The 115,655-nt window shown below is 47.1% G+C and overlaps 12 protein-coding genes and 2 long non-coding RNA genes across 40 annotated transcripts; 5 read left to right on the top strand and 9 right to left on the bottom strand.

Moving 5' to 3' along the window:
• Positions 1-3,526: 3,526 nt before the first annotated feature.
• Positions 3,527-5,049, bottom strand: Rh5 (Rhodopsin 5). The gene is made up of 3 exons (XM_001357126.4): positions 4,700-5,049; positions 4,294-4,640; positions 3,527-4,225 (listed from the first exon to the last, which is right to left on the bottom strand). The coding sequence occupies exons 1-3, from the start codon at positions 4,939-4,941 to the stop codon at positions 3,660-3,662; spliced, it is 1,155 nt and encodes a 384-aa protein (XP_001357162.1). The 5' UTR covers positions 4,942-5,049; the 3' UTR covers positions 3,527-3,659.
• A 3,352-nt stretch (positions 5,050-8,401) lies between these two features.
• Positions 8,402-18,060, top strand: LOC26532524 (uncharacterized). Of its 15 annotated transcripts, none has more exons than XR_004469206.1 (7): positions 8,402-9,978; positions 10,084-10,184; positions 10,245-10,359; positions 13,104-13,185; positions 15,666-15,847; positions 15,921-15,987; positions 16,048-16,870. XR_004469206.1 is itself a non-coding variant. In XM_033380086.1 (5 exons), exons 1-4 carry the CDS (start codon positions 12,592-12,594, stop codon positions 15,964-15,966), a joined length of 339 nt encoding a protein of 112 aa, XP_033235977.1. In that variant the 5' UTR covers positions 12,384-12,591; the 3' UTR covers positions 15,967-15,987; positions 16,051-16,868. The 15 variants fall into 15 exon arrangements, 2 of the variants coding, with proteins under 2 accessions (XP_033235977.1, XP_033235976.1); XR_004469203.1 differs by having other exon boundaries at positions 8,416-9,978; positions 10,240-10,359; XR_004469204.1 differs by having other exon boundaries at positions 8,421-9,978; positions 10,103-10,184; positions 10,240-10,359.
• On the bottom strand, positions 10,762-12,339 carry LOC6903305 (zinc finger protein OZF-like). Its single transcript, XM_002132457.3, has 2 exons — positions 12,114-12,339; positions 10,762-12,062 (listed from the first exon to the last, which is right to left on the bottom strand). Exon 2 carries the CDS (start codon positions 12,056-12,058, stop codon positions 10,820-10,822), a length of 1,239 nt encoding a protein of 412 aa, XP_002132493.1. The 5' UTR covers positions 12,059-12,062; positions 12,114-12,339; the 3' UTR covers positions 10,762-10,819.
• On the bottom strand, positions 13,367-15,486 carry LOC6903279 (gastrula zinc finger protein XlCGF52.1-like). Its single transcript, XM_002132942.3, has 2 exons — positions 15,163-15,486; positions 13,367-14,754 (listed from the first exon to the last, which is right to left on the bottom strand). The coding sequence occupies exon 2, from the start codon at positions 14,748-14,750 to the stop codon at positions 13,455-13,457; it is 1,296 nt and encodes a 431-aa protein (XP_002132978.2). The 5' UTR covers positions 14,751-14,754; positions 15,163-15,486; the 3' UTR covers positions 13,367-13,454.
• Positions 18,061-19,622: 1,562 nt separating the features above from the next.
• Positions 19,623-21,549, bottom strand: LOC26532897 (uncharacterized). Of its 3 annotated transcripts, none has more exons than XR_004469306.1 (3): positions 21,538-21,549; positions 20,893-21,477; positions 19,623-19,846 (listed from the first exon to the last, which is right to left on the bottom strand). It is a non-coding gene; the product is annotated as an uncharacterized lncRNA (long non-coding RNA). The 3 variants fall into 3 exon arrangements; XR_004469307.1 differs by having other exon boundaries at positions 20,893-21,474; XR_004469308.1 differs by lacking the exon at positions 19,623-19,846 and adding an exon at positions 19,853-20,338.
• Positions 21,550-23,039: 1,490 nt separating this feature from the next.
• Hacd1 (3-hydroxyacyl-CoA dehydratase 1) lies at positions 23,040-24,099 on the top strand. Its single transcript, XM_001357053.4, has one exon. It carries the CDS (start codon positions 23,143-23,145, stop codon positions 23,887-23,889), a length of 747 nt encoding a protein of 248 aa, XP_001357089.3. The 5' UTR covers positions 23,040-23,142; the 3' UTR covers positions 23,890-24,099.
• On the bottom strand, positions 24,089-25,763 carry Nfs1 (Nfs1 cysteine desulfurase). The gene is made up of 2 exons (XM_001357052.4): positions 25,504-25,763; positions 24,089-25,446 (listed from the first exon to the last, which is right to left on the bottom strand). Exons 1-2 carry the CDS (start codon positions 25,640-25,642, stop codon positions 24,188-24,190), a joined length of 1,398 nt encoding a protein of 465 aa, XP_001357088.1. The 5' UTR covers positions 25,643-25,763; the 3' UTR covers positions 24,089-24,187.
• A 201-nt stretch (positions 25,764-25,964) lies between these two features.
• On the top strand, positions 25,965-28,342 carry LOC6903277 (uncharacterized). Its single transcript, XM_002132940.3, has 3 exons — positions 25,965-26,743; positions 26,949-27,020; positions 27,893-28,342. The coding sequence occupies exons 1-3, from the start codon at positions 26,072-26,074 to the stop codon at positions 28,304-28,306; spliced, it is 1,158 nt and encodes a 385-aa protein (XP_002132976.3). The 5' UTR covers positions 25,965-26,071; the 3' UTR covers positions 28,307-28,342.
• On the bottom strand, positions 27,104-27,839 carry LOC6903278 (mitochondrial pyruvate carrier 4-like). The gene is made up of 3 exons (XM_002132941.3): positions 27,645-27,839; positions 27,545-27,585; positions 27,104-27,476 (listed from the first exon to the last, which is right to left on the bottom strand). The coding sequence occupies exons 1-3, from the start codon at positions 27,736-27,738 to the stop codon at positions 27,186-27,188; spliced, it is 426 nt and encodes a 141-aa protein (XP_002132977.1). The 5' UTR covers positions 27,739-27,839; the 3' UTR covers positions 27,104-27,185.
• A 48-nt stretch (positions 28,343-28,390) lies between the features above and the next one.
• On the top strand, positions 28,391-35,234 carry LOC4817708 (carbohydrate sulfotransferase 11). The gene is made up of 3 exons (XM_001357051.4): positions 28,391-28,716; positions 33,761-34,232; positions 34,296-35,234. The coding sequence occupies exons 1-3, from the start codon at positions 28,429-28,431 to the stop codon at positions 34,523-34,525; spliced, it is 990 nt and encodes a 329-aa protein (XP_001357087.1). The 5' UTR covers positions 28,391-28,428; the 3' UTR covers positions 34,526-35,234.
• A 1,495-nt stretch (positions 35,235-36,729) lies between these two features.
• osi (electron transfer flavoprotein regulatory factor orsai) lies at positions 36,730-37,599 on the bottom strand. Its single transcript, XM_001357050.4, has 2 exons — positions 37,416-37,599; positions 36,730-37,298 (listed from the first exon to the last, which is right to left on the bottom strand). The coding sequence occupies exons 1-2, from the start codon at positions 37,455-37,457 to the stop codon at positions 37,083-37,085; spliced, it is 258 nt and encodes an 85-aa protein (XP_001357086.1). The 5' UTR covers positions 37,458-37,599; the 3' UTR covers positions 36,730-37,082.
• Positions 37,600-37,905: 306 nt separating this feature from the next.
• tweek (transmembrane protein KIAA1109 homolog tweek) lies at positions 37,906-63,077 on the top strand. Of its 8 annotated transcripts, none has more exons than XM_033379920.1 (23): positions 37,906-38,620; positions 41,647-41,926; positions 41,985-45,126; positions 45,184-45,387; positions 45,447-46,005; positions 46,070-46,347; positions 46,417-46,537; positions 47,421-47,519; positions 47,892-48,472; positions 50,510-50,846; positions 50,912-52,120; positions 52,177-52,341; positions 52,401-52,602; positions 53,721-53,832; positions 53,987-54,042; positions 54,099-54,884; positions 54,952-55,810; positions 55,872-56,493; positions 56,551-57,480; positions 57,533-61,256; positions 61,320-61,520; positions 61,590-61,720; positions 61,785-63,077. In XM_033379920.1, the coding sequence occupies exons 1-23, from the start codon at positions 38,507-38,509 to the stop codon at positions 62,544-62,546; spliced, it is 15,474 nt and encodes a 5,157-aa protein (XP_033235811.1). In that variant the 5' UTR covers positions 37,906-38,506; the 3' UTR covers positions 62,547-63,077. The 8 variants fall into 8 exon arrangements, with proteins under 8 accessions (XP_033235811.1, XP_033235809.1, XP_033235810.1 ...); XM_033379918.1 differs by having other exon boundaries at positions 53,927-54,042; XM_033379919.1 differs by having other exon boundaries at positions 52,401-52,653.
• On the bottom strand, positions 48,566-50,339 carry LOC6903276 (uncharacterized). Of its 3 annotated transcripts, none has more exons than XM_033379921.1 (5): positions 50,188-50,339; positions 49,954-50,125; positions 49,141-49,894; positions 48,840-49,053; positions 48,566-48,759 (listed from the first exon to the last, which is right to left on the bottom strand). In XM_033379921.1, exons 1-5 carry the CDS (start codon positions 50,251-50,253, stop codon positions 48,658-48,660), a joined length of 1,308 nt encoding a protein of 435 aa, XP_033235812.1. In that variant the 5' UTR covers positions 50,254-50,339; the 3' UTR covers positions 48,566-48,657. The 3 variants fall into 3 exon arrangements, with proteins under 3 accessions (XP_033235812.1, XP_002132975.2, XP_015036487.1); XM_002132939.3 differs by having other exon boundaries at positions 48,566-48,786; positions 50,188-50,338; XM_015181001.2 differs by lacking the exon at positions 50,188-50,339 and having other exon boundaries at positions 48,566-48,786; positions 49,141-49,898; positions 49,954-50,095.
• A 4,661-nt stretch (positions 63,078-67,738) lies between the features above and the next one.
• LOC26533718 (uncharacterized) lies at positions 67,739-113,512 on the bottom strand. Of its 2 annotated transcripts, none has more exons than XR_001451305.2 (4): positions 113,425-113,512; positions 112,889-113,042; positions 68,168-68,256; positions 67,739-68,084 (listed from the first exon to the last, which is right to left on the bottom strand). It is a non-coding gene; the product is annotated as an uncharacterized lncRNA (long non-coding RNA). The 2 variants fall into 2 exon arrangements; XR_004469493.1 differs by lacking the exons at positions 67,739-68,084; positions 68,168-68,256 and adding exons at positions 82,863-83,221; positions 83,283-83,456.
• Positions 113,513-115,655: the final 2,143 nt, after the last annotated feature.

The following is a 115,655-nucleotide window of genomic DNA, read 5'->3' as shown; positions in this document are numbered from 1 at the left end:
GGCGCACTCACTCGCACTCTCATTCAAATCAATTGAAAGATAGTACATCTCTCTATCTCTCTAATCCCTACACACACACACACACACACACGCACACCCGTCTAGACCATCCCCATCTGTGCATATTCATCTCGCTCGCACCTGTTGCCGACGCTTCTAACAACATTTCTATTGAGTTTTCATTGAAAATCTAATCGCTCGCTCTGTCGCTGGCATGCTGCTAAATCTCATGGAGGCCTAGTAAAAATGTTTGTTGTTTCTTAAAGAGCAAGAAGAAGCCCCACACGGCCACTGCCACCCAACCACCACTCGCATCACATACGACACACCACTCACCACACAACACACACCACAGCCAGCCCCAAACACACAACTGTACTTTCTCTATGGGACTCATTCGCCCCGGTTCGGCTGCAACAATGTTTCTATACTCGCATTGGATTCGATGATGCCCCCCCGCCCTCACCCACACAGTCGCACACCAATCACCTTCTCAGCCAATCACGCTCTCAACTTTTGAGTCAAAATGTTGTAATCATGTGCTGCGAACGCTGTTCGCCTGATACCGAGTGGAACATTCGCTGAATTGAAACGCTGCTTTCAGCCAAGGATTTTGGTTGGATGTGCGCGGGCAACAAAGAAGCAGAACTTCTTTCAACCACCTATTCCACCTATTCAGGCCGGGCCCCCTGAAAATGTTCGAGTAGTGTTTCCCGATTTGCTCTGCTTGAATTTCGATTCGTTGCTGCCTGGCTATTCTCCTCCCTATATATGAACAATAAAAAACGAGCAACAATCACTAATGCATTCGGAAATATAGTATTGAATTGCGCTATTGCCTCGTCGAACTCGAGGGGCTACACAATTTCAGTAAATAGTATTTATACATAGATAAAGACTCGCACTTCCGCATTTCACTAAAAAAGCAGTAATATAAGGGAATTAATAGAAATGAAAATTTCAGGGCTGATACTGAACCAATGGATTGGTCTGATGAGTCAGATATAAATTATGAACCACACAAATGCAGCCATAATCTCTATAAATATGGATATTGTCGTTGCCATTCAAAAATTGCATTGCATATTTATTTTTTTTAGCCATTAAAGTATGAAATGTTGCAATCATTAGCTGTGGACAAGTCTTCACATGAACATACTCAAAGAGTTAGCGGTACATATATTCGATTTGTGGTGGCAGTGGATGTGTTTAACACCCAGAAGGAACACCCACCCGACCCCATTAAGCATATATATTCTTCAGTCGATATAGTCATGGCTGTCTGTCCGACCGTCCACCTTGTTTGACGCCTTGTTCTCAGAGACTATAAGAGCTAGAGCACCGAAATGTTGTATCCAGTCCAGTCCTGTGCTATCACGCTATTACAAGTGCATTTCCCTTGGCCCCTTCCGCCCTAACAAGGACGGAAATCGGGGCATCCACAATTTTGAATATGCTAGAAAACGGATAGATATTGATATTGCCAAAAGGAATAAATGAAGTTGCGGTGTCTCTGTGTCTCTTTCTTTCTCACACACTTCCTCGAGCAGTGCTCGTCCTCTGGCGGAGGGGAGGTATACTGACAATACCGGGTATAAATTAGAGCCGCGGCCTTTGCCACGTCTCACAACGTTCCCTCTCAGCCACTGACGTATTTAACGTTGCTGTTGAAATGTTGTAATCATCTGCTGGGAACGCTGTTCGCCTAGTTGGATTCGTACCGAGTTGAACATTCGAATTGAATAGCACCGCTTCTTTCAACCCCGTGACTGTTTGCCGAAGACCGTATTTCATTTGGTGGGTGCCGTGCCAGGTAAAAAAGTACCAGAGTACCTTTCAACCATTGGGTGGATCCGCTGCTGCAGACGCTGTTCGCCTGTCACCAAGTTGAGCATGAATTGAAACGCGCTGCTTTCAACCAAGGATTTTTTGTTTGAATGCATCAGAATCAACGAAGCAGTCAATCGAGCAACCAGTTGGTTGCTTTTGCAATCAAACCGTCGCACCGAACAGACTCACAAGAATAGAGAGGCATATGTTCTGTTATATAGTTGTATCGAAGCTATTGCCGATCGACAATTGACTTTTAAAGAGGATATGTATCAAACCAAAAAACTTTTGGCTTTGTAATTGATTTTTGTACAGAATTAATTGAAATTTCAAGTTTCATCTGGTTACCAGGTTCTATTCATTCAAAATAATGTTTTTAAGTGGCCCTGCTTTTCTTATTATCCTTATTTCTTCTTATTTGCATATTTACAACTTTCCCCGCCGTGAGCGGCATTGATGGCAATGAAAACATTTGCTGTGGAAGCTTCCATCTTCCATTGTGGGTATGAATGCCAATCACCTTTTCAATTATTTTGTTTCTACGGAGGCTGTTTCCCTGGTCGGATTGGTACCGAGTTGAACATTCAAATTGAATAGGAACACTGCTTCCAACCCCGTGGTTGCATGCGGAGATCCGTAATTTGGTTGAAGGCAACAAAGAACTAGAACTTCTTTCCACTCATTGAATACGGTGTTTTTGCTGCTGCAAACGCTGTTCGCCTGATACCAAGTTGAAACCCTGCAGCGTGGCGATTTCGACGAAAAGAGGTGGCAAAAGTCGGAGATTTTTTTAGCGCTTTGGATACAATGAATATACGCATTTAATAGAGAATTTTCCAGAGCTTTCAAAAATCAAACCTTTAAAAAATTCAGACTTTTAGTTTAGAAGATATGAGCACTCAAAGTTGAAAATTGTTTCAGTGCGCACAATTTTTTTTTAACTTTTATTCAAATACTGCATCTTTCACGTGGAAAAAAAAGTTAACTACTATGTAACGTATGATCAAGTATAGTCTTTGTATAGTCTTTGGTATGATTCTGTTTTTGGTATCTTTTATTAGTTGCATTAATTCTTAAGAAAACTTTTTAAAAATATGGTCAGTTGCATAGGCAGTTGTTTAGAAAAGCTTGATTTGCAAACCATCTAAAAACTAGGCTGTTTTTTAACTTTGACTGGACTTTTAAAAAATATGTATGTATCTAAATTTTCCCGAGATTTTTTTTGCATATGTTCCTTGAACTATTTATTACCTAAGTCGAAAAGCCCTTTCTGCGCTTCGGAGCCGTTTGGCTATCACAGCTCTTAAATCCCATACAAAATCATATTTTGTCCACGTCCACAGGACGAGCAATAGGAAGACCAACAAAAACCCTGGATAAGTGTTCAGATTACACTACAAAGCGAAAACTTGTAGATGCAACATGTCATATAGATAAGGATCATTTATCGGAGGCACTGTCAATTAAATATACGAACAACAAGGAAAACAAGAGAGCGCATATAAGAAAAGCTGTATCTAAGGCAAGCCCGGTGAGACTTGACAGGATAAAGAATAGCATCATCACGCCACCGAATCAGGAGTAGTAAAACTTCAATACCTAGTGCAACATACTACGAAACGAAATCAGATCAGCTCAATTCTTTCTGATTTGTACCTTTTGTATGCCCTAGATCCGTGCATATGGACTTTAAAGGTATTCTTTTCAAATGCCAACTTTTTTTGGTTTGTATTTTTTTGAACTTTTTTAGTTCGTTGCGCACTTAAAACTAAACTAATCAACTCGTAATCCATTTACCATTTCAGGGGCTATGTATATCCGATGTATCATCAGTTTTGGACACTGAGAGCCAGCGTGTCGCCACTGACACTGGCCACACTCTCCTGACCCCCAGATGACCCAGAAGCGGCATGCTTCTCCCGAATGCCCAGCCAAGGCAAACGACGCTCCAGCTCCAGGCGGAACTTGGGATGACTGGTGGCATACACCCAGGGATCCAGGCAGGAAACAGACTTGGCGGCCAGGCACGGCAGCATGGAGACGAAGGGCGTTATCAGCTGTTGCTCCCCAAAGCAACCGATCAAGGCCACCACCGAGTACGGAGTCCAGGCCAGGATGAACAGCATATAGATGATTAGGGCTGCCTTGGCAATCCGCAGCTCCACACTCATGTTGTCGTTGGAGGCATTGGCCGACAGGGATTTCACATTCATCTTCTTGGCCTGATTGGCCAGCATCTTCTCGTGGGTGCGGACGTGGGTGAAGAGCTTGTAGTAGGAGGTTAGGATCATGGTCATCGGTATGACATACGACCACACAAAGATGGTGCGCACAAACAGTCGATTCTCATCCGTGCTGGACAGATAGTCGAAGGTGCAGCTAGTCAGGAAACCCTCTGAAAGATGGATTCTTGTCAATTCTTAAAGGTACGTACTCTGCCGGCTGTGGCCAAAATCAACTAACCCGGCTGATAGCGGCCCCAGATCTGAAATAGGGGTAGAACCGAAAAGGGCGTGGCCCACAGCCAAGTAAAAATAATCAAGATCACAATTTGTCCGTAACTTAAACGCCCATCAATCGGGTTCGAGATGGTCTTGTAACGGTCGAAGGCAATGAAGGCATTCGTTATTGATGCGCCCATGCCAGATATGCCGCCATTCAACGCATAAATATCGCATCCTAGATCCCCGCCAACGATATACCCAACAGCCGCATTGAGAAGATAATGCGGCATATTGCTACACATGAACAGATCAAAGACGGCCAGATTCAGAATCAGCAGATTAGATGGAGTTCGCAGGGACTTGGAGCTGAAGAGAGAAACAATTTAGGAAACAATTACATAAGTTAGGAGTGAAACCTTTCTTACGTGGAGAAAATCCAGATGACCAAGCCATTGCCAAATAGATTGGAGAACATGAGGACTATGAAGGCAATGTAGATGCCGGCGTGATAATAGATGGGTGCTTCGCGAAATCCCCGCCAGTGGGCATGCACCATATGCTGATATTCCGCCGGATAGCTATGTCCAATGGGATAGAGTGTGCCGCCGACATCACCAGAGCTGTCGTTCACAAAGGCCTGCGGCCCACTCGGACCATTGAGATGCATCCTGGCAGGAAGACTTGAACTTGAGTTCCACAAACCACTGCCCTGGCGCCTCTACTTTGCTCTGGTACGTCCCCACATTCTGGCCTTTGACTGGCCTGTGGAGCCTTCGGTCAAGATGTTTTTATAGCAGGGCTAAGGAATTTAATTAAGGCGGATTATTAGGTGAGAATGTCTTGTCCGCGGTGCGTGTGCATACCTTTGGAGGATTATCCTCGCCTTAGCCGCGTCTTAAGACAATTAGAATGCCAACGTCAGGCGAAATTCAAGTTCCAACGCCTTTTGCAGTCGCTCCCGCTCTGGCATGTACAAAACGTGTATAAGCGAGACGAACATTTGTACGAAATACGAAATCTGACACTCAGTTGCGGCGTCAACAGGGTGGCAGTTTCGAGCAGCAAGTGGATTTGCTTCGAGCAGCAGAAGTAGCAGCCGACACGACACTCTCGTTGCGGCAGGGCGCATCGCATCGCATTCACAATTAATCTCCATTTCCGCGGGTCTTTTGCCGGCTTCGACCTGTTTCTTTCAGACGCAAAAATGCGCACCGGCGCCCAGCAAAGGCGACAAAGCGCAGGCGCCAGACAGAGACCACTCTATAGCGCACTGCACCATCCGCCACCACTAGCAGTCTCGCTCTCGCTCTGCCGCTCACTGACTCTCGCTCTCTCTCTTGGCCAATGCTTTTGCTGTTTTCTGGGCCCCTGGTTGGTTCGGCGCTGTTATTTCACAATGACCCACCTTCACGACTGACAGCGACGGCAAAAAAAACGCGTCGCTTCGCGTCGCATCTCATCGCCTTTGCCTTCGCGCGATTTCTGATTGTTGTTCCGTTGTTGTTTGGTATTGAACGTAGCTCCGTTGTTGACTCTGTTTTATTATATCAACAACAAAAAACAAAAACAGCAACATTTTCATTAGGCGGACAGAAAATTTAATATCGTACCATATAACAACAAGAAGAACGTCAGAAACAACAGCCAAACAACAAGAACAACAGCTACATATGTATGTACGTACGGATATACGGCTGGGCTGGCTTTTGCCTTTGTTGCGAAGCGGAATCCATGTTTGTATTTCATGACGATGGCCTGTGTGAGTGTGTGTGTGTGAATGAGGACTAGAATCGTGTGGGTGTATGTCGAATTATTAGTACTCTTACAAGTGCGGGCGAATCAGGTATGTATATACATAAGTTACGTATATTTGATATGTTGTTGGATGTGTTTGGCATGGTATGCACCTATGCTAATCGTTTGATCCTTAAAATCATTATAGAGCTCGAATTCATACAATAACGTATCGAAAAAAACATTTATACGAGTATATCCGATTTATAAAATTATAAATATTCTGTTAAATGTATCAATGACACATGCTCAATTGTTTGCAGGGCATTTGCCAGAACGAGACCAACCAGACATTACTCGTTCGTTCTCGTTCTGGTTTTTTGCCTTCTGAGCTCGTCTCGCCTTGACCGTATTTTCTCATTGCCAAGTGAAGGACGCACCTTGAAACTCAAGGATTTTCAACGTTTTGCGAAATTTTGCAAACTTTTTCGGCAAAATGTGGGTCATCATGTGCGAATTTTTGCACAACGCTCGGAGCGTTGGTGGAGCTTGCTATACTGGAACGGAAATGGGGGTTGTGGTGGGGGCCCTCACTGACTGTCGATGAGTTCATATTATTTTCGAGTGGCATTGAGATGAGCGCCGCAGAAACAAGTTCCTCTGTGTTTGTGAGTGTATGTGATATCCACTCGATGCGTGGCGTTGAACTCTCGCCGGTGGTTGGTAGTGTGTTTGGGGGCCACAGCGCATTTTGGGTGCCACAGCTACCAGCTAAACATTTTTGGGCGCCTCATAGCACAGGTTGTGATTTGAGCTTTTTTGGAAGCTAAGGTTAAGGTTATTCGCTAATTGCCACAGTGCAGCAGCAGCAGAACAAGCAGCAGCAGAACAAACAGCAGCGGTACTAACGTTTTGGGTCCCGGTACGATTCGAAGGTTGATTGGTACATTAGCCGTCGCAACGTGTCAACGCCTTGCATGTCCGTCCCGTTTCTTAATAGTGCGGTCAGTCAGGCCCCAAAATCCAGTTTCGGGAACAGGCGCGCACAATGCGGCAACAAGTGGACGCCGCCTCGGCATTGGCGTCATCATCGGCAGCGCAAATCAAAAATGCGCACTGCCCTCGGACCCCACCATTCTCCGACAGTGGGGAGCCCGTGCATTTTGTGTTTGGTCAGGGCGTGGTCTGACATCGACTGGCCGACTGGCCAGTGGATGGGATCCAAAGGGGAACAGTCGTCGACTGCGGACTGTGAAGTTGGGGTATAGGGCGTTAGCTTCTCTTGGCACTCGGCCAAAACGGCAGGGAATGAAGTAATACAGTGCGTCGCTACGTTCAGGGTTACGTATTTTGTGTTCCTTTATTTTATGTGCAGTTCAAGGCTATCATCCGCCCCGTCCCCCCGTTTATAGGAAATCTTAAATGTTTTCCGGATAAAGCCGCCTGTTAAATTACATTTTACACCAGCTCGATAATCCTGTCAGACACCTCGTTTAATTTGTGAGAAGTAAATGACCCAAAGAGAATAAATAGATGGGGTCCATATGTACATATGCATTCTCATTGGTTAGCTACAAATTGAGACAGATTTAATATTCTATTCATTCATTTTCACACCGTGTCTGGTTTCCGCTCAATTTGCGCCTGTTAAGCACTCCAATGCAGTAGGGCTGCTCAAAATAAAAAAAGCCAGGGCAAACATCAAAAGCTGACCACACGCTGACCATGGCAGAACTCTCGCAGAGGCTCTTGGAGCCCGTGCCAACAAACTGGTTTCCCCACGATTTGGCGCTTCTTCTTCCCCATACCGGTGGTACACACGAGCAGGCAGACGATGGTGGTGGTGAGGCCAATAGTTGGCTCTCTCTGTTTTTTGTTTTGTTATTTTTTATCTTTTGGGGCCGTACGCTTCTCTTGTTCGGTGCCTCCACACTGTTTCGCTTCTGCTGCTTGCCTGTTATGATGCATGTGGGAAAACGTTGAACGCCCACAATAATAGATGCTTTTTTCCTTTCATTTCTTTGGCTTTGCTGTTAGTTGTCATTGTGGTTAGGAAATAGTTTTGTGGCCCGCAACGAGCGCTGGTTGCTGCGACCCCAGCAGAATTTTGTGCAATAAGCAAAATGACGGGCACAAAACAAAATGTCCGGCCGGAGTGGAGGTGCCCGCAACTTCCGCCGATGGCGCTCTACATGATGATCATTCAGTTTCTCGCGACGCGCCGCGACGCCAAGCCAACGCCATCTTATCGTAAGTAGCAGTTATATGGCTCATAGTCACAATCGAATGAAATGGATGGCATGGCCCTGACGTTGGGGCAATTTTCTGTTGGCCTGTGATGTGAGCAAACAAAATGACTACTCAAAATTGAGCAAAATGTTCGAGCGATTGCAGTGAGTGGGTCGTGCGTAGGTAGGGTGCGGGAGGACGAGGCCGCCCGCTCGTTCTCCATGGGTTTGCATTAGAAATTTTAGTTCAAACAAACAATGTTTTCTGTTGCAAAGTACAAAAGCGGGAGAGTGAGAGTGAGAGAGAGCGCGACTTTGTGGGCGTGTAGCATTGAGTTTTTGCCTTTGGCCGCCCCAGAGCTTGATATTCGCCAATCTGATGTGGCCCCATCTGTTGGGCAAACCCAGAACTAGCCATTCGTTTGGATTCAATTGCCCTTTTTTCCACCATTTGTGTCGGTTGGAGGTGGAGTGCCAGTGCCAGTGCATATCTCCCACGGGATTGTGCTCAAAATTACCCTCCTTCTTATAGTAGCAAGAGCTAGAGAGAGTGAGAACACAAGAGTGTGTTCTGTTCAATTAACAGATTTCATTCTAATAACCGTTAGTTTGTGGCTTTAAACTGCTGCAATTTGTCAGGTTTTTGTATGTGAGAATTTCTTTGCTTCGCCAGCCCACGGACTCATACCGTGGGCATACACACACACACCAACGACCAGTCGTCACATGGCAGTCCGTTAAAAACCCCTGCCACTGTGACACTATTGCCATCCCGCTCTAGCACACTGCGTGAGCGCACCAACGGCAAAGTGTGCATTTGCGCTCTCCATCGACGCTTGAATTTGCTTCGATTGCCGCCTGCTGTACTCTCTGGGCGCCTGGTGAAAAAGAGGGAATTCACTTTTGGCGGGGTCTCGTTTTTCCTGGTTTGTCCAATCGGCCTTTTGTGGGCGCTGCTGTCTGAAATTGCCGCTCCGCCCGTCCAACAAAACACACACACGCTGTCGTACCCTCGCCCTCCGCCAGTCGCCAGTCCGAGCAGTGATGGCAAATTGTTGATAAGCTGATAACAAGGCGTCGACGGGCTTCAGGGGGCGGCTGGCATGGCATGGGATTTTGGTTTGCCTCCCCTCGTCGTGTCCGTCTGACTGGCTGGATTCTCTCTCTTGAAAATATACCGTTCTGTGTGATTGTCTGCTGCTGCTGCTGTCTCTTTTCCATTTTTAGGGGAGGTAGTTAGTAATTTGCGTTAAATGTGCAGCCCAGCAAATTAATTTGCACGGTAGGCGTGGTTGTAGGCCTCCGCCCACATGCCCGTACATAGCAAAAAGGCACGTGCCGTCTATACCGAATCGGAACAAAAGTTATCCAATTCCCACAGACTTTTATACCGGTCGGCATGAAATTCGACAACAGCGACAAAGCGTCACAAAAACGAAACGAAATCGCTCCAAAGCTGGGGAAAAAAATTACCCCACAACACGCGCGGCGGCATGTGCGGACGTGGCCGGGCCCCGTGGTGGTGGCGGACTTTTTCAGACACGTTCGGTTTTCGGTTCGGTTTCCACCAGGCGAACAGAAATAACAGCAGGTCTTCCACCTGGTCATGCAGGCCGGCTGGCATCGGCAGAAACATCAGTCGGACCGAGTACAATGGGCCAGGCGGAATAATTTACCATCAAACTTCTTGGCGAATAAGACGAACAACTATCATTGCTACGAAAGGAAGGTTAGCTTTCAATGTAAGTGTATCGATACAGATTGTTTTACTTAGCATTACAAAGTTACAAGAGCTTACGATAGATTGCTCTTAGCGAATTTCTGAATTTTTACTGAAATTCTTATAGCATCTATATTTGCCAACAGATCTTGTTGACTTGTCTGACTTATCAGATCAGATCTGGTCCACATAGTAGTCCTCTACTACTGTGTAGTATATGTTAACCAGGTAAGCCAATTTACATGGTTCCATGTCACCAAAAAGTAAATCATCAATATTCTAGATCAGGTGACTTGCTTCCATAGGCCTTTTAGCCTTGCTCTTGTCAATTTCGACCAAGTTTTATAGTCGATCCAAGCTTGGACGTTGGACAAGGGTTGGAAGAACGTTGCCAGAACTTGAGGTATGTATCTATTATGTTAAGATGCAGTCCTTCTTAATGTCTTGAGAGGAATCCTCGTACCGCTAGTAAACCTTCATCCTAAATAACTAGCGACATCCCCGCGCCCATCAGAAAGAACACTCAAATGGTGGTATAATATGGAGACGGCGCTCACTTGTCAGGTCGCAAAAGTTCTCGAGCAGCGGTCCTGGGAATGGTTTGCCGGTGGCATTGTAAATGCATGTTATCTGACTCTGTTTGCTTTGTTAACAAAACTTTCTTGGACAAAAAATTGTTCTGATTAAGAAATTATTTTTGTCCGAGAATAATACATACCTTATAAAACCTAAAATAATCTGAAACGAAGAACGACATCCCAAGTTAATTTAATTGGGCCCATCTAAAGAAAACCAAGAAATCGTAAATTTGTTGTGAATTAGTAGGTTGGATGTATTGTTACATGGTTGTATGGTTAACAAGGTTAAAGACCTCGTTCTGCACTAGGTACAATCGTATCTTCCTGTCCCAATTTGTCTTCGCTTGTGTGAGCAAGTATGTGTTTGTGGTAGCTATTGTTTCTATATCTAAATGTCTTTGAGCAATGGGTACACTTGTAAGGATGCTCCCCTGTGTGAGATCGCATGTGTACCTGGAGATTCGACTTTCCTTTGAATGACTTCAAGCAATGAGAGCAGGGGTAGGGTCGTTCACCTGTGTGACTACGGGTGTGTATAAGATATTTAGATTTATCGCTGAAAGATTGTATGCAGTAAGAACACTTATGCAGTCTTTCCGCCGGAGTACAGATGTGTTCCTGGAGATGAGATAAGTCCTGATATGACTGTGAGCAGTAGGTACACTTATATGGTCGCTCCTCTGTGTGACATTGGATGTGTTGTTTAAGTTCGTATTGGTATTTAAATGACATCGAGCAGTGGGAACATTTGAAGCGTCGGGCACCAGTGTGCGTACGTACATGTTCTTGAAGATGGCCTTTCTGTTTAAATGACTTCGAGCAGTGATCACATTGGAATGGGCGATCACCTGTGTGCGTACGGGTGTGTGCTTGAAGATTGCATTTTTGTGTAAAAGACATTGGGCAGTATGAACAGTGGTAAGGGCGATCAACTGTATGCGTATGGGTGTGTGCTTTGAGATCGGATTGTAGCTTAAATGACTTCGAGCAGTGTGACTTCTTGTGTGTTCGAAGATAGCATTTTAGTCGAAAGGGTTTTGAGCAGTCGGAGCATTTGTAGGTTCGTTCTTCAGTGTGTAATTGTTTGTGTCTATTTAGATTCGATTTGTGCGTATAGCTCTTTGGGCAAAGACTACATTTGAACTGATGATCGACATCCTTATCACCGTGAACCTTTGCATTTTCAAATTGGTTCGTTAGCTCATTTCCACTATCTGAATGTTCCCAATCCCCATCGTCTTCCAGATTATGACAGATGTCTTCTCCTCCAGCCTCCTCCAACACTGGAATATAGAGCCTATGGCTCTGCTCGCAGGTCTTCTTAAAGCTGAATGCACTCACTGCATCCTCAAGGCAGGGCGGACATATGTTTTCTGGCAGTAAGTCCCCTCGACAAACCACGTACCCGGTGCACTCCGCTATCATGTCAGCAATGCAAGTGTCCCAGTTCTGTGGCTCATCAAAAATGTTTTTGAATGGTCCGGAGACTGGCGGTGCCATGCAGACTCTGCATACTTGCGCCATTTTTCTGCAAGTAAATGAATGTTAAATGATTGGAAGACTTAAATACCGCACTTACATGAGGTGGTGCACGAATTTTGTGTTGACCACAAAACATAAGAATTTGAGCTGTTAGACGCGAAATATAGCTCGAAAAATGTTGTGGGAAAAACAAACAAAATGTGCTGTTGGACGCAGTAGGTATCGGTATGAATGTGCTATCGCACTCCACTTTTTAAGTTGCAATGTGTTTTGATCCGCCTCTTTGCCACCCTGGCCTATCGTTCCCAGCTAGCTCACAGGTCACATTAATTCATAATCTAGGTTTATATAAAGGAAACAAATACTAACTCAAAAAAAATACTAACAAAAAACATAAACCCTATTTCGGCCGAATTGGCAGCCCCCTTTGATAGAAGTTGTTGCTTCCTGATGCTTGCTGATGTTTACGTTTCATCGTGGTGTTTTTTTTTTATATGATCGTGATATATTGTTTAATTGTGGGTCGGACGGGTGTAGATGTGTGAAATGTGGTGATGTTATGTGATGTGTTATGAATGAGGGTATTCATGCGTGGGTTGGGTGTGATGTGGGTGGATGAAGGTGTGTGACATTGATTCGTGTGGGGACAGAAACGTGTCTCCAGTCGGTGCTCCGCTGACGGTTCCTTGGTGCCGGTGCTCCGCTGACGGTTCCTTGGTGTCGGTGCTCCGCTGACGGTTCTCGCACCAGTGTTCCGGCCTGGCCAGTACCGGGATGCTGCTGCCGATGTCCGCCGCTTCTGCTGATGTTGATGCCTGCCGCTGATGTCTTGGTGGGATCGTCGTCTCCACGATCACCAATTTTGTTTCCTTTTTCCACTATTCTCCACCGGAAACTCCCCCTTCTTATTCTTCCTCCTCGCCCCGTTTCCTTTTCTCCCACGCAACTCTGCCCCTGCTTCCCAGGAACCACTATAGATGCCGCTGTCTCTCTCTTCTTCAGCTCTGATACCTATCGGCTCTCTCCAAAACCGCCCATAACAAATGTTTTGTTTAAACATAATAATAATGCAAATTTGAAATTGCAGGAAGTCTGCAATGGACCGAGGACCCATGGGCGGAACGATCTAGGATCATGCACAAGAAAAACACCTGGACCCAGTGCGAAAGGTAGGAGCATGTAATACACTATGTTGGCCACATGGACGTGATATTGAAGGTAGATAGATTCCTGCGCGTCTATTATCGTATCAAGAAGGCGCTTGAATTGTAGCGAATGATTGTGAAGAACAGAAGCAGTACATGCTAGAACCAGACACTTGCTTTTTTTGGGACAGAAACTCGGAATGACTATTCTATTTCATAGTTTTGCTTTATTATCTTTATTTTACAGACAAAATTGCTTCCATATACATATATATGCTTTTATATTTGGAAAGCTAGCGATAATTTTGCGAGTGACTGCAGGCGTGATTTTTAAGAGATGTTTTATGTTTGAATGCCTTCGAGCAGTCAGTACACAAATATGGTCGCTCCCCCGTGTGGGTACGGAGGTGTCTGCTAATATACCATTTATATTTGAATGACTTCGAGCAATGGAAACATTGGTAGGGACGATCGACTGTGTGCGTACGAGTGTGTATGTTTAGATCGGATTTTAGCTTAAATGATCTCGAACAGTGAGAACATTGAAAGGGTCGCTCACCGGTATGCATACGGATGTGTTTGTGGAGAGTTCCGGAGTGAGAGAAAGATTTCGAGCAGTGCATACACTTATACGGTCGCTCCCCAGTGTGAGTACGGCTGTGATGAATGAGCTGGGCTTTTTGTTGAAAAGATTTTGAACAGAGGGAGCATTTGAAGGGTCGTTCCCCTGTGTGCGTACGGATATGAATTTGTAGAAGTTTAGGGTACAAAAAGGACTTCGAGCAGTGAGTACACTGATATGGTCGCACTCTCGTGTGAGTGGGGATGTGAATCTCCAGAGACGCTTGCTCTCGAAATGACTTCGAGCAGTGAGAACATTTATATGGTCGATCACCTGTGTGACTTTGTGTGTGATTTTTAAGAGATATATTATGTTTAAATGCCTTTGAACAGTGAGTACACTTGTACGGTCGCTCCCCAGTGTGATAACGGAGGTGTACTTTGAGTTTATCTTTTTGCTTAAATGATTTCGAGCAGTAGGAACATTGATAACCTGTGTGCGCATGGGTGTGTGCTTGAAGATGGGACTTTAGTTTGAACGACTTTGAGCAGTCTGAGCATTTGTAGGGTCGTTCTTCAGTGTGTAATTTTTTGTGTCTATTTAGATTCGATTTATGCGCATAGCTCTTTGGGCAAAGACTACATTTGAACTGATGATCGGCATTCTGATCATCTTGAACCTTCGAATCGGTTTCAAATTGGTTCAATTTCTCAGTTTCACCATCTGACGGTTCCCAATCCACATCGTCTTCCAGATTATCACAGATGTCTTCTCCTCTATCCTCCTCCATCAATGGGAAATAGAGTTTATGGCTTTGTTCGCATGTTTTTTTAAGGCTGAATGCACTCAGTGCATCCTCAAGGCAGGGCGGACATATGTTTTCCGGCAGTAAGTCTCCTCGCCAAACCACGTACCCGGTGCACTCCGCTATTATGTCAGCAATGCAAGGGTCCCATTTCTGTGCTTCATCAAAAATGTTTAATGATGCTCCAGTCGTTCCCATGCAAACTCTGCATATTTCCTCCATAATCCTGCAAGTAAAGGATTCTTAATAAACGGAATGCACTCTGCTGATATGATGGTGTAGCTTTACTGAATATTAATTGTTAATGTGTGTGTGTGTGTGTGTGTGTGTGTGTAGGAAGCTGGGTTGCATACGGTACATAAACCGTCTACAGTTTGGTCGTCGCAACTAGAACTTGAACCAGTTGGACTGCGGAGTGGGTATCCTACGGTGCGCAACGGAGGATCTGAAGACACGGCGACAGCCTCTGTTGATTGCGATGGAAGATGAGTGCCAGGCAGCTATGGTACTGTTTCTGATACTGATTTTTATTGAACAAATGCATCTCCTTATATAGCTAGCAGTGGTACTCTTATTCTATGGGAAGGAATGCACAGGCTCCTTGTGAGTGTATTTTTAGATTGGGTACACTTACTCTGTGCGGGGGTTACATTTCAGTGCATTTGCTTAGGTACTTGGCAGCAATAAAGTAGATAGTTTATTGCTTGATCCCTTTTGGTGGGTTCGAGTTTACAAGTGCTATTGTCTATTCTTAGTTGCTAATGTATTTTTCGTGTCGTCATATTCATTCACATGAAGTGACATGGACAATTTTATTTATGAGTATTTGTGTATGAGATTGAACTGTATATTCCTAATATTCATTAAATACATGTCTGTGGCTGAACATTAATGATTAATGTGAATTGTTTTGTTTTGAGAAAATGAAAATGAGAAAACACACGGAACGGGCTGTTAAGCGCAAAACACATATAATGGAATGTGTTATCGGAGATAACAATATGGGTATTTCTGTAATTGGTTTTCACTTTGGACTAATTTTTTTAATCAATTTTGTTTAAATAAACTTATAAAATATTACATTATGCTAGTTGTACAAAATTAAAAAGTTTTTTGTTACACCGAACATTTCGCAAGCGAGCTTTCTTGATTAGATCCCTGGGTCGGCGGCATCATCATGAGCAGGCCACATACTGCAGCCATGATCGCGTACGTAGCGCCAGCATCTGGTACATTTATTTACCTGCACTTTTTACGACGTACATTACCGGCATCGTCTTCCCTCCTGCACCATGCTTCACCTCATCTGCTTTGATCGGGTAAAATATCCTTGTTTCCCACATTGACAATTTTCTCATGGTTCTGCTTCTCTTCTTCTTGTATTCCCTCCAGCTCTATTTGGCGAGACGCTTTCTGGAGACAAACTGCTATGCCGTGATCCCCTCCTCTGACCCCCCAGGTAAAGTTATTAAGTTATTATTTATTCATTTACTTTATTTAACTCTTTCTTTCATTTTAGCAGGTCGCACACTCTGGTGGCTAGGAATACCTCTTGAGTGCCCGCGGATACCGATATGACCAGGGGCATCATCACCTTTTTGGTCTTCCGGTTCATATAAGCAAGTGTGCGCCTGATGATGTCTGTCCAATTCAGGCGCCTGACCAGCTGACATCGCGAACTCCCAGCCGGCTCCCGCGCACGGGGCCAAGAGCCATGTGTGCCTCTCGAGCCATGATTCTTGTTGCTTTTTGTCCGACATTTTGGTCCGGCAACTGCCATGGCCATCTTCCTTGCGTCCCCCGCTGTTTTCTCCTCCACTGGTGATTCCGCCGTAGTTCCTCGTCCTCTGTGACAGCCACTGGCTTGCCTGTCCTGATGCCGCTGCAACGTTAGTGATGATCAGTGAGCTGCAGTGATCGACGGCGGAGTTGTTGGTTAACGCCAACGGGAAATAATGTCATTCATTATTTCCCCCCCATTCATAAGCTGCCGAATGAAACGCTGGGCTTCAGCTTCGAGACGCGGGTTTTTGGAGTCCTTAGCGAAGTATCAAGGATATTTTTCCAAATACACGAACCTATGGAACGGCCAGATCGGCCCACAAATAACGAAGAAAACAGGAAAAATATGACTGCAGAAAATATCCTGGATCTTTGGCCCATGGTAAGGACTTCACCAAATCAAATATTTTCTTAAGATCACAGGAAGCTGTTGCACGCCTAGATCGGACCATAAATAGCGAAAAAATCAAAATATGTATGAATCATGAAAATCGAGATTTTGATGCCGTTCGATAGTCTGGATCGTCACGATCCTGGGAGAACTTGTTATTTACCGATCGGCCCCTAGATATAGCCTTTCGAATATTTGGATTTTGCATTTCATTATAGTACTGGGTTTTTCTGCACACTATATCTCTGCCATACGGCAGCCGATCGGAGTTCGGCATGTCTTTTCGTGATCGGGAGGGTCTTGCCAGTCGACTGCCATCGGAAAAAGGGACATCCATTTTTTCACGATTTTCGCCAAAAATCATGATGGTTACATCATTAAATTTGCCAAAAATCGGCCTCATTTTCATAGTCGACATTTTGATGCTGTTCGACAGTCTGGATCATCACGATCCTGGGAGAGCTTGTTCTTTACCGATCAACTCCTAAATACCCGAGATATAGCCTTTCGAATATTTGGATTTTGCATTTCATTAGAGTACTGGGTTTTTCTGCACACTATATCTCTGCCATACGGCAGCCGATCGGAGTTCGGCATGTCTTTTCGTGATCGGGAGGGTCTTGCCAGTCGACTGCCATCGGAAAAAGGGACATCCATTTTTTCACGATTTTCGCCAAAAATCATGATGGTTACATCATTAAATTTGCCAAAAATCGGCCTCATTTTCATAGTCGAGATTTTGATGCTGTTCGACAGTCTGAACCCTCACGATCCCGGGAGAGTTGGTCCTTCAACAATCGTCCCATAAATAGTCGAGATATAGCCTTTTGAAGATTTCGATTTTATATTTCATTAGAGTACTGGTTTTTTCTGAACGCCATATCTCTGCTTTGCTGCAGCCGATCGGAGTGCGGCATGTCTTTTCGAGATCGGGAGGGTCCTGCCAATCGACTGCCATCGGAACACCGATTCGCTTGTTTACCAGGGGCATAACCTATTTGGTCTTCCGGTTCATATGAGCGAGTGGGTGCTCGATGACGGCTGTCCACTCCAGGAGTCTGACCGACTGACATCGTGAACCCCCGCTGGCTCCTGCGTACGTGGCCACGATGCCGTGCGCCCCTCGGGACATGATTCTTGTCACGCGAGGCTGTGGCTTTCTGTCTGACATTTTGGTCCAGCCACTGCTACGGCCCTCTTCCTTGCATGCCACGCTGTTTTCTTCGTCTTTCCAGTTCGCTCGCTGTCGGTAACTCCTCGTCCTCTGTGGCAGCCACTGGCTGGCCTGTCCTGATGACGCTGCTATATATAATTGTGGATATATTTGTAATTCTATCTTCCTTCACAGAGAACTTACATTCATACCTAACAAGCCATCGTCATCCTTCAACATGGTGATCGACAACAAGGACTTTGACTATGGCCACCAAGGGAGGCCCTACGCGGGACGCTAGATACACGCATCCATTCATTTAGATAGTACTTTAAAAATATTTTCCACTTGTTTATTTATTTATACTAAGCTAAGTTTTGATTAATAAAACTATTGAAAAATCATCCTTGCTGTATCCTTAATCGGGGAAACTATCTCGATTGCAAAAAGGCGCGGCACGCCGAAATCGGTTCGCAAATAGCGGAGAAAACTAAATATTTGTAGTTGGGGAAAATGTCCTTGATCCTTGATAAGGACTAGCAAATCAGGGACATTTTTCCGATGACAGGGAGCCATCGCAGGCTCAGATCGGTCCACAAATAGCCGAAAAAACTAAACATGTATGGCTGGGGTTTTTGGAGTCCTTATCAAAGGATCAAGGACATATATCTGATCAGGGGAAGCCAGGGCACGCCCCGATCGGGCCTCAAATAACGGAGAAAACAAATCTAGGCTGTAATTTGTTATTTTTGAAAATGTAGTTCAAGAAATCACCGATAGGGGCGCCCCCGTACAAATAGAATAGCTCGCGTCAAATGGCTGGGATACCAGGCGAACAGAAATCAGCAGAAGGTCGATGATTTTTTTAAATTTCGAGCCCCCTAAGGTATGCTGCGAAAATTTTTTGCAGTTCCTACAGTTGCTTGCTGCTGATTTCTGTTTGCCTGGTATCCCATCCAGATTTTGGCCATTTGACGCGAGTTTTTCTCTTTTGTACGGTGGCGCCGCTATCGGTGAATTCTTGAACTACATTTTCAAAAATAACAAATTACAGCCTAGATTTGTTTTCTCCGTTATTTGAGGCCCGATCGGGACGTGCGACGACTTCCTGTGATCGGAAAAATGTCCCTGATTTGATGGAGTCCTCGTCAAGGACCATGGATAAAGGATATTTACTCCAGACGTATATATATTGTTTTTGCCATTATTTTAGGTTCGATCGGGACGTGCCAAGGAACCACGTGCTCAGATCTTGATCCTTTCTGTGTTCGGAATAGCATCCTTGATCTAATGCAGTCCTTATCAAGGACCAAGGATCAAGGATATTGTCCCCAGACCTATATATCTTGTTTTCTCCTTTATTTGTGGCCCGATCGGGGCGTGCCCTGGCTTCCCCTGATCAGATATATGTCCTTGATCCTTTGATAAGGACTCCAAAAACCCCAGCCATACATGTTTAGTTTTTTCGGCTATTTGTGGACCGATCTGAGCCTGCGATGGCTCCCTGTGATCGGAAAAATGTCCCTGATTTGCTAGTCCTTATCAAGGATCAAGGACATTTTCCCCAACTACAAATATTTAGTTTTCTCCGCTATTTGCGAACCGATTTCGGCGTGCCGCGCCTTTTTGCAATCGAGATAGTTTCCCCGATTAAGGATACAGCAAGGATGATTTTTCAATAGTTTTATTAATCAAAACTTAGCTTAGTATAAATAAATAAACAAGTGGAAAATATTTTTAAAGTACTATCTAAATGAATGGATGCGTGTATCTAGCGTCCCGCGTAGGGCCTCCCTTGGTGGCCATAGTCAAAGTCCTTGTTGTCGATCACCATGTTGAAGGATGACGATGGCTTGTTAGGTATGAATCTTGCAATGGGATACTCGGTCTGACTCGAAAACGCCTCGCTCATGCTTGGATAGGACCGTCTGGCTGGGTCAAATCAGATACGACATGGTTTGTGGCAAAGCGTAGGGTACATATGTAAGTTCTCTGTGAAGGAAGATAGAATTACAAATATATCCACAATTATATATAGCAGCGTCATCAGGACAGGCCAGCCAGTGGCTGCCACAGAGGACGAGGAGTTACCGACAGCGAGCGAACTGGAAAGACGAAGAAAACAGCGTGGCATGCAAGGAAGAGGGCCGTAGCAGTGGCTGGACCAAAATGTCAGACAGAAAGCCACAGCCTCGCGTGACAAGAATCATGTCCCGAGGGGCGCACGGCATCGTGGCCACGTACGCAGGAGCCAGCGGGGGTTCACGATGTCAGTCGGTCAGACTCCTGGAGTGGACAGCCGTCATCGAGCACCCACTCGCTCATATGAACCGGAAGACCAAATAGGTTATGCCCCTGGTAAACAAGCGAATCGGTGTTCCGATGGCAGTCGATTGGCAGGACCCTCCCGATCTCGAAAAGACATGCCGCACTCCGATCGGCTGCAGCAAAGCAGAGATATGGCGTTCAGAAAAAACCAGTACTCTAATGAAATATAAAATCGAAATCTTCAAAAGGCTATATCTCGACTATTTATGGGACGATTGTTGAAGGACCAACTCTCCCGGGATCGTGAGGGTTCAGACTGTCGAACAGCATCAAAATCTCGACTATGAAAATGAGGCCGATTTTTGGCAAATTTAATGATGTAACCATCATGATTTTTGGCGAAAATCGTGAAAAAATGGATGTCCCTTTTTCCGATGGCAGTCGACTGGCAAGACCCCCCCGATCACGAAAAGACATGCCGAACTCCGATCGGCTGCCGTATGGCAGAGATATAGTGTGCAGAAAAACCCAGTACTATAATGAAATGCAAAATCCAAATATTCGGAAGGCTATATCTCGGGTATTTAGGGGCCGATCGGTAAATAACAAGTTCTCCCAGGATCGTGACGATCCAGACTATCGAACGGCATCAAAATCTCGATTTTCATGATTCATACATATTTTGATTTTTTCGCTATTTATGGTCCGATCTAGGCGTGCAACAGCTTCCTGTGATCTTAAGAAAATATTTGATTTGGTGAAGTCCTTACCATGGGCCAAAGATCCAGGATATTTTCTGCAGTCATATTTTTCCTGTTTTCTTCGTTATTTGTGGGCCGATCTGGCCGTTCCATAGGTTCGTGTATTTGGAAAAATATCCTTGATACTTCGCTAAGGACTCCAAAAACCCGCGTCTCGAAGCTGAAGCCCAGCGTTTCATTCGGCAGCTTATGAATGGGGGGGAAATAATGAATGACATTATTTCCCGTTGGCGTTAACCAACAACTCCGCCGTCGATCACTGCAGCTCACTGATCATCACTAACGTTTCAGCGGCATCAGGACAGGCAAGCCAGTGGCTGTCACAGAGGAACTACGGCGGAATCACCAGTGGAGGAGAAAACAAAAAGCAACAAGAATCATGGCCATAGAGGCACACATGGCTCGTGGCCCCGTGCGAGGGAGCCGGCTGGGAGTTCGCGATGTCAGCTGGTCAGGCGCCTGAATTGGACAGACATCATCAGGCGCACACTTGCTTATATGAACCGGAAGACCAAAAAGGTGATGATGCCCCTGGTCATATCGGTATCCGCGGGCACTCAAGAGGTATTCCTAGCCACCAGAGTGTGCGACCTGCTAAAATGAAAGAAAGAGTTAAATAAAGTAAATGAATAAATAATAACTTAATAACTTTACCTGGCGGGGTCACGGGGGGATCACGGCATAGCAGTTTGTCTCCAGAAAGCGTCTCGCCAAATAGAGCTGGAGGGAATACAAGAATAAGTGAAGCAGAACCAAGGAAGGATATTCAATGGAAAAGATGAATATGGGGTAAACAAGGACAACTTACCCGGTCCAAGCCGATGAGGTAAAGCATCGTGCAGGAGGGAAGACGATTTCGGTAATGCATGCACCTGCGAGGCACGTTCGTCGTACGTCGTAAAATGTGTACCTTTAACACACCTAGCACCTTGAATACCTCAATGGACAATTATTCCAATGAGCTAACGTTGATACACTCATCTTTACGTTTAAATGCCTTTGTGCAGTTAGAGCATTGGTAGGGTTGTTCACTCGTATGCATACGGATGTGACTTCGGAGGGTTTATGATTGAGAAAAAGACTTCGAGCAAAAGGTACATGTATACATTCGAACCTCTGTAATGAGAAGGGATTTTTGAATAAATGACTTGGAGCACTGAGAACACTGATATGGTCGATGGGAATTTATGGGAAGATGGGATTTAATTTCAAATGAGCATTGATTCGTATAGCTCTTGGGACAGAGACTAAATTTGAGCTGATGATCGATAAATTAAGCGCGTAAAGTAGGAAATTGATTAATTAATCGGATAAAATTATGTGGGCAGGGAAAAATGTTTTATCTAGCCAGTAATATTCCACGGAATATAAAAATCAAGCAATATAGAAGTTTAATTCGTTAGTATATTTACGGTATATATTTTGGTATATTTCTGAGGGTCAGACCGTATACTTCATCGGATTTTCTTGCTTTCTTGCCACCACGTCTAGCTCACACACCTCGCAATTTGTATACTTTTCATAGTTTTTTCTAGTATTTTCCAGTATATTTTAAGACGCGTTATGGACTCACCCTCTTGTCCAATGCACCAATGTAGAAACCGTGTAGAAATGCCACTTAGAGCAATGTTCCTGTCCACATCGAATACTAATTCGTGATCAGCATCGAACTCCTGATCGTTTGTCGTCAAAATCTCAATTTTTTCAAAAATGTCGGAATAAAGTCATGGATAACGGAGGTTTTTCACACTGGCGCTTCCATGGGGCTTAAATGAAAAAAACCGGGCAAAAATTTTTGAAACGTACACATTTCCCCTTCAGGTGTCGCCTTTGGTAATTACCTGAAAATGTAGTTAATATGTAGCGAATGTGTAGTTACTGTGTAATTAAGTTAGTTTATTGGAAATTGTTGTTGAGCGGTTTTGTTCAAACCTTATTTTATAAACAATCCAATAATGATGAGAGTTTAAAGTTTACCAGTCTTATAGGAAATTGATGTAATAATCGGATAAATTTATGAGTTTAGACCCTCAGGTCTTAGCTAGCTAACTAGCTAATTAACTATTCCACGGAATATAAAAATCAGCAATGGTATTTTTTTAAAATCAGACGGTATATATTGGTATATTCCTGAGGGTCGGACGGTATATTTTGGTCAACAGGTGAAAGCGACAATCGCGCGATAAGTTTTGACGACTGTGATTAAATTTAATCATTTTATTAGTCGAGGGGTGAGGTGAAAGTTCACGCTGGTTGAAAATGTCCGCAAAAGTAGCCAAGTCAAACAAGTCTGCCTCCAAAGAGCCGTCGGCGTTGGCAAAACTCTACCTTATCGGCTACAACGCTGTGCAGGTGGGCGGCTGGAGCTACATCCTGTATCAGTTGGTCAACTACTACCTGCTGCAGGGCCCCGAGTTCCGCGCCCAGATAACGCTCTGGGACTACACACAAGTGGCTGTCATTATCTTCCAGAATGCAGCCTTTGTGGAAATCCTCAACGCAGCCTTTGGCCTGGTGAAATCTAATCCGGTGGTCACCGGATTTCAAGTCTTCAGCCGCATGATGGTCGTCGTTGGAGTGGTCATGGCCACGCCCACGGGCAAGGTATCGCCAGGTCTGCCCATTGCCCTCTTTGCCTGGGCCATCACGGAGATCATCCGCTATGGTTACTATGCGCTGAACATTGTCAAAGTGGTGCCACACTTTGTGGTCTTCCTGCGCTACACCACCTTCATTGTCCTGTACCCGATTGGCGTCACCGGCGAGCTCCTGTGCTTTTGGTGGGCCCAGAGCTATGCCAGGGAAAACAGTGTGTGGAGCACGGTGATGCCGAACAAATGGAACGCAACCTTTTCCTACTTAGCCTTCCTGTGGATTGTAATGCTCGGCTACATTCCCATCTTCCCCCAACTGTATCTGCACATGTTTGCCCAGCGCCGCAAGATCCTTGGCGGCGCCAGCAGCGCCGTCGGAGCTGCCTCTGTCCAAAAGAAGAAAGCGCAGTGAACCTTGCCCAACCAGCACGACACAAATTCCGGATTCAATTTGCATACCGCTCGTCGTCGCACTTTGGAGTCGGTCGTCGTAAGCGTTTCGCGTTCGCTTTTGGGGTCGCCTCTTACCTCACCTCTTGCACAAACATATTCGATTTTGACGCGTAAGCTTTAGCTATTAGGTGGTTTTTGTGTACAAATAAACTAGATACTTTTTTCCAAAGGCGTTGCAACTAATTTATTTTGGGGGTTTTATAATTATTGTATTGTATTGTAACAGTAACGGCTAAAATATTGGATCTCTTTTTCACTTAGTGCTGGGACCATTGTATGGACTTGAGATCTATGCCCTCTTGGACCATTTCCCAGAGCGGCGACATCTCGCGCAGCCTCTCCACATGCTTGATGCACTTGTCCGCTGTGTAGTCGACCTCTTCGACCGTCGTGAAGCGTCCAAGACCAAACCGAATGGAACTGTGCGCCAAATCCTCGTCGGCGCCAATGGCTCGCAGCACATAGGATGGCTCTAGGGAGGCCGATGTGCAAGCAGAGCCACTGCTTAGGGCCACATCCTTGAGGGCCATCAGCAGAGACTCTCCTTCAACATAGGCAAACGATAAATTCAAACAGCCATTGTAGGTGGCCACAGCATCCCCGTTGCGGATGACGTGTGTCAGTGCTTTCGAAAGTCGATCCACTAAGCGGTTAGATAGAAAGTCTATCCATTTTTTGTCGTACTCCATCTCCTGCTGGGACAGCTCGGCAGCTGCTCCCAGGCCTACGGCCAAAGACGCTGGGACTGTGCCGCTTCGCAGGCCACGCTCCTGCCCGCCGCCACTCTGAATGGGCTCCAAACGAACTCGAGGCCTGCGACGCACATACAGAGCACCAACACCCTTGGGTCCGTATATCTTATGCCCCGATATGGACATCAGGTCAATATTCATGGCATTCACGTCCATAGGGATCTTTCCCACGGCCTGGGCCGCATCAGTGTGGAAAAATACTTTGCGGGATTTGCAGAGCCTGCCAATCTCGTCGATGGGCTGCTTCACGCCAATCTCATTGTTAACTGCCATAATCGATACCAGGGATGTCTCTGGCGTGAGGGCCTCCTCCAACTGCTTCAGATCGATGATACCATTGGTCTGGACCGGAAGGTAGGTGACTGTGAAGCCCTCGTTTTCGAGTGCTCGGCAAGAGTCCAGGACGCACTTGTGTTCCGTTTGTGTGGTTACGACATGCTTCTTCTTGGTGCCATAGAACCGTGCCACACCCTTGACGGCAATGTTATTGGACTCTGTGGCACCTGATGTGAATATAATCTCCTTCGTTTCGGCGCCAATAAGATTGGCAACTTGTTCGCGTGCCTTCTCCACAGCTGTTTCCGATTCCCAGCCATAGGCGTGCGTGCGAGAGTGAGGATTCCCATAGTAATTGGTTAGATAGGGCAACATGGCATCCAGCACACGTGGATCCATAGGTGTTGTTGCCTGGGCATCCAGATACAAGGGCCGACCCTTTGTCTGTTCGTTTTTGATGTTGAAACGTACTTGGCGCTCGCGAAACTCTGCAAATATTGTACCAGTTTACAAGCATACACAAGTATAATCTTCCATAGCATTACCTTTAGATGTTGCAGCGAATTTTACTGCTGGTTGTGCAGCGGCTGCCGTTGTGGCTTCGTGCCTCACAACCCCCACAGCTACATTTGTGGCCCTGGTGCGGAGAACGTGCGCTTGCACGTGACCTAGCACCTTCTGCATGATACAATTTGTACTCTAAAATTCGTTAGTTTAGTTTTCGTAATAGTTATTTCACAAGATTTATTTAATTTTCTTATCAGCTGCTGGTAATCGACTGTGCTATCGATAGCCACCAACGTAACGTTAAGGCAATCTATCGTTATACGATTTCTATACAATAAAATACGATTTCGCTTACAAGTCTTGCAATTCGATCTCGATCTGGATCCAACCAATATTGCTTTACTATGAAGAAAATAGCTTTCACTTCACTTATTGACCTCAGTTCATTTAAATTATTGAATACTCCGCACATACATAAGTGCAAAAATGTATTGATACGTAGCTACGATAGTAATTGTAGCGCTATCGATTGTACTGCAAAACCAGCTGATCTGCCGCCGAGCAAAAATTATGTTTATTGTTCAATAAACAACGTAAAATAAAAATATGGATAGAGGGGAATACAGAAAAGATCGCTCTACTGATAGAAGAGAACACTCTTTACAGAGAAGGGATCGCTCTTCTTCACATGGAAGAGAACGCAGTTCACACCGCAAGGATCGCACATCACACAAAAGGAAACACTCTTCCCGCAAAAAAGAACGCTCCCCACACACTGCGTCAGATCGTAGAGAGTCTCGGGATCGCTCTTCACACGAAAGGAAACGCTCATCACACCGAAAAGAAGGCGCTGCGACATCTAGACGGGAACGCTCACCACACAGAAAAGTGTACTTACATAGAAAGGAGCACTCTTCCCCACACAGAAGGGAACGCTCTCCACACAGAGCAAAACGCTTTCCACCGGAGGAGCACCTAAGAACGCCGGAAACCAATGTCCTGACCTACAAGAAGTTGCAGCAGATGCCCGTAAATCTGCGCAAGAAAGCAATTAGAGAAGCACGCAGCCGAAACGAGGAGATACTAAGCAATCGCAAGGGAAAGAAGAAAAAAACCAAATCATGGATCACTGCTCGACGCCAGTGCAACGCCGCCGAATGTTCCGAGCACAATAACCTGGTGGACAGCACAGAGCAAGAACTCCGTCAGATTTTGCAGGGTTTCGATGTACTCTCGGACATACCCTGTGACTGTACGGCCACGGAGCTGCTGGGCGAGGTAAGTGACCCCGATTTCGCACAGTTGAGGCAAGCAATTAGCACACTAGGGTGTTCTGCCATCATTGATGTCGTCATTCTCAATGACTGACCTACTGCCCGGTCTGAAGACTCTACAGATGCTAATTGATCGGCTTTATTGTGGGAAACGGCTACCGTTATGCGCCAGTCAGTGTTCACGTATTGAATATGTTTCATAATTTCAGATTGCCATCGCAGAGGGAAACGCCACAACTATTTTCGTGGAGCGAGATGGACTCAGCACCCTGACAATTGTGGTTAGTAGTATCTGGAAACGCAGCTGTTTGCACTCGCTTTCGGCGGCCTATCAATTAGCTTGATTCAATCACCAATCGATCAATATTTCACGAGTGAAATGTTGGCGCCGCAATGTCAATCCAGAACAGCGTCAATAGTTTTATTTGTTAGCATGCTTAGACTCTTTAATGATCTTGTTTAGAAAGTGGGACAGTGCTGTTGGGTTCCACTCCTCGGGGTGACCGAAAGTCCTGCCACACCTTGACCAGATCATTACTAATGCTCCTCCACAGCAGGACGACTTGGGAAGCAGACATCACAGCATTGCAGGCCATATAATTATAGTTCCTGGGCCTGATGACCATAGACCAGCGAGACCATAGGACACCACTCAAAGCTAGGACAAGTGTCTGCTTTTTTGATATCAGATGCGGCTGTCGATTAAGCACATCACCAAGCCCAGCTAAAACCACGCTCTATAGGAGAAAAGAGAGAGCAATGTTGGGGATCAAACACCTAAGGGAGGGATCCGATCCGGCCATACCCATTTGAAAACAGGACCCCAGAAGAAGACTGTCTGCGGACCTTAACAGAAGAATTTTAAATGGGGGAAATCCGTAGTGTAAACCGATCTGTTAGCATACCCGTGGGTGAGGTCCAAAAGGGTCTCAGCGGGGCCGGCACCCGCCTGTCTACGTTCCTGACGACGACGCCATACAGCAGGGAGAAGAGTCTCATATCCTATTATGTTTGTCGTGATATCCGAAATCTTGTACAATTTTCGTATTGTACAATTTAGAATTTTGAATGGTTAGGCAACGAATGTACGATGGAACTCCAAACAAAACTCTCTCTCTTGAGGCATGCTCTCTCTAATGTTTTCTCTCCGCAGCTCCATCAGCCCGAACCGACCATCGCGCAGCTTAAGAAGGCCATTGCTGTGATATCTCGCGCCGAGCACAAGCGAAGACAGCGCGAGCGGCACGAAGAGAGTCTCAGGCGTCGTGGATTGGCCGACGGCGGGCCCGAAGATCCACAGCGGCAGCAGCAAGTTGCTGGTGGAGCTATGCCGAGCTCCACCGGCGAGTTAGTTTATTCCGCACTGCGCAACGGGCACGATCATCGCGCGTTCGTTTCTTGGCACTTTCTATGGCGCTGCTTTGGCCTCTTCAACGTGGAAACGAATCAGCCGATCGACGACCGCTCAAACGGACGGGCCACCCTCACAGAGCTGGGCATTGAGAACGCTGCCGCCCTGAAGTTTGTTCATCGCGTCAAGTACTTTGGTTGCCAAAGGCAGAAATAGCCAGCAGAGCACATCCACTGACAGCCAATGACAGTAGTAATCTTTTATAACATAAACATCGGATCATTGAAAAGCCAGTCGCTGGTCGTCAGCAATCGTAAGGAGGCCACCTGCATTGCATTATGCATCAACTGGTTTCGCTTTGGTTTTGCATTTCACTCGTTGCCACCACCATCTTCACTCTCACCCGCTGCACTCCGTTTGAGGATGGGAACAACAACAATGTCAAGATCACCAAGCGGAGCCTGGAGCTGACACAAACCATCAATATTCAGCGGCAGGAGTATATGCAGCGCCAATGCGAGCTACTCGGCGAGCACACCCAGACCCAGGAGGATCTCACGGAGCTGCAAATGGATCATATGATTGTGGACAAGCAGCACAAGCTGCTCTACTGCTATGTGCCAAAGGTATGTCAACCGCTGGCTTCCTGCTGACGCAGCAAAAAGATTGAAAAACGAGCCGACGGTCATGAATGATGTACACATATGATGATACATATTTGTACATTATTGTGGTTGCCATGTGCCGTCCCAAAAAAGGCGTCGGCATTAGTCAAAAATCGGCATAAACACCGAGTTCTCTTTTCCTGCTCTGCTTTGTTTATAAAAAAACTTGTTTCCTCTGCTTCTTGTGCCTCACGTGTTCTCGTTTTGCTTCGAAACTCGGAGAGTCCAAAGCATGTGTTGAGGTTTTTTTGTTTATCTTGCAGCTCGTGGCAGTGACAAGCGAAGAAGATCCAACCAATGAGTCTATGTTTGCTTAGGCCACAATTAGAAGCTATAGTTAAGTGATCTCTTTCACCCAATTTGGTTCTATAGAGACTTACAAGCGCATTTGTAGGCACTTTTAGCTTATCGAAGGGTTTACACTCTCATAGCAGCATTATATTATAGAGAACCACTTGTATATATACAGTGAATTTCCTTATAATCGAACAATCTCCTGTTCAGGCATTTATTTTTGTATGGAAAAATCAATTAAAATGTTCCTCAACCAAATTTATCAGCTTATGGGGACTGCTCTAGTATTAGAACAGTTTTAAATGTAAAATTTCCGTTGATTTATATGTTTTATATTCCTTTATACAAATAAAGGCACGTATATGCAGCTTGCAGTTAACTCTAGTCCGTTTCGGTTCTATACAGACTTACAAGTGCATGTCTTATCGAAAGGGGCTTACGCACTCATATCAGCATTCACTTCATATATATACTCATATATAGTATATTCCTTGAATATACTGCTGATTACACTGGAATTAAATGCTCAATTACAGCTCAAAACGACTGTTCTCGATCAGTTTCGACCCTCAGTTATTCTGTTAAATGGCTTGTAATTATACGTAATAATCTACAACTTTTGTAATTTGTGATCTAAGCCACCAATAGATTACCAACTAGATTTGCATTCACTTGCCAACTACTGACTACTACTCGTATTAAAGTGATCTGCTTAGCTCGGGAGTCAAAAGTCAATGTCTCAATGGGTCTGGCCAACCGCTGGCTCAGTGCCACTGTCCCCATTCTCTAGTTGATAAGACCTAAAACGAAGCTGAACTTAGAGATTAATATAGAAATATTTGCAAATATATGGCGATTATCTGTGGAATGGCCCCCATGAGGCCATCTATTCTGTGACGTCTTTTCCCCACAGATAATCCAATCCAATCTATATAAGTATATACAAAAATTAATTAACTTAAACTCTATGCACCTTTGATTGCTTTAACTAATTGGATTAGGAAATTACCTATAGAGGAAATTAACCAAAGGAAATGGCCTTACAATAGTACCACCCGCTTATCAGCCAATAAGTTATTGGAAAACATTAGAACCAAAACTATAAGATTAGATTGTCAGAGTGGCCGCCCGATGCCGGTTGCTTGGTGTGAGGCGGCTTGACATAAAAATAGATTCCTGTTTCATGTTGCCGGACAACCTTTGAACCCCTTTTTAGTTCTTCAAACAAATTCATTTCGGCTCCTCCACAGAGCACAATAGAGTAATAGCCAATGAATGATGCGGCATGCGGCATGCGGAATTCTACGCTACTTATCAATGCGATACAAACCTTGATTGTGGAGTCTGGTTATACCAGTACCCAGTATCCGCCTTTTTAGGGTAGTGGAGGAAATGTCATCTTAAACGCACACATTTCAAAATCTTTTCTTTATTCGAATTATACCCATTTGTTGTTCTACAAGATATAATTGTGAGATATATGGCTGTGCTATAGAAGATTACTGATGGATGTTTAAGGGACCAAAAAAGAAAAGAAGAAATACATATCATAGTTTCATTAGTGGGATTAGTTTTCTAAAAAGTACCCTAATCTGTACGAATTTAAACCTATAGGAATTTACATACTACTCGTATTCCCCGGAAAAACGATTCATAGAAATGATTGGTGAGGTATTCTAAAAAAATAATCTTTTAATAAGGGAATTTAATTATAAGAAATATATCAAAATATAGATCAGCTAGGGACACTCAAACTTACTTGATTTATCAAGAGTTTACTTGATTTATCAAGAGCCAAATATCAAGAAACTATTTGGCGGTCAGACATGGTCGGACAATTCATTTTTGCCCACATATGGGACGACGACGGCCCAAAAATTTTTTATATAATATATTGATGAAGTTATCTGTAAAACAACTCAGACTGCAGATCACTTTTATCCGCAGTATTTGCTTTTAACAAATCGCAAAGTTCGAACAGAGTGTACTAGGTTTGTTATCCGATCTAAGAGATTAACAATCATTGTTGAGTATAGAAATTTAGTTAGACATTGAAGAATGTTGTGACTAGGGAGGGAGTAGGCGTGTCAGCGAACATGCCACCTGAAGTGGCTATACACACGTTCCCCTTATCAAAGTATTGCCTCCACTCCACTCCATGTCTATAATCTGGCAGAGCGAACAATGAGAGGGGGATCTCTTAAATCATATAATTACAAGCTATTATTCATATTCGACTCTTTTCATATATGTATGTATGTATGTACACGCGCGCGTCGGTCAAGCGTTTTCCCAGCTCATTCTTCCATGAAGTCGTAAACTGTTTGTGTTTACCCTTGGCCAATAACCCTCTCCACATCATATTTCGTATACCCCGATATCCTCCTCCACTGCTGCTGCTGCTGCTGCTGTGATGGAGGCTCGCCCAGAGAGTCGGCTACTCATTACGAGTATGCGGCCGTCGCGTGTTACTTTAATGGCTATAAATGAATTGCGTTAAGTTCGCATATTTGTGTTTACGATAGCTTACGTACATATGTATTGAGAGTGTACTTACTCGTATTTTCAGCATTACTCTGAACTTTGGCCCCGAAACCCCCTAGAGCTGGAGAGCGAATATGACAGTGGGACGAGATTGATTGAAAAGATGAGAAATGTTTAAATTTCACTTGAGTGGTGAATGTGGTTCTAAACACTCAGTCTGCTCTGTGAGCCTTGGTTTAATCAAGCAAAACATTATTTTTTTAATTAACAAAATTGTAGCCTAATATTATTTCTACAGCACAATTTAATGTGCTAAGTTATGGCTAGAGCAACAAGGCCTTCAGGCTGTAGTAAAACCTTGAAAGGCACAAAACGAAAGCCTGATTGAAAACTTTCACATTTTCGTTTTCTTTTGACTTGTTGACAGATCCTCCAAGCATTCACCATGAACTATGGGCTTGATCGAGTGGGGGAAAACATGGTTTAGATTGTCTAAACATTTTTCAAGGTTTCCATTTCGTTTTCCTCTGATCTAGACAAATAACTGAGTACTGTAAGTACTCGCATTCTTGAAATACTGGGTAAACATTCTTTCATTCGACACTGCGGACATATCCCTTTGCACTGAAAGCACTTACAATCGAAAACTTGGACTTGGATCATGCGAGCGGGGTGCACTGAAGCAATAGTGATTGAAAATACATGTATACGCTGCTGTGTTTGGTTAAATCTTTTGAAACATTTAAGAAATTCGCTTTCATCAAACTGCTTGGCATATGCCAGTTGTTCCACTGAACTGATCTTTTTGAACCTCCGTCTGTCGTTTCTTTTTGGATTGTGGTTCCACTGTCTACATGGGAATTGTTTGCTTTTGTAATGTGAAATGTTTTTGCGGTGTTTAATTGCGCTCGGCATTATCTGTCCGCCCAACCAAAATGTTTATATACAATTGTTTTTTCGAGCTGTACGCGAGTACTCGTTTGCCCCTAGTAATACGTACTGTTTGTGTGTGTTCAGTGTTGATGTGCTGCTTGAGGCTAAGGCTGTGCATAGTTTTCGTTGGTTGACTTCAACGACTTGACTTATTGCCCAATGTGTGTGCCCCATTCGGCCGTTGGCTATCCCCCAAGCAGATCTTTCTCTCTTGGCGAAAATTATAATTTATTGCAGTTGGCAATTATAATGAAAGCACTTGCCTGACAGAGGTCTCCGAAGAGATGTAATTTCACGATTAACACTCACAAAATTGCAACAAAATGGCATTAAAAAAAACAGACGTCCAGACGGGGTCACTTTTCTGAACATCGATCCCAAGAATATGATACCTTTTTTTTACTAGTACTTCATACCCAGCAACAGAACTCCTCGAAAAGCGCTGACTGGACTATTGAGCTCGAGTTTTTTTGACCGAAAATTGCTTGCGACTGTTGCTTCTTTTAGACATTGATTTTATGACTAATAGATATGTACATATGTATATTGGGTGACAAAGTTTGACATATAGAAATATATTAGCAGTTGCTCCCAGCTCCTTCTATTGCTCTATTGCTATTTCAAAAACAATTAGACTAGATCCCTGGCCCAAGTCTCTCTAAGTCCCTACTTATAGTTCCTTAAACTATATTTAAATGCTATCAAAGTTATCCATTTCAGTTCAACAATTGTCAGCCTAAGGCCATAAAAGGATCTACTTGGAATCTCATTCAATTCAATGACTATTGTTAATTGATAATATATCCTATTCAAAAGAAATAAGCTAAATGAATTACACAAATTACTTTATGAAGTGACTCGAAACTAATTTGATAACAGATATCTATAGAAATATCGAATATAATGATGACAATGATAATATTTGCCCCTTTGCAGAACTTCTTTTTGGAATAGTTCTTCAATGAGTGTGCAAAATGATAGCAACAACAAATAGATTTCTTCGACCTTTATCTATCACTAATGGGTTCTCCCCGTAAAGTAATGGAAGATATGCTATAGGCTTATCTAAGTATTCCTTTGAATTATGTGATTATGTGAAATGTATGATTCATTCCGAAACCCAAAAAATTATTCTGGCGAAATAACTCATAGGGAAAATGTAAACGAAGAATTGTATTTTTCTTGTGGCCTCAATCGGATATGTACATATTTCTTGTTTATTTTGTTTAAATTGCGGAATACCTCTTGAAACTAAACAAATTCTAATGCCGCTTTTCTCTTTGCCGTTTTCCAGGTTGCCTGCACGAACTGGAAGCGAGTGCTGATGCTACTAACGGGGAAGTGGCATAATGGCACAGATCCCCTGCAAATCCCCGGTTCTCTGGCCCATTCGGTGGGCATGTTCGCCAAGTTCTACGATTTGAGCGATCAGGAGAAGCAGCAGGTGCTCAGCGAAGACTATACGCGCTTCATCCTGGTGCGGCATCCATTCGAGCGACTGCTTTCCGCCTATCGCAACAAACTGGAGGGTGATTCCCCGAGTGCTCGGTACTTTCAGTCGCGTGTGGGCAGGCAGATTGTGCGGGAACTGCGCCCGGAAGCCAGCAACAAGTCGCTAGAACATGGGGACGACGTCACGTTTGGAGAATTCGTGGAGTATCTGCTTACTCCAGAGCTCAGCAGGGCCAATCAATCGGCGTACAATGAGCACTGGGAGGTGATAGCCAAGCTGTGCAATCCCTGCGTAATGAAATACAATGTTGTGGGTGCGTATGAGGATACCACATCATCATTCGAAATCGCTATCTGACCACGACTCTTTTTTCCAGGCAAATATGACACATTGCTGGATGATTCCGCATTGGCGTTGTATCTGGCCGGAGCCACAAATCTGACATTCCCCACCGGCCACAAGCCCTCCAGCACGCGTGCCAATCTTCGTAAATACTTCGATCCCCTGCCAATCGGTGCCATACGCCAGTTGTACGAAATATACGAGGAGGACTTTCGCTTCTTCGACTACGGCATGGACGATGTTCTGGGCTTCGAATTCGGCTGAATGAATGAATTTGTAATGTGAATGCTCTCTGTTATGTCCGAGTCACTACCATAACGCTTTCCACTGGAAAAGAATGTGATTTTTATCATAGGATTCGTATTAGCAAATATTGGTTTAGTTAACGTTTAGTGAAGCGCCATGCGAATATTATTTTACATTCACCCCTCTCCACACAAATATCACAAACATTATTCGATTATTACTCGTAGTAGTTGTGTTCGGTTTGTTTAAGAGATTATTAATGCAATCAAAGTGTTAATTTGTTAGGGAAATTATACTGTAATCATACGTTTACGATATATATTGTACGATATATAAGTATTTTATTTGATTTTAATTATACGCCAAATGTAGTTATTATAAACGTATTAAATGTATTCGGTTATGTTGGAAAAATACTTTGACGTTTGTGTTTAAATTAGATTAGTTAGATTTAGAATGGACAACAGTATACCTTCAGTTTGATGCGTAAATGGTTTGGAGGATAGTCTATAAATATTGTTATCTGTAAGAATTATTATTATAGATTGATGCTTAAAAGATGTGGAAGATAACTCTGTACTGTAATCTCTTAGCATTGCATTGTTGAAGACCAAGAACAACATGTTTACTATTAAAGTTATTTGATTTTTAGACGGTGTATAGGATAGCTCTGTAAGTATTGTAAATTGGGCAAAAATTATTCCAATTATTAAAAGTTTTTGGCTTATATGGTGCCTCGGATATTGTGTAAATATTTTAGATAACAGAACCTTTCTTATATTGCTTGTAGGACACTGAGTATATATTGTTATTTTAATCCACTGCATCGTAGAGACAAAAAACTTTTAGAATTTGTATAGTTCGATACTTCAATAGTGCATCAGATTGTCTGTTAACATTGTATTCTGAGAGAAAAAATCCTTATAATCGATTATAGTTCGAAGCTAAAATGTCTGTATTACGTTGCGGGTGATAAACATCCTTGAAGCTATATCGACTGCAAGCGGTTGACTGTAGTTTTTAGTGCCAAAATATTTTGGTTTTCTTTTGTATTTCTCAAAAGAAATTTTTAAAGTTTTCTTTCACGACTTTTCTCCTCCTTGGAAAAAATCTAGGAGTGTATATGTATCTACACAAATTTAGTTAAAACTCGAGTGGAATCTAAATCCTTTACGGATAACAGATTCGAGTTGAAGTGTAGTTTCCATGGGCTATAATGTAAATCAATTTATTTAACGATTCTTTATTGAATTCAATTGTGGAAATGGAGGAATGAACAAGAGTGAAAAGAATGATTGAATAAGAAAGTGTATAGTGGAAAAAGGCATCCCATTGTCTATCTAGTCAAGAAATCCATCGCATCAGCGCTTTATGTAAATCCAGCTTGTACTCTATAAATAGTAAGTAAGTACGTAAATCTAAAAAGCGAATCATGTAATGTGCCTGCAAATGACGGTCACATCTGAATGAGTTTACACGATTTTCATATTGACATCATCTGAACCCTGGACACACTTATCAGTTTTACATTCCCGTGCTGCATTGATCGTTGAAAATCGTATTGTTTTTGCCCCTTGATTGCGCGAAAGCTTTCATGTTTTCGTCAGAGTAATATAAAAGCTCAATCAACCCGATGGATGGCGTCGGAAGTTGTTTATCGCCTTGGAGGGGCGACCCCATGATCAGCCCAGCCGCCCGTCTGAATAATTTAAATACGCAATATTGTCTATAAGAGAAACGGAGACGGACGGCGCCCAAAACGCATTCGTGATATTATTTCGTGGGTATTTTTATCCGGGCGACATCTCATCAACAAAAAAGGTAGAGGTGCAGCCGACGCCGAAGCTATTGATACCCTTTACAGATTGAGCCATTCTATAGTGGCTATAAAGAATCTTTTGAAGCTTAAGTTTGTGAACTTTCTTGAGTAAAAGGATTCGATTTGGAACAACATATGTGGAGATATAAACTTGAATATGCAATTTCCAACATCGTTTTGGATCTAAATAGTATATGGCTCGTGATTTACGCTAATTATATCATTAAGATCAAGAATATATGTATATATTTTATGTGAGGTCTTGTCTTTGTTGCAAACATCGCAATACCCTCTGCAGAGGGTACAACAGTAACGATATCACATGCGCGACCGGCCTTCCTCCCCGCCCTCTACAAAAAAAAGAGCCGCCAGTTCAAGGTCGCCCCATACAATTATTTTCGTTTTCGGCTTTGGTTATTCAATGACTGCTTCTTTTATTCGCTACGTCCATTTTTTCGCTTTTTTTGTTTTTGTTGGGTTTTGCATCAATCACAAACTTGAAGTTAGACATTGACAAGACATTCGAAATTATGAATTAATAGGTTTTTGTATAGCGTATAGGCATAGGGAGTGTTGTGCTGATATTTTATAGGGTGTGCGGTGTGTTGGGAGTTGCGTTGTTTTGCTTTGGCAAAAGAATATGCATTATATGTGTGTGTATTATTTAAAGCAAAAAGCATATCATATTTCTCTCTCTCGCGTCGTCAGTCCTTGAATTTCAATATCCGCATAAACTTAAACACCGCCGTTGCAGATCTATTCATTGTAGCTATAGCGCTGCTTCACGGTCCGATACTTCTTCAAAGAATAGAGCGCTTCCACTTCCTTGGCTAGGTAGCGTCCCTGCGCCAACAAAGCCACAATCTTCTTGGGATCACTCTCATCTTTGTGATTCATGAATGCGTCATGGATTTGCTTGCGGAACTTCTGAGGCCCATTTTGGCCGGGATACTCACGGCCCAGATACTGCAACTGGAGGAAATAACGTTTACGCAATGTTTTTTGGGCGGGGTGGGGGTGCCCTGTTTTCCCAATGGAATGCGCCGGAATGCACGTGGCCGGCCCGGGTGGTTGCTGCAGCGAACTTACGTGCTTGTAGAGGCTGATAACTTTGGAGCGCAGCTGTGACATCACCAGAACTCGGCGAGATTTGTTTGTTTGTTAAATGCAAAAGTATTGACTAATGCGACCGCAGCTTTGGAGCAGTGCAGCTTTTCAAGATTTTAAGTGAACCAGAGATGGGAAACAATCAATAACATTTGATAATTGAACGAACTTAACCCACTTTTCGCGGCTTAACTCTATATGTTCACCTGTTTAAAACGAGGGGGTTAAGTGGGTTAAGTTCATACAGCGAATATGTCGTAAACGATCTTTCCACAAATTACACCAAACTATACATGCAAAATGCGTGTTCACCAATACAATAAAATACGCTGGACTCTCAAGAGAAACAGCAAAAGGAAACACAAATATCACAAATACTGCTAGAGCAGTAGCCGAAGACCCTGGGATCTAATCCATCTTTATTGTTTGGTTGTTCTTCCATCGGTATATTTTAAAATAAGGCGGTATATTTCGGTATCGGTATTATCGATAGCGAACAGCTGTTTCAAAAAGAAGAAGAAGCGCGACGAGATGGGAGTGTTTTCGTTTGAGCGAAATAATTTTATATTACTTTGGCGCTAAATAGCTAGCCATTTGTTACTAAATATAGTTTAAAACGTGATCTAAGTAGTTAAAACACATCCTAACCGTAACGGCAACACCGCTGATTCAATGAAAGTGCACGAAAAAGTCGAAGGAAAATTTGAGACACTTGCGACGACGACCTCCAATACAAATACAAAGTGGGAAAAATCGAACAGTATATATGCGTGTTTGTGTGTTTGTGTGTTTGTGTATGCGTGCCCCCCCGTAGAAATAATAAATTTAATTTAATATCAAATGAGCGGCACTGCAGCACACCATTAAGGTTATAGTAGCCACCAAATATGATATGATGTTGTGTATAAGTGTGTATATGTATAGTGTGAATCGATAATGTGCAACAATGATGATGAGCAATCAATAGCGATAAGTGCAAAATTCCATTAACAACAACAACAGCAACAACACAACGACAAAGGCAGTCATTCGATCCATCCACGCACACACCCACACACACACACACCGTCAACATGGAAGCGGAGGAAACAAGCGACGATGTCTTCCCACTGGGATTTCTGGAAGTCGGCACCTGGAACAACACCCACAACGTTGCCTTCAATGACATGAATTTGGATGCACGAATGGTATGGAATACGAATTATGTATAATAAAGTATATGGACGTGTGTGCCTGAATTTGAGAGTTGTTTGGATGATGATTCCAGCATGCAGGCTGTGACTGGAGAGGCATATGATAGCTCCAATACTGAACAGGACAAGGTGGTATCACTCACAGACAGAGCGAGGGAACTATACCAGTACATACATATGTATATGTACATCTCAATTAGGTCGTAGTGCAGACACACACAATCACACACCTGAATATAATATATATACTATATTCTTATATACATATGTATGTAATCTGATTAATATACGATGGTATGGGTACATGATTCAACCGACGAATGGCTTTATCTGCACGGCTAATGGACTGATTGCTGCCGTTTAATAGTCTCATTCCCCGTCAGAGTCACAGTCGCACTTCCAGAGGCCCATTCCCCGCCGCAGTCGCAGTCCCTGTTGCCGTTGGAGCTCTCACTTTGTGCCCCGGCGAATGGGCTTATCAATCATTGTGATTTGGTCATTGACACACACACACAGTTCCTGCTGCTCCCTGCTCCTACTATCCCACTGGCTCTACAGAACCCAGAAGACCCAGAACCCAGTCGTTGCTCGCTGATAAGTCATTCAGCATGTACATACATATGTAGTTATTGTTATTTCCTACACTTTACGCCCTCTCATGATATTTTTCTATAACTATAAAACCAAGAAAATATTTAGTTTCCTTTGTACATTAGCACAATACCAATGTCTATATTTGTCTAAAATATAAATGGAGTGGTATGTCCAAATACATAGTCAATGACTGTCCCTATGGAAACTAGGGCCTGACTTTTCCATATATCTTTCTGAAGCTTTTGTTCCGTTCCACTAGTGGACGTTCGTTTGGTTCACTGTACAAATTTTCCATTAACAAACGGACACATTCCTTTCGAAGAAACCTGTATGCCAAATCCTCTCAAAGGAACTGGTTTTTCCGACCCAAATGTTGAGATTTCCTTCTATGCATAGAGCAGGAGCACTCACATAGGTTGGGTTCCGATATTTCCTGATCCATTTCACAGAATCTACAGGAGTTTCTATCTCTACGAGGAGACAGTGCCTGGTGAGATATCCCATTAAAGACGAGTTTTTATGGAGCGAAAAAGTTAATGCATACAGTATATAGATTTGTATACTCCATTCACATATGAAACACTTCCTATAAACAAATGAAATGCAAAATCACATCTGCCCTTCCAGCTCCAGCCTAAACACTGTCAAAGGGCTCAAAAAAGTTGGAAAAATCTCAGTTCTAAAACTCAACACGTCCGATTCGTCAAAATTATTTCTTAGCAATAGTATCTTGTTTGCAAACCAAAAACGTATATTTCGAACGTAAAAAACAAAAAACACGACACAAGCGATAGAACGAACGCCGAAGTCCCCCTTGTAAATTACGAGCTGCGTTTAATCGAAATACGCGGCTACATTTTTGTTGTTTTGTTGTCTCCTTCGTTAAGCTTTTCTTTGTTTGCTGAAATCATCGTGAGTCGTAATGCCACTGAGGGTCCTCGTGGGCTGTGCTGTGCACTGCCAGGGGATGCTGGCTCGCGCTGTGTGCAGCAGCAAGTCTTCGACGAATGTTTGCCGCTTGGCCAGCAGCAAGAGCATCGTACCAGAGCCCACCTTTGTGCTGGACGATCCGCGGGAGATTGAGCTATCGGAGGTGGAGAAAATGGGCCCATGTCGTCGCAATTTCGCGTCACTTCATTCTCCCCAAATGTTCTTTTTCCCGGAAATGGTGGCGCCGGCCCACCACGACCCCAACAGCCTGGATCTGATGTTCCCGCAGGAGAGCGACGAAGTGATGTTGCACAACGTGCGGCGTCAGTGCGGAGACTTTGAGTTGACGGTGCAGCAGATGCCCAAGCTGCTGAACTCCTACCTGAAGTCCATCTTCTATCGCAACTGCGAGGGATATCAGGGATTCAGGGACTCCATGGACTTCACCGCCATCAGCCTGAAGTTCAGCTGCGACGTGGACCTCGCCATCAAGGCCTTCCTCGACCTGGCAATCAGCGAATCCATTCGCCTTGCCGAGGCCAACTACTGGGTGGACTTTGTGAATCCGTACACGGGACGGGCACACCACGCACCAGCCGCCCCGGAACTCTACTACTTGAACAACTTTGGACTGGCGGGCCAGCACTGGAACTACGAGAATGCCAATGGCTGCACCATCATCGATGACTCCCACGAGAATGAATTTAGGGGCACCATTTACACCGATGCCCCCGTACATGTAATACGGAAATGCTGTTGCTCTGAGCGTTAACTTGAGCTGAAATGTCTGGCCGATCTGTTGGTTTAGTTTTTACATTTTGAATGGCCCAAAGCTTTCAAGAGTATGGCAATGTCTTCTCCCCTTGCTCCCCCGAACCTGATAATTGATAATTGATTGTAGCCCTCGAAGACATAAATGTATTTGAACGACTTTCTGTTAAGTAAAATTTTAAGTATCACTTTCGAACAAGCACAACAAATTTCGAATTTGTCTATTAGTTTTCTTATAATAGTAACGATTTATTAACGATCCCTGTTTCTGTCCGCGGGTGTCTCTTCCTCGTCCAGTGTGCGACATCTGGCGGAGGTGAGCGGAGGAGAGAGAGAAAGCGAGTATCGCTTGAAAGCGAAGGAAATAGTTCTAAGATTATTGTAAAAGATACAAAATCAGAGAACATCCCCCTTAATAGCGGAATGCAAGCCGCGCAATTTGTACTAGCAAGAGGTATATAGAAAGTCTTCGGTATAAAGGGGCCGTATAACTTATTTTACCACCTCTTTTTTTAAACCCTATCACGCAATTGTGCGTGGCCAAATTTACCATGGTATTAATATCTAGAAAAATGAGCTAATGAAAAAGTTTGGGAGTATCTTTCTTCGGCTCAAGCTCATAATATTATGAAAGGTGCCAATTATTCAGCATGAAACAATTCAGCGAATATCAACCTCTTACCCTTCTTTAATTAAGCTTCTGTTCTTTTGATCTTTAACTTTAGATATGGCTGCTGTGTTCGCTGCTGACGACCATCACCTGGGTGACGTACATCACGTTCTACAACCATCGGGTGATCGGGATGCTCATCACGAAGATAGCCAATCGGTGGTTCATCAAGGGGGCATACTTCAAGATCGGATCAGTGTCGCTGAATCCGCTGGCGGGGAAGATCATGTTCCGCGACTTTGTGTACATCACCTACGACTACACGGTGCGGGCGCAGGACGGATACTTCATATTCCGCTGGTGGCGTTCCTATGTGCCCAAGGACGTGTCCGAGGGTAAGAGAGAAGTTAACCTCGAAGACAGATCTGTTTCATTCTGCTTTTCCCCAATTAGATCTCTCGCATTCGGATACCCGTTTGTCCGTTCAGTTGAATGGCTACGAACTGCACATCTACAATCGATCGGATCTGTACGATAAGCTGGAGAAGACCTTTGGGCTGGAGCCGTCGCTGCTGATACCCACGGATTTGCTGAGCAACGAGGAGCGGAATAAACTGAAGGAGCACAACATGAATCTGGAGAATGCACGGCAGAGCCAGCGGGTGAACAGCGTTAAGAACTCGGAGGCCATGCAGGCCACCACGTGGCGGGACCTCATACCAGTCATCAAGATCGACATCTGTTCGGGTCGCTTTGTGTTTGGCAATCGCCTGACGCCCACCACACTGTCCATATCCGTGGAGGAGGCCCACTGCACGTACAGCACCAAGCCGGCTGTGTGTCGTCTTGATCATTTCATGCATTTCGTAAAGGCCAAGGTGGAGAATGCCAAGGTGCTCTTCTGTCCAAGTCCCAAGTACACGGGACTGATTGACGAGCCGCCGCGGTACATGGGCGAGGGCTTCGTGGTGATGATGTCCAACCAAATGGATCTCTATTTCTACATGGATGAGCCGGGCGTGGTGCCCGAACAACCCGTGCAGATTGTGCTGCCCAATGGCGATGTGGTGGAGCCGTCGCCGCCTGTTTGGGGCATCAATGCCCACTGCCTCAAGGGCACAGACTTCAGCTACGGCCCCTGGGCCGACCGACAGCGGGATCATCTGTACAAGTACTTCTATCCCTCCGATTGGAAGGAGGGGGAGGTCACACCCACACCGCAGCCGGGCGAGCTGCGCAGCTATCAGTCGTTCGATGTGACGCTGTGTGTCCTCAACGAGGCCACCATCGACATACTCTTCTCGAAGGAAAAGGAGACGAATGCCATGCACATCACTGTGGGTCCGGCCTCCTACGTGGAGGTGACCATCCCCTGGATTACGCTACCCGACGGATATACATCCAAGATCCAGGGACAGCTCTTTCATGTGGAGGCCACCACCTCGCTGCAGTATCGGAGTCTCGCGGAGTTCGAGTCTTTGGAGTACAAGGTGCGCATCCATTATCCCACCAAATGGAATGCACCGCAAGATTGGAGCGTGTCCCTGGCCGGCTGCAAGACGAGCGCTTTTATTGTGTACAAGCACAAGTGCTTCTTCCAGGACCTCATCGAAGACTGGGCGAACAAGGCACGGCCGGATATCCTCAGCTTTGTGCCGTACACGTGCAATTTTAATATCCGTCTGCACGAGTTCGAGATCCTGATGCTGTGCAACGAGTACAACTGGATCGACTGCAGCAGCGCCAATCAGGAGAACAACCATCTGGCCTTCTGCGGCGATGTGTTCGAGATGAGCTTCGCTCTGCCCTTTGACGATTTCCTGCCCAAGACGGTGACGCTGAAGTTCTGGATCCACGGCGAGGGCCTCGACCTGAGCCTGTACGTGCCCGAGGTCTCCTCGGTGCGTCCCATAGTTTTAGCCATAGACGAGAATGCAAGACTGTTGACCCGCGAGGGCAAGCTCTGCCGCCGGCCGGAGCTCTACACGAAAAAGTGGCGCAAGATCTGCCAGCGCTCGGCTGGATGGATCGACTGCTGGGCCGTGCCCATCCTGGCGCTGTCTATCCAGTACGTTTACCATCCGGTGCCCCCGCTGGGACCTGATCCACAGGCGGACATCACGACGCCCGAGAAGGAGGAGATACTCCTCAGTCCCATGCGCATACCAAAGGTGCGAAAGTCCCCAGTCAGCAGCTGGCAACAGCCTCCGGAGCAGTTTAGCAAATTCGATCCGGGGACCCTGGCAGCGGATCATGTAACCGTGGAACTGGAGATCGGCAGCTCTGTGCTGATGGCCTACGGGAATGTGCTGCGCAACTTTATCAGCCTAAAGGAGAACATTTTCGGCGAGGATCAAAGCTTCACGGACATGGAGCAGTCGAATGTGAATCTCAAGGAGCCCCCAGCACTCAATCCCAAGGACCAGCTGCTGGCCAAGGAGAAGGAGCTTGCCAACAAGTCCATCTCAGAGGTGCAAGTGCCCGAGGAGAAACGCAAACCCTTCGACCCGCGTCTCTACCGACCGCTGGAGGTGATGGTCTCCGTGATTGTGCACGACATTCAGGCCCATGTGATGAAGAACTGCAACGAGGATGATCCCCCCTGTCCGGTGGTGCTGATCGAGCGTTTCGGCTTCGAGATGAACAAACGCTACCACGAGACAACGCTCCAGGTGCTCGTAAGCCCCTCCTATCTGCTGGCCTCCGACAGCATCCAGCGGCCGCAGCGGGAGCAGCACATCAACCAGGGACACCTGCTGCTCTCGGCCGTTCAGGTGCGTGGTCATGCGATGTTCAGCAACGAGGGTTGCGCCCTGGACGAGGACACACTCGAATATTCCTGGCTGGTGGAAGTGCAGCTGGGCAAGCTGACGGGGAAACTAACGCTTCCGCAGCTCGTGAACGTTGTGACGGGGCTGGAGACGCTCATCCTGCTCGCTATCGACCCCGAGAACTGCCTCAAGTCACCGAAAACGGTGCGGAATTGCCATCACGGAGTGCCTAGCAATCTGTGTCCCCAAACCAAGGAGGAGAAGAAGTACAAGTGTCCCTCCTCGGAGGACATCAAGTACAAGATGACGCGGGTGTCGGTGGATGCCGTGGATGTCTATCTGATAGAGAGCGGCACAGCATTGCATGCCTGGATATCGCCCATTCGCCTGGCCAACTGCAACCTGCACGGCCAGAGGGTCAAGTCGGGGATCTCCGGTCTGCTGCCCTCCATTCTGCTGCGTTTGTTCATGCTGCATGCCACCACGCCATCGTACAACACCAACACCACGGGCAGCAATCGGTCGGGCAAGTTGCGTCGTGCCGACCAGGACTCTCTAAAGTCGCAGGATCATGCTCCGCCGCACACTAAAGCCGGGAAAAGGAGCTCCAATTCGTTCTCTCAGTCGCGACGCGATTCACGGGATGAGGCCACGCGCCGCCTGCGCGATAGCTTCTCGGAGCCACAGGCCAAACGGACCCCGGAGACGGCAGATCTCTCGGAGAATTGGGTGGAAGTGGGATGCACCTCCCTGGGACCCATACTGCTAGAGGGAGCCTCGGCACTGCCCATACCCGACCATGAGCTGCATTTGGTGCAGCACAAGTGAGTGGAAAATGTACACGAAATGTCCATATTTTCAATGCTTTTTTTCCCTTGCAGCTTCCTGCGCGAACACGACGCCAAGTTCAAGCGTCTGTGGTTCTTGTGGTCCAACAATGGCAGTGCCTTGTCCTCCAGCACAGAGATCTCACGCTGTGGCTGCATCGGAGGCTGCGTCTTCTTTGGCAGCAATCGGAATGGCCAGAAGTTTTTCAAGCCCACGGCACAGGATATCCATGATAATTACAACATAGCGCGTTACTTGTGAGTGTCCATTGAAGATCGAAAGTCTGAGCCAGAGAATGATTTCCTCCTCCCAACAGCATCATCAATAACAACAAGGACTTTGGTTTCGGCGAGAGCATACTCCACCAAGGACAACTGGTGTTCCACACGCCACCCTATAGCCTGCACTGTGTCTCACTGTACGACGCGGCCGATTTCAACGGCAAGGGTCGACTGTACAGGCCCGCCGGGGGGGATTTGCGGAATGGCGGAAGCCTCAAGAAAGCTGAGCACTGCTCCTTGCCAGACGGCACAAAGTTCAAGATCGGAGGCTGTTCCAGCGCCGCTGTGGAGAAACCAGAGCTCAGCAGCCGCCACAAGTCACGGGAGAGCATTGGCTCCCCCAACACCCTCGAGAGGCGGAGCAAGCGGTATCCTTGCACGCGTCAGACCTCCGTGGAAGTGCCCTATTCTCGCCTGCTGGATAGCCCCTCCAAGAAGCTACAGCAACTGCAGCAGCATGAAGCAGCTGCAGGCGATGCAGGTGTAAATACTAAACGACGCGGCTCCGATTCGAACAGATTGCGAGTGTCGCCGCCTAAGACAAGCATCTCGGACTCGCGACTGACGGGCGAGGCGTTGGATGATGAGCATGAGGTAGGCTAATCCTTCAGAAACAGATACATGTGTAAACTAAAAAAACGGTTTGGTTCCCCTGCAGATGCCCGATGAGATGTCGCACTCGGCACCGCATTCGCATCCCTTGGAGTTTGAGATTGCGGACATTGCTCTTCATTGTCAGGCTCTGGGCGAGCAGCTGCCTCGAGAGGTACAGCGTACCATCTCTTTGACATCGGAGAATCCCTCGGAGATGTTCTTCTCCGCCGAAGAGGACATATCGAATGTGATGTCGCAGCGTGGATCCATGAAGCAGCGGAACAGTGCCAACAGCGGATCAGTGGTGCTCTCTGGAAGAAAGCGTTTCTCTTCCGATTTGAGGTTGATTATTACGAGCATTACTCCTTTCTGAAACGTGAATGTAATACCTTTCCCTCTCTTTTTGCGCAGCATTGGTGCTCAAAACGAGAATGGCAGCCACACTCTACCCACATATCGCAGCGATCTGGAGATCCATGCCCCCGAGGGCAACAAGACACTGCCCAAGCGGCCGCAAAGCACCACAGAACTGGTAAAACTAAAGAGCGTTTATGCGCTTTATATACCTATGTTAGGGAGATTTATTCATGAACTATATGTATATGTATACGTATACACGAAACGCGTTTCGCTTTGCTGCTTTTGAAGCCAAGTCTATATCTATCTCACAGTCTCTGTCACCATCTCTCCAAAAATCTCACTCGGCAAAAGAAAGCGGCATAAGAGATTCTGAAAAACTGTGTCCAGTGCATGCTTTGAGCTTCTTTAAGCTTCTGATCTATCTTAACTATTTAAATATCTATTAGTACTATTATAAATATATCTATTACCACAGTTCCATTAGCAGAACACTGGCCATTCGTAGATGATTTTGGTTCAAATTAGTACTATATTTCCAACAAAAGTTTTACTTTTTCTATAAAAAGTTAAACATTTCGAACAATATTCATCTAAAAATTCGTGATGGAGCAGATACTATTTCTTACCGATCGATAAACCGATACATTTTAAGAATTTATTCGTTAAAGTACCAGATCTCGAATAAACTACTTTGAACGATATTATTCTAGTTTCTGATCGGAAAGATTTCATTGTTCGGGTGTCGAATGTATCGAGTCACTTTTTTACAGCGAATCAAAGTCATTCATCGAATGTGTCCCCTTCTAGTGGAACAGGGGTGGTATATAACTCTTAAGTGACGTTTTCTCAATGTTCGGTTGACATTCCATGTACGTACGTATGTATTCTGTGAAGCGAACATTGAGAAACCGCTCCATAAATCTGTAACCCCACCTAAATTCTATTCCTCTCCTTAAAACTCCTCGATCTTCATCTTAAATCAAACTAATTAACAAACCAAACAAAACAAATTAAAACCGAAACCGAAAACAAAAACAAATACTAAACTCATCCAGAACGAAGACGCGAGACGCATTCACGGTCTTGCCACACCAATAAGAAAACAAATAACAAATATCTCATCACGACCTGAGTACCGACATTTTATTCATGATGTGAGTAGTTCTTAGTTTCCAAACGAACAAAAACAAAAAAAAAGAAAAACCTCTTAGAAAGTAGAGCCACAAAATCTCGATGTATCTGAAGATGTGTATTGATTTGGTAAACGATTTTCTAAATTTACGATTCAGGAGATGGACACTTGCATGCTGTTTGTCAGAGATTCTTAGTGCATGCTTCAATTGGTTTTCTAATCTAGTCCTGATCCTATCTAGACCTAAGATAAGTTTCTCGCAACCTTACACGAACTTTTCTTTCCACAATTCTGCTTGCGCCACTGTCTGACTTCTGGCTATTTAGTTGTAGATGAGCCACGAAGCGAACTCCTTTAGTAATCTTTACGCGCTCTTCTCCACTGCTCCACACAGGCGGACTCTCGAGGCTCCTCGTCGGGCACTCCATCGCTGTCGTCCAACTCCTTTATCTCCGCCATGTCGTCGCAGGAGGATGTGGCTCTGGTGAATCTTCATCAGCAGGTCAACCGACCCATCATTGACTCCCCGCTGCTGATGGCCAGCTATCAGAATCATTTGTCACAAGTCAAGTGCTTCAATTGGAACGCCTGCTCCTTTCCCCTGGGGCCGGACGTCTTCTCCACGCCGCTCTTCAGCGAGAACGAAGATGGAGGTCTAACCTACATTGGCAGCAAAATGTTGCCCCATTTCGATCTGTATTCGTGCTGGCGTGAGATCAAGGTGGTGCCCCGGTACGAGAACGCCACGGGGAGCAACAGTTCGGCCACATTCATGGGCGGACCTAAATCCCATCCCTGGGATCCCAGTGTTCTGCTGAAGGAAGAGGAAGCGGACAAGACCACGAATGGCTTTGATGACGGGGAGTTCATGAGTCTTCAGTCGGAAGGTGGAGCTGCCTGCACATCTGTGGTGGCGAGGCTGAAGGGGCAACTAAATATCTTCCTCACGCCGCTTCTGCTGGAGGGATTGCAAAGGTTCGTATATGTTCTACAGAGGGGTATATAAAAGAAGTCATCAATCATTCATACAGAAAAACGATTCACGAGTAGACAAACAAACAAACTTTCTTCTTTATCAATTTATGGGGTAAAAAATACAACTACAATTATAATTATCGTGATAACAACAATTAGGCTTCAAGTTTAAAACAAAAAAAAACTCAACATCGCTTAACGCGCAAATGAGCCGAAACCGATTCCTGCAGAGCCTCCAAGTCGTCATTGCTCTGACCGTCCTGATCGCGTGGGAAGCTGTCCATTAGCTGTTTCAAATAGGTCTCCTTAGAGTTCTGAAGAGGGAATCAATCCCAATGTATGGTGTATGTATAGATTTAAAACTCACGTCAGGGGCATCGTCCGTTTGCTTGTTCTCTCGCTTCATTCGCCTGAAATCGAGATATTCATTGGGATCCTGTCCCTGTTCCTCTGTGAGCTTTTCTAGGGTTAGATTCTCGTTCTGGCTGCGATCCTCCCGATGATCGTTCTGGCTATCGATGTTCCCGTCCTCCATCTGGGCGAGGAAGCGCATCGGATCGCGCTCATTGCTGGCAAGGAAGCTGCAAGATTAACAACGAAACGGAAACAACGGACGCGGAATCGTGTGTGTATAGATTGTCGGTGATTGATGTCATTATGCTGCCAACCTGTCGGCAGCACTGAGCTGTGGCCTCTCATCCATGGGATCGTATGGGATCTGCTTCTGCTCCTGGGCTTTGGCATACTTTCGCTCTCGGTGTGCCATTCGAGAGAGATGATGGCGCTCGTACGTTTCTGTACGCTCCAATTTAGCCCTCTCCTCCTGCTCGTCGGCAAGTGGTTTCCACCCGCTCTGCTTGACCCGATCTTCCATTGGTTCTCGATCCAGAGAGTGAATGAGAGTCTCCTCGTCCAGTTGCCCGATTCTGGCCAGCTCATTGGCTGGAACGTAAACCGAGGAGTCATCAGAGTTTTCCTCGTCGTAGTCCAGTGGTGACTGCTTGAACACTTTGGCGGAATCTCTTTCGCGGAATCTCCTCAGGCACTCAAAGTCGTCTGCTTCGCATTCTTCATCGCTCTTGATCGTTGGCTTGGGCTTGCACTTCATTTGCTTCGTCTTCAGGCACTTGGACATGCCGAAGGGGGCCCCCATATTGTCGTAGTCTGGCGTTTTCTTGCTGGAAGTTTTCTTGTAGGGGAGCCCTGATGTTGTATCTGGGGGCTCGCAGGTGGTCGCAGCAGTTTTCGTGGTGGAGCGTGTGAATTTTGGAACAGGCGGTCGCTCCGTGCAGAGATTGTTGGGCTTTTTCTCCTCATCCTCGTCCTTGCAGCCATCATCGAAGTGATCCTCCGATGCCAGCAGATCCTCAAAGACCTGCTCATCCGTGCCCTTAGCTTCACTGAACTGGTTTCCTTGACTTGCTTGCTTTGAAAGCCCTCCAACTGGTGATAAAATCGTAATCTCATTTGCAAACACTCACCGTCCGAGTCCGAGCCTGAATTGGGATCTTCATCGTGATGGCTGTGCTCATCCAATAGATGGTCCAGCGAGGTCAGGTCTTCTAGCGACAGATCTTCCAGAGCAGCCTGAACATCGCCATCGGTTAGGCCATCTGTAAGATCAGGATAGTTGTGCGGGTCGGCATGTTGCGCCTGTGGTGTCCAAGGGACTGAGTTTGTGGGGGAATCTCTCCAAAGATGGGATGGACACTCACCATGGGATACGCGTGTAGTAATAAGGGAAATATCAAATATAGTAAACATATCCGCATCAGAATCATTTTCTTTTTATGAAACCTAAATTTATTTATATTACTGAGAATTGCAACGCCTACTTGGTAATTTGTGTATACTCGTACATATGTTTGAAACAGTTTCTGTTAAGCTAGTAAGCGAAAATATTACTGCATAGAAACAGCCGAAAGAATCACATTTCCATCCTCTGCATGAAGTTGCATTCTCTGTGCCACTAGCTATGACTTATGTAGATTTACTCGCCCATACGATTACGATTAATGAAGGAAATATTATTTTCAGGATGGTAGAGGCTGCCATACCCACCATACAGTCGATGCACCTGCTCTCAGTCGTCAACTTCATTCACACGTCGTGCATTGCCAAGGTGAACAACGACAATATACTGAAGAGAGACCAGAGCCTGAGCTACTGGTCGCAGGTGCACTCCAACTCGAAGCGATCCACCACTGAGCGCCATCTGCAGGGGCCCGGGGACTCGTTCCTCAGCGATGTCTACGAGGAGAGCATCTCGACGAAGACGCAGGGGCTGATTGTGCTGCCAAAAGTCAGCATCACGATGCTGCAATCCTCCATTGTGGAGGAGGTGATATCCGTGGCAGCTCTGGACAATGTCCAGGTAAGAGTTCGCGCTCTCGAATCGAAAACACAATTACACACAAACGCTTTTCATTTGCTTGACAGGATCTCAGCTGCGTCTCGCTGCTGACTTTCTACATGGAGGGGATCTCCACCAAGTTCCATTTGGGCAAGACGACGCGTGCCTCCATGCACAACGTGTACATCCAGCAGACGGTGCAGTCGGGCAATAGCCACAAGAAGGGCGGGATTATGAAGGGAACGCGTGCCCTACTGGCGCACCTTTCCTCCCAGACCCGACCCGACAATGTCCAGGGGGAGCCCATTCTCATAGAGACATCGGAAAAGCAGTTGGAGGAGCTCGTCATTACCCTGGATATTGGACGAGCGCATGCACAGCTGCGACGCCTGAAGACGGAGGGCCAGTCGTGTGCCCAGGACTCACCCATCATCGTCACTGCCATTCCGGAGCACAAGAGCAAGGTGCTGTTCGAGTGCCTGAAGATGCCCGAGAGCACGGGCATCGAGAGCATCGGCTACATCATGTTCGAGTGTGGCCTGGAGGGCGTGGGCGTGAAGATCGTGAAGCGCTCGCACTTTGAAAAGTCCGAGAACAGCAAGGAAGAGCTGGCCGAGATGGCGGGCGCAGGAGGCGAGGGTGTGTCCGCCAGCGGTGGCTTCAACCTCAACGATCTTGTGGGTCACGGTGGGGCAGGCAACGAGGGAGGAGCGGCAGCACCTTCCTCGGATGCTGGTGCCACTTCCAAGGCGGAGGCCGCCTGGCGTATGATCACCAAAAAGCCACCCACTCCAAAGACCCCCAAAGAGAAGTTCCACCACGGCCAGGACAGCGAGAACTCTACCTCTGGGGCTGACCAGAGGAAATCCACACCCAAACCTCCAGACGAGGATGTCGAGAAGGGGCCCACGGCGACAGGCAATCAGGGTGCTCCGAAGAACGGGGCTGCCGGTGGCAGCAACTCCAAGGATGCCTACGACAAGGTGCTTTCAAACGTCAAGGAAACCGACAAGACCTCTTCATGTGTGATCGAACTGAAAGCCGTGTGGCTGAACTTTGCGGCGCCGCCCTGCGTGCCCATCACCCGAAAGATCGATCTGACGCGCCTCGACTGGAACCTGCTGAGCACTGCCTCGCCAGCCATCACTGCCTGGATGAATCCAAGCAATCGGCTGGCCATCAAAGTGGTGGCCCTTCTGAAGGCGCTGCACACGCGGCAGACGGCGGTGGCCGCCTGTCTCATGGCGGAGGCCTTGGACAATGAGAAGATCCAACGGAATCCCAAGATCAAGAAGGTGAGGTCGACAAACGAACACCGGGGAGTGCTGAATCTTCAACTTTTCTTTTGTAGAGTCGCTATGCCAACAACTATACGCTGCTGTCGAAAACGCTGCAAGAGGATCCCAGCTGCCAGCTGTGCTACATCATGCAGAAACTGGTTCTGGACGAGGGCGTGCAACGGATTGAGCCGATCTTCAAGCAGGCGGACGTACCGCATCTGATTACTCTACGACAGGTGAGCCGCTCTCAATCGGAAGAAGAATATATCTTTATAAACCGACGATTCCTTTGTAGGGCATCATTGTGCTGAGTCGTCAGTGGAAGAACACACTGTACAATCCCATACTCTTCGAGCATCAGTACAAGAATAAGCTGGCACGTCCCATCAATGTGACATTCTCGTTTCCGCAGAACGAGGAGGAGGCGGAGAACGATGAGTGCGAAGGTGATGTTGAAATGGGCGCCTATGCGGGCGTCGGCGAGAATCCGGAAGAGAGTGAGAATGCTTTATTACTTGGGCAAACACAGCATCATCGAACTCACATTGGTATTTTTTTGATTAACGCTCTCTCCCTCTGGTTTACTCTCTCTCTCCTCTTAACCTAGTTATATGTATAGTTCTCTATTCTCTTTCCTGTTTCCTATTTCCTATTTCCAATTTCCTCTCTTTCTGCACGTTTTTGTTGAATGTGTGTTCTATATTCTCTCTCTGTCTGTCTATATATCCTTTTTTTTTAGCTTTTTACTACCCACAGTTTTCCACTGTTTTCCCTTCTGTTTCCCCACTTCCGTGTCTCTCTCTTTCTACACTCCCCTTCTCGCACACACCCACACACATATGTCGTCAAATGCTTTAAGTGTTCACACTTCATACAGTTTGATGCTTTTGCATATACTCGATGCATTATACTAGTACTACAATACAAACTATACTATTCTATCCTTTCTGGCTATAATCTATCCTCTACATAGAACTAAATTTATAACTAAATGTGTTGTACATTAAACGGAACTTCTCGGCGGACCAAAACACGATTGTAAAACGCAACTAACGTAAAACAAACGAGACAAATCCGCGAGCAATGACAGGTCTCGCTAAAAGTTTGCTAACGAGCTCTGAAAAGATCGAGATAAAACCAAGCGACTAATAAAGTCTCGCTAATTGTGATCTGTGTATAAAATCTTAAAATCGTTTTCACAAAAACAGGGCCCTATCGTACTTCGACCATCTTTGGATCTTTCGTTGAAAAAGTATCATAATATTCCTCTTCTAAATTGTTTGGGAACCGGTCTGCACACAGATTTATATACATTTCGAACATTGCGGAGCTGAAATCTCCCTGAGCTGTAGTCCTATTACTTGGAGCTCTCTCAGAAAATGTATGAGCTGGTGCACCTATATACGTAATACATATACACTGTATGGTAATGCGATATCGCTGATGGTGTTTTGGTCCAATGGGGTTATAATCGTATATATGTAGGTTATATATGTATGTGTTCTCTCTTAATCCTTCGTTTACTGTACAACCTTTCAACGCAAAAGTGAAAAAAATACCAGAAGAGTGTGCCGAATTATTACTCACAAGTTCCCTGTATCCTCCATATCCATAGAAAACAATCAGTACGGCGGACTCTCGTACAGCCACGAAGCGGGAGGTCAGCATGGAGCTGCCTCCCAGCGTTCGACCTCCACATCCCCGAACATCCATAACCCGCGTCGTGGGTAAGTTTCATCTTTTCCAGTTGCTTCTCATGCTTGTCATTTGCTCTTCTCTGCATCTTTGCATCCCCGCACCCTGCATTGCTCTACGCTTTAGGCTGAACAAAGTGCACAGCAAAGCCTCGAATTATTCACATGGCAATTCATCTCGTTCCAGCATACAAATGCTGCCCATTATCTCGGGGCTGGTGGAGAAGCAGGTGCCAGAATTTGGTATGTATCAAAGAACACCTTCCAAGGGAATGCTTTCTGAAAGATATCCTCTGCAGAGTACGGTGCCCTCCAGGAGGGTTCTCTCAGCTCCACCAATTCGGTCAACAAGTTCTGGCAGGGCGCCGAGAGCCATAAGGAGGATCTGTACTTCTGGATGGCCAAGCAGCAGGACAACAAGAAGAAAGAGCATTTTGCCGAGAAAGAGCATGCTCGTCCTGCTCCCCCGAAGATTCCTGGACACACCCACACGCGCAGTGGCATCATGCAGGACTCGATCAAGCTGTTGGATGCTCATTTAATCTTCGAGCCGTTGCTCACTTGCCTGGGCGTGATGCCCCAGCAGATGATCAACAAGTTCTCGAATGCAGACATCTCCTCGCTGGAGAATTTCGGCACAAATCTCTCGCTAATCGGCACTTTCGATTCCATTCGCGTGGACATTGTCGTGAGCGAGGCGGGCGACAAGAAGAACCCAGCCCAGAAGCCGGCAAAACTGAACAAGAAGTCGAATGGGAGGGCCTCGATTATGATGGACACTCCCCTGTTCCTGTGCGAGCGCGTGGGCGTGGAGCTGGAGGTGCTGAAAATGTCTGACGGGGCAGTGGATCAGGCCCGACAGAACGTCATTTACATGTCGCGGCGGCAGCTGAAGAAGCACACGAGTACTGTGATCAATTTCAGCCTCAATGTGAGGTTCATTTCGCAGCAAGTGAACATGCCGCTGCTGCGGCTGCTCCATCAGATCTGCAACATGTATCAGAATGTGAAGGATGCCCAGAACGAGTTCCACGATCACCCAGAGCTCAGCAAAAAGAGCCAGACCAAGGATGAATGTAGTTTGGGTAAGACTGCACAATAAATAGGATTAATTGTAGCAGTTCCTCACAAGTTGTTCTTCTTCCCCTGCAGCGTCGGAGCCCACGGATATCTTGGGCTTCAATTCAGTCTCTGAACGGTTTGGCCATGGCGAGAGCTATTCGGATGAGCGTTACGACAAGTTCAACGAGACGATGCCCACAATGCCAGCGGCTAGAACGCGTCCGGGCGGCATGGCGCCCATCATACAGCTAACACCGTCGCCAAACGCCAAGAATCGTCCGCAGAGCTTCGCCCAGAAGCTGCGTTCCACGGGCAAGTCGGTGAAGGGCAAGCTGGGCTACACCAATCTCAATGAGTCGAGTTCGTCGCCTCTGCGGGACAGTCCCACCATGTCGCTGCACGAGCAGAACATCCTCAAGCTGGCCACCGAATCGAAGGCCTCGCTCAACGGCGGCTGTGCCACCAGCATGAGCGGGGACTACCAGAACACTCTGACCAAGGGCATGTCATCGATGGCCCCCCTGCTGGAGACGCCCAACTGCTGGAAGACCATCTACCATCTGCTGGAGTTGTACGGCACGATGCCGGAGACGAAGACGGTGGTCCAGAGGAGCTCCCTCAATGAGCACAAGAAGCCGTCGGCGTTTGTCAACGACGAGGATGATTTGGCCAGTGCCCCCACCCCATTGCCGCAGCATCGCGAGATGCTGATCATCGATGGGCCGTCCCAGGAGCGAACTCGTCTGATTGTCTTTGGCGTGGCCAAGATCCACAAGACCCGACTGCTGGCCACCCTCTCCGGGCTCAAGCTCGAATCGGAGATCACCACGCTGAACAGCACGGCCACGTGGCGAAAGAAGGCGCGTCCCGTGTCCCTGGAATGCTCGCTCACCGGACAAGTGGGACGCGCCATGATTGTGCTGCTGGAAGGTGTAGCCCCCAGTCAGCAGTAAGTGTGCTAAAGTCTTCCCCTCTCTTTGTTTCATGGCTAACTCTTGTTTCGATTGCAGAACCGTGGTGAAGGTTACCGTTGGCAAGAGCCAGACGCTATACTCGAGCCTCTCCAAGCGGGGCAAGGACAAGAACAGCGGCCTGCTCTCGATCGGTGCTGTGAACATAGACATCCCGCAGCATCCGGTGGCCCTGCACGGCATGATGACGCGCAGTTCCAAGCAGCTGTCATCCACCATCCAGGAGCTGAGAGTAAAACGCAACTCCGGTCGCTCCACCCTGCGATCCTTTACAGCCGAGGAACCAGAGTCTCCATTCCATGCCCGAAACTCGGGCGGTGCCAGCAGTGGCGCCGGTGTGGCCAGCGAAATGAGAGAGCGCACTGTCTCCGGCGGCGGGGGAGCACAACAGCAGCCGCAGCTGGCGGCGCGAAGAGCCGCTCACATGGCCCAATCGAGGTCGGGGGCAACGGCGGCTCAGCACCAGAACGGGTTGCTCCAGCCGCTGGTCATGCAGTTCAATATACTCCTCCAGAGCCTGTCCATCAACGCTGCGCTGCTGCCCTCGCTGCAGGCCCAGTATCGGATGAACCATGTCAGTTCCATGGGCGTCACGGGCCAGAGAGCGAAATTTGTCATCGACTTGCCCACGCATACGCTGAGCTTCAACACCAAGATTCAGGTAAGTAAAACTCTGATCTTGAATCGTTCCTCTGAATAACATTAGAATCCTTTAAAGAACGAAATGAATCTGCCGTCGGAGGCCTGCATTGGGCTGCCGCCCGTCCACGTGTTGGCCGAGTACATTCCAGACAATCGCCAGGATCAGGCGGAGAGCACCGAGGGCATTGTACTCCGGCAGGGCGGCTATGTGAATGCCAGTGCGGAGATCGGGGAATTCGAGCGCTGCCTGACCACGGATTTGCTGAACCACTTGGTGTTTGTGCAGAAGGTTTTCATGCGCGAGATCAACGAGGTGCTGCAGAAGGTGTACGGCGGGGAGAAGCCCGTGCCGTTGTGGACCGAGGAGAGCGGGGACAGTTCCAGCGTGCAGGAATCAACGCTGAAAAGGATCCTCTTCTCCATCAACATATCGATGAAGAGGATTCAGCTGACGGCCACCACGCCCTGCTCGTCGGCGGTGCGCTTCGAGACGGGCACCATGGAGCTGCAGCTGTCGAATCGCGTGAAGAATCTGGGCGACATGAGCAACCGGAAGCTGTTCTTCAAGGCGCACATTGACTTCAATCTGTCGCTGGGACAGATCATAAGAAATGTGATCTTTGACGAGGCGGAGCCGGAATTCCAGCAATATGCCTTCTTCCACACGACCATCGGTCTGCGCAATGCCTTCCAGGACGAGCTGCTCAACGAAGACAAGGAGCTGATCCTGCTCACGTTGAAGCGCCCCCTGGTCTACATCCAGCCGATAGCCGTGGACAAGGCCATATTGGTGTGGCTGAACTACAAGAACGCCTACGAGTACTGGGCCGAGAAGCGGGCCAATCTCTGCTACGAGCACAGCCAGGCGACGGCCCAGCAGCAGCAGCAGGTCTTCGATCGCGTGGCCTTCGGACAGATAGCAGGATCGAACTTGTCCACCCTCTTCCTGCAGCTAACTGTCGAGGATATGGGCATATGCTTGCCCCTGAAGCAAGTCAATACTGTGGTATGTTCCCGTCTGTTTCAGGAATTTCCCAATTTAATTCAACTCTTTCTAGTCCTTTGGCTCCCGTTCGTATCAGGACTTTGATGCCAAGGGAGCTGTTGTCATCACGCTGGAGAACACCATCATTTCGGCCTGCAATTCGGGAGCTCTGGTGTCCAAGGGAAAGTTCCAGGGACTGTGCCTGCGGTTTGCAGACGATTTCGAGACCAATCTGGATGACTGGAAGCCCACCAGCGGCGAGCCCATAATGAACGTGTGCGTGGTGTCCGAGGGCACCTTCGAGGTCTGCTCGCGGACCACAGCCGCGAAAAAGGGAGAGAACGCCAAGTGGCTGCTCAACGTCAAGTGGCAAATGGAGGGTGTGGACATCCACTTGGACGTGAACATCGGCAAGCAGCTGAGTTCCTTGGGGCACACGCTGACAATGCTGACGGGCTTCGAGGAGGAGGACACGCAGATGGAGTCCCCAGACAGCGACGAGGGAGATCAGAGCTGCCGAGACACGTACGTGCGTCGTCGCGGGGAATTTGATAGCCTGCCCGCTTTCGTATTCGACCCCACTATCGACTCCAAGAAGCGCTCGTTCATGATGGAGAAGGAGATGGCCGAGCAGCTGAAGATCATCAATGATCTGCGGACGCTGGGCGCGTCCCACAACACGGTGGCCCACGAGGAGCGGCGGCTGCAGGAGCTGCAGGCCATCTGCTACAAGTACTTCCGACGCGACATGATCCAGAAGTGGAAGCGGCCCTCCCTGAGGAGATCCCTCAAGAACTACAGTCGCTCGCACTCGTACATTGGCGGAGGAGTGGGGATTCCTGGAGTGGGAGGAGTGCCTCCATCGCTGGACAATGGCAGCCACAGCTATGCTGGCCGAAGACTGGACACCATTGCCTCCAACGACGAGATCTCCAGCCTTCAGAGCACCCCCGCTTCCTGTCACTCGCGCAGTGCTTCCCTCAAGATGGCCGGCGGTGGAGGAGCAGGGGCAGGAGTAGGAGCAATCAATGCCCTGGGAAGGGTAACCTTCACAGAGGCCATGCGCCAGACGTCGCTGCCCAATGCGGACACGGACACGGAGACGGCGGACAACGAGTTGGACTGGCGCGGCGACTGCACGCCCAGCGAGATGGATGTGGATGGGATATCCGTGGAGATGCGACGCAAGCACGGGCACGGCCAGAAGCAGGCCGAGCCGAACATTGACTTTGAGCTGGACGTAAAGGTCCTGGTGAACTCTGGCAAGTGTGTGCTGCACACCAAAGACACGGGAGACGAGCGCCAGGGTCAGGGGTATGCGGCGGCAGGAGCTGCCGGAGCTGCTGGAGCGGCTGCCTCGAGCGTCAAGTCGCACAAGAGGGAGCGCAGCATTGGCAACGACTGGGGCAGTCCCACGCCATCCAGACGGCAGCGTGATAAGAGCAAGCTGCGCTTCAATGCCAACGCCCTGCTGGCGGATCTCACCATCTTCCATATACCCGGACTGGACGTGAAGCTGCACTACCAGTCCAAGACCTTGGCGGAGCAGGTAAACCATCAGCCGGATCCATCGACAACATCCACGCCGCACGGACCCCGTCGGATAGGCAGCAAGCGGGCCACACTCTGCGCTTGGATGACCCTGCAGAGCATACCGGAGGAGACCATCATCTCGCCGCACATTCTCGAGTTTCTCGAGCAGACACTGGAGCCGATCCCCGCGAGGCAGCCCAGCAGCGTGCCCCAGACGCCCAATCACAACGCGGCTGTTAATCTGGACATTCTGCCAGCCAACTATGTGACTTATGCCTCCTTCCCTGTGGATGTCATCGTCTACTTCCACATGCAGCCGTCGACTTTCCGCTTCAGCTGCCTGCCCGTGTCCCGCGTGGAGTGCATGCTGCAGCTTCCCAGCCTGGACATTGTCTTCAGCTCGAAGCGCAGCACCGAGGAGGAGAGCTCTGGCACCCACTCCAGCACCCACACGCATCCGGAGCAGCTGCCGACGGGCGGGCTGAGTGTCACCGGGTGCCTGGCCGACTTCAATGTGTTCATATTCCATCCCTACGGCGGCAAGAAGACCTCCAAGGAGACCCAGTTCTCGCCCTTGAGCGACAGCGAGCGCAAGGACTCCCTCAGCATCAACGTGGAGTTCGTCAAGTTCCACATCACGCGCTGCCGCAAGGTCTACATCGAGCCGCTGCCCAGCTCGAAGCGAGGCCTGGACCACTCGCGCGCCGTCATCCGCTTCTCCACCATCGTGGACATTGGCAGTGCCAGCTTCAAGTACGACATGCGGCGGCTGACGGAGATCCTGGCCTTCCCCAAGGCGTGGTACAGGCGCCGCATCGTGCGACGCCTCTTCCTCGGCGATCTCAGTGTCCACCAGCAGCAGCAACAGCAGCAGCAGCAGCAGGCGAACGCAGGTGGAGCGGAGACACCCACGGGCTGCGCCTCGGCCACGCCCACCCCCAGCGAAGACGCAGGGCGGGCGAAGGATAAGATGCGACTCGACTTTGATGCCCAGCCGACCCAGCAACAGCAGCAGTTGGGGCACTTTGGGGCCGTGCGCAAGCTGAAGAATCTAGGGAAATCCTCCAGTGCCGAGTCCTCGGGTACGCCTCCCTCCGAGAAGAACCAGATCACGTCCTGGGAGACGCTCGTCCTGTTCGCCGTGAACTTCACGAAGCTGAATGTCCAGATGAACATCGGGAATGTGTGCGGCAACGTGGTATGGCTGACGAAGGACTTTCAGTCGGACGGACGCCTGTCCATCGGCAGCACCGGCTACAAGAACATGTATGCGGGCATCTACCTGGGCGGCTCCGCGCTGGACGCCAAGGGTGGCATCGTTGGCGGCAGTTTCGAGGTGAACAAGATCAACAAGCGGTTCCACATCAAGGAGGAGGCCGGCATGGAGCCCTACCATACGCTGGGACTGAGCTTCATGGCCCTGGAGCTGCGGCTGGACTACATGGGCACCTCGGTGCTGATGACTCGCATCAGCAGCTTCTCCGCGGCCATGAAGGATGAGTGGCGCACCGCCTCCCAGGCAGCGGCAGCCCCCGCCCATGGCAAGGATCAGCCGCGGGCTCTGATCTTCATCCACGGCGATCTCAGCTGGGACCAGCTGCAGATCATGATCTCCAAGTCGACCACTGCGGATATGCTGAAGATGTACTTCAAGCTGGAGGAGTTCTTCACGCAGCAGTTCAAGTCCTCCAAGCGGGTCTTCTCCAGCCTCGAGCCCCGGCTCCAGGATCGCACGGCCAGCATCAAGCGCCGGCAGCAGTTCAAGAAGAAGCCCAACGGAGAGCTGGCGCCGCCTCAGGGCGTGCCGACTGGGATGATTGGGGACAACACGGATGCCCGACACCATCGCCACTGGCAGAAACCCCTGGCTCAGGCTGTGGGTCTGGTGGTGCCCTCCCTGGTCACCCGTCTGCCCCGCCACGGCAACGTCTTGGGCGGCACAGTGGAGCTGCGCGGACAGAACATCTCGCTGGCCTGTTTCCACGGCATCAACTTCAAGTCCAAGTCATGGGCGCTGTTTAGCCTGCGGTCTCCCTCGATCAACTTTGCCACGGAGGCGCGACAGATGGAGGAATCGGGCTCCCACGAGGTGCTGGTCACGCAGACGCTCACCTCCTGCCTGGGCCAGAGCACGGAGGTGCAGCAGCAGCAGAACCACTCGATGGCCATCGTCAGTCGCATCACGCGCAACATCATCTTCCCGCCACAGTTCAAGACGCTCAACGAGTGGTTCCACTATGCGTTTGCCAACAGCGAGATTGATGGTGAGTGCCCCCGACCGATTGACTGCCCCCTGATTGATGACTTTCATTCTCTTCCATTTTTAGCTGTTGACCGCTTCCCCATCATGGAGTGCGAGCGGGAGATAGCATCCAACTCGATTGAACGAACTCGTGCCTCGGGGAGCAACAGCTCCGCCAAGGCACAGGAGCACAACCACAATCGGGAGGTAATCTTCGCCTTGCCCAGCCTGCAGCTGCATTTCAAGACTGAGCACAAACAGGGACCAACCACACCTGAGCCAAGCGGTAAGCAGAGCGGCACAGACAGTGGCAGCATCCCCTCTGAATCTCTGGAAACTCGACTCTTTCTTGCAGAAACCAAGCCAGAGGTGTTGTGCAGCTTCATCACCGAATTCGATGACCACATCTTTGTGACCGTCGATGCGGACGCCTTCTTCTTCCTGCACGATCTCATCACCTCCTATGTGACTGAGAAAGAGAAGGTGGTAAGTCTTTCCTGGAGGTGCACATTCCATGGGAGTGGTATCTTATTGATTCTTTCTTCGCCAGATCGGAGCTCAATCGGCGAGGGCTGCCTCGCCCAATCTGTCGCAGAAGACCAACCTGAAGCCGTATCTGACGGACGAGATACTCAAAGAGAAGCGGAGCTCTTCCAACACGAACCTAACTGCCCAGGGCAAGCAAATGAGCGCCAGCAAGAGCAGCCTGGAGCCCCTGCAGGGCAGCCACACGAACCTAGCGAACTCGACGACCAATGTGTCAGCGACATCAAGCACGACGGCCAACACGGCCTCAACCGCAGCATCATCATCATCGGCGACGACCACAACGACGGCAACGGCAACGGCGACGGCGACGGCGGCGGGCTCCACAAACGATGTCAAAGACGGAGGCACACAGCCACAGCAGCAGGCAAACGCAGGAGCCAGTGGCTTGGAGGCATCCCCGCCGAGCTTTGATCTGGAATCGTTTGTGCGCGACTGGCGGCACTTTGAGTGCCAGACCTGGCATCTGGAGCCCACAGTTCGCCTGCTCTCCTGGGCGGGCAAGTCCATCGAGCCCTACGGCGTCGACTACATACTCAACAAGCTGGGCTTCAGCCATGCCCGCACCACCATACCCAAGTGGCTGCAGCGCGGCTTCATGGACCCCCTGGACAAGGTGCAGGCCCTCATGATGCTCCAGCTGCTGCTGATGGTGCGCGAGAACAAAGTGGAGAGGGAGCGTGACAATGGCACCGGAAGCGGAAGCGCAGGTGCCAACGGCAAGCAGCAGCACCAGCAGCAGAATCATCTACCATCAACGAATTAGCATCCATGGCATATGCACACACACACACACACACACACACACACATATATATGCATGACAAGTGACAATTATCCAAGTCGTTCGTTTAAGTTAAGTAGCAATGTATAGATTTGTGAACCGTGTAAAGTTTTACATAATTTATTATCCTCCCCGGTTATCCTCCCTCCCCGTGGCCTGGCATGCTTTCTACTCGCGGTATTATCTAGCCAATAAGGCAGCTTCTTCTTCTTCAGAACTGTGTCCCTATATTGTAAATGGTTTGCTCCCGTTTCCCCGTCTGTATTCTCTAAGCGTAATGGTATACTAGTTTTATTTTATAGGTGTGTAAAGTCAAGTGCTTTGTGTAATTTGCTCAATTTTTGCGCTTTGTAACTATCATTACAGGATTTTGTTGTTTTTGGGATCTGCATCCATGGATACATACTATATACACATATATCAGGCAACAATGAGCAAAGCAATTGTGTTTAAACTATAAGTAGCTCTAATTGATTATACAGAAATATACAATGCAACACAGAACTTCCAATACTTTCGATGGCTTTTCTCTTGATGGTGGACCCCCGGATCCCAGTCGATCAGCGAGATATGTGCGATCACGATAGGGTGGAGAAAAACCCATACAACTTAGGGAATGTATTTAACAGCATTCCCATTAAAATACACTAGAATGCACTCGTCTCTGGCTAGGGTATAGTACATCTATCCTCGCTCTTCTGGGACTAAACCAGGCATCTCTTCCATGAATGTTTGCCCCTCACATTCCACATTGAATGGTCCCTGATTAGATCTAATAAAGGATCGCTATGCCATGGCAACGATCGGAGGAACAGCAAGTATTTGTGATGTTTAATTATAGAATAAATCCCTGAGCGGAATACTGATGAACTACTCCTGAACTTATGAGAAGCGGAACCACTTCCCACTGGCTAATTATTCCACGACTACAGTGTGCCCTTGTGCAGCAGGCACAGAGAAATGTTCCAGTTAATTTTCGCTTGACTTTGCTGCTCCGCTCCACCAATCCGCTTCCTTTCTGGCCCGGCCGGATCCTGCTCCTTAGACCCTTCCACGCCTACGACTTTGCTCCGTTTTTGTGTGTTTTTGTGTTTGCTTGAGTAAACTTTGGATCCGCTGCGTGTATCCGTTTTTTGTTTTCCTTCTCTGGCGCTGCCTGAGCGGCAGTGCAAATGTTTTCCTCGCTTCGCTCTCGTCTTTTCTTGGGGCCTTTCAGCATTTTCTTTTTCTTGTCACTGTGCTTTACATTTTTTCGGAGGCTGGGGCTGAGGCTGGGGCTGGGGCTGGGGCTGGGCGGGCCTGTGTCTCTTTGTAAACATTTCATTTTCCATCAAGGTTGCGTTTTTAATTATCTTTCCTTTCTCTGGCTGCTCGATGTGATGGGTTCCTTCGGCTTCTATCTTTTCTTTTCGTTTCGTTACGTTTCTTTTCTTTTTTTTTAGCATATTAGGTTCGGGCTCTTTCTGTCTCTGTTTCTACATCATTTTGTGGGGCCCTCTCCGCTGCACATCCCCGAAACAGTTGCCACGAGTTGATGATGAGCTTTTCACGCATTGTAGGCGCGCGCGGAATAAAAACCCAGCGTCTGATGGTGTGGATGCGGTTCTGGCTGTGGATGCTGCTGTGGATGGGGCCCTGTGGCAAGGGTCGTGTCAGTTTAGCTCCGTTCGGGCCCTGAATGCGAGTGGTTTACTTTGGAGATTAGTTTATCTAAAGTTAATGAGGGTTAAAACTAATAGGCGAATGGCTTAATTTTTAATTATGAGACTTGCTCTTCTTTAGTGGTTTCTTTTCTTCGTTCGTTTTTATCCTCGGCCTCGGTCCCAGCCCCAGTTCCAGCCCCAGTCCCAGTGTCTTTGTCTTTGGGTTCAGCTTGTTTTGATTTCCTTTCCATTTTTGTGGGTGGCAGTTCGCCCATGACGCTTTGCTGGCAGTTAATTTGAACCGCCGTCAGCATAATGGCCTCTCAAAACGGGTCCTTAAACATCAGCTTTAAGCAAAGCCACTTGACTGGAAAGATAATCCCAACGAAGTTGATCGCTGCTTTGGCTTGTCCCTCGGTCATCCGATACACTTTTCTTTATTAGTTTTTCCCGTGAAGTACTCGCGAGCGGAAAGTTTCGAAAATCCGGGAATTCGGGAATGGATTCCATAAATTGTCAACGCCTGTTGTCAAGCTGTCCTGGACACATTTTTCAATTAAATGGCTAAAACCTGAAGTTTCTTTTTCCATTTGTTCTTGTTTACTTTTCAGCTGGCAATTTATTGAACGGCACAGGTTCGAATTACGCTCTTTGGCAAATTTGTGATTTGCTCTCCTGTCGCAGTCCTGTGAAATACGAGCCGAGCTGTCATAACAATCGTACAAGTATATATCGTACACATATGGACTTGATTTTGATGTGGTGTCGGCATTGGTATTGGCTGTAGCAGCTGCGAGGGTATCCACACTCGGTCGGGGGTATATTGGACTCTAGACAAGAAGCAACTCGATGTGGAAACACGTGGGGGTTGGCCTTTTCTTCACGGTATTCTTTGGGATATCTGTGTTCCAAAGATACTAAGATCTAGTCATCAAATTGTCCTCTTTCACTTCCAAATCTATCAAACGTATCCTCTGTATCCTCCCTGTACCTTGCACTGTCGGTGGGGCATCGAACATTCGATCTCCATTGCCTGGGGTGCATCTCTCCCGTGATGTGATATTTATGAGCCCAGAAGAAGGCAATCAGACACAGGCTGCGCTCCAGACAGGGGGCCGGGCCACAATTTATGCGGCAACCCTTGGACCAGGGGCTCTAAATTATTTTTTAATTTCTCCCAGCCCCAGCCCCACCCCTAGCCCCAGCCCAGCCCCCGCCTAGGGAGACTTTCGGCTTGCGTCGGGCCGAGAACAACAAACAACATAATAATCAAGTCAATAAAAAAGTCATAAAAAAATAGAATAGAAAACCAAACCAAACCGAAAATTTCACAAAAGGCCAAGGAGCCGGCCGTTGGGGGCCATGTCCTGTGGCCTAGTCGATTTATCTGTGTGTGCGCGTGTGTCTGTGACTTGTGGCATGACCAGGACACGCCATAGACAAATATCAGACAAGACAGGACAGGACAGCACAGGACAAGACAAGACAAGACAAGGGCGAGCAGAGCAGAGCAGAGCAGAGCAGAGCGCAAACGAAACGAAGAACTTGTAGGAACGATAAAGCAGACAATAAAAACCACGAAGCCTAATAAAAATTACATTTTATTTTATTTCCTGCTCCCAGTGTTTGTCCTGCAACAATTTTAAATAGTCAAAGGCACGCACGTCAACAAGGGGGGACCCGAGGACCAGGCTGAGTCTGTTAGCTGAACAGAGGTCCTTTGGATCCATCCGCTTGCCGGGAGTCTCTAAATTACAGCCAAGATAGCGTGGGCACATCCTCCTTCATTGCCATTCCCCTTCCCATTCACATTCACATTCACATTCACAATCCCATTACCAACACCACCCCCCTTTTCAGCCATGGCCCAGTAAGTAATGACTCCCCCGTGTCCAGGGCTGAAGCACAATTTGTGGACATTTAACTGTTTCTAATAATTATGTAAATGTCCGTCACTTGATGCGGCACTTTTGTGGCATGTCCCCGGGTCCGGGTGCGGGCCGGGTGCTGCTGCTGCCTCCCTCGCGACTTGGTCCATCCATTGTCCGTCCCAGCAATTCCTCTTAGTACAATTATATAGACGCGTCCCGTCCCCTCCCGTCTATGAAGAAGGAATGAGTGCAGAACTCGCGAATAGTGGGGGGAAATTGTCAAATATAATGAGGTTCTGGGGTCATTCCATTGGGAATATCTTAGAAATCTGTGTCTGCAGTTGTAGTATGTTAAATTTCAATTCATTTTCAATGGCAGGATGTTTGTAAAGCTATAAACAACAAGGAATATATAGTATATACATATATTGAAAGACGATATATATTTTGGAAAGCCAATTCTGTACGGAGAATAGGTATATGTATAGGATAGGGAATACTCCAAGACAGCCAATACTCCATCGGAAATAAGAAGATAACAAGTAATATCCCTTACCCGTCCAATGCAATATCCTAAACCGTTCTTAAGCAATATCCTACTACCATAAAGTACTCTTTACTCCGTTTGGGTAATTTGGAGAGTGCAGCAGTATCCCCTGCCCTGCCCTGCCCTGCCCTGCCCTCCTCGGCCAGGCCATTATTTTGGAGAATGCGAGAGTTCAAGTCCTCCCATTTATATGGTCCGCTCCTTGGCCGGCAACAATGGCTCTTGGTCTTGGCTTTGGCTTTTCCTAGTCCCATTCCACTGCAGCGGACCATAAAATTATTATGCAAATACACAGAAGAGTACGGAGGAGGACGGTGGAAGGTGGATGGTGTGGACTGGGAGTGTGCACATATTAGGGCTACAAGCCGTTAATATGCAAATGGCACCGCGACTCATTCATAAAAAGGGATTTTTCCATAGCGTAGCGCAGTCCTTGAATGTCGTCGTCTGGGTCCTGGCAACAGGATGTGGCGGCCATTCATGGCGATCACGACGGGAGTTGCACGGAGTGGAATGCCAGGACAATGGCGGGGCAACTCTCGCATGTGCATAGTTTGTAAGACTAATGAGTGGTTCGAGGCGGAACGGGGAATTAAAAGTGAACATTAACTTTCCCGCCGCCGGAATTCTATGCAAAGGAGCAGAACGGACGCGAAATGTCTTCGGGAAGGTTAAAGATGTACCCACACATATGTATGCACAATTTCGGGAAGTGAGCAGTACTGAGAGCGGGAAGAATAAGTGCTCTGTATCGATTTCCATCCGATTAATACACGTAGTAGCCGTGGAACCATGCAAAAACTCTGAAGATCTCTGCAAAACTAACCTTAAACACACACAGGAACAGGTCCTGTACATTAAGCCATAACCTCGAATCTCTCCTTGAATTAAATAAAATTGCACAAAGCAAAGCACAAAAGAAGGGACAAGCAGAGCAGAGAAGTGCGAAAGTGCGGGAGGAGCGGCAGGAATGGCAGAGGAAGTGCACACAGAGAGCGAACAGTTTCGCCACTCGGCTGTGGCAGAGTAATTTCATAATTATGCAGGCACAAATGCCATTGTGTGACCCCTCCACCCTCCACCCCCCACCCCACACACCCCATAACCCTCGCGTATATACTATATATTCTACGGGTGTGTACAGGGGACAGCGACAGCCTCAAGTGCAGAGGAGAGAAGTGTATAATTATTTGTTGCCTTGTAATTTTTCACTTAATTTCCATGGTCCGGGGCGTGACATCCGTTCTCTGCTGCTCCAAAAGTGTGCAATTATTTTCTCATATTTTTTGCGCCACATCTTTTCCAAGCAAAGCCAAAGAAAGTTATGCATTAACTTGCACAAGTCCGCCAGAAATGCCATTAGAGGGGGACTACTACTCAGAAACGGGTAGAATTTCTGAATTTTGATGCATTTTATTCATGCATATTTCTTGGAACTATTCTAATCACCAGTTTTCACCTAATGAATAAAATAAATTGGATTAAAATCTCCCCAAAAGGAGTTTAATCATGGATCATTTTGATAATTACAGTAGGACTTACATATAGCGAATCTCAAGGGGAATTCGTTGTACGGAAAATTCGTTGTTCCTCGTAGAAATTATTTTTGCAGAATTTAGCATTGAACGGTTCTGGAAATAAATTCGTTATTTAGAAAACTCTGTTAATAATAAATTTTGGGAATATTTTTCTTAATTTAGTGCTCTTCCTCTTTTTCCGTCAGTTTGTTCCCATACTTCAGAAATATGTTCTTTACTCTCCCATAAAATCCCTAAAAAACTGCCGCTAGTACTCGTTTTCCTCGAAATATTTTGCTGAATTTTTCCGCTCATTTCCCGACCAGATTTCGCTGCACAAGAAACACTTAGCGCTAATCATCATATAAATGGTTTGTAAAATATTAGATAAGAGCCATGAGCGCCACAAAAAAACAACTGTTAAATGTTTTGGAATTAAATGCGTGATTTACCCCGTTGCTGGTGCCGTTTCCCTCGGCTCCATTTGTTCCTTCGGGCCCGGCTCGTGCCCGGCTCGTGGCCGGCTCCTGTCTGTCCTCCAGGCTGCTGCTGCTCTTGCTCCTATGGCTTCTGCTGTTCATTCAGCTCCACTTGCTCCTGGTCCTCTTTGCCAACTTCATCCCAAGTGGCTTTCTCTGCTGTGCTCTCTGCTCTCCCGCTCTCCGCTCCTCAGCGGGCGAGCGGCAACGCGATTTTCCATTAAATCCTTGAACAGCTAACGCGCTTAACTCTCCTAACCGACAAACCCCAAGCCCCAAGCCCCAAGCCCCAAGCCCTGCCCCTGCCCCAGCCAAGCCTCGCCCACAACCTCTTGGCGAGAGCAGCAGCCCCAGCAGAGCTTATGCAAAAATTTTGTTTTATAAAATTTTCAAGTCAAGCGCCTAATCCCAACACTTATTCTTATACACTTCAATGTCTTGGAACTAGAAGGGGGGTTGGGGCTGCTGAACAGCAGGAGGTGCTATGGGGGGGTGGTTAGAGGAGTGGAATGGGGGGCTGTCGTCTTGGGGGCAGGGGCATTGAAAAGTTTTTCTTTTCCCAACCAGACAATATTTTATGACAAGTGCTGGGAGCAGGGGGGCGGAGGGGAGAGGCGGTGTGCCCTAAGAGGCGGTGGTGCGTCTTTAGCTTTCCAGTGGGGAGGGGTTGGCGGTTACGATGCGGGGGAGGCGTGGCAACACATTGGCACATTTCGGGATTATGCCACTGAAAAATTCATTCATTTCCTGCTTATTTTTCACGACAAAACGAACCCTGGGCCTGGCCTTGGCCCAGGCCCTGGCCGTGTCCCTTTGTCCCTCTTCCGGCCCATCCCATCCCGGACACAGACCCCAACACTTTGTAATATATAATTAAGATTACAAGCTTTTTGGTTTAAGAATCTGAGACTGCGACTGCGGCTAGGGACCGGGGACTGGAGACCGGAGACCGAGTAGGCACGGGTTTTACGACTCCGGGTGACTGATAACCGAAGGCGAACTGTAGGCGGCCGCAGGAATTTATTCATGACCCGGTCCAGAGCCTTCTCCTCTCGGCTTACGGGCTGGTTTATGTCGGGGCGCGACCTCTCGCAGATTAATTTATGCGCTGCGTAATTATTAAATCAAAAGTATTTATGCCCCAGCACTTCCAGTGACTGTCGCGAGAGAGTGCTGGACGTCAGGGCGATAATAAACATTCAAGAGCTCCATTGCACACTTTGTAGCCAAGATATTCAGTGGTAAAATCATTTTAATATATATCTGAGATGTTTATGGCCCGCACTTTGCTGCCGAGCACCGACAATCGCAATAGTTTGAGTCCAAGATTGGCCAGAGTACCTGAAGTCTGTGTCTGTCTCTCCAATCAGTTCATATCCCACTTCCCCTCCCTCGGGGGACATTCATCTTGCATATTCCATTGTCTTCCACCCATAACTCTAGTGGAGGTGGCGGAGAATGTGGCAAATTGTCAGCCATCTGACAGGCCACATTAACAAGCGTCTCGTCCTGGGGTAATACGATACCATTTCAGTTTCAATTTGCATGACGCATTAATCAGCATTCGATTTGAATCTCGTTATCTGGCTATACCTCAGAGTGTCCTCCTCCGTTCCAGCCATTCTCCAGCAGTCGTCCTGCCACTCCCTTGACAACCGCACGCAATAAATTCGAGCATCAAATGGTGAGTAATTTCTTTATGTTGCTGCTGTAATGTGCCACCATAACTTAGCCAGGTCCAACGATAAGGATGAGGAGCGGGAACTGGGAACGCGAGAACTTCGAGAAGGCAGCGGTGGAGGAGGAGGAGGAGGAGAAGGGGGAGGAGCTACCTGAGTGAAATTAGTATGCCAAGACATGAAAATCATTAGGCCAAAGACAAACCGTTCTAGCCGGGCTCTGCCCGGGCTCCTTCTTCATCCGTGGGTGTCACTAATTAAATTATATACATAACAGGCAGAAAGCAGAGGCACAGCCCCAGCGGTGGCACCACTGGCACCGCCGCCAATCAGTTCTCCGGTTCAGGCCGAGGGCATCGCAGATTTAGTCTGGGGCCGACCGCAGGTGTAATTAAAGAGCTTCTATTGCCATAAATTGACTCGCCTTTGGTTTGTCTTTTGTAAAGCACTGTACTCCCAAGCATACAGTGCGTTTCACCAGGGTAGGACGTTCTCAAAGATTACCCAATGAATGGGGAGGCGGAGCACTGCTTTGGCACTTTCCTTTGGCACTGTACGAGCATGTCCATTTGAATGTAAATAATTCCAGTTAATTTTCCAGTTAAACAAAGCCTAAAATGCAAACTAGTTAAGGTCCACAATCGTTGGGGCCTCTGGATTATCCCGTTTTATCCCCCCCTACCACTCCCACACCTCCCACAGATCAAGCTGTTTCATCGCCATTTAGCCCGGGGCACCGACCACATCAAACTAATTAAAGGTGCCCCGAGGGGTCCCATCTCCGTGTGAGATTGTTCTCGATAAAAATTACACACAACTCGAAAGTCGTCCGACCGCAAATGTCCCCTGCAATCCACTTCATGCCTTGCGCCCAGCGTTTTTTCCAATTTGATGCGACTCCAGAAAAAAAGGAGACACTGTGGAGGGTCCCTCCACAGAAAAGGGGCAGAAAGGTTCCGGGAACCCTTTGGCAACGGGTTAAATCGCTTGTAATTACGCTACATAAATTTTAAATAAGTATCCGTTTCGTTTCTTTTCGCCGCTCTTTCCTGCTCCGTGCACTCAAAGGATCTACACACACACACACACACACACATAGATACAGAGTATATATATATATTTGCGAGTATATTTGAAATTCCCTTTGTGTTAATTGCGCTGGTTAGCCGAGCATCGAAGTGGGAAAGTCAGTGTCGGCGCCCGACTTGACCTTTTCCCCCAAGAAACCCCTTTGTGTGGCCAGGGGAGGCCGGGGACCGTCTATCTGGGAGAGCTTACATGCTAATTGTAACCAAAAATCCTGTTTATTGTGTGCACATCAAACTTTTAGTGTTGGTAAGCGGCTTAGTATTCAAATTGAATGTAATACATTTGGCCAAATTGCATGCGAGTCGGGTCTTAGCGTAAATTCCTTGGGATTCCAGCTGACTTAAGCTGCCATTGCTCCCCTCCGCAGGGTGGGTGGGGACTGTGCCCCCCATTGGTCGGATTGGGTTGGTTGTGGGGTTCGTTCTGGGTTTTTTGGGGACCCCAAAAAGGTCAACGGGGTAACACAAGCAGCGTTGATACTTATTATTATGTTGTGGCCATTTCCAGCGCTGGTCGGGTGGGGTTTCTTTACGACCAGCCCCCTACAAAAAAGCTTATGTGCGAGCACATAATGCTAATCGGCATTACGATAATGCGCTTTACTGCTGTACCCGCATCAGTACCCTCCATATCATCGGTAAGCGGCGATCGTTGAATCGGTTAATGGGTTTGTAGCCGTTTGTATCGGTTACCTTTACAGTTCGTGTATTTTCCGATGGAAAAGGTGATGCGGATAGAGAAAGAAGGAACCCTTTTTGAACGTATCTCATTTAGATCGGGAGTTCCTCCGTTCTAAGATTCAGAACCTCTGGAAACCTGCTCCAACACAAGAGAGCATGTTTCCTCAGACAATGGCTGAATATTTGAGGGCTTTTTTGAGTGTACGCGTATTCCGTATTTCTCACAAGAGACTCGTTATAAATATTTTAAGCCGCTTTCAGCGTGTTGTTTCTTGGTTCTCCTATCACTCATTCCCGTTGAAGGTTGGCGAACATTTTTTAGCACTTTTCGCCGACATTGGAATTTCTTGGCGGCCCAAGGAGCCGGCTATAAATAACCGTAAGGGGCCGGAATTTCTCGGCCCACTCGGGGAAAGTAAATGCACCTGTTCATGTCATTCGGCATTTCTTCATATCATGACCGATATCCGGCTTACGCTTAACCAATAAAAATGTTCCAAATAATCACATTAAATATTACCCCCTCCTTCCGTTGGTCCAACGCCCCCACACACGCGTATAAAGCGCATCGCATCAATTTCATGCCTTGAATAAGAGAAGGAAAGGAACAAACAGCCGCAGAAAATAAAGAAAAACTCCATTGAAAGGCATTAAAAATTGTTACGTGGGTATATGCCAATGCCACGGACGGAGGCTGGGGGCTGGGGGCGGGGGGCTGGTATCTGGGAGGGTTTCGAGGGAAGCGAAACCCTACTGCCAACAAACCACTCACCGCGGGCGGCCCTTGTCGTTGTACTTGCCAAAAGCGGATATTGATAAATTCACGGCAATCAATAAAAAGTGATAAATGACAATTGCGTGTACGCCAAAAAAAGCAGACAGAAAGAGAGCAAATATGTAACCAAAGAGGAAGGAGACGAAAGAACAACATCGGGAATCAGAGAAGTAAACTGCGTGTACGGGAATGAATTTAAAACTTAACGAGTTCGGGGTCCCCGCCGCGATCCGCCACCGACAGCGCCACCGCCACCACCACCGCCACCCGTTCCTGCTCCACCACTTAAGGCCCTATCTGAGGGTATGCCGGCTTTATGGAGGGGTTTGTCAGCCAGGAAGCTGTCCATGTGCGACGAAGATGCTTGTACAGTAGAGTCCCCCACCAATCTCACACCTCAGAGGCAGAGTATACAACCTTCGATCGGCTCTACGATACAGTTCTTCCATCATTCCATCATTTATTTTGCACATCGGTTTCCCCTTCCAGGCGTTAATTGCATTTGCTTGTAGGAACCGTGGTATGTGGGATGGGGGGAGGCATATAGCTCGTAGGAGCGGCCCCTGGGGAGCCCCCCCCTTGTCAGGAGTCTACTAATTGCTTGCTAATATCCATTTCTCAAATGAATACGCTTTGATTTTTGTCATCGTTTGCCGGGCGAATGAGCAAATGGGGAAAAGGCAAAAGCACGGCACACAAAACATGAAAGAGAGACGAAAACAAAGAAAGGCAAAACGACAAAAAGTTACAGCTCGAATGGAGTTTCTGGAGTCTGTTTCTTCGTTCATTTTTACGGCATATTGCTGGGCCATTGTTCGTCATGCCTGAGTGCAGGAGTGCGGCAGAGGGAGGGGGAGAGGGACCACTATATGCTTCGAGAGACATTCTCGCACACACACGCAAACACAGGGAGAATGCTCGTTTGTCGCTCTGCTGACACACAAAAACCAGTTGCTGCCATCAAATTGTTAACTGAAATAGGAAATCTTAGTTATGCATTTGTTCCACATAGTTTTCCACCCCCCCATACCCCCCTTTGTGGCGGCAATTGCAACATTCGCTGCCATTTGCCATCAGATGATGCCAAGACTGAAGCGAATCCGCAGCACTCTAGGGTCGTAGATCTTGAAAATTAAGGAATTTCATATAAAAAGACCACTCCAGTCTATATATCTAGATACTTCCTCTTTATTCACTCTTCCCTCGGAGCTGTTTAGATATTTCAATGGGTACCAACTAATCGACTACGAGTACGTACTGTTTGTGGCACTGTAGAATATTGTGTACCATTGTGTTCTTTGCGGGCATCATTACATGCGCTTGTTGTGCCTTTTTGTCTTCCACATACAACTATGTCCGGCACTGTATGGCCATGGATACATGTGTATATTCATCTCTTTTTGTTGCTCCGTGTCCATCTCTGTCGTTTCTGCTTTGCTGCTCAATAAACTGTTGTAGAGCCACCGCCCCCATATGGCCTCGTCGGTGGGTGGGGCAATCACTGTTAGCATAACACTAAAAATCACCAAACAATATCATCACACACTCCCTCTCCCCCTCTGGCATGCAATTATGCAGGAGAGAGGGAGGCAAAGCGAGCACAGAGTTCAAAATAAAAATGGAGCCCTTTACTAAATTGCCGCTCATTTATTTGATTTTATGTGGCGACTGTACAATGTAAAGGAGTAGCGCTAGAACAACGGTAACCAACAAAGCAACAAAACAACGGATAAACGGATAAACGGACAAACGGCCAAACGGCCAATGCCAGCACACACTTGAATTTTATGTGTCAGGCCATTTGCTCGGCTAGTTTGCCATTATTAGTTGGGTTCTGTTGTGCTCTGTTCAGATCTGGGCTCTCCCACTCCCATTCCGCCGGGCAGGTAACAAGGCAGTCCTCGTGCACTGGGAGGAGTCGCAAGGAGCTGCTGTGAGCCCTGGAAGGAGTCCGTGTCTGGCGAAGGCGGAACCAACTGCTCGTAAGATGGCGATAGACGGTAGACCAGTCAGTCCTAGACATTGTTCAAAATGGTACTCCCAGAAAAGGAAAGCCAGAGGGCCTTCTGGCCTACCAGATATTTGCCACTAACCGCTCTAAGGCTCTAACCGGCTAGGTTTCCATCCAAGCGATTCTCTTTCTGGCGTTCATCCCGTTTAAGCCAGCTACTAGTTTGTCATTCCCTCTTGACCGCGTGAGAAACCGCTAAGTAATCACTTGCTTACGCAGAAACCAAAAACAAGTTCGCTTCAGGGGCAGAGGGAGAGGCAGTGGAGAAGCAGAGGAGATGGAATCTTTTAGCAATTTTCGGACGAATACCGAGAATGCCATTAAAAAACGCAGAGCACAAAAAACAGAGCCAGAGCGAAGGAGAAGGAGATCCATAGACAGCAGAAGCAGCAGCAACAGTAGGTAAAAGGGAATGCAAAATCAAAGTGTGATGGAGCTACCTGGCTGCCCCACTGCCCGGCTCCGAGCTGTAAGCTGTCCGCTGCAAGCCGCAATGCGGCCGCAACACGAGCAGAGCCAGAGGCAGGACCAGAAGCAGCACCAGGACAAGCGCCAGGGGCAGGACAACGGATGACCGAAAGCAGGATCAGAAGCAGAAGCAGAAGCGGGGGGAGCGGGGGCCACCACCGACAACAGAGGACAGCAGGCGCAGTCCATTAAACGTGTCAAAGGACATGGAGCCCAAGGGACGTGCTGCAGCAGTTGACTCAAAGAGAAGCGCCCAAAACAAAGGGGAATCAAGTTGCCAGTTTTCTCCTCGAGATGAGACCGTGCCGCAGAGCTCTCTCTATGTTTTGCGTGTTTTGAGGATGTGCAAAGTGTGACCAAAATTACACAAAAATATATCCTATGAGGGGTCGTAGAAATCTGTAAATTTACACTATAATTTCATACGATTTATTCATAATTTGGGCTGTGAATTGGTTACGTATTCGTGCCCAGACCGTGACCATCTCTACTCTCTCCATATTTTTGTCGTCTCTCGCACTCCCCAAAGCCCTGAGTGGACTTTGGCAGCCATCTAGCATTTCGGACTCCAAGTGCAGCATCTCCAACTCACTTTCTGCCTTTTCCGTTTCTGCTGCATATTTCGCTGGAACTTTCAGTTGTTTTTTTTGCGTTTCTTGAAAGCCCCTTGTAGCTTGTCTCTGTCTTAATTATTGGCCTATTCGCCGACAGTTTGGCTCTGAATCAGCTCTGGATAGAAGCGCAAATGTACAAGAAAGACAGCAGCAATTGAATGTCGTTAATTAATTGGGATCCATTAAATCGAAATGGTCGAAAGTGTTGTCATTCTCGAACTAGTTCGGGGATAAAGGCTTTTGCTATTGGAAGCAAAGAGTTGCTGCTTTTAAACGGGGTCGAATCTCTGCCTGTAGGACTTGTGTGGAATGCTGAATGATCCCTGTAGAAGTTCATCAGCTTAAAGATTAGTTCATCTGCATATCCCTCCCTGGTCCCCCCCTCGAACACATCGCAACCGCACAGTCAAGTGCAGCTTTGTTTTGGCAGCATGCCGCATGCGGTTTCTTTAACTTTTTTGGATTTCGCAGTATTTGTTCCCCGCTTCCCGCTACCCGCTCCGCCCTTTCTGCAACTCGCTGATGAGGCATGAGGCATGACAATGAGCAACTGGCACACCCTGGAGCAGTTTTGGCAACACACACGCCTAGGAAAAGTCAACAGCAACAACAGCAACAACAGCAACAACAGCAACGACAGCAACGGCGACAGGAAATTGTCAACAATAGCAAAACCGCGTTGTCTGCGGGTAATTTGACATTGGGTGACGACGCTGACAAGGCTGATGAAGGCAGAGGAGCGGGGAGCGGGGAGCGCGGATGGAGCATGGGGCTGTACTCGCATGATGAAGATGATGGTGCTGGATGGCTGGATGGCTGGCTGGTACATCCTTCTGGCATTGATGCACGAACGAGTTGCTGGTCGCACGTAATCAGACATTTTGCATACTCCCCCACAGAGACACACAGCCACACAGCTGTGTGCCCCCCCCATCCCTTGATACAACATACACTTCCCATACTACTCCCTACTCCCTCCTCTCGCAGCTAATTTCAACTTCAAAGACAATGAGAAAGTTAATTGAAATACACTGGGGAGCAATGGCACTCGCAATCGCAATGGCATCCTATCCCCGCCTGATTTATGGCCATCGCTTGTCGCCATAAAATGTCAATTGTCAGGCAAGCGTTCGGCGGGATCTTTTCATTTCATTTGTTATAATGGAATCAATATTTGCCAGCAGCAGCAGTGGCAGTGGCAGTGGCAGCGGCAGTGGCAGTGGCAACAAAGTCACTAAAGAGTCAAACCCAAGGCACTTCCTGACCAACACTCTCCTGCACACATGCTGATACACATCGAAACAGCTACAGTCGGGGTCAACATTATAGCACCATACACATTGGAGTTGCAGATGTGAAAGAAACGATTGTCCTGGCAGGAAAGATGCCTTCCCTTGGGCCTGGTCTATCACTCTTTTCCTCTTTTCCTCTCGCTGTAAATATTCGCCTACTTTCGAGTGCACTTCTCGGTCCATCTGGTTTCCTCGACTGACACTATTATTCTCCCCGCTGCTGTGTGCATGAGCATGTTCTAATGCACTTCACTGATTTAGTGTTTGCGACATTTCCTGTTTCCTGCTTTTTGTCGGCTTCCGTTTCGCACTTGCTCTCCTCGCTGTTGCTGTTGTTTCTGTTTCTGTTGTTGTTTCTGTTTCTGTTGCTTCTCTCATTGGTGCCGCTTCCATTGAGAAGCCAAACTAGACCAAACCGCTGCCGCTGCCGCCATTGTCATCATCATCATCATCATCGTCGTCGTCGTCGCCATCGTCGTCAGAATCGACATCATGATGGTGCTGTGGCCACTTCAAAGCTCCATAATATCATCGTCTGGCCAGAGCGTTGATTGTCCTCCGGTCCTCAACACTTTCACTCCCTCCTCCTCCTCTTTCTCCTTCGGATAACTGCAGTGGCAACAAAAAATAAAGAGGACCAAAAGCGAAATAGAAAGCGGATGACGATGACGATGACGATGCAGCAGACGATGCAGGAGCAGGAGCAACTCTGACCACTTTCCCCACTTTGCTGCGGCCTTTTCGGTCATCCTTGGACCATTAAGGCGTAATTGACACTTGCTTCGTCGCTTTGTCCTGCTGCGGGTTTTCGCTCGGAAGCTGCCATCAAAATTAAGGCGGGGGTTTATTGAAAGCCGTTCAGCACGAGATCGTATGGTTCATTAAGGTTCCTCGGGCAGATATCATTTGCGTTTGAAATATCCCCGAAAGTTTCTAGAGTTCTGCGTCCTCCTCAATCATACTTCATAGAATATTAAATAAATTATTTATGAAAATAAATTCCTTCAAACTAAGACGATTTTGCAGATCCATAAGCAAAAAATAAATGAAATGTCACGCAACACGCAGGAAGAAATCGAATTTTGAATAAAAACCGAACGAAATAAAGAGTTGCACAGCCATGTGGCAGGAGAGGAGGGGTGCAGGGGTGCAAGTTGCATACATCAAGGAGCTGCCACAGCTCCTGTCTCCCATCCGACTCTTCCACGCCCACCTCTGCCCCCTCCTGAACACTCCTTCCTGCTGCATTGCAAATGCATAAACACAGTTTGATATTATTCCATCGCCAGCTGTGCGCATTGAATCCTGAGTCCTGCTCCTCTCCGAGAAGATGCCTGCAAAGAGGATCAAGGGGAGGAGCACGACTGAACAATACCCAATAAGATGTAAATAAGATAAAGCCGGAGCCTAACAAGAGAAGGGCACGAGTCCAAAAGGGGCAGGGATTCTGGCGGTAATACCTATTAGATCTTTATGAAATACTCTTGAAGATGAGCTATTGGTATGGGTATGGCGAAGTCCTTTGCGAAATATATACCCGAATCTGCTCCAATTTACAGGGCACTCAAAACGGATACCCCGAATGGGAGGACAACACGTTGACATGAAGCAACACATCGTGTCCTGGGCAAATTGCATTAGAGTCAGCCGCCTGCACATCCACAGCGATACGTACTCGTGCATGTATGTGTGACAGCTAAAAAAGAAATAGGGAACCATCGAGCCATCGAGCATTTGGTTACCCGACCATCCCCCCGACCCGACCGTCCCTCCGTGGCGCTGCCAGAGGGGCATCCCCGGAGCGGCATAAAATATTCAAAATATTGTAATCGCAGAAATGCGGCGCGTAGTGCTCGAACCACCCCCTCCCGCCTCGCAGCCCCCGCCCCCGAACCCAAGGCGAGTTGCTCTTTCATCGTTCCGATAGTCGACAGTCGCCAGTCGCCAGTCGACAGTCGACAGTCGCCAGTCGATGGTGCATAATTTGCAGTTCAGTTTTGGTTCAGTTCGGTGCATTCTGCTCCTGGGTCCGTCCGTTCGTCCGTGCTGGTGGGTCCGTGCCCCCCGTCCATCTCCATCTCCCATCTCCCGCTCTGTGTCCTGGTGAATTATTTATTTGCCATGTTCCGTTCTGTTTACTCGGCAAATTTAACAACTTATTAATAATGCATTATTCCCGCTGACTCCGCTTGGCCAAACATTCGAACCATACCATTCCACCATCCTTTGCGTCCTACCATCCTTTCCCATTTGGCGTTAGTTTGGTCCCCTAATCGGCCAGACAGGCATTTAAATATTCTTTGTATGATGATATTTTGTCCATGTCTGCTCGTTTCCATTCCCAATCCCATATCCCATTCCCCCACCATTATTGTTACGAGTATTATTATTGTTCGGTTCGGTTCGGATCCTGAATCTGAATCGGAGCTGTCAATGGCTGTGCGATTATCGACAATGTCTGATTCTGTCTGATTGGCTGACACATGTTTCATGGAGCTTGGGCCTGGCTCAGCGCAAATTTACAAATTTCAACAAGAAGTCAGCACAAAATTATTATGTTCTGCCGATGTCGATGTCGAAAGAGGGCGAAACATTTATGAGCATCCCCCTCTGCCTCTGTCTCTGTCTCTGTCTATTTTTTGGCATTATGTCAAAAAGAGCTTACAGTGTCTGTCAATTGTGCACGGCTGCTTGCATTTGCTGAACAAATGTTTCAGATCAAGCCAAAGTCTGTGAATGGAAGTCTGTCTCTGGAAGATTAGGATTACGATGGCTGGAACGAAGCATAATTTCCATTAAAAATAGTATTTAGTAAACGAATCTTCTTTATTCATTATTTTCTCTCAACATTTCTCTGGAAACTCCACTGTGCGCTACTTGTAGGGGGGGAGGGGCGGGAGGTTCTTCTTTTTTTTTGGGTTTCCTGGGATAAGCAACTTCTCTGCAGAAGAACCCCGGCTCTATCAGTAGACAGCCATAACTCACTCACGGCCAACAGCTGCCAACTGCCTCCGTTTGCAGCTCTTCCAGCTTTTCCGCAGCACCAGGCCATCCGTATCTATCCCCCAGCACTCCCCATGGAGCCCCACTCCCCATTTGCCCACTCGACGAGAGCTCCAAGTTGCCGTTCTGAGCCTTCGTCTGTTGTCTGGCTCTGTGCGCTCTTCTGATTGACAGGCCGAACAGCGCGAAATCGTCGAAAATTGCCGAGTTTTGTATTTTTCTAAGGCCACAGTGGGTGCTGGGGACGCGGATGATGGACAGGGGAGTAGGCTCCAAGAGGAGGAGCATAGCGAAAGCATACTTTTGCATGCTGGTGTTTCTTGCTTGGGTAATTGAACTGTAAGTACATTTGCAGCACGGGTTTCTTATGGCATCGTCACTTCTCCTCCACTGCCTCTCCTCTTTATACTCTTCCAAGAGGTATTATGATTTCCATAGCCAAGATATAGTCTGCCGAAGTCTGCCCTTCTTATGGCTACAAGTTGTATATATATCCCGATTGCCATCTCAGGGTATCTATTCTCCTTCTACTTCCTGCCTGGCTGTGGTTCAACCCTCCTTCCACTCCTCCTTCCTTTTACTGCCACTGTCACTGCCTCCCAATCTTCTTCAGGCCTCCCCCTCCCCGTCCCCTCCCCCTTTTGGCGGGTAGGCGTAACTGTCTCTTACAGTTTTAGGCACACAAATGTGTTCCCAGCGAGAGAGAAAGCAAACAGTAAATAAAGTTTAAAATTCAATTACAAGGCAATGGCTCACAAGTTGATTGCCACCAGCGAGAGACACAGAGAGAGAGAGAGAGAGAGAGAGCAAAAGACAGAGAAAGTCTAAGAGAGAGATAGATGATAGTACTGGCCAGCGAGTGAGCCGGCAAATGATAGAGTCCGAGGAGCAGGCAGTGCCTTTTGTGATGCTGAAAATCAAATCCTTTATTGCCGCTTGCTGTTGGATCAATTAACGTTGAATGTGTGTGCAAAGGCAATACCGCAAAAGCCACACGCATACACACAGATGCACACTCACAGACACACTCACAGACACAGACACACAACCATGTGGTGGTGACAACCACTGACAACCACTCAACTGCCTGCAGTTTTTCGGTTAACAACTTTGTGTGGGTCTGCGTGAAGTGCAGTGCAATTGCAATCGAAATTGCAGCTCGAACGCGGCGCCTCACCTGGACGGGAATGGAGCTGGATGTAGCCGGAGCTGGAGCTCGACCAGGACTGCTGCCGGAGCCGGAACAGTGGACCCGGCCGGACTGGCACGCTGGCCAACATTTTTGCGGTGAAACGTTAATTTCCCAGCGACCACTTTTCAACAGTTTGTCAACAGAATCTGGCCAAGTGCGCCCAGCTTTGGTTTACCGATTCCAACAATGAAAGCGACCAATGGCAATGCCGTGGAGGGGCTGTTACGACTAGAAGATACCCTTGGGTTGGGTATGTAGTAAGAACTGAACTCTGGAACTCTGGTGAAAGCGTTCCTACATGATTGTAGTACACTTGAGCGCTATATTCCACAAACGATATAGATAATAGAAATATCTTATAAGCGGATAATAATATAACACAGATTTCCCCACTCAAAGGTTCCACCTCGTCTGATTTCCGACTCTTTGCCATCTGCCTGTTGCATGCTTCGCCCCTTAACTGATACACCCTCGACTCTGCCCAGCCCTAGATAGTATTCCGACTGAACTAATAAAATATACCTTCAGCTAGCTCAATGCCTTCGCCCCCGTCCTCATCCTAGAGAAAACAATACCCAAAGTAACGAATAATTATTTTTGCTTCATTTTATACTTTTCCGCATCGGCTGCCCCTTCATTCTTTTGGCCGGAAAAGCGGTACAGGGAATAGCGTGGAAAATTTCCCCGAGAGGGAGAGCTACCCAAATTGGAAAGTGTTTGCTTACACGAGCACTTTGGCAAATATCAATTAAAACTGATTTACTACTACCCCAGCCCCCTCCCGATCTGTGCAAAGTTTTCGCACAGTTTTCCCTACCTTAGCCTCCCCCCATCCCCCCTGGTTAATTCAATCCAATCTGCAGCATTTGAATGCCATTTTTGGGGTACTTGCTTTGCCTTCTACTCGAGTCCCTGCTCCGATTTGATTCTCCTTTCGGGGGCTACTGTTTCCCCCCCTTTTTTTTGGGTAATGCCCTTCCGTTTGTGGCTTGAAAACTATTCCACTGCGGGGGGTGGGTGTGTTTCCCTGCACCCCTGCTCCCTTGGCTGTTATTTAATTTTCAAGCAGCGTTTTTGTTTGCTTTCTGGCAGCCAGCGCTAGCCAGCAAAATTACGCATACGCCATGTGTGCTGCTCGAGTTTTTCGAGAGAACAATTGAAACGAGAATGAATTGACTGACTTTATGAGGTATTTTAACATTTGAATTCTATTCAAAAATTCCCCAAAAGAAAAGCTTACGCTTGTTTGGACTCTGGAGCAATGTTTTCATGGAATATTTACGAATTAATTTTACCTTCTTCTGGCCCCAATCTTCTGCCGATTGCCTAGAAATAAAAGGTGAAATTGTAGCACAGAAAATAATTGAGCGAAAAAGGTTACAGCATTGGGAAAATATTTGTTAAAAATCAAAGTTAATTAAAAGTATTTATGAATGAATGGTTGAATCGAAGATGAATAAATATGCTTTAAAATAACGAAGGAGTGATTAGTTTTTTAGATGGAGTTGTTGATTCGGAAGCAGGCCGAGTTTTTGTACATGGATTTGGGCCCAGTCAAGAGCACAGATTCCGGCATCTCGATAGTTCATCGCTTCACTGAACCCCTATAATTGCAATTAATTTGGCTACTTCAACTCCGGTTAAAACTTTACTTATGGCCGAATGAATCGATTTGTGCAACACATCAGCAAATCGGAAACACCACATACCACCCGACAACCACTGGGGTGCCCCAGCGAGACAATAAACAATTCAGTTTCCCGTTTTCCATTTTCCATTTTCCATTTGCACTTTTCTCTATGTATAAATATTCGTTTCATATCCGATTTTTGTTCATGTTTTCATTTGTTTTTCTTACCGTTTTTTCGGGGGGCATTGTTGTTATTATTACTCTACATTGTTTTTGTTGCTGTTGCTTTGGTTGTAACTTTTGCTGCTGCCTCTGCCTCTGCGGTGCACCTGAATGTTCATGATTGCCGCGGTTATTTTACCCTCAAACCATTCAACCCTCCGACCCACCGATTCGCATTCCCTGAAAGCAAAAGCAAAGTTCGCATAGAAAAAAACATGTGAAAACCTCAATCGAAGATATTACGACTAAAAGATACCTGGCAAACACCTGGCAACATACTTTGGTGAATATTCATATCAATACCCGTGTTCAAAGAGAATTTCCTGCCTTTAAAGAGCCGGCAGGAGCTACCATGGTCTCCACACTATAGCGCTTACAGCATACCCTTGCAAGATCCGTGTACCCTGTTTGGGAAACAACAAAAAAGGCCAACGAACATTGAACTAGTGGGCTACATACGGGTGTATGCAAAACAAAAGACTGCAAATAAATACATGTCGAAGGACGGCCCCTGCCCGTGTGCGAGAGTGAGAATCGCTGAAAAGTATGCTACGATTTTCGTGCAGCTGGTTGCCCCGAATACTTCGGAGCTCCTCCAGGTCTGGCCAGTGAGGCGTGGCACGGCCGGACAGCTGCTGCTGCTGCTCTCACTCCTTCACTCGCTGCCCGTCCCTGTCGCTCTCCCTCTCGCTTTTCGGGGCTGGAGCACCCGATGGCTGAGCATTGATATGACCATGGCAAGTCCATTATGCAGCTCACTTGGCATGGCGCACAGAAATTTGCATTGAAGTTGATAAAAAGCGAATAAATGGCGCAACTGCAGCAAAGGGATACAATTTGAGGTAAAAGTAGTTCTGAATAGCAAAACTGTTTGGGTTTTAATAAATGCTTCCACAAAATGATGAAAGTGCAGTCGTATCAGTAATCAGTGGAGGAAAGTAAATGAAATAAGCGAGGAATACATATTTATGAATATTTATTCCACCAGAGAGGTGCTCTGTCTACAAGATACAACAGTCCAACAGACATACTTAACCCTCACGCCCACACACACACACACACACATACATACACACGCACTTGCCACCCAACAAACATGGCAGAAAACATCAAAAACGCATTTCAATTTATATCAATTTAAAAATCCACGAAATAGAGATGAATCCCACGGAAAGGGAGGGAGAGAGAGAGAGAGAGAGAGAGAGAGAGAGAGAGATAGTGCTAATGGGAGGACATGAGAGGCGGGCAAAAAAAGATGGCTAACCCAAAACCGCTAAGCACGCAGCCCACACACACACCGCACTGCATCGCGCTAGTCTCCTTCTCTCCATGGGGAATCCCGGACTGAGATTAGCCCACAAGCCGCAAAAAGAATAACACATCACGCATACGACATGTAAGCCGCATTATGAATATTTTGTTCCAGCTACCCGGGCACCCCCCGTGCCCTCCCCTCACACTCAATTGCTGCAAATATCAAATAGTCATAATCAACATTCAGCGAAAAACATTGAAAACGCATTTCGTTTATTTGATTTATGGAATATAGAACGCGACAGTTGACAGTTTTTGCCATTGGATGGCTATAGACTGGCTATATCTATAGATTGGATAGCTGTGGCTGGGGCTGGGGCTGGGGCGGACCCCTGGCTAATGCATCAATTATGTCCCAGGCTGAGGCTGCGTTTTTGGCAAATCCCCGAACATGGGACACTGCATTAAAATGCATGTCACAGCCGCAGGAACCCTCGACTCTTTGTGGCTGTTGCATTTTAATTGCCTGGCTAAATCGACACAGATACAAATGGCGATAGATACAGATACAAAGTGCAGCTAAAACTACCGAATATTATTATCGATATTGATATTGATTTTGATTCGTTCCGAGCTAATGCATTAGATTGCACAAATTTCTACATCTATTGCGACATATTCTGCCCTTCCCCTCCCCCCACCAACCTCTGTGGCCATTCGACTCCACTCGACGCGATTCATTTCAATTCAATTCGATTCGTTCGGTCGCTCGTTAACAGCCGCAAATATTTTCATAATGCACGTTTATGAAAATTTCCGAGAATTACAAGCGGGAAATATACTTTTCGCACACATCGTTGGGCGCCGCAGTGTCAGCGAAATTAAACGAAAAGGTTTTCGGGCAATTGAGTGGGAATGGGCGTACTTTTGTGGTGCCATCCAGCGATGATTGCATGATTTGGGGGGGGGGGACTCTCGGACAAGTTGTCAGGTGATCGAGTGGCGTTTTCCAGCTTCCACAGCTTTATTTTGTATCTACATTTATTTGGAACACTTTCCCTTTAATGAACTACAGCGTAGTGGGTATCTGAAATTCCATCAATTCTGGGCCTTGCTTTTGGGTGCCTGTAATGCAGCACTTTTGGCCTCAATAGGCTATAATATCATAAGAGCATTTCGGAAACGTTAATGCCATTATAAGGGAATGACTATTGGTTAATTAAATTGTATTTCCATTGATGCACAATTGGCGGGAATTCTAGTTTAAAACTTTGCCCTAATTCCAGTAAATGTGGGGAGATTCGAGGTTCGTTTCCTCATGAATAGATAATGCGAGGTTGGAAGAACTATTCTTTAATGAGAACATGCCCGCCTTGATGGGGCATATGATAGCAGACCAGAATAAATCCCTTAAAATCGTTAAAAAGAAACTTCTTGATGTTCCCCAGTGAGATCTTCACTTTCAGTTTCAGACTTCTTATTGCTGGGGCAAGCAGCAGGGCAAAAAGCAATGAAGGACAGAAGCGTTTACTCGGAAGCACAGGAGCTGGAGCCGAGAGCAGGGAGGAAGGGTGGGGAAGATTGTGTCTGGCGTGGCATTTGACTTTTGTCGGTTTGTCGGCTGTAAATCAATTTTAATCAATTTTTTTTTGGGCTGGGCCCGGACCCCAGCCGAGTGCTTACCAGTAATTGATTTCCCTGCCATTAGCGACGCGAATCGCAGACAATCAATTGCGGAGGCCCCAAGAAAGGACTCGCTGAAGGAGCAGAGGCAGAGGCAGAGCCAGAAGCAGAAGCAGAAGCAGTGGCAGGAGATGGAGCAGAGAGAGTGGGGCCTTGTCATTGCTCTGAGGCACAAACAAATTAAGGACAATTATTTCAATTAACCAAATGCAAATAAATCGAACCGCGTTAAGCAAACAAACATTTACGCTCTTTGCTTTTGCCTTTGCTGTTGCTGTTGCCTTTGCCTTCGCCTTTGGCTTGGGTTCCGTTTCCATTCAGATATCAGATGTCGGGATTGGAGGATAGGGTGTGGTCCAAGAGGCGGGGGGAGTTTTTCACTTTGCGGATGGCTCTGGGTTGGATTGATAATAATTAAGCCCGAGTTTATTTAGGCTTTAATTAATAATGAATCGAGAAACTCATTACGCGGCGGCAAACAAACGGCAAAACGGCAGGTGAGAGGGTGGGGCGAGCAATTTGTGGGTGGAATATCGAATAAACCGAAGGGAATATACATTTGTTTGGAGACGGGAACAAATGAGAGGTAAATTCCCTACAGATAAAGCGCTGTTGGGGAAATTTATACCCTTTAAGATGGGAAAGATTCGGAATAGTGGAAAAAATAGGAATAACTAAATTTTTTTAAAAATATACCACGGGTTTCTATGAATTGATCTACCACTTTGTGGGTTTGTCTCCATATCTAGGCATCGATCCACCCTCGCTGATGGGCTTTCCCGTAGCTGAGTAAGCGTTTTGTCCCGCTTCAAGCTAATTACAATGGAAAGCAATCCCACCTGCCTCCCTCTCTCTCCGGCCTCTCTCCTGCCCTCCCCCAATCGTTTTCCGTGAGTGGGGAGGCCCTTCAGATTCAGTGCAGGATGCAGGAGTGTTGTCGAGTTGCCGGGACAACGCCGGCACAGCTACTTAGTTAATGAACCTGTTGAGGTCGATTCCTGGGGGCAGGCCCGAGCCGCAGCCCGATACCATCCCGATACCGTCCCGAGTCACTCATCAGGCCAGAAACAATGCGTTGGCAGGCATTTCGATGGGCCACCCCTCTGCCCCGCTGCCCCTCTGCCCCTTCTGCTCCTTTGTATAAACAGTTGTAGTACCAAATGCTCCTCCAATTGTGATATTTATGTATCTGTGTGCGTGTGTGTGTGTGGGGGGGCTCTTGTGTGTTTGTCTGTGGTTTATTACGCTGCTCTTGGCAATTATATTTGTTACCCAATTAGCGTAAAATTGTGTTTATTGGCATACGGCGGCTGGGACCGCACCGAGCCACTCGGCACCACTCCTTGCCGCACCGCACAGCACCGCACCGCACCGCACTCACGTACCGTGCGCCGCATTGAATTAGCTAATGAAGTTGTAGTTGCCTACCGATTGCTCCACCACCCACCACCCATAACCCACCCCCCTACCCACTCGAGCACACCCACACACAGCTGCATGCATCTCTCCTGTGTATCCCTGTGTATCTATTAGTTTGTTAACCTAATTTGCCAAAAACACACACACCAATACACCCCCCACACACACACGCATAGAGATGCTTGTTGCTCGAGTGGGTGTGGCCCCCGTGCGATAACTTCTTGGCTTCCTCCCACGGACGGACTGCCCCTCACTGGAGCAGTTACTCCTGAAGAGTGCCCGTACCCTCGAAGAGGGTATTCAGATTTAGCACAGATGCTGGCCATAGATCTCTAGTCCCCAAGAATGTATCCGTATCTGTTGCCCTTCGAGGGTATCCCAACATTCGGTCGCCGAAACTATCCCTTGCCATTCCTTTCCTGCTCTTCTTCGAGTCTTTGTTCTGTTAGGTGTTATGGCTAATGCTTAGATAAAATATCTCATTAACTATTGTTGCCTCTGCCACTGGCCCCGTTATAAATCGCTTGCGCACTAAGCACTGTCCGTTCTCCGTCCTCCGTGGCCCGTTGGCCCGTTGGCCCGGGGGCTAATGTCTACAGTTGCACACAATACATTCAAGCAGAAGCTCCTGAATTATTCAATTAGATTTGATGGAATCCACTGGACTTGGAGCACACACACACACACACACACGACCATATGTGGCAGGAATGAGAATGGGGTGGAAAAAGAGAGGAGTACAAATCAGGGCTCAAGCAGGTGGAGTAGTGGATTCTCGCCTCGAAGCGAATGGCTGGGAAATGGAGTGCAGTCCCCCCTTAATATTTCAAGCAAAGATTGATTAGTGAGAGGTGTTAAGGTGTGTCCTACAGTGCCCTGAGGAGCGGCTTTTCGCTCCTCTTCATTCTGTAGCTTCTGTAAATCCACTTTTTCTCTACATTCAACTTCTGTTTATCATCTCATTAATTCTTTGATTATTGATTATTGATTTGTTGTTGTTAATTAAATATTAAATTGTATCATTCCCGGTCTGGTTTTCCCCCATTTTCCCCCCCGAAGTTTCAAATCTAATTTGCCTTATAAATTATGCTTATATTTTCAGACCCAAATTAACCCGGCTCCAACAATGGAGCATACTATAATCAAGTGGCTCTCAGTGTTAAATTTGGCCCGATAAGAGGATTATAAATTAACGCGATTGTTTGAATATAAAATGGACTTTCGTTTCATTCTATTCGAGCACGAATACCACTACGAGTACGTGTGTGTGTGTGTGTGTGTAACTGCTTAATTAACCCTTTGTTTATTCGACCAGTCCCGGCTGATGGCCAACAATTGGCGATAATTGTACGAATGCGAGTGCGAATCCTCCTCAAACCCCACTCATCTGAAGAGTGGCGAAAATATGAAAGTCTCTGGCTTTGCCCTCGTTCTGTTTGCTAGCTTAATGTTTTGGAATTAATTGGATCCGAAAGATGGTGGCGGAAGATATCATAGAAATGGGAAAGCAATAGCAAAGTCCGCCCTTGAAATGGATATGCATACGATAGGATTTGAAAGGGATACAATTCCAGGCAAGAGTTTGGTCCTGGACTGTCTCTTTGGTGGATCTTTAAGATCTCTCGCCGGCTAAGCTGGAATTTCCTGTACGAGTCTTGCCTTCTCCCACGCACTCACCCCCGCCGCTGGCAACCCTTTGTCCTTCCCCCAAAGACGTTAATTCCTGCCACAGACTGTTGCTATTTGCACAGGAATGAATAAAAGAAAGTGCACGGGGGGGTGGGGGTGGGGGAGGGGCAGAAGCACACATGATTTATCTGTACTTATTTGTGTTGGTGTCGGAATTTTTCAACCCATCCACTTGTAGGCGCCGCACCGTCTTTTGTATCTCTCCCCGCCAACCAGACAATTATTTATTAGCTTCCTCGGTGGCTGTCCCCCACTGCCGGGGCACACGCACACCGCACCACTCCCTTGCACACATGTGTGTGTGTGTGCGTGTGTGTGTGTGTGGCCTGGCTGTTTAAGACAGCTTAAGGGAACATGCCAAGCGAGTCTAAGACGTTGTTGAAAAATTCATTTTCATGTTTGCTGCAGCTTAAGCAATTTCTCATAAGCAAGCAGGGGTTTTCCTTTCGGAAACCAGAGAGAGAGCCGTGGCCGAGCACCAGCGAGAACAGAGGGAAATTTAATTTCAGCTACTTACAAGAGTGTGTGTGTGCGTGTCTGTGTGTGTTTTGGCTGTCGTGTAAGCTGCTTAGCATACGGCATACGGCATGCGGCATGAGGCACATACGGGATACGGCATATGGCGGCCCTCACATCAATCACTGGCCAGCGAAAATATGGAAAGGAATGCCAGGCAAGTGGCAAACGGCATCGTAGGAAACAAAAATGGCGTGGAAAAAGGTAGGACGAGTATTTAAAACGCCAATTACGAGTATATTGGTCAATGGACAATGGAAAGCGGCTGCAATGGTTGCTTGGCTGCCGATGTGGTGGCTCAATTAAATATCGGCCAACAGTGGGCCCTCCCGTTTGATACCCTGCTTGTGAAGGGTGTTTCAGGCATCATCAAGGGATATCCATGCTTTCCAACACTCTGACTCAAAGACTGCATCACTTAATCGATCCTTGCAATCCATTCGAAAGGTTGATGGCCCTTTGGAGGGCTAGAATCTTCTTATATGCAGATCAGGACAACAACAAAGGATAGCCTGGCACTAGCAGAGTATTATTTGTTCCTTCAAAGAGGGTCTCTTTCCTTCAGGGAACTAGGACAAACAAGGACTAGCAGATGAATCCCTTCCCTCTGCAGGATATGCCCTAGTCGCTGCCTGTGGGGCCCACTCCTTCAGTTCCTGACCGTTAAAACAGCTTTCGTTCGCCAGCCTCCTTGTGCTGGCATTTAACTCTTACGCTCATTTATCATACTTTGAGAGCCACATGAAGTACATCTGTACACTCGTACTCGTGTGTGTGTGGCCTGCATTTAACCTATACATATATTCACACCCATAAGCACACACACACACACACACACACACACACATGCGTAGTACATTCATATTGGTCGGCAAACATTTTTCGCCAAGTGCCTGCCGCTCGGCCGGACTTAAGCGTTCCGTTTATTTTCCACCGCATCTTTTTTTATTGGCCATATTGCGAGCATTTCATTTCAATAACTCTTGCCTTTTCCCCCCATCCCCCCTCTCCACCTTCCCCTCCTTCTGCACACTCCCCGGAATTGCTTAAGTCGTAATCATGCTGCAATATGGCCATATCGGCTCTTAAAATGATGGACCCTATTTACACACACACACACAGACACACATACACATCTCTATATGCATTTACGAGCATAAGGACACTTTGTTATTCTTTCGCTACCAATTTATGGCCGTACATTAATTGCGCATACGTCATGTATGACAGACACATTTGACTTGAGCTCAGAGCCGTTTACAGAGTTTAATGGGAAAGCGCGTTCAAGTTTGAGATGGAATGTCGTTGCTGAAGGAAAGCGTACTCGTGTGTGCAGAGTTGGTAGCAGAAAACACCAGTGGAACCGTCATTCAACCTTCCTTGCAGGGCATCAAAGGTTCTTATAATTCTGCAGCAAAAAATGGCTTAAAAATGCATAAGAAATATAATGGAAAATAGAATAAGCAAGATTGCCTAGCAATACGCACGAGATTACAGATGCCATGCGGGCTAAATGCGTTACGAGGCAGCTTCCAGGCTCCAGGCTCCAGGCTCCAGGCTCCAGCTGCCACAGCAAACAGCAAACGGCAAACAAGAGGAGGCAAAACGCATCGAACGAGACGCTCCACAAACGCATCATCAAAGGCACAAATGCAACATCCGTTTCCGTTTTACAAACAGCAAGATCTGAGAGTGGGCAGGGGCAGTGAAGGGGTGTGGGCAGGGGCAGGGGCAGGGGCAGGGGCAGGGGCAGGGACTCTCCAGGATAGTGTCAGACACAATGCTTGCTCAACACTCGGCTCGGCTGATTGCAATTGCTTTCCCTTGTTTGCATTCAGCTTCCACATGCAACATCCACATGCAACATCCACACGCATCCTTCTATCCCGTATTTGCAGCAGCCCGGAACTGTATTTGAATATTTCATAATTTGCGAATATGTATTTCATATTCGTTTTGCATTTGAATATAGATACATCTTTGGCTCTGCTGTTCTGCCCCTCCTCCCTCACCACCACTCTGCCACTCTGCCACTGCCACTGTGCAGTACGTGTCTGTGGCTTAATTTGTTGCAAATTTAGTTTGTTTTTCAATTAGCAAACAGAGCTGGGCTGGCGCTGCCACAGCTCTTCAACCCCAAAGCTGGCTAGAAGAGCCACTAATTGGTATTTTATCTTTTAATTTCTAGCACATTTTCAACACACACAGGCACACAGAGGCACACAGATACGCACGCACACAGCCAGAGACGGAGGAAATCCCAGCTGAATCGCTTAGAGACACTTGCTACGTTTTAGTTTTCAATTGTTTGCCGGGGGATTTTCCAAGTGCTCTCTGCTCTGCGGCCCTCCTTGGCTCCGATCCTCCGCAGCGCTTCCATTTGCACTTCGGTGAGCCGCATAAATTATTTTATTATTTAGCCGTCTGTCGCATTAATGCCAATTGAATTTCCCTGATTAGAGACGGCACTGATCGGAGCGTTGGCCGATGAGGTGACAGGAGAGCGATGAGAGCGGGAGTCGGACCATCCCATCGGAGTGGTCATCGGCTTATTAATTGTCATTGTATTTGTCATTCATTCGAATGGTTTTGAGTGCCCTTTCAAGGGGTATTCCTCGCTGGGAGGGGAGTTGGTGGCAGCCCATTGATTAGCCGACTTTCAAGAGCATCAAGCACTTCGGTCCGGGGAGCCGTTTCGCACTCTGAAGAGCTTTCAAAGCGGATTACCGGCAAATTGTTGTCATAGTTATTAACAATATGATGCTCATAATTAGTTGGACATCAATGCCTCCGCCTAATTAGAGCGCTCTCTGCCGCGTGCCAGTGCAAAATAATTAATAAATACATGCATCCGTGCCTCGTATTAATATTTGTCATCAAAAAGCGGCTAACCGCGCTCAGCGCCAGCTGCCCCGCATCCCTCCCTGCCCCCCGAGTGACCACCCCCTCTTGCTGCTGCTGCTGTTGCAGATGACAAACGATGTGACAATTTAAATCTATTGGGGCAAGCTGTGTGATAAATTGGCCTCAGCCACCAGAGCATCGCTCGCTTGACATGCAAAAAAAGGCGAAACAAAAAAAATTACACATACAAAAATAGGGAAAAAATACATCGGATGCAACAAAGAATCGGGACATCGGGACACCGGGGTATCGGGGCCATCAGTGCAACACTTTTGTCTGACACTGTCAATTTGGCATTAAAATATCACCCAAGAGCTTTATTAAAGCAGACACCAGATTCAATGGCTCAAAGTGACCAGCGATGCACTGGGAAAAGCTTAGGGAAAGTGCAAGCAGAGGGTGGGATTCATCCGCGAGAGAGCTTGGCCAGAATCTGGAGTTGCCCAAGATCAGGCGTTGGAGAAGGACGAGAAGGACGCTCCAAGCGGAAGCCCCTACCATCTGGATGATTCTAAAGTCCTGCGTCTTGTGTCATTGAACATCTGTCCTAGAGTCGTTGGGCATCAAAGACATCGCACCTGAAGTGCATTTCCATATTCCGCAGGAGGATAAGATCCTTCGAATCAGCTTCTTCTTCAATTACCGCCAATATTTGACTCCACTATCAAGGCTTTTATGCACAGATCTGTTCATTAAGTTATTCACCAAGAAGGCATCATAATAGTATGTGACTCCAGCCCTTGTTAATTAGCTGCCCTCCAGCTCACCTGTTGGGCCCACACTTGTGCCAATGCCGTAATAACCTTCGTTATCTGGGGGCCAATTTGTGTACACGGGCCCCTGCTATCAATGTCAAAGCCTAACACAAACTAACACAGCAAACGACTAAACTATTTATAAACAGCTAAAGAGAGGCAATAAAAAGTATTTTATTTTCGGTAATTTCCACTACAACTCCACCCAAGGGCTCCACCCATCGACTGGCTGACTGACTGCCCCATTGGCTTGGCACGCAATGCCTTTTGGGGGGGGAGGGAGGGGTACGTAGTACCCGAGCTAGTTCGTAATTATTTAAATGGTACAAGATGCTCCATAATGATAACAGGCGCCCGAACAGGCACGTTCCACCGAGTTCTTGGAGTGGGGTACCGATACCCGTTCTCCGCTCCTTCGAAGCGGCAATTGTTGCCACAAAATTAATTGCAGCTTCGGTTCCGGCTTCAGCCTTAGCCTCAGCCTTAGCTTCGGGTTGTCTTTCATTCCCAGATAGTTACTGCCACTCGCACTCGTCCTAGTAGTTAGTAATGTTGTCCCTGTTGGCAGTACGGGGTTTTATATGGCCCAAAGTTTGCCACCAGAGCTGCTTATCTGCGGCAACGGCAGAGCAGAGCAGAACAGAGCAGAACAGAGCAGAACAGAACAGAACTTCCCCAAAAGCCCGCAAGTGTGTGGCAATAAAAAGTTTCCGTTTGCGTTCCGTTCTATTCTTCTTTTTTCATCCATCCATAACTACCCAAAAAACGTTCGTTATGCGACTTAATTGTTAGCTGTAAAGATTTACCATCGCAAGGAACATCGCAAGATGGGGGATGGGGAGTGGGGAGTGGAGAGCGGAGAGCGGAGATGGTGGTGCTGAAAAAGATAGAGACTCCTTCCGGGGAACACACATGGCAGGCCGCATTGTTTATTTATGTTTAAATTTTAATGCGTAGCGGGGGCTCTAGAACTTTTCTCGAACGTTTCCACTAGTCAGCGTTTGTGGGAGTCTTCGTTTGGGAAAAGTCCGAAGAGATTCGAAGATGGGACAGACAATTGTCTCTAAAGACAATGGGGGTCCTTTGATCGCGACAAATGAAAAGACTTAGAGACAACTCTACAATCTCCCATCTGCATAACCCTCTTCAGATCAGATGCCAGATGCCAGTGGAAATGTGGCAAGGAGCGACAGAGATGGAGAGATCATCATCTGGCGCGAAGAGCGTTGCACACTTTTAAGCTTTCGCTATGAATAATATTTGTGCAGTCACCGCAAAAACAGAAAGTATTAACAAAAACAAGCCACAGAAAACAAAAACCATCCACGGCTTGTCAACGCTTGTTTGCTTGTTAAGGAACCGCTCTCTCCTCTCCCCATGCCCACGAGGCACCCCGAGGCACCCCGAGGCTCCTCCTGCCTCTTTTTTGGAAGGAATATATTCTGCAGCTGCACTTAAACATAAAGTAGCTAAGGCAAACACAATATTAAAAACAACAGCGGCTAAAAAAGCGAGGCAGAGACATAAAAGTGCAGCCGGAATGGGCGGCGAGTGGGCGCAGGGTCTGCCACCAATAAAATATAAAAGTAACGACAAAAAAGTGCGCAAAATTATATATGTATTAGCTGGGAAAAGTATTAGCTCTACACTACAAGAAAACATTATCGAATATTCGGATATTAGTGTCTGTTTTGCTTGCGGATTGATTTGTGTTTTGAGGATAAGAGAACCAAGAATTCTCCTCGATTGATCTGGAAGTGGTACAAAAAAGAAATGCTGTACTCGATTCCTATGTGTCCTAGCTGTCGGTATGCTCCAGTCTATCACCGATGCCTTTCAACGAAGATCTTGCCCTGTTCTTTGTTTATTTATGGAGTATTATTTACTCAACATCTGGCGAATAAATCCTACATTTCTGTGAGTGTATGGATGTTTATGGTAACAGGATCTAAGCACACCAGGTGCCTTTGGGTAAGGCCTTAGTGTGTCTGTGTCTGTGTGTGTGTGTGTGTGCCCTTGCCTGCGACTGTGTGAGGTGTTTCCGTTTGCTGGGTCTTCCGGAAGGAACAGGAGCAGGACCACGAGCAGGAGCAGGAGCAGGAGCCGTGCCGTAGAGCAGCACTCAGCGCCAGGGCTACACACGTTAATGTTGTCCAAGTGCTCTACTAAATTATGTATGTGCCCGGCATGTGTGTCTCTGTCTCTCTCTCTCCATCTGTTTCCATCTCTGTCTGTCTGTGTGCAAATAGTTTTTCAAAGTGCCTGGGCCCGGGCGTGGAGCGCGTGCCGGGAATCCCGCCTGCCGTGTACCGCTAGACGCCACAACTGTAATTATGTTGAAAGTAAAAAGCTTGTAAAATATTAACTCCTGACTTGCCTTGACTTGCCACATGCTGCAGCACCAACCGGGTCTGTGCATGCGTCTGTCTTGCAGCAAGTTAAATATTTAAAACACTGGCAATTATTCGAGCTCTCAAGCGATTGGGCAAACAGAACGAAGAGGTGCTTCGTCCTTGAATGCACCTGCAAGGGCAATCCCGAAGAGCGATGAATCAGAAAGTTGAAGACCCATTCGACGGTCGATGCATACCCTCGACAGCTGTTCTGTCTTCTAACTCGTTTGACACTTGCTAAAAGTACTCCTCTCAAGGCATAATGGGGGCTGCTGTTGCTACTGGGGCCGGGCTTTGGCCAGACTAAGGGCTATTCGTTCATTGAAAATAATTCTCCATTTGTATACTCCACTACTCGCTCCCTCGAGCCTCCCTCCCGCCCACTTTCAACTTTTCATTTAGCCAGTGGACTGTGGACTCTGGACTGTGGACTGTGGACCAAGGCAGTCTGCTAATAGAAATAAAAACAAAAACTGCACACAAACTAAGCCTGGCTAAAAGCTCAAAGGCGGCTGTGCGGCAACCGCTGCCACTCCCCCTCCGGAGCCACCCATTGGATGGATCCTGGCTGCAATGAAAACAAAAAGCGATTTGCAAGTTTTCTATTGCGCATAAAAGTATGCTATGGAAGCCATTTTTTCACTTTGTTTTTCCATACCCTCGAAAGGGGGGGGCATAAACGGAACATCAACATACGATACGTCTATGTTTCGAAAGGAATTCCTGAATAAAGATATACTTTACATGGGATATACTCCTAACGAACGTCTTTGGGTCTAGATAATCCCACAAAATACTAGACATTGCTGATTCATACGTATGTTTTTGCTTCGAATGAAGGATCTGCCAGGGTATCTTGTGCTTCGATCCAGGACTATCATTCTTTCATCGTTTCTGCTTGCATTTTTTCTCTCTCTCTCCTAGTCCATGGTCATGTTCTTTTGCTTTGCACCAAACCTCTCCCTCTCCCCCTGCCCCTGCCCACACCCCTTCCCCACCTCTCGTTCTCTGGTGGCTTTTTCTTTTTTCCATTTTCTGTTTTCTGTTTTTTTTTTCTTTTGCTTTTCATAAAACCAAACTATTAAGCCAAGTGTTAAACTCATTTAGCGCGGATTTATGCGCCCGAGTGCCTCATGCATATGGCTATACGAGTGTGTGGGTGCATGTGTGTGTGTGTGTGTGTGTGCTCGTATGAGCCTTGCCTTGCCTTCCATATGTGTGTGTGTGTGTGTGCGAGTGGGTGCGTGGGTGTGTCTCTGCTCTGTAAACGTGCCGTTTTCTTTTATGCGTTTTTAATAAGCCTTTTGCCAAGCGTGTCGTAGTTTGTTTGTGACTCTCTCTCTCTCTCTCTCTCTCTCTCTCTCCCACCCTTTCGTTCTCCCCCTCTCTCTCCCCCCCTCCTCTCTCACGTTTTTTTTCTATTTACAGCTTTGCATTTTGATTGCTGGCATTTGTGTGCCTAATATTTGCTGCCGCTGCTGAATTTTCCTTCTTCTGGCTATTTTCTCCATTTTCCTGAACTTGAAGCGTAAAAAATTGAGTAGCAGCGCGAGTGTGGCTTTTGTATTATGTTTTCATGTGCCGGGGCTCCTGACTCTTTTGTTTTTGCTGCTCGTGTGGCTGTGGCTGTGCCTGTGCCTGTGGATGGTCTAATTAGAACATTGGGCCCCGACAATGGGCCCTGCGACAAGTGCCAGGAGTAGGCCATGGCCTGGGGGCCGGGGCCCAATACCCGTGGGGTTCATGAAAAGAGGTGAATATTGCTAATGACATAACAACAATTGAGGGCTTGAGTACAGTACCAGAGTACCAGAGCCACAGAAGTATATACAAAATCACTAGCATCATTCTTTGCTCTATTTAGCAAAGAAAAACCCTCGTATCAATCAAAAAATATACTGAAAACTATTAAATTTTATTTATTTACTCAAAACAAGCCTCCAGAAACATAAATGACCATTATGTTATTTTCGTCAAAGTCTGAAATCGGCTGCCAAACGGAGGACAAAGCAAAAAACTTGCATGGCATTTATGAAAATTGCAAATGTTGTAAATTCGTTCAATTTACCATAAAAACAGTGTGTTTGCCAAAGTAATTATTTGCTTTGGTTTGGGCCTCGATATGGCTTTGTTAACACCATTTTTGGACAGGCCTGCTCTGTTCTTTTCTGTTTTCTCCACGAGTGCGAGTGAAAACTGAATTATTGGCAAGTTTTTGTAATGCCATTGAATGCTTTTGCGGCTCGGCTGTTGTTTGCTTGCCGCTTGTTTGTTGTTTGTTTGTCTTTGAGTTTGACATGACTTCCTGATGCCGATGCTCGTTGCTCTCAGAAGCAAACACCGAAACCAAATGCTATCGAATGTCCAGATGGCCTGTTCTTGCTCTGGGATACACTCAAAGAAACTGCAGAGAGGACTGAAAAGAGCTGCAGAAGGTAATAACCCACCAATGAGACCCCAAAGTCGTTGAAAATCCATTGGCCTTGAGGCTGAAAGATCTGTTCTCTGAGATATATCTTTCTGAAACGAGGGACACTCTCTTTTTGGTTTGTTTCCGGTGTAAAACCTACTTGTAGCTGGGGTAAACTTCATATTTGACAGTTTTCGGCCAAGGGATTTTTGCATACGATTCGATGCTCAAGTCCCAAGCAGCAGCACACACATACATATGTACATATGTATCTATGTATCTGTGTATTTGTAGCTAAAAGTATTCCCTCGTCTCATCTCGTCTGCTGCATCGTCTGGTTTGGTCTGCTTTGGTCTGCTTTGGTTTGGTTTCGGTTGAGGTTTTGCTTCTTTCCCTTCCGCTTCAGACAACCACAAACAGGCAGCATCCGTCCGTCCATCCGTCCGTCCGTCCATTCAAGGAGTGTGTTCTGCATAAGGAAAAGTGCCAATCAAAGTTAATTGAAAATTCATTGAATCTTGTATATTTAAGTGAGGCATACAACATAAATCTCTCTCCGCTCCGCTCCGCCCTTCTGTATCTGTATCTGTATCTGTATCTGCATCTGTCCATGTGTTTCTGTCGGTGTAACCATATTCTTGTTGCTGCCGTTGATGTCTATGGTGTTTGCAGTTCAGTTTACAAGGTAAACACACCTCCGATCAGTGCATAAATATCTGAAATTGCAGCACAAATTGCACAATGCATTTTCGGTTTACACTTGTCCGAGTATGTGAAAATAAAGTCATTTGTAACATATTTTTGAGGTGCAATTTTGTTTTTCTGAAACAATTAAGTGGAAACTCATGCATACGGGTGTCCATGCATCATGAATCGCACTCGAAGACACAGAAAAATATGATTATTTGCAGCAAATTGTGTCCTAGAAGGACATCTTCGTGCAAGGTGTGACCTCCTTTGGACAAGCCATAGCTCGAGGTGCTCCTTTCCGGGTCTCCTCTGGAAGTGTTTACCTTTTACTTAAGAAATTACACTTGGGCAAACAGAATTTGCGTGCCCACAGCGGAACTCCAAGTCCAAGTCCAGGTCCAGGTCCAGCTCCAAGTGGCTGTGTACATTTTTCCCACGAATCAAACGCTGCGCCACGCCGCGCCGCCCGACGCCACCCCCAGACGCACTCTTCCTTCTGTATAGAGATCCCGATGCCACTGCCACTGCCATTGCCGATGGTTTGCCGGCTGCCCCCTTGGCCCCTCTGCTGAACAGCTGCCTACAAATTGAAAAGTTTTCTTGGCATTACTGGGATTTGCCTTTCAGTACTCATTGGTGGTTCGAGAAGAGGGTATATTGCCATCGGATGTATTTTGTGTGAAGAAAGGGAAGGATTTTCATCCAGCAAACCTCTTTGGCTGCTCTAGCAAGGAAGCAATACTGTTCGGTGTAGAGGGTACCCTCATAGTCGAGTCACTCCTTTCGTGTTGGCTTCCTTTTCCTACTTTTCCTTCTTATGCTGAAGTGGGCGCTGGTTTGGACGGCTCTCCCACTCTCCCACTCCATCTCTGTATGTTTGTTGACTTTTGTGCGCTAATAGCAAAAAGCGTTCCATTGTGCGGCTGCGAGGGTCTCCTCCCCTTCCACTCCCCTTCCACTCCCCTTCCACTCCCCTTCCACTCCCCTTCCACTCTCCTCCCACTGAGAGCTGCTGGCCTTTGGTTGCGGAAAGTTCAAAAGTTTAGCGTGCCAGACAATTTGTGGGTCCTAAAGTTTTTAATAAGAGGTCATTGATTTACATTAGCCCACAAATTGGTAAATGTTCTGCCAGCGAGAGAAGTGCTAGATGGTTGGAGCTCTCATGGAATCTCTGAGATTGGAATGGAGTCTTGTTCATGCCATTGTGATCGCGAATACCCTCCTTTCAATCGCCCATAAATCACCTTCTTGGGGGCACTTCCTCTGAGGCGTTAGGGGTATCCTTCTTGGGCCCCCCCACTCCTTTCGACCCTGAATCAACTGTCGCTCAATTCGATTGATTGACCGACGGCACAGGTCGAGCATGTCCGAAATATATAGAGAAGAGTAGAGGCGGCCCCCGGAGCACTCAATATTTATGACCATTTGAACCGCAAACAATTGAAGCTTAAAAGCCATACAATGAAATTTAGAACTTCCAATTAGGAGTTGACCAGCAGCGGCAGCGGCAGTGGCCATAAAAGCCAACTTTATGGACTACACAAAAGGCGTGGCCGACGACAATAACAAGCTCATAAAAAGGTTTTTTTTTTCTCTGTGTGCTCTCCTCTTTTTGGCCCACCTGCCGCAGAAAACCAATAAGCAGCAGGCCACAAAACACACACAAACACACACACATACAACAAATACAAATAATAACAATGAAATAACAAACACTGCAGCAGAGTCTCTCTTTGTGTGTGTGTGTGTGTTTGTGTCAAAATCAAAATCAAATTCAAAGCCAAAAGGCACAAAAACTGATTGAGGCCCTCAATTTGTGGAATGAAATGAAAAACTATGCACGTCGAATGCCCCCGTATGGCCCCCCAGAAAGCCACAAAATTGTTGGAGATCTTCTTTTTCTTTTTGGCTTTTCAAAGGGAAAATGTCAATGTGGTTAAAGCGTAGGGAACGGCAGATACTGGCAGATACTGGCAGATACTGCCGCACGAGGTATGAGGTCCAACAGGAGGCGAGGTGATGCGACCAAAGAGGGCCATTACATTCAAATCAGACAGCCCTGTTAGTTAGTGGCCATTGTGTCCCAGCCAAAGGGTTGGCACGGTTGGCCACTCTTGCACTGAACAAAACATATAGGAACGGGCATAGAGAGTGTCCAGCCAGTCCCAGAATCGAGGACAGAAGACTGAACACAGACAGAGTCCTGCTCCATTTGCTGGCATTCGCCTTGACCTTTTCCCACAGTGTATCCCTTCATGCATGTGCCACTTGCTTTGGGGCAAGCTTACCACAAAGCAACGACAACAGCAACAACAATTGCAATGTGTCTATGAGGCCTGCATGCGATGAGGCCTAACGAGGAGCTTCCGATCACAATGCGTCGAAGCGATAGAAGCGGAAGAGATGGAAAATCACTGCAAGAAATGGCATTATCTGCCGAGGGAAGCTGTACTTCGATACCCTTCGATATCTGGGACTATAGCACAGCACATACATATGTAAAAGATAGAAAGATAGCCTTTGCCTGCTTTCGAATCGGATACCTTCTGGGACTGCAGAGTTCTTCTTCTTTCAGTCACAGCATTGCAGAGGCGTGATCACGGTTTTCCAAGCTGCGCTCATCTCTGCTGCATACGCATTAAGCATACGCAATGTGGGCCCAGTTTATGGCCTGGCTCAAAGCTTTTATGCCGACATTTTATTGATAGACACTGGGACGCTGGCAGAGAGAAACGGAGCCGGACAGAATGTCCATCTACACCAAAAATTGTCACAATTGCCAGCACCGTACCGCACCCCCCACTGCCCACTCCCCACTCCTCCCCCTGGTGGTGCTGCTGCTGTTAATGCTCCTGTGAATGTGCTCTGCATTTTGTGCCAAGAAATTAAGTTGCATTTTCATTATTTTCGTATAGCCAGGCGGCTGTTGGTCCATGCGATGATTCGCTCGACTGGGTCACAGTTCAATTATAAACTGCCTGGACGGGTCTGGACGGGGTCTGGACAGGGTCTGGATGGGTCGTGTCTGCTCTGATCTGAAACTGGCACTGTGTTGGGGCTTTGCCCTCCCTTCCTTCCTCTCTCCCTTCTGTTGTTTGCCCTCTTTCGGCCTGGCTCCGTTTGCTCTGTTGTTTTTCCTTTTCGGCTTCAGTGCGTCTTTGTTTGTCAATTTGCATCGTTTTCTTTGGTTCTATTTTTGGAAAACTACGTTGCATCTTTAAAGGAATATCCGCACACAAAGTGAAATGAAACTCCCCCCAAAAGAAACCGAGCAAATGCTCCCCAATTCCCAAAGGGGCTACGGATAGGGGATGAAGGGTGACGGGCGACGGGCGACGGGTAGGGCTGAAAAACGAACCCATTGGCAAGCGGAAATGCAAATTGTCGTGTGCGCATGTTGTTACAAATTCAAAATGACAATGGAGACGCGCTGCGGAGCAGCTCCAACTAACCGTGCAGTCGCCTTGGTCGCAACTCGAGGCGCCACTAACCGCAGTCCTCGGTCTTCCCCCAGCAGTGTTGGGCAACACGATAACCCTGCCAGAGGGAGCGGCGAGCAGCGAGCAGCATCCGGCAGTCATCTGCATTAGCCGAGCTCCGCCACGCGCTTTAAGAGCCCCAATCGCTTTAAGCCACATCTTGAGCACACAGAAAAAAGGTTAACAAATGTATTTGCATATCCGCAGAGACAGTGCGTGTCATAGCACACAGAACTCTGTAGCATAGCCGGCTTCCGCTCGGGCAGAAGTTCCTTTTGAGCGGGAAAACCCATAAATCTATTGACTTTATGTTTCGATACGCACTGTACATCACCACTTATGTCGGCACTTGTCGGCGAACTTCCTCGTTTTTTTTTGCATTTTGCATGCGTGAAATTTCCAGCAGCTGCATTTTTCATCCTGCCCCCAAGCCGTGTCCCCATCCCCCCGCCCATCCCCCTGCCCAACTGCATCATCCATCCGTTCGAGAACATGCATGCAAAGTCATTTTTCTTATTTGAAAGTTTTGGCCAGCTCTGGGAGGCTCCTGCCGCCCCTCTCCCGCTGCAGCCCGATAAAAGAGTGAGCCCCGAGCGCGGGCAAGCGCTTCTGCATGGTTTATGTGGCTCCAAGGATGTGTCTGGCTCTGCGGGTGATGCTTCTTCCTCTGTTGGAAGCTTCTTCTTGTTCTTCGAGTTAATTTTTCTTCCTCTGCCATACCCTTTCCAGCGGGGTAGCCTTGTGCGAGAGACTCGTTTCAGTACCAGTAAATGTGATACAGGTTTCCGTTGAAGAATTGCTTGGCCTTTTTGCTTGGCCAGAGGTACCCACGATTTCCATTATTTAAAAAGGGAATTCGAAGCTTCGCCTCTTCAGCAAATGCAGTGTCCTTTTGGTCACCCGGACGGGAGGACGCACTTCCGCTGCGGTGGCACTCAAGTCAAGGCTGCTGTCCGCGGCAGCTTGCCGACACTTGGCCTCGTCCAGGGAATGGAACAGAATGGAAAGAAACGGAAGAGGAAGAGTTACCAGGGAACGAGGGAACGAGGGTGACAGCCCTGGCAGCAAGTACATAATTCGAGCATTTAATGAAACCCGCTGCATTTCTGTGTAGCATTTACACTCGTATTTTTTTTCGTGCTGCTGTTTCTTGTTAACTTTGGCTTTGGCTTTGGCTTTCGCTCTGACTGTGGCTGTGGCTGTGGCCGGGCCAATTCCCTTCCGACGCTTTGCTGGTTTTCGTCGGACGTGGACAGTAATTATAAGGCCATTAGCAGGGCGTCAGGAAGAGGGAGGATTCGGGCTGTGGAGCGGCAGTGAGAACGCATGGTTATTGTGTAAACGCATTAAGCGTAATGTTGAGCGCAAAATTAAACAAGTGGCCGAGGAAAAGCAAAACCAAAGCAGTTTTGGCCACTCTACACTTTCAGCACTAGCCAAGGAGGGAGAGGTGGAGAGAGGGGGAGGGAGAGGCACGGAGGAAAAGCAGTGGCGCCTGCTCTTTAGTCCTGGAATACGAGGAACATGTGGAATTATTTTACGTGTACCTACAAAAATCTAAGGACCTTTGAAAGGACTTCCGATCGGGGAAGAGGAATGCAAATTCACTCCAGTATATTTTATGTTTTAAAGTTTTTTGTGCTGAACTATAAAAAGAGATCCCATTAAGCCCTCATAACATATAAACATCGAGTTTAGAGCTATCTTTGCGCACACGCTCCTCCTGTTTCCCGCCACGTGGACCACCTTTAGCCGCCTTTAGCCGGAACGGAACCCCATTTGGCTCAAGGACAACTCGAAACTCGACACATGCACCCACAGAAATCTGCGCACATCAAATTTCAGCTGTCATTAAAAATGTCATAAAAACAGTGGCACAAGCGAAATGCTTTTGCTGTGAAACAAAAAGCTAAGAATAATGCAAATTTACGAACGAAACGATGCTTTGGCTGATGCTCATGTTGAGGACGATGATAATCTTGGGGCAAAGCGGGAAAAACTCAACGCTCCAATGACAAGGCACTCGCTCCCGCCGAACCACATGTGTGTGTGTGTGTGTGTGGGTTGTCGGGGACAACAGCCATCGGAGATATAGACCTGCCTCAGAGCGGAGCGGAGGAGGGAGGCCAAGACCCAAAGACATCATAATGAGGGCATTAGACAAATAACCCTTTGGCTCTGGAGGTGCTCTGATGTATCTAGAGTAGAAGGAGGATCCGCTTTCGGTAATTGCCATCGGATAACGCCTGGCAGCGGAAACCTGAGCTCCCCCTCCCCCCCCGCTTGATTATAGTTTTATCAGCGACCAAGTTTTGCGATTGTTCCACCTAAAAGTGGGAACAAACACACACAAATCTCGCCCCAACACATCCATACACATATCTATGGCTGCAAAGGAAACGTACACCCAAATCTACGGAAAGATAGTCGTAACCAAGTTGTTTCGAGCTCCCGAAAACACACAAAAATTTGTTTTGTTTTGTGCTGCTTTAGTGGGCTAATTAAACCAAACCCATTTCATGTTTCCATCCAACAAAGATAAACGTTTCGCCATCAAAAGTAAGGAAAAGCCCCCCTCCTCCTCCCAAGGAAACGGGAGGAACCTCCTTCCACTGAAAAAAGGGAATCTGTGAGGGAAAAACTTGACTTTTTTAATGTGCAAAAGTTTTCTGCATGTGTAATAAATATGAAATTTAGCAAATTTTGGGGAAAACGAAAGCAAACTGCAAGAGGAATAAAGTGTAGAATGGCAGTATTGCGTACTCCATGGGATGGGGGTTCCGTTTGATCAGCATTATGAGCTCTTCCCTTAGCTCTTTCTTACCACATCTTGATCTTAAAAGTTTCCGAAAGAGAAAGAGAGTATTACTTATTCGTTGAGGGCCCAATAAATCCGTGTATTTCGTGTTTCTCCTTGATATTGGACTCCCTTTGTGTGTCGTGTCTCTGGCTCTGGCTACTGGGAATGTCAATCGTAATGGCTCTTCGGATTCGGCTTCAATATCTCCTCAGTCCTCGGCCACAGTTCCGATACAGTGGAAACTCCTGCGCCCTTGATTGCTGATCTCTCCAATGAGCTCTCACTGCTTTCAGGAGGCGGAGGAGCCCCAAGGAGCAGCTCAGCTTTCCGTGTTGTCGTGTTGCACTCAGGTTTCCGCCCTGCCGCTTTGTGCTGCATCATTGAGCAGATGCTCAATGAAATTTGTCGCCTCCGATTGCGGGCTCCTCTTTAAGGGGTCCAACCTCCCGCTTTAATAGTTATCCCGATCTCCTGTCATGAGGTTTCCGCTCCATACATGCTCATGGTGTCTGCAGCTCTGTGTGAGTGTTTGGGGCAGGTTGATTTATGCGTTGGGTCCGGGCAGGACGCAAAAATAACACAGTCAAGTGCATGGCAAACACTTGGCCCTAGACGCCGTCCCGTCTCTGTGGCTGCAGCCACTTTCCCTCCCCCCCTCCCCCACTAGAGAGAGGGAGAGAGTACTCTCTTTCTTCCCACTTAGCCACTACTTGCTGGCTTTTTGTAATTTTTCACATAGGCAGCCGGGCAAATGCATAAAAAGCCAGACAGCTGAGCATAAAATATTGTTGTTATATGAAAAGCAGACCAGGCACAAAGGACCACGACTCCGGCTACGAGGGGCAGGGGGAGACGGCAAGATACAGAAGGAAATAAGAAAGGAAGCGTGGCTCTAAGAGAACGAAGAGTTCAGTACCCTTCAAGAATGGGATCCACATTCTCCAAAGTATTCTCCATTTTTGGACCGATGGATTCTGCCAGCGAATAACCGAGTGAATCCCCGAGGGTTGTGTGCCTATAAAGAGGGACTTTCGAATAGCTACAATACCATCTGATAGTGTATAATAAGCAGGAAGGAAAGAAACAACAAGGCAAGCCAGGCCAAGCCGCTGCATTGGCGTTGACGGCCCAGTTGCTGTCTTCGGCTGGCGCGCTTTTCTTTGAATGAAAATGAAAAATGAGAAATGAACTGAAACTGAACTCAAACTCAAACTCGAACCGAACCCAGTCGAACCGAACGGAGGAGCTCTGCTTGGCCAAGTGTCGTTTTGCCAGCCAAGGAGGCAGTCAGCCAGTTAGGCTGCGTTTTGCCATGTCATGGACGGGGGTTTGGCATCGGGTTGCACAAGTGGGAGTAAAAGTTACGCAATGGTCCACCCCCCCTCACCCCACACACCCCCCCCACACCCGAGATGCTGTTTTCAGTTGCCATAGAAACTTGCCAACTGGCTGTGAATGTTTGATAAGAAGCATCTATTGAATGCAACCGGACAAAAGTTGTTGCGATACTTTCGCAGAAGATACACACCCACACACATCCACCCACACACACAGAGAGAGAGAGACCCAGGCCAAGAGATACAAAGAGAGAGAGAACAGGTGTGGTGCGAGGTACGAGGACGTGCTAGGTGTTTCAGTATTCAAAGCTTGTCGCTGCATTTTGTCAATAATTTCAATGAACCTCCTCTGCCATTCAGCCTGGGATTCACTCGCTGCCAAGCGATATGAAAATGCGGAATGACTGAACCTGCACTCACGGATACGGATATGCAAGCGAATATTTATGGATCGCAGGGATACAGCTTGCAGGGGTTCCAGTCCACTGAAGGATACGAGCAGAGATTTCCATGGCTGGAATGTTTATTACTTGAACGGAATGGAACGAAGGAATGGACTGGCTTGATTTGAGGGAAAAACGATCATTATATGGCATGTACTTCGAGGTTTGTATCTACATGGAACACGAGTTCAAAATACTTCGAAATTCAAGTAAAAATATTCATTTAGGGGAGACGAGGACTAGTATTGTATTATTGGTGACCCCAACGAGTGGATTTCCATCAGGGAAGTAAAATACACTCCCTGGCTACTGCTCTTGGCAGACGCTAACACCGAACCGATGTCTGGGCCTGCCTGGCAGCTGGTGATGAAGCCTGATGAGGCTGCCAGATGGCAGGATGTGGCATATCCAAGCGCAAAATTGACACGCGCCACTATTTAAGGTTGTTGGCTGTAGTATACATCTATATATATGTATAGGAAAGTGGAACTGGGGAGGGGAAAGCGGTGCTGCTCGGCAATGAGCTCATTGTTATGGCCGGGACTATGGCTATGGTGACTGCTGACGCTTCAAATGAGCGGCATAACTCAATGAAAACTCATTGTTGTTGCCGCCGCTGATCCAGGCAACCGTGCCACATATTAAATAAGCAATATAAACAGCCACGGATCCACAGCGGCCCGCACCCCGGCGCACCCCGGCCACCCCGTCCACCCGGCCGATGAAAAGGTGAAACGCCAACCGGTGGTGCCGCCGGGAAATTGGGTGATTGGGTGGAGGGGGTGCTGCGGATGGGGAGTGGGGGCCCGTGGATGTGTTCCCCTCGGTTGGGTTTACCGCAACATAAATTATGGCAAACGCCTGGCTGCCTCATCACTCAGGCATCGCGTAGTTTGTAGCGTATTTTATTAGCTGCGTATGCGTCGGCGTCGACGGCAGGCGGTAGGCGGTAGGCGGCAGGGAGCGTTGGCATAATTTCCCAGCAAATAGCCTGAAAAATTTGCATATGTGCTGGGAATAAAATGTGGGAAGGAGGACGGGAGGCTGTAATCGTCAAGGCAATGTGGCACTGTGCCTAATTGAAACTGTTGGTGGCTGCTAAAATTGAGACAATTAGAGCACAGGAAGCACCCGCGCAGGATGGAAGGGGAGCCACTTTCAATTGGGGGTGGGAGTTCCAAGGCAGGAGTATAAGGCCAGAGGATACCCTCCTTAAGTATTCGAAAGGTATTATTCGTACGGGAAAGATTCCTGCCGTAAGATTCCATTTCATCATCTTAATGGTCTGCATGTGGCATGTAGTTTATGGCTGCGGAGGAGCTCTATCTTCTGGCTTGACATGTATCTCCGAAAACACGGCATACTCGCCGCCTGCCAAAACACCAAATACTTCAAGGACCAAAAACAACAGCTTGACAAAGAACTGCAAGGAAATGTTCTCTGTCTCCCTCTCCCTGCGAGCATCTTGATTGCCAAGCAGATGCAGATTTTTCAATTTACATTTCATTTACTGCCTCTATGCCACTATGTGGGGGCATGTATGTGTGTGTGTGGTGTGCGTGGGTGTGTGTTGTAAAGGAAATTAAATAATTGAAAAATAGTGCAAAAATAAATTACACGTCAAGCCAAGGCGAAAACAAAGGCAGAGACTCGTAGGCAGAGATTTAGAGTGTTGTAAATCTTAGGAAAAGTGTCAGAAGGCCCAAGGACAAAGACGGGTCGACTGCCATGGTAGTGGTGCCAAATTGAAATGATGATGGAATGGCTTCCAACAAGGAACTCATTTGTTATGAAATTCTGTGGGAAATGCATGATAAAGCTTTTAGATTTTGTTAAAATTATGTTCCTTTCGGTACAAAACAATAAAATACAAAATTATACTCCGATTCGACAACGTTTAGAGGTGCTGACTTGAGCTCAATGTTGAAAAATTTTAGATTTTGCCGGTGATTCCTATGCCAGGTATCTTATATATCGATCGCTCTGATCGGACTGAATTATTGTTGAATGTTTTACAATATTAAAAAAATGTCAACTAGCGCTACGTGAGTTCTCGCTTAGAAGCTAAGGCCACCCGACAGCCCAGTGGATCGTCATCCTGATAACAGAGCGAGTCCGCTCTTAGAGCACTCTCAGAGAGCGCTTTACCTGGCTGTTAACTGAGAGCGGAGCCCGGCAGCGATAACGGACTGTTAACCTGGGCTGCTTACAGCCACCCGAGAGCTGTGTGGATCGTGGAGTCCGCTCTCAGAGAGCGCTCTACCTGGCTGTTAACTGAGTGCGGTACCTGGTGGCGATAACAGACTGTTAACCTGGGCTGCTAACAGCGCGGTTGCCCTCTTCAAGCCTTTGGAAACATAAAAGCGATCAAAAAATATATCAAAATAAGATATTAATAAAAGTATCAATAAATGTTACAAATAAACATATAGCATCAAAAATATACATGGGGCCGCAATAAAATAGTTTTCAAAAATTATCATAAAAGAAGGAAATTGTATAAAATAAAGGACAAAAGCCATAGGAAATTCTTCTAACTTATGTACATATAAGCTATATAGCCAGCTTTGATTTGGGATTAAAAAGAAATACCGATCAGGGCCACTCATTCCTAGGATCTTCATTCGACATCTCTCCTTGATGAAACACTTTCTTTGGGGAAATACACCTCTCTTCTAGCGTATCGATTCCCCCTAAATCCGATTCTAGAAGTACACCAACCTTAGTTTCCACTCAAGAAAGCTCCACTCCGTGAGTTCCCATGCCTTTTGTAATCCTATTAATTGGCGACAAGCTATGAATGTTTGATGCAGCCAATGGAAATGTTTTTCCAGAGACATTCCTTGACAGGAATACGCCATATTGCATTACCAGAGAGGCCAGCCATTGTTGATTTGCCCCGAAAACAAAAGGATAAGGGCAGCCCTGGCACAGGCATCATTTTCATGCCGAAACAGCCATTCGGAATGTAAAATCCTCTGCTGTGGTCCGAGTTCCCCTTCAAGTCTTTTTTTTGTTCCGCCTCGAAGGACTGCCCTGGAACCGCCCCCTATTCGAAGGACATTAGCATAAAAGCGTTACTAATACACAGCCAGCAGACAGCTAACAAGAAACACTTAATGAAGCAATTTCTAGAAGGCAGAGCAACAGTGCAGGCAGCAGCCAGGAGCCAGGAGCCAGCAGCAGCTGCATAAAAAGCAACAACTTCCTGGCCAAAGCCAAAAAGCTCTCAACATGTGCTACTACCTCTGGCTGTAGCTCCACCTCTATCCCCCTCTATGCTCCACCTCTTTCACCATTATAGTTGCCTCTTTCTCTGGCAGTGGGGGGGTGTGTGTGTGTTTGTGTGTGGAAAAGTGTGTACAGGTGACTTAATCAACATGCAACTCATTTTGTTTTCCATGCAGGTGCAGGAGCAGGAGCAGGACTACTAGTATATGTGTGTGTGTGTGTGCGTTTGCTAAGGCATGGAGTGGGGGGGGGGGGGGGGGGGGGGGGGGGGGGTGTTTAGGTAAGCTCTGCCTAGTACCTGGGGAACAACTGCAACAACTAGGACTGGGTCACCTGTATAAGACACTAAATTGTGTTGATATCAACAATGAGCCCAAAACATGGCTCCTACACGAGCCCGAGGCCAGGGCAGGGCCAGGGCAGGGCACACCAGGACATCCTAGTCCAGGACCTTAGCTCCCGCCGCCCCCACAGTCCCGCCACAGTCAAGACACATATGTGGGAGGGTTACGTACATCTGTGGAACGTGCTCAGAGCGAGAGCGAGAGTCAGACCCCGACCCAGCCCCAGACCCGGGCTCAGTTTGGCAAATGCATACAAATGGCATCTCCATCCACCTTCGGTTCGCGCATAAGTTTCGTTGGAGCATCCCCCACCAGCCTTATCCCCTGCAGAAGTTCAGGTGCCTCTCGAAATTATGCAAACGGAAAATATGCTCCAAACTCCATGCCGCATGCCGCATGCTGCATGGTCTGTGTGTGTGTGTGTGTGTGTGTGTCTGGCAATAGATACTTTTTGGCTCTGGACAGAGTATCGATGATGGCAGGAGGCCCATCCCAGTCCAGCCCAGTCCAGGACAAGCAACTAGTTGACACCAAATCGCATGCCCACTTCCGAGTGGGCCAGACAACGGATGCAGAACTCACTTAAAGCTGGCCCTCACTCGTGGGACTTCAGCAAATTGTCGGATTGCATTTCGGCACAAAGTTGGCTTCAATTAATTAAAGACGCCTCCGGTGTGCCACCAAGCACCTGGGACCTGGGACCTGGGACCTGCAACTGTGTGCGGGTGTGGGCGGGGCGATTACAGGCAATGCAAAATTATTACGTGTGCCCGAGAGGAAGTCGAGTTTTAAGTGCGTTGAAAGGTCACAGAGAGCAAATAATTTATGGCCGATTGACATAGTGAGACGGTATTAAGCGTGGGTCTGGCTATCACTAGAAACGCTGAAGCAAAGTGAAAGTAAAATAGGAAAAGGTTAAGAGGGAACGAAAGTTTCGTAGTTCGTGGATCACTCTGTGGTCTTGGTTTCTGCTCATGAAAATTCCAAGCTCATCTCAGATTTCACTAGCCAAATAAACTACTTTCTTTTAGCTTTCTTTGCTTTGCTTTTCTGTACATAGATGCATTTCAGAGCTCTTTATAATCGTATACTCTCACCTCTGTGGCCCTCTCTGGCTGTTGGGCGGATAATTTCCTGGGTTGGAGGTTGTAGATGGCGGAAGGTATTATCTGCCTGTGGACGGAGTGCTAAGAGGGCTTAGAGCTCAGCTTAATAAGCTATTAAGACTGCAAAACCCTTTAGCAGATGACATTGAGGGTAACACCTCTTAGTGCAGTTGTGAGAAGGTATTTTCTTGGGTATTTTAAGAGTAATGTTACAGATTCACGCCAGCAATGGACACTCAACTGATTTTGAATGAATTTAGCCCACTACTTGGTTTTCCAGTTTTCCAAAACAGTTGTGAAGCAGACTTCGAATAGAGGCTTGCATGTGCTTAGCTTTATCCTAAATATTTGTACAATCACAGCTCATTTCCATTCATTCAATCAGCCATTCATTCAGATTATCATTAGGATTTCCATTCCACAACAAATCTGTTTTTCTCAACCATTTGCACATCCAATTTGGGGTTTATTCCCCGAAAAGTCGTCAGAAAGTCAGAAGCCGAACCCCAAAAGGAACTCCATCAAATAAGCTGGCATATTAAAACAGTCGAAAAATGGGGATGGATGGCAGGGGGGGTGCCAAAGGGCCGGGCCGGGGCTGGGGCTGGCGCTGGGGGTCAAGTGTGACGGGGCACATTCTGGCTCGTTGGCTGTCCCAACTGTCAGGTGCAACACTTTGGCTATTAGAACGCAAAATTTAACAATGTCGCCCGGGCAAAGAGTCACCTCATCCTCTTGCCGCTTGGGTGTACCTGCCACAGGTTCTCCCTGAGTGTCTGTGTATCTGTGTGTGTCTGTGTGTGTGTGTGTGTAAGTGTAGCGCCACAGGTCATAAATTCAATTTGGCTAACAAACACGTTGCATACATACACACACACACACACACACACACACACACGTATTCTCTCTCATACAGACAGTTGCAGGTTGCACGTTGCACGCTGCACGCTGCCCGCTGCAACATGTGCAAACTTGTTTGCCAAAGCAATTTTTCATCCCAGCAAATGGTTGCTGGAGATGTTAGTCTTACTTTTCACCCATCTCGATGCCCTTTATCCGAGGAAGGTCTTATCCACTGGACCGCTCTTTAGACTCCGCCGCGAAGGAGGGCATATAAGAAAAAGGCATCTCTACAAGAATGGATATAGAGACTACTTACCATTCAAATGGTTCCATAGGTGTCCAAGATCCATACAGATGTCATGGGAATATCTTACACCATTCTTCCTAGGAATGGCTGGAATGGAATGCCGAAAAGAAATACATGGTAGACATTACCATATGGATACTATAGATAAAGGTTCCAAATAGCTCTGAAAATAAATAAACAACATTTTAGAGACGATACAAGTCTGTTCGTAATGCATTATAGACTTCTATGTTCAGATATTCCAAAGTATTCCAGGAAAATTATGGAATATCTCAAACCAAATGAGAACCCCAACTTCTGGGGGTGGTTATTCAGTAACCCCAGATATTATTCCAAATAAAAGTCTGTTAGTTACCATAAAAACGAATGGCTGAAACCCAAATCAAAGAGTATTCGAATCTCCGACTTCTCGGAAGTTTCTTTTTTCGCCCTTATTTTTGGTCTACATTTTTCGGTTTCACTTTGTTTCGTTTTTGCGAAATCGCAACCGTAAACTAATTAAGGTGATTAAAATCTGTTGTTTTGCTCCGCAAGCCATGACTAACCCAAAAAAAACCAACAAAATCCTCGTATAGAAAAAATGCTACAACGTAAATTTGATTTAGAAAAATTTCCATTTAGTTTTGCTTGTCAAATGGAATCTGTAAAAATCTATTGGGGAAAGAGAGAGAGGATGAGATGGGAAGAGCGGATAAAGGGAAAAACTTAAATAATATGAAACTGGAAACTAGAAAACGGAAAACGGAAGCTGCACCAGCAACAAATATCCGATTAAATTATGCTCAAAGTCAAAAGCGCAGACAAAACTGGCTAACAAACATTGGACCGGCCAAAAGCACTTTTGGCCCTGGTTCAGGCCAAATAAGAAAAGTTTTCTGCACACTCTAACCTCCGTCCCCCCTCCAGCTCTCCCCCTCGCCGGTACTCTCTAGCTCTATGTATCCGTGTCCCGTATCTCCTTCTGGAGTTCTCGTTCTCGTTCCCGTTCCCGTTCTCTTTCTCTAAAAATAAATCAAATAATTCAATTTTAAGCTAAACTTATTTTCGTATTAAAAATGAAAATCAAATAGAAGATAAAAAAGGATCAAGCTGTGCTGGGAAATGCTCTTATGTGGAATGCAGTCCCCAACCCCGTCTCTGTCCCCGTTCTTCCACTGTTTTCCTCCACTTTGTGACAGTGGGCGTGGCTGATGGGGGGGGTAGTCATGCCAACGCATAAAACTGCAACCGCACGGGTGGCTGAGGCTGGGGCTGGGGCTGTGTCTGTGCTCCTCTCTAGCTCTCCTTCCTATGAGAGTGTGTACTTCTGCCCCTGTCTGAGTGTGTTTCTGTGGTAGTACCCTGTAAAAAGGGGGGCAGCAGGCTCCTAATATATTCCCCTCCAAGCTGATGGATACATCCTTTTTCCCCACTAAGATAGTGCCCGGTATAGGGTACATTTTAGGTCGGTATACCCTCCTCCAGAGCTTTGGCTTGTTCCCTGTCTCTGTGTGTGTGCTTCGGGCGTGTGTAAGTCATATCCTTTTGCAATTTTCGTCGTTGTTGGCCACTAACCTCACTCATATACCATTGTCCAAGGATATACCCATGTGCGATTGTGTGCGAGTGTCTGCCTGTCTGCCAGTGTGCGTTGCATGTGGCAAGCACAATAAAATTGTTTGTCGTTGAACGTACGAGTAGTATAACCAAAGTGCTCTCTCTCTCTCCCACTCTCTCGCTCTCTCTGGGCCTGAGATTTATGCGGGTTGCTGGAGCGAGCCAAAAAGTAGTTGACTTTTTTCGTGCGACTCTGCTGCTGTCCCCAGCCTGCAAATTGCATGAGAGTTAAGCAGTTCAGTTCGGTGTTCGGTGTTCGGTGTCCGAGAGCTAATGCCGCGCCCCACTGCACAAAAGCCACAGTAATCGGAATGGAGGAGGTCTCCACGGGGCGGAGGGGGGCAAGGTATAGCCATAACCCCACCACAGACCGAGAGGCAGAGACAAAATCAATTAATAGTTTTGGCCCAACCGCAGGCGGTCTTTAAATTTCCTTCCTGTTGGCTCTTTGTGCATATTGCAACACTGCCACAGCAGAGTGCAACACATTTGTGCTCCTGTCCCTGGACCGAGCCGAGGCTCTTTGTCCTTTTCTGCAGGTTATAAATAATAAACGAATAAATGAATAAATGTTTGAATGCACCTACAATCAACAGAACAGGACGGAACACAAACAGCAGAAAAACCACTGGTACTGGGTGGATTCCACTCGCGGGGAGTCGTGTGGCAAGTCGGAATACAAGAAAAAGAAAATAGCATTTTTCATAATCGAAAACGTGACTGTAATTTTGGAGCTGCCTAGCAAAATTGCCATTTGAATGGCGTTCCCCAAAGCCGATTAGCCACGAAAGCGATTCGGGTTCGGAGCGGGAAAACACCTTTTTTAAAATGAATTTAGAATAGGATTCACCCAAAGATAAGTATGCAAGAACACTCGGATTTCATGCCATTACTGAATATATATTTCATGGTGAATCCCCTGCCGATTTTCAGTTGAATTCTCCCGCTGGAATGCCCTTTCCCCCAGCAGAGGCTTTTCCTTTCCGTTTTCGATATCTGGTCGGGGGCGGCTTTGTTCGAATGAAAATGCGATTTGCACTTTTTTATGATTGGCATGTGTTAATAAATTTTCAAGGCTCATGGCGATGAGTGGCACGTCACGTTGTCCGTTCCACCTCTCCCTCCCACCGCCTCCTGGGGACTGTGTGTGTGTGTGTGTGTGTGTGTGTGTGTGTGGGAG

The sequence above is a fragment of the Drosophila pseudoobscura genome, chromosome 4, assembly GCF_009870125.1.
Source record: "Drosophila pseudoobscura strain MV-25-SWS-2005 chromosome 4, UCI_Dpse_MV25, whole genome shotgun sequence".
Classification (NCBI taxonomy): Eukaryota; Metazoa; Arthropoda; class Insecta; order Diptera; family Drosophilidae; genus Drosophila; species Drosophila pseudoobscura.
The sequence above is the reverse complement of the archived record's forward strand: the minus strand, read 5'-3'. Positions and strand labels throughout refer to the sequence as shown.

Bases quoted from the DNA above. Each gene is read 5' to 3' on its own strand.
- Rh5 (XM_001357126.4), bottom strand. From the start codon at position 4,941: ATGCATCTCAATGGTCCGAGTGGGCCGCAGGCCTTTGTGAACGACAGC. The intron at 4,641-4,699 runs GTAAGAAAGGTT...TTCTCTCTTCAG, and splicing joins GTCATCTGGATTTTCTCCAC to CTCCAAGTCCCTGCGAACTC. The intron at 4,226-4,293 runs GTTAGTTGATTT...TCCATCTTTCAG, and splicing joins CTGGGGCCGCTATCAGCCGG to AGGGTTTCCTGACTAGCTGC.
- LOC6903305 (XM_002132457.3), bottom strand. From the start codon at position 12,058: ATGGCGCAAGTATGCAGAGTCTGCATGGCACCGCCAGTCTCCGGACCA.
- LOC26532524 (XM_033380086.1), top strand. From the start codon at position 12,592: ATGAGGGTATTCATGCGTGGGTTGGGTGTGATGTGGGTGGATGAAG. The intron at 12,638-13,103 runs GTGTGTGACATT...TTGAAATTGCAG, and splicing joins TGTGATGTGGGTGGATGAAG to GAAGTCTGCAATGGACCGAG. The intron at 15,848-15,920 runs GTAAAATATCCT...TATTCCCTCCAG, and splicing joins ACCTCATCTGCTTTGATCGG to CTCTATTTGGCGAGACGCTT.
- LOC6903279 (XM_002132942.3), bottom strand. From the start codon at position 14,750: ATGGAGGAAATATGCAGAGTTTGCATGGGAACGACTGGAGCATCATTA.
- Hacd1 (XM_001357053.4), top strand. From the start codon at position 23,143: ATGTCCGCAAAAGTAGCCAAGTCAAACAAGTCTGCCTCCAAAGAGCCG.
- Nfs1 (XM_001357052.4), bottom strand. From the start codon at position 25,642: ATGCAGAAGGTGCTAGGTCACGTGCAAGCGCACGTTCTCCGCACCAGG. The intron at 25,447-25,503 runs GTAATGCTATGG...CAATATTTGCAG, and splicing joins ATTCGCTGCAACATCTAAAG to AGTTTCGCGAGCGCCAAGTA.
- LOC6903277 (XM_002132940.3), top strand. From the start codon at position 26,072: ATGGATAGAGGGGAATACAGAAAAGATCGCTCTACTGATAGAAGAGAA. The intron at 26,744-26,948 runs GTAAGTGACCCC...TCATAATTTCAG, and splicing joins CCACGGAGCTGCTGGGCGAG to ATTGCCATCGCAGAGGGAAA. The intron at 27,021-27,892 runs GTTAGTAGTATC...TTCTCTCCGCAG, and splicing joins TCAGCACCCTGACAATTGTG to CTCCATCAGCCCGAACCGAC.
- LOC6903278 (XM_002132941.3), bottom strand. From the start codon at position 27,738: ATGAGACTCTTCTCCCTGCTGTATGGCGTCGTCGTCAGGAACGTAGAC. The intron at 27,586-27,644 runs GTATGCTAACAG...TCTTCTGTTAAG, and splicing joins CTTTTGGACCTCACCCACGG to GTCCGCAGACAGTCTTCTTC. The intron at 27,477-27,544 runs GTATGGCCGGAT...TTTCTCCTATAG, and splicing joins GGGGTCCTGTTTTCAAATGG to AGCGTGGTTTTAGCTGGGCT.
- LOC4817708 (XM_001357051.4), top strand. From the start codon at position 28,429: ATGCATCAACTGGTTTCGCTTTGGTTTTGCATTTCACTCGTTGCCACC. The intron at 28,717-33,760 runs GTATGTCAACCG...GCCGTTTTCCAG, and splicing joins TCTACTGCTATGTGCCAAAG to GTTGCCTGCACGAACTGGAA. The intron at 34,233-34,295 runs GTGCGTATGAGG...TCTTTTTTCCAG, and splicing joins AATGAAATACAATGTTGTGG to GCAAATATGACACATTGCTG.
- osi (XM_001357050.4), bottom strand. From the start codon at position 37,457: ATGTCACAGCTGCGCTCCAAAGTTATCAGCCTCTACAAGCAC. The intron at 37,299-37,415 runs GTAAGTTCGCTG...TATTTCCTCCAG, and splicing joins TTATCAGCCTCTACAAGCAC to TTGCAGTATCTGGGCCGTGA.
- tweek (XM_033379915.1), top strand. From the start codon at position 38,507: ATGGAAGCGGAGGAAACAAGCGACGATGTCTTCCCACTGGGATTTCTG. The intron at 45,388-45,446 runs GTGAGTGTCCAT...TCCTCCCAACAG, and splicing joins TACAACATAGCGCGTTACTT to CATCATCAATAACAACAAGG. The intron at 46,538-47,420 runs GTAAAACTAAAG...AAACTCATCCAG, and splicing joins CGCAAAGCACCACAGAACTG to AACGAAGACGCGAGACGCAT.
- LOC6903276 (XM_002132939.3), bottom strand. From the start codon at position 50,253: ATGATTCTGATGCGGATATGTTTACTATATTTGATATTTCCCTTATTA. The intron at 49,895-49,953 runs GTGAGTGTTTGC...TTTCAAAGCAAG, and splicing joins TTCAGGCTCGGACTCGGACG to CAAGTCAAGGAAACCAGTTC. The intron at 48,787-48,839 runs GTGAGTTTTAAA...TTCCCTCTTCAG, and splicing joins AAACGGACGATGCCCCTGAC to AACTCTAAGGAGACCTATTT.